Source organism: Saccopteryx bilineata, chromosome 4, assembly GCF_036850765.1.
Source record: "Saccopteryx bilineata isolate mSacBil1 chromosome 4, mSacBil1_pri_phased_curated, whole genome shotgun sequence".
In the NCBI taxonomy this organism is placed as follows: Eukaryota; Metazoa; Chordata; class Mammalia; order Chiroptera; family Emballonuridae; genus Saccopteryx; species Saccopteryx bilineata.
The window spans coordinates 137,575,492-137,693,957 of NC_089493.1; the positions used below are offsets into that span (position 1 = coordinate 137,575,492).

Consider the following 118,466-nt stretch of genomic DNA (forward strand, 5'->3'; position numbering starts at 1 on the left):
CAAGAAAAGATCTCATGCCTTTTTCAAGCTGGAACCATGAAAGGTGTAGAAGCAAATGGCAAACCATTGAGAAAAAGTGGAGGAATTTCACAGAACCAAAGATCAAGTGCCTGAGAAAGAAGTTTGCACAAAAGATTCTTTGAAATGCAAGGAGAAACTTGTTTATAAGAAAGCTAAGCACTGTCATAAGGAATATAGGCAGATAGACAGAACCGAGGTTTGATGGTAAGGATGGCAAGAAATGTGAGCATCTTCATTGTGGGACCCAAAAGGGCATTCCTCATCAGGTACCATCAGCTATTAGTGTGAGCTAAAAAAGGTCTGAAAGATGTTGCAGTTTTTTTGCCTTTGCTGGATCTTCAGTGGCCCCTTTGTTAAGCTCAACAAAACTTCAGCTATCATGCTGGGGATTGTGGAACCATATACTGCATGGGGGAACCCAAACTTGGAGTCAGAAATGAATGGACCTACAAGTGTGATTATGGCAAAGACAAGAAGCTAGTGGCCTGACAAATAACACTTAATTGTTCCATCTTGTGGTAAACATGGTATCATCTGCATGGAGGATCTGATTCATGAGATCCATACTGTCGGAAAACCTTCAACTTCCTATGGCCTGCAAATTATCTTCTCCAGGAGGGATCAGATTGATAGGCTTATTAGAAGGATGAACTGAGGTGTCTCCCATCATTATCTTTGTGATTTGGTCACGGACTGCTTTCAAACTGTTAAATAGAAAGAAAGAGAGGGAGGGAGGGAGAGATAGAGATAGAGATAGAGAGAGAAAGAGAGAAAGAAAAAAAGAAAGAAAGAGAAAAAGAAAAGAAAAGAAAAGAAAAGAAAGAAAGAAAAAGAAAGAAAGAAAGAAAGAAAGAAGAAAAGAAAGAAAGAAGAAGTATATACTTACTCTTGTCCTTGGCTTTCTCCCTTGAAGAATATTATACTTTATCTGTTTAATGCCAGGCAGATTCACAGTGGATTCCGGCAGATAGGAGAAAAACTGCAGAGTCGGAAAGGTTGGGCCATTCCATTTAATAAATTCTCACAACAGCAACAAGCACACTGGCAGAGGAAACGTCTCAGGCAAACAAACAGCAAAATGGCCTCTCACAGTGGAGGACAGGCAATCTGAAAATCTACAATCCTCCATCTCTCCCAAGTGCAAGCACCCACAGCATTATATAGGCCATATACACGTGGCACAGCAACACTCTCATGTACCAATCAAGCAAAGTGCATGCAACCTCGCGAGCAAGCCTAACACTGGTGCCCCACAATCTGGAAAATCTGTAGCAAAAACTTAAGCAGGTTCTCCAGTCCTGCTGTCTTGGGCCCAGACCCAGCACCCCCAGGATCAGCCAAACTGGAATTTCCTCTTTTGGGGTGGGGGACTCTACACTTTAACTCCAGTCACCCAGACTCTCAGTGTTGGCTTTGGTTCCTTTCCCTAGCCTGAGACCAATGGACCATTCTTCAGCATGGACGTATAATGCTTTTGTTTCCATGTACCTGGCATTCCCTAATTCTGCCCTTTAGTCAATTGCAAGAAGTGGTTACCTTACCTAACCAGCCTTATACCTGCTGGTCTCTCTCTCTTTCAGACCTCTCTGGAATAATATTAAAATAAAGCTTTATAAACATGTAAATCATGACCCAAATCTAAAATCTAACTATCACCCTGGCTGGGTGACTCAGTGGATAGAGCATCAGCCAGGCACACCGAGGTTGTGGGTTTGATCCCCAGTCAGGGCAGATATGAGTAGCAATGAATGAGTGCACAACTAAATAAAACAACTAAGTGGAAAAATGAGTTGATGCTTCTCTCTCTCTCTCTCTCTCTCTCTCAAATCAATAGAAAAACTAAAAAATAATAGTAAAAAATAAAATCTAAACTATCTCCCTACAAACTCCTTGGTTAACCCTTCAAGGTCTGTTCTTAACCCACCTCTGGAGCTGATTTACCATCATGTTGTGCACATTTTTCTCCAGCCCAAACACTACCCATTTTCCTGTCTTTGTACATTGTTCCCTCATCTAAAGAAGCCATCCCTAGGCCCTGGCCAGTTGGCTCAGCGGTAGAGCGTCGGCCTAGCGTGCGGAGGACCCGGGTTCGATTTCCGGCCAGGGCACACAGGAGAAGCGCCCATTTGCTTCTCCACCCCTCCGCCGCGCTTTCCTCTCTGTCTCTCTCTTCCCCTCCCGCAGCCAAGGCTCCATTGGAGCAGAGATGGCCCGGGCGCTGGGCATGGCTCTGTGGCCTCTGCCTCAGGCGCTAGAGTGGCTCTGGTCGCAATATGGCGACGCCCAGGATGGGCAGAGCATCGCCCCCTGGGGGGCAGAGCACCGCCCCTGGTGGGCGGGCCGGGTGGATCCTGGTCGGGCGCATGCGGGAGTCTGTCTGTCTCTCCCTGTTTCCAGCTTCAGAAAAATGAAAAAAAAAAAAAAAAAAAAAGAAGCCATCCTCCAACTCTCCATCTATAGAAATCCTGCATATCCTACCATGTCCAGCTCAAGTTTTACCTCTTTCCCTATTCGTCCTAGATGAAAAGAGTTCCTTCCAATAAAAAGCCCCATTAAATTCTGTTGAGTACTATCAAACTTTAGTATATACCTTTTTGCTGGAATAACTCTTTTGCTCACATACACAGTTCCTGTAACTACACTTGAAACTCATTGTTTGCAACATGTGGCATTCAGAATATTATTGTGACTTGGATATCTATTTCCCCAGTGTAATGCCGGTGGCCAAAGCCAGGCAGGTCCACACTGGATTCGGGCAGATGGTAGAGAAACTGCAAAGCCGGAAAGTGTTGGGCTCTTCCATTTAATAAAGTCTCACAACAGCAAAGAAGCACACAGGCAGGGGAAACCTCTCCTCAGGCAAACAAAAAGCAAGAATGGCTCGTCAGAGTGGTGGGCAGGAAATCCACCATCTGCAAATCCCTGAGCACAAGCACCTGAAGCCTTATATAGGCCATACACACATGGCGCTGCCACATGCTCACGTACCAGTCAGGCAAAGGACTTGCAGCTGGTAAACCAGTAAGCAAGCCTATCACAGCTGCCCCACACCCAGGTAAATAGGAAAACAAAATTCCCTACATAAATTGTGGGGCTGAGAGTTGAAGAATACTGAACCCATGCAAACACCAAACTATGGCTCATTTTTCTCCTTCCAGGTGGCAGGAGGGAATAAAGATGGTCTTCTGATAGGTGATCCACCTACTGATTCTAGTTTTTTCCATCCTAGGATTCAGCTGTTTGGTGTACAAATGGAAGATAGAACAGGACCTATAAAAATCTAGAAAAACCTTAGGCTACTGTTATTTTCTGAGATTCTCAGCATATTGAAAACTGAAAATGTGCTAAAGTCAGTGTAAAAGAGTGTGAGAGCCCTGGCCAGATGCCGCAAGGGTAGAGCATCAGCCTGGCATGCAGATGTCCTGGGTTCGATTACCAGTCAGGGAACACGGGAGAAGTGACCATCTGCCTCTCCACCCCTCCCCTTCCCCTCTTTCTCTCTCTCTCCCCTTCCTGTAGACATGGATAGATTGATTCGAGCAGTGTTGGCTTGTGCTCTGTGGAGCCTGCACCTCAGGCATTAAAAATAGCTCAGTTGTGGAGCATGGCCCCAGATGGGCAAAGCATCAGCCCCAGACAGGGCTTGCCCAGAGGATCCCGGTGATGGCACATGCAGGAGTCCTTCTCCCCTTTCACTTAAATAAATGCAAACAAAAAAACTCAGTGGTGTGTTTGAAATCTTTTATCATTGCACCATCCTTTTCTCTCAATCCTGTCCTCAGTGTCTGTGATCTTATGGCTAACCTTACTTCAGGATATATCACAGATTAAAAACTGAAAACCCTTGGATTATAGTATTTTTTCGTTTTTTAGGTTGAATTTATTGGGGTGACATTGGTTATTAAAATTATGTAGGTTTCAGGTGTACAATTCTATAATACATCTGTATGTTATATTGTGTTCAAATACTAGTTTTTTGGACTCCAGTTTACACTGGGTAAAGTGGAGGCCACAAGCAGCTAGGCCCAGAGCTATGACTTTTTAGGCACGGTGTCGCGTGGTTAACAGCCTGTGCAGGCGACTCCCGGCCAGGCGGCGGGAGCCCATACAGTTTTCACTTGCACCCCGTGAGGGCCTCGCACTTGCCGCAAGGGAACTGGCCCTTCCTGATGATACACCACCCCTCCCAAACTTTTACAGTCTGCCATTTGTCCTTCAGCGAAGAGAATAGGATGCAGGCCCTGGGGGCCAGGGTCCAAAGACTAAGCGACTCACAACACAGGCGTTGGAACAGAAGGCGGCCACTCCACAGATTAAGGTACCCCAAGCAACAAGGAGCGAGACCGGTTTTGCGGCCTCCCAATGCGTGAGTCCCCGGTTCCCAATCCGCTGCAGTCCGCCCTCTCCTTTCCCGCCCAACCAACAGCTACTTCCTGCCTCATTTCCATCCAATCCGCACACTCCACGAAGAATAGCCCTAAGGGGCGTATGGGAAGGTGATTAGAGCAATGGCCATACTGACCAACCGGATTCTGGGGCTGGCGCGGGGGGGCGGGACTTCGCTCTGGCCGTAGCTATTCAGGAGCGAAGGGCGGGCGCAGGGCCGTACTTCGTGCAGCCGTACTAGCCAGTTCGCGCGACGGCAGCGATTGCCAGGCCTCTTGGTTCTGTGGCACGTGACGGTCGGGCCTCTTCTGCCCGCTTCTCCACTGCAGCGTAGGGCCAGGTGTGCGGGCGGGAGAAGGCGCGGGCGCCGTCGGTGGTCCCTGGGAAGCTCGAGGTGAGGTGGGAGGCCTGTGTGTGTCTTAGGGCCTGTGAGGACCCCAGGGTCCCAAGTGCATGCCTCCGCGCCCGAGGGGTCGGGTGGGGCCGAGGCCGAGGTTTCGGACTGTGTTTCGAGAGCTCGGGCCTCGGCCCACGCGCGGGTCTTGGGGGGCGACGCCTGAATTTGGGCCACCTCGGTTGGGGAGCCAAGCCCAGGCCGCTGGGGTCGGGAGGCGTGGCAGGTGTCTAGAGTCTCCCTTGACCCCAGGGAAGGCCAATTTCTGTCTCTGGCTTTGCTTCTAGAGCTTTCTTAGGCCTCGTGCTGGCTACTTGGGGATCCGAGAGGTAGGGTGGAGTAACCACCACTTTTGGGTAAAGGTCTGGGGTGGAATCAGGCCTAGTCACTGCCCCTAGTAGTGGGGAACGGTAGTGTCGGACGAGATAATGTTTAGGGTTAGTGTTGCAGCCTCAACGTTTGAAAGCAGAACCGCTAAGCAGACTGGAACCTAGCACCTTGAAGAGTATGGAGAATGTGCTAGAACACGCAGTGATTGTAGACTTAAGTCTACATTTCCATCTATATATTCCGAGGTGGGGGTGGTTATGCAGTAGGAAATTCACCAGGCGTTAGACGCAGGAAAGCACTAGAAAGCTCTCGGGACAGGTTGTTTTACCGTGGAGGAACAGGCCCAGAGCTATGAAATGACTGGCCCAAGGTCATGCGATTATTCTTGTGATCACGTTTGGATTGTAATTGAGGGCTAGGCATTTGTTGTTTCAATTAATTTTAGAGAGGAGAGAGAGAAGGGGGAGGAGCTGGAAGCATCAACTTCAATAAGTACCTTGACCAGACAAGTGCAGGTTTTGAACCGGCGACCTCAGCATTCCAAGTCGACGCTTCATCCACTGCGCCACTACAGGTCAGGCCTAGGCATTTTTGGTTTTAAAGTTGTTTTGGTTATGGGTAAGGTCTTGGTTTAAGTCCTTCATCGACCATTTGTTGCTGTGGCTGTGTGTACTTGGGCAATTTACTTAGCTTTTGTAACCCATTTCTCCCCAATAATGGATATAATATCTGATGGAGTTGTTAGAATTAAATTAAGATGTGTATAAAATAGGACAGTGAAGTCTCATGCATATTAACTGCACAATAAAAAATGACTACAATAGTTATAGTTTGAATGCTGTTGGTCCACTATACTGACTGATGTCCTACTCTTAGAGTTAAGTTCTGTTTTCCAGGACCTAGTGGAGTACCTGCTGGGCATGACACAGTGAATACTGGTTGAGGGAAGTTAAACTGTGCTGAATATTAAGAGGTTGGGAGGACAAAGGTGAACCACAATTAGATCCTTTTGCGTATGATTTACAAAATGGAACGTTTTGTTTGATTTTTTAATAAGAGGGTTTTTTTTTAAAGGAAAATTGTATTGATCCTTTTTTTTTTGAAAATTGACTTGAGAGAGAGAAGGAAGAGAGAGAAATAGAGTCATTGATGTGTTATTCCATCCATTAGTTGAGTCTTGCACGTGTCCTGACTAGGGATCAAACCCACAACCTTAGTGCATGGGAACAGTGCTCCAACCAACTGAGCTACCCAGCCAAGGTTGTATTGATCTTTAAAACCACTCTGTATCTTAGTCTTTTTTCCAGCAGTGTTTGAAGATCATGAGTGGAATCACTGCCATTTTCTACATTTGCTATAATTAGAGCAGAGGTAAAGACTGGGAGTTCTCCTGTGCACCAGCCTGGGTGCAGAAGCAAACAAACCAGAAAAGTGAATCTTGAGACTTCTAGGGTGAACTGTGTATGGGAGTGAATGTATCCTACAACAGAGTTTGTGACCTATCTGAAAATGGTTGTCAGCATCCCACCATACCATACTATCTTAACTCATCAGTTTCAACTAGCGCATTATCTTGCAAGGACCATGAGGGTGTTTTGTCAGAAGTTATTGCTGCAGTTTGGCAATCAACTATTGCATCCTTTTAGTTACAGAGTTCGCTTTGCCTGGCACATAGCTTAAGGGATGAAGTGACCGTTGGTAAACACCAATGCCTGCTAAAGAGACTTGAATTTCAGGCCCAGAATGGATAACTAGCTTATGAACTACCTTGGTATCCAGATCTTTAAAATTGAAATGAGAAGTCTCCTGTTTACCTTCCCTGGGGGACTATTGGGAGGGACAAATAGGATGAAACTACACTTTATAGTGTAATAACTAGAATTAGAGGCACAAAACGACAACTAGGAAATAATAAAAGTGCATGAACATAGTTGTAACCGATATATATAGTTTACTGTAGAACTTTGTCAGGAAAGTGTTGGCTGAATGTTTTGTTAAATGCTACATATGTACTTTTAAATTAAGTTTGAGCTGTGAAAATTATTTGTAGATTTTTTTTAAGATAAGAATTTAGACAATCCTTAGCAATATATTTTGAATATTTGTATCTTACCTGTGTAGTTCAAAAGCAAAAAAGAATGTGCTATGGAAAAATCAATCCTAATGTTCTTGTCATTGAAAAAACAAAATTCAAAACTGTAAAGGCAGTATGGATCTATTTTTAAATGGATGAGCATTTACAATAAAGACCACTTTGAATTTTATGTACTTTCCCCCTTTAAGTGCTTTTGTGTTTTATCTAGATGTAAAAGTAAAATGGTTTATCTGTGACCACTTCCTTTCCATTCTGAGACTTTATCTGCTTTAAAACTCAAGAGTTTTAGCCTGACCTGTGGATAAAGGGTCGACCTGGAACACTGAGGTCTCCGGTTCAAAACCCTAGGCTTGCCTGGTCAAGGCACATATGGGAGTTGATGCTTCCTGTTCCTTCTCTCTCTCTCTCTCTCCCTCTCCCTCCCTCCCTCCCTCTCCTCTAAAATGAATGAATTTAAAAAAATTAAAACTCAAGAGTTTTAGAACCACTAGAACTTGAATGGAGGCACGGAGCAACAACTAGTAATGGAACTCACTGCTGATGTTGATCACATACTGTAAGCCAGACACTGTCATCAATACTTTACACATTTTGTTTATACAACAACCCTAAGAAGTAGATAGTGCTCTCATTTTAGAGATGAAATTGAGAGCCTGACCTTGGTAATTCACCCAATATGCCAAGTTATAAAGTAGCTGATGAGTGATTATGACTCCTGAGTTTCTGTTCATAAACACTACTATATATGTCTAACTGACCTGGGGCAGTTTATATAACTTCTCTTAGTCTTCTAGAACATCCTGGAGTTCTTGTGAAGATTGAATTAACCTAAAGTATCTAAACCCAAAGAGACTTCAAATTATAAAAAATGAATGGATAGCCTACCTGAAAGACTGCCTCAGTTTTTATTACATACTGCCTTTTTATTATTACTATTATTGATTTTTAGTGAGAGACAGGAAGGGAGAGAGATGAGAAGCATCAAATCATAGTTGTGGCACTTTAGTTGTTCATTGATTGCTTCTCATATGTACTTTAATGAGGGGGTTGTGGGAGTGGGGAGACAGTGAACCCTTGCTCAAGCCCAAGACATTTGGCTTCAAGCTAGTGACCATGGGGTCATGTCTCTGATCTCATGCTTAAGCTGGAGACCCCATGCTCAAGCCAGCAACCTCTGGGTTTCATACTTGGGTCCTCAGTGTCACAGGTTGATGCTCTATCCACTTTTTCACCACCTGGTCTGGCTACTCATTTTTTTTACAAAGCCTAGAGTCAAATGGCTTCACTGATGAGTTACACTAAATATTTACAGAAGTAATACCAGTCTTTTACAAACTTGACCAAACAAATAGAAGAGGAGAGACTACTTCCCAGCACATTCTATCAAGCCCTGATCCCAAAATCAGTATACAAGAAAACAAAACTATAGCCCAATATCTGTTATGAAATCAGATGCAAACATACTCAATGCTAGCAAGCAAAACCCAGCAACATATAATATAGAAAGGATATTTTCTCACCATGACCTACTGGGATTTTTCCCGTGAATGTAAGGTTGGTTCACCATAAAATAATAAATGTGATATGCCACATTAATAAAGGATAAAAACTTCATGATCATCTCAATATACACAGTTTGACAAAATACAGTAGGTACCCTTTCCTATTAGAAACACTCAACAAACCAGGAATAGAAAGGAGTTTCCTCAATCTGATTAAGAGACAAATAATCCCTTTCCTGGGATTTCTGATCTTCTTTTCAATTTCTTGTAAAGGAATTGGAGTTAGAATTTCCTAATATATTTTAAGAAAGCCCCACAGTGAAAAGCCCAGAACCAGTTGGCTTCACTAGTGATTCTACCAAATACTCAGGAAAGAAAACACTTCTTCACAAATTCTTCCCCAAAATAGTAGAACACTTCCCACTCATTCTATGAGGCCAGTATTACCCTGATACCAAAGCCAGAGACTTCACGAGAAAACCATATACCAATATCTCTTATGAAAACACATAAAAGAAGACAACTTGAAGTTATAAAATATAAAAATTTAAATTTGAGTCATTTGTTTTAAAGATCTTGTTTTAATCAAATTCTTTTTATTTCATAGGTCTCTTCAATAAGGAACCTTTATTGAAGAAAAGTGTTTGCCTTTAAAAGGTGGCAAATATTTCTTCAGTGTTTATCTGTTTTGGAAGTTGATCTAAATAGTTGTCTGAATTTGCTAAAATTTGATGCAGAATGTGTGTTTCTGTTAGGTACGGTATTTTGTGTTCAGAGTCTCATGCACATCATTAAATATGTATAGTAAAATAATATGGACATTTTTAGATTGTATGCTGAGAGCATAGTTTGTGCAGTTTTACTTATGTCACGAATTCATTTTTAAAATGTTTATTTTATTGGCATTTTGGGGGGAAGGGCATGGTTTTTTTTTTTTTAAGACTATTTATTTTAGAGAGGAGAGAAGGAGGAGAGAGAGAGAGAGAAGAGGGGAGGAGCAGGAAGCATCAACTCCCATATGTGCCTTGACCAGGTAATCCTAGGGTTTTGAACTTGGGACCTCAGCATTCCAGGTCAACGCTTTATCCACTGTGCCACCACAGGTCAGGCACAGGGCATGGGTTTTTTTTTGTTGTTTTTTTTTTGTATTTTTCTGAAGCTGGAAACGGGGAGAGACAGACAGACTCCCGCATGCGCCCAACCGGGATCCACCTGGCACGCCCACCAGGGGCGATGCTCTGCCCCTCCGGGGCGTCGCTCTGCCGCCTGGGGCAGAGGCCAAGGAGCCATCCCCAGCACCCGGGCCATCTTTGCTCCAATGGAGCCTTGGCTGCGGGAGGGGAAGAGAGAGACGGAGAGGAAGGAGGGGGGTGGGGTGGAGAAGCAAATGGGGGCTTCTCCTATGTGCCCTGGCCGGGAATTGAACCCCGGGTCCCCCGCACACCAGGCCGACGCTCTACCGCTGAGCCAACCGGCCAGGGCCCAAGGCATGGTTTTTTATAGAAGGAAAATACCAGCAAGAATCTTAAGTAGAACTACCAAACTTATGTGTTTTTTTGCAAGTTAGATTGACAAAAAATAGATTACAAGTTTATTTTGATAACAAAAAAAATCCTCAAAACCTTGATTTATAGCACTAATAATGAAGCATATTTATAAAGTCTAAAAACATGGCCAATTGATTGGTTTGAGCATTGGCTGTGGGCACTGAGGATAGCTCAGTTGGTCCGAGCATGTCAGCCTCAGGCACTAAAAATAGCTCGGTACTCAAGCATCAGCCCCAGACAGGATTGCTGGGTGAATCCTGGTTGGAGCGCATGCAGGAGTCTGCCTCACTATCTCCCCTCCTCTTGCCTTAAAAAACAAAACAAAACAAAAACAAACAAAAAAACATAAATAAACCTGGCCAAGGATACACAATGTTATCAAGGTCAACTTTTTCCCCCTATTGTTATTTTTTTATTTAGAAATTAATAGGATGACATTGGTCAATAAGAATATGTAGGTTTCAGCTAAACATCTCTATAGTGTGTGAACTGTTGATAGTGTTGTGTGCCCATCACCCAAAGTCATTATTTTCTGTCACCATATATTTGTCCCTCTTTATACTCCCTTCTCCCCAGGGTCACCTTTAATCTATAAAAAAAAATCAGTTTCCAGACTTTATGTATACTTTATATAAATTGAACTCTTGAAGGTTAGATACAAATTTTTTAAATGATTGATTTCTAGTTGGCATTTATGACATTGAATTGAACTGTCAGCATTCATTTAGTGTCTAATACATGCCAGGCTATCTGATGGGTCATCAGATGCATTTTTTCCTATTACTCGTTTGTAGCATAATTCTCACAGTTTGGACTTGTGACTGCCAGAAAAGTCTTAAACTTTGCCACCAGCTTTGGTCAAAAGCCTGGTCAGAGAAAAAGAAATGACTCAGTTGAGAGATTAATGGGTTAACTTTTTTTTTCTTTCTTTTCCCTTTTTGTATTTTTCTGAAGCTGGAAACGGAGGCAGTCAGACAGACTTCCGCATGCGCCCGACCGGGATCCACCCGGCATTCCCACCAGGGGGCGATGCTCTGCCCATCTGGGGCATTGCTCTGCTGCAACCAGAGCCATTCTAGTGCCTGAGGCAGAGGCCACAGAGCCATCCTCAGCGCCTGGGCCAACCTTGCTCCAATGGAGCCTTGGCTGCAAGAGGGGAAGAGAGAGACAGAGAGGAAGGAGAAGGGGAGGGGTGGAGAAGCAAATGGGCGCTTCTCCTGTGCTCCCTGGCCAGAAATCGAACCCGGGACCCCTGCACGCCAGGCTGACGCTCTACCACTGAGCCAACCGGCCAGGGCCTAATGGATGAACATTTGAAGGATGTGCAGACTGTTAATTTCTCTAGAACCTAGATATTGTCCAGTTTTATTTTTAGGTCAAGTTCTAGATCAGTCGCAGTCAGAACTTGGACCATACAGTATTGGCCCCATAGTGCTGATTTTATTGATTTAGTCTTTGCTAACATAAGGGATATCCTAAGACAGAATCACACAAAACTTAGTTTGCTTATGTCTTAAAGGCATTTTTTAAAAAGTTGTTCACCTTAGTAGACTTACTGATGTTTAAAGATTTTCATGTTTGTGATTTTTTTAACACATTAAAAAGTTTATTATTTTGGGAGAGTTTTAAATTTGCAGAAAAATTGTGATGATGGTACATAGAATTCCCATATACTCCCATAACATTCCATTTCCTCTATTAACATCTTACATATATGATCCATTTCTTACAGTTAATGAACTAATATTGAAATATTAACTAATGGCCATGTTTTATTCAAATACGGTTTTTTAAAATTAAATTTATTGGGGTAACATTGATTAATAACATAATTTTCAGGTGTACAAAATTATAATTCAACATCTGTGTAATTGTTATGTGCTTACTTATTTTTGTTTTTTGTTTTAGAGAGAGACGGATAGAAAGGGAGAGAGATGAGAAGCATCAGCTCATAGTTGTATTACGTAGGGCATTGCTAGCTTCTCATATGTGCCTTGACTGGGGGGCTCCAGCTGAACCAGTGACTGCAGACCAGCGACCATGGGGTCATATCTGTGATCCCACGCTCAAGCTGGTGACTGCAGGGTTTTGAACCTGGGTCCTCAGCGTCCCAGGCCAATGTTTTATAGGCACGGTACCACTGCCTGGTGAGGCTGTATGCTTGGTTTTGTCTTTTTTGAGGGTTTTTTTTTTTGTATTCTTCCGAAGCTAGAAATGGGGAGAGACAGACAGTCAGACAGACTCCTGCATGCGCCCTACTGGGATCCACCTGGCGCGCCCACCAGGGGGCGATGCACTGCCCCTCCGGGGTGTCGCTCTGTTGCAACCAGAGCCACTCTAGCGCCTGGGGCAGAGGCCAAGGAGCCATCCCCAGCGCCCGGGCCATCTTTGCTCCAATGGAGCCTTGCTGCGGGAGGGGAAGAGAGAGACAGAGAGGAAGGAGAGGGGGAAGGGTGGAGAAGCAGATGGGCGCTTCCCCTGTGTGCCCTGGCTAGGAATCGAACCCAGGACCTCTGCACGCCAGGCCGATGCTCTACCACTGAGCCAACCGGCCAGGGTCTGTATGCTTGGTTTTGATTTTTTTTTCTTTTTAAAATTGGGTTGGTGCTGTCATTCTTCTTTTCTAATTTTTAAAAAATTTATTGATTTTTAGAGAGGGAGAGAGATCGATCGATTTGTTTTTCCATTTATTTATGCATTCATTTGTTTTGATTCTTGTATGTGCCCTGACCAGGAATTGAGCTCTCAACCTTGGCTATTAGAATGATTCTCTAACCCAGGGGTCCCCAAATTATGGCCCGCGGCCGCATGCAGCCCCCTAAGGTCATTTATCCAGCACCCGCCGCACTTCCGGAAGCAGCACCTCTTTCATTGGTGGTCAGTGAGATGCGGGACGCACACGTCATATCACATGTTATGGCTAGCAGTGACAAATATGGAACCAGACATTGACCATCTCATTAGCCAAAAGCAGGCTCATAGTTCCCATTGAAATACTGGTCAGTTTGTTGATTTAAATTTACTTGTTCTTTATTTTAAATATTGTATTTGTTCCCGTTTTGTTTTTTTACTTTAAAATAAGATATGTGGAGTGTGCAAAAGGATTTGTTCATAGTTTTTTTAAAAGTCTGGCCCTCCAACGGTCTGAGGGACAGTGAACTGGCCCCCTGTGTAAAAAGTTTGGGGACCCCTGGTTCATAGTTTTTTTTATAGTCCGGCCCTCCAATGGTCTGAGGGACAGTGAACTGGCTGCCTGTGTAAAAAGTTTGAGGACCCCTGCTCTAACCAACTGAGCTACTGGGCAGGGTGGGTTTTATTTTTATTTATTTGTTTATTTATTTATTCATTCATTCATTCATTTTAGAGAGGAAAGGGAGAGAGAGGAGAGATAGAGAGAAGGGGGGGAGGAGCTGGAAGCATCAACTCCCATATGTGCCTTGACCAGGCAAGCCCAGGGTTTTGAACCGGCGACCTCAGCATTTCCAGGTCGACGCTTTTATCCACTGCGCCACCACAGGTTAGGCCGGGTTTTATTTTTAATTGCTGGGGTTCCTGGAGGTCCATGCCTGTCGTTCAGTAATTTGTGATTTGGTCAAGACAGGAATTTAAATGAGCTTACTTGGCCTGACCTGCGTTGGCGCAATGGATAAAGCGTCGACCTGGAATGCTGAGGTTGCTGGTTTGAAACCCCAGTCTTGCCTGGTCAAGAGAGGCAACTACTACAAGTTAATGCTTCCTGCTTTTCCTCCTGCCTTCTCTCTCTCCCTCTCTCTCTTTCACTCCCACTCCCCTCTCTCTCCCTCTCATCTTTCGTATCTCCCTCTCTCCCCTTCTCTCCCTCTTTCCTCTCTAAAAAGTCAATAAAGTCTTTAAAAATAAAATAAATGAGCCCTCTGTGAGAGAGTTATAGTACTGAGTTGCCTAGTTATGAGTTATACATCCACCCAGCATTTGCAACCTAGTTCAAAAAGGCTCTGTTTTAGGGTTTAAGGTAATAATCTTTGAATGAGAGAAAGAAAAAGAATGGCTCCCTAAAAGAAACCAGATGCTGAAGTGCTTCAAGAAAATAATGGCTTTCAAGCAGAAAATAAAAGAAACCTTACCCTTAGAGAAGCTAATAGATTTTATAAGCATGGACTCTTAAGTAGAAGGGAGAGGAAATGTGGTACATATTTCTTAATACAGGAAAGTGCTAATCAGTTTAAAAGTTGTTTCTTGGCCCTGGCCGGTTGGCTCAGCAGAAGAGCGTCAGCCAGCATGTAGAAGTCCTGGGTTCAATTCCCAGTCGAACAGGGCACGCAGGAGAAGCGCCCATCTACTTCTCCACCCCTACCCCTCTCCTTCCTCTCTGTCTCTCTCTTCCCCTCTGGCAGCCAATGCTCCATTGGAGCAAAGTTGGCCCAGGCGCTGAGGATGGCTCCATAGCCTCTGCCTCAGGCGCTACAATGGCTCTGGCCACAATGGAGCAACCCCCTAGATGGGCAGAGCATCATCCCCTGGTGGGCATGCCGGGTGGATCCCAGTTGGGCGCATGTGGAAATCTGTCTGACTGCCTTCCTGCTTCTAACTTCAGAAAAATACAAACAACAACAAAAAAAGTTACTTCTTTATTTATGAGCATCTTAATATAGGGACCATTTACTCTGTGGCTTAGGGGAAGTAGTATGCTGTTTGTTTCTTAAAAGCATTATTGCTTTATTGTTGAGTTACTTGTTATATGTTTCCTATTGATAACTTTAGAAACAGTGGGTGGCAACAGAAGTATAGTCTGTGCTTATGATTCTGTAAATGTAATGACAAATTAAGACTTAAAAAGGGACAAACTTAAGAAATCCTCTTGAGCATTAAAATATGTGGAAATTTTTTTTTCTCCTTAAGACAAAAGCAGTATAGAATTAGCAAGCAGGATACTTTGTAATGGGAAATAGGAACACTGACTTCTGATCCTGATTTGGCTAATAACTAATTTTTTTTTTTTTAAGTGAGAGAAGAGGAGGCAGGGACAGACAGACTCCTGCATGTGCCCCAATGGGGATCCACCTGGGAATCCCACCAGGGGATGATGCTCTGCCTATATGAGGCTGTTTGCGCAGCTGCAGCCTGAGCCATTTTTTAGCGACTGAGGCAGAGGCCATGGAGCCATCCTCAGCACCCAGGCCAACTTGCTCCAGTTGACCCATGGCTGCAGGAGGGGAGGAAGAGAGAGAAAGAGAAGTGAGAAGGGGAAGGGTGGAGAATCTGATGGGCGCTCCTCTGTGTGCCCTGACTGGGAATCAAAGCCAGGACTTCCACGTCAGACTGATGCTCTACCACTGAGCCAACCTGCCAGGACCACTAATTTTCTTCAAGTCAGTCTCTGGACCTCCATTTCTTCTCAAAAAGGAGAGTTAGACTACTTTCCAACAAGCGTACTATATTTCAATCCCAGGATTTTTTGACATGGGTCAGGGCGATCAGCCTGTTGAGGCATAATAGTGGAACATTCTTTTTACCCTTTATAAACTAGTTTTTAGACTTTTTTCTTTAGTGTGTTTTTGTTTGTTTTGAGTGAGACAGACTTCCACAGATGCCCGCCTGGCAACCCCTGTCTAGGGTATGCTTGAATCAGCTGAGCTATCCTCAGTGCCTTAGGCCAATGCTCAAAGCATTCAGGCCGCTGGCTGTGGGAGGGGAAGAGAAGCAGATGGTTGCATCTCATGGGTGCCCTGACTAGGGGATTGAACCCAGGATCTGCACACTGAGCTGATGTTCTATCCACTGGGCAAACCAGCCAGGGCCTAGAACAGCTTTAAATGTACAGAAAAATTATAAAGGTACTACAGAGGATTCCCAGGTAATCTACACCCAGTTTCCCCTATTATTAACAACTTATATTAGTGTAGTACATTTATTGCAATTAATGAACCAATGTTGATAAGTAATTATTAACTAAAGTCTATATTTAATTCAGATTTCCTTTGTTTTTACCCACTGTCCCTTTATTTCCCCCAGGATCCACATTACATTTATTTAGTCATGTCTGCAAAAGATTTTTAAGCTCTCCTTGTTTTTTATGACTGCCATTTTTGCGAACTGCTAGTCAGGTTATAAAGTTTATCAGTTTTTCTCTTCTTTCTGTCCCATCTGGCCTGTTTGGAAGGAAGTCACTATGTGGCCTTTGGGAACTCTTGTGTTCCTTTTATACAACTCCCATCATTGTGGGTGTTTTGTCATTTTTATTTTCTCTTTTGACCAATTCTTTCCTTTCTGGCATTACATAATGCTCCAGGTTTGTCTTTTAAGACTTGATGATTCATTTTAGAGAGAGAAAGAAGGAGGGGGAGGAGCAGGAAGCATCAACTCCCGTGTGTTCCTTGACCAGGCAAGCCCAGAGTTTCAAACTGGTGACTTCAGCGTTCCAGGTCGACATTTTATTCAGTGTGCCACCACACATCAGGCCTCCAGGTTTGCCTTGTATATTTTTTGCTCTAATACTAGCACCAGTCATTTCTTCAAGGAGCTATTTCATTTTATTGGTGATGATACTAGGTATATTTATTGCTACTGATGTGTAGTTTCTTGTAGGCCCTCTCAGCTGACAGAACAAGAAAATACATATGTGTAGATTAAGTGGTATGTATGCACATATCTATAAATGTTCTTGTATGTAATCTCTGTTAAGTTAAACATGAGATCATGCTAATGTCTCCAACTATTGCGTGTTACTGTGTGGAGTATTCTGGCCTCTCTCCCTTGCTTATCTATAAATTCCCATAGCCAGTATTATAGTGGCTTCCACCAGCCACCATCCCTTTATTTCATTGTTCAATTCTAATGTACATGTATGGTGGCATCGGGATTGTTAATCTGCACACCTGTGAGAAACAATTTAAAAGTAAAGTGCTTTTGTACAGTCTAGTTTTTACAGACTGCACTCACTCCCAAAGTGATTTCACTCAGAGTCTTTTCCCTCCACCGTGCTGAATGAAGTTCTTTCATATATCTATAATATATTAGATTGTTTGGTTATCGCCTACATGCTATTCCTTTTTTTTTTTTTTTTAATTTATTCGTTTTAGAGAGGAGAGGGAGAGACAGAGAGAGAGAGAGAGACAGAGAGAGAGAGGAGAGAGAGAGAAGGGGGGGAGGAGCTGGAAGCATCAACTCCCATATGTGCCTTGACCAGGCAAGCCCAGGGTTTCGAACCGGCAACCTCAGCATTTCCAGGTCAACGCTTTATCCACTGCGCCACCACAGGTCAGGCTACATGCTATTCTTGGATCACTCAGCCTCCTAGATAATTTATAATTTTTTTCTTACATTAAGGTTTGCTCTTTGTGCTGTTCAGTTTTATGGGTTTCATTTGACAGATGCATAGTGTCATGTATTCATAATTATATATAGCATACGGTAGTTTCCACTGTGCTTACCTATTCAACCTGACTCCCCACCCCCACAAACCTCTGGTAACCACTGATCTTTTTAGTGTATATAGTTTGCCTTTTTTCATAATGTCATATAGTTGAAATTATATAACATGTTGCCTTTTCAGACTGGCTTCTTTCACTTGGCAGTATGCATTTAAGATTTATCTTGCCCCTGACTGGTTGGCTCAGTGGACAGAGTGTTGGTCTAGCATTCAGGCATGGTTCAATCCCCAGTCAAGGCACACATGAAAAGTGACCATCTGCTTCTCTCCCCCTTCTCTCTCTCTTCCCCTGTCCCAGCCAGTGGCTCAAGCAGTTCCAGTGTTTTCCCCAGGAGCCAAGGATAGCCCCGTTGATTCGAGCATAGGCCCCAGATGAGAGTTGCTGGGATCTGGGTTGGGGCACATGTGGGAGTCTATCTCCCTATCTCCCCTCTTCTCAAAATAAAAGAAGAAAAAAAAAGCCTGACCAGTGGTGGCGCAGTGGATAGAGCATCAGACTGGGAATCAGAGGACCCAGGTTTGAAACCCTGAGGTCACTGGCTTGAGCGCGGGCTCACCAGCTTGAATGCAGGAAAGCGGGGTCAGTGGCTTGAGCAAGGGGTCACTCGCTCTGCTGGAGCCCCCTGGTCAAGGTAGATGTAAGAAAGCAATCAATGAATAACTAAGGTGCCACAACAAAGAATTGAAACTTGTCTTTCTCTCTTCCTGCCTGTCTGTCCCTCTCTCTGTCTCTCTCGCTTTAAAAAAAAAAAAAAAAAAAAGATGTATCTGAGTCTTTTTGTGACTTTATTGCTTGATTCTTTTAATTGCTGAACAATATTTCATTGTGTGGACATTCTAGTTTATTCATTGACCTATTGAAAAACATTTGGCTTTCTTTAAGTTTTGGGTGCTTATAGATAAAGTTGCTATAAACATTTACACACAGGTATTTGTGCATTTGTAAGCTTTCAGACCAGTTGGGTAAGTATCTAGGAGCATGATTGCCAAATCATATAAGTAGGACTTATGTTTAGCTTTGTAAGAAATTGCCAAACTATTTTCTAGAGTGATTGAGCTACTTTGTGTTTTCACCAGCAATGAAATGAGAGTTTCTCTTGCTTCACATCCTTGCCAGTTTTGTTTTTTTTTAGCCATTTTAACAAGTGTATGGTGGTTATCTCATTGTTTTAATGTGCAATTATGGAATGGCAATTTATATATATATATATTCATTTGCCATCGTTTGTATATTTGTTTCCCATCTAAATAACTTTTTTGTAGATATTTTACTTGCATTTCCCGCTTCTTGTGCTTGTTTTTGCACATATTGTTGAAGACAGTGATTCGTCATCAGACACAGATGAGGACAAGCTAATGGATGGGAGTTTTTTGTTGTTTTATACTTTTTTTCTTTTTTAAAAATTTTAATGGGGTGACATTGATAATTCAGGGTACATATGTTCAGAGAAAACATCTCCAGATTATTTTGACATTTGATTATGTTGCTACCCCTCACCCAAAGTCAAATTGTCTTCCTCACCTTCCATCTGTTTTTTTTTTGTCCCCCTCCCCACCCCCAATCACCACAGTCTTGTCCATGTCTTTTTTTTTTTTAATTTTTTATTTATTCATTTTAGAGAGGAGAGGGACAGAGAGAGAGAGAGAGAGAGAGAGAGAAGGGGGGGAGGAGCTGGAAGCATCAACTCCCATATGTGCCTTGACCAGGCAAGCCCAGGGTTTCAAACCAGCGACCTCAGCATTTCCAGGTCGATGCTTTATCCACTGCGCCACCACAGGTCAGGCTTGTCCATGTCTTTTGAGTCTCATTTTTATGGCCCATCTATGTATGGAATCATATAGTACTTAGTTTTTTCTAATTTACTTATTTCACTCCATATAATATTATCAAGGTCCATCCATGTTATTGTAAATGATCCAATGTCATCATTTCTTATGGCTGAGTAGTATTCCATTGTATATATGTACCAAAGCTTTTTAATCCACTCGTCCACTGATGGACACTTGGGCTGTTTCCAGATCTTCGCTATTGTGAACAATGCTGCCATAAACATGGGGGTGCATTTCTCCTTTGGGAGTAGTGCTATGGTGTTCTTGGGGTATATTCCTAAAAGTGGTATAGCTGAGTCAAAAGGCAGTTCGATTTTTAATTTTTTGAGGAATCTCCATACTCTTTTCCACAGTGGCTGCACCAGTCTGCATTCCCACCAGCAGTGCAGGAGGGTTTCCTTTTCTCCACATTCTCGCCAGCACTTATTCTGTGTTTTGTTAATGAGTGCCATTCTTACTGGTGTGAGGTGATATCTCATTGTGGTTTTAATTTGCATTTCTCTAATGATTAGTGATGTTGAGCATTTTTTCATCTGCCTATTGGCCATCTGTATGTCCTCTTAGGAGAAGAAGACATTACTTTTGTCCATTTTTTGATTGAATTGTTTGTCTTCTTGGTGTTGAGTTTTACAAGTTCTTTATAAATTTTGGTTAACCCCTTATCAGACGTATTGTAGAATATGTTCTCCCATTGTGTAGTTTGTCTTTTTATTCTGTTCTTATTGTCTTTAGCTGTGCAGAAGCTCTTTAGTTTGATATAGCCCCATTTGTTTATCCTGTCTTTTATTTCACTTGCCCGTGGAGATAAATTGGCAAATACATTGCTGCGAGAGATGCCGGAGAGCTTACTGCCTATGTTTTCTTCTAAGATGCTTATGGTTTCGTGGCTTGCATTTAGGTCTTCTATCCATTTTGAGTTTATTTTTGTGAATGGTGTAAGTTGGTGGTCTAGTTTCATTTTTTTATTTTTTTATTTTAATTTTTTAAGATTTTATTTATTCATTTTAGAGAAGGGGGGGGAGAGAGGGGAGGAGCAGGAAGCATCAACTCCCATATATGCCTTGACTGGGCAAGCCCAGGATTTCAAACCAGCGACCTCAGCGTTCCAGGTCGACGCTTTATCCACTGAACCACCACAGGTCAGGCTTTTTTGTTTTTTTTTTTACAGACAGAGAGAGAGTCAGAGTGAGGGATAGACAGGGACAGAGAGATGAGAAGCATCAATCATTAGTTTCTCATTGTGCATTGAGACACCTTAGTTGTTCATTGATTGCTTTCTCATATGTGCCTTGACCGCGGGCCTTCAGCAGACCGAGTAGCAGCCCCTTGCTCGAGCCAGCAACCTTGGGTCCAAGCTGGTGAGCTTTTTGCTCAAGTCAGATGAGCTCGCGCTCAAACTGGCAACCTCGGGGTCTCGAACCTGGGTCTTCCCCGCATCCCAGTCTGATGCTCTATCCACTGCGCTACCGCCTGGTCAGGCTCATTTTTTTTTTTTTTAAGACTATTCATTTTAGAGAGGAGAGAGAGAGAGAGAGGAGCAGGAAGCTTTAACTCCCATATGTGCTTTCACAAGGGAAGCCCAGGGTTTTGAACCGGCGACCTCAGCATTCCGGGTTGACGCTTTATCCACTGCGCCACCACAGGTTAGGCTAGTTTCATTTTTTTTGCAGGTAGATGTCCAATTTTCCCAACACCGTTTATTAAAGAGGTTGTCTTTACTCCATTGTATGCTCTTACCTCCTTTGTCAAATATCAGTTGTCTATAAAGCTGTGGGTTTATTTCTGGGTTCTCTGTTCTGTTCCATTGATCTATATGCCTGTTCTTTTTTTTTTTTTTTTAAAGGTGCTTGTTTTTTTTGTTTGTTTTGTTTTGTTTTGTATTTTTCTGAAGCTGGAAACGGGGAGGCAGTCAGACAGACTCCCACATGCACCGGACCGGAATTCACCCAGCACGCCCACCAGGGGGTGATGCTCTGCCCATCCGGGCGTTGCTCTGTCACAACCAGAGCTACTCTAGCGCCTGGGGCAGAGGCCAAGGAGCCATCCCCAGCACCCGGGCCATCTTTTGTTCCAGTGGAGCCTTGGCTGCGGGAGGGGAAGAGAGAGACAGAGAGGAAGGAGAGGGGGAGGGGTGGAGAAGCAGATGGGCGCCTCTCCTGTGTGCCCTGGCCGGGAATCGAACCCGGGACTTACGCACGCCAGGCCAACGCTCTACCACTGAGCCAACCGGCCAGGGCCTATATGCCTGTTCTTATGCCAGTACCAGGCTGTTTTGAGTACAATGGCCTTGTAGTATAACTTGATATCAGGAAGTGTGATACCTCCTGCTTTATTCTTCCTTTTCAAGATTGCTGAGGCTATTTGTGTTCTTTTTTGGTTCCATATAAAGTTTTGGAATATGTGTTCTATATCTTTGAAGTATGTCATTGGTATTTTAATTGGTATTGCATTGAATTTATAAATTGCTTTGGATAATATAGACATTTTAATGATGTTTATTCTTCCTAACTATGAGCACAGTATATGCTTCCACTTAGTTTGTGTCTTCCATGATTTCATCAATGTTTTATAATTTTCCAAGTACAAGTCTTTATTTTCCTTGGTTAAATTTACTCCTAAGTACTTTATTTTTTTTGGTTGCAATAGTGAAGGGGATTGTTTCCTTAATTTCTCTTTCTGACAGTTCATTGTTGGTGTATAAAAATGCCTCTGATTTCTGAGTATTATTAATTTTATATCCTACCACCTTGTTGAATTCATTTATCAGGTCCAGTAGTTTTTTGACTGAGAATTTAGGGTTTTCTATATACAATATCATATCATCTGCAAATAATGATAGTTTTACTTCTCTTTTCCAATTTGGATGCCTTTTATTTCTTCTTCTTGTCTGATTGCTGTGGCTAGGACTTCCAGAACTATGTTGAATAAGAGTGGTGAAAGGGGGCACCCCTGCCTTGTTTCTGATCTTAAGGGGATTGCATTTAATTTTTGCCCAGTGAGTATGATGTTAGCTGTGGGTTTGTCATAGATGGCCTTTATCATGTTGAGGTATGTTCCCTGTATTCCCACTTTGCTGAGAGTTTTGATCATGAATGGGTGCTGGATTTTATCAAATGCTTTTTCTGCATCTATTGAAATTAATATGAGGTTTTTCTCCTTTTGTTTAAGTGATGCATCACATTGGTTGATTTGCGAATATTGTACCAGCCTTGCCTCCCAAGAATAAATCCCACTTGATCATGGTGTATGAGTTTTTCTATATATTCCTGGATCTGGTTGCCTAATATTTTTTTGAGGATTTTAGCATCTATATTCATTAGAGGATATTGGCCTATAATTTTCTTTCTTTGTGTTGTCTTTGCCTGGTTTTGGAATCAGAATTATGCTGGCTTCATAAAAGGAGCTTGGAGGTCTTCCTTCCTCTTGAATTTTTTGAAATAGCTTAAGAAGGATAGGAGTTAGTTCTTTCAATATTTGTTAGAATTCACTTGTGAAGCCATCAGGCCCAGAGCTTTTTTTTGTCGGAAGTTTTTTGATAACTGTTTCGATCTCATTTGTTATACTCGGTGTGTTTAGGTTTTCTGATTCTTCCAGATTCATTTTTGGAAGATTGTGTGTTTCAAGGAATTTGTCCATTTCATCTAGGTTGTCTAGTTTTTTGGCATACAGTTCTTCATAGTATTTTCTTACAATATTTTGTATTTCTGGTGTGTCAGTTGTTACTTCTCCACTCTCATTTCTAATTTTATTTTAGTCCTCTCTCTTTTTTTCTTGGTGAGTCTAGTTAAAGGTTCATCGATCTTGTTTACCTTTTCAGAGAACCAGCTCTTGATTTCATGGATCCTCTGTATTGTTTCTTTAGCTTCTATGTCATTTATTTCCACTCTGATCTTTTTTTTTTTTTTTTTTCTTCTGAAGCTGGAAACAGGGAGAGACAGTCAGATAGACTCCCGCATGCGCCCGACTGGGATCCACCCGGCACGCCCACCAGGGGCGACGCTCTGCCCACCAGGGGGCGATGCTCTGCCCCTCCGGGGCGTCGCTCTGCGGCGACCAGAGCCACTCTAGCGCCTGGGGCAGAGGCCAAGGAGCCACCCCAGCGCCCGGGCCATCTTTGCTCCAATGGATCCTTGGCTGCGGGAGGGGAAGAGAGAGACAGAGAGGAAGGAGGGGGTGGGGGGTGGAGAAGCAAATGGGCACTTCTCCTGTGTGCTCTGGCCGGGAATTGAACCTGGGTTCCCCACACACCAGGCCGACGCTCTACCGCTGAGCCAACCGGCCAGGGCCTCCGCTCTGATCTTTATTATTTTCTTCCTTCTACTACATTGGGCTTTACTTGCTGTTCTTTTTTTAGTTCTTTTAGATGCAGGGTTAAATAATTTATTTGAGCTTTTTCTAGTTTCTTAAAGTATGTTTGTAGTGCTATGAACTTCCCTCTCAGTACTGCTTTTGCTGTGTCCATAAATTTTGAGTTGTTGTATGCTCATTATCATTCGTTTCTAGGAATTTTTTTATTCTTTGATCACATTGTTAATCCATTCATTATTTAACAACCTGCTATTTAGTTTCCATGTGTTTGAGAATTTTTGAGTTTTTCTTTTGTGGTTGATTTCTAATTTCATGCTATTGTAATCAGAGAAAATTTTTGCTTGATATGATTTCAATATTCTTAAATTTGTTGAGACTGCTTTTGTGTCCTAACATGTGGTCTATCCTAAAGAATGTACCGTGAGCACTTGAAAAGAATGTATATTCTGCTGCTTTTAGGGTGAAAGGTTCTGAAGATATCTGTTGAATCCAGTTGATCTAATATGTCCTTTAAGTCTGTTTCTTTGTTAATTTTCTTTCTTGAGGATCTATCTAGTGATGTTAGTAGGGTATTGAAATCCCCTACTATTATAGTATTGCTGTTGATCTCGCCCTTTATATCCTTCAAAGTCTGCTTTATATATTTAGGTGCTCCTATATTAGGGAAGTAGATCTTTATAATGTATAATGGTTATATCTTCCTATTGGATTGCTCCCTTTATCATTATGTAGTGACCTTCTTTATCTCTTACTATAGCCTTTGTTTTAAAGTCCATTTTGTCTGATATTGCTACTTCAGCTTTATTTTTCATTTCCATTTGCATGAAATATTTTTTTTTCCATCCTTTTACCTTCGGTCTATGTGCATCTTTTGGGTTTTTTTGGTTTGTTTGTTTTTGTATTTTTCTGAAGTTGGAAACGGGGAGGCAGACAGACTCCCACATGTGCCCGACTGGGATCCACCTGGCATGCCCACCAGGGGGCGATGCTCTGTTGTGACCTGAGCCATTCTAGCGCCTGAGGCAGTGGTCATGGAGCTGTCCCCAGCACCCAGGCCAACTTTGCTCCAGTGGAGCCTCGGCTGCGGGAGGGGAAGAGAGAGACAGAGAGGAAGGAGAGGAGGAGGGGTGGAGAAGCCGATGGGCGCTTCTCCTGTGTGCCCTGGTCAGGAATTGAACCCAGGACTCCTACACGCCAGGCCAACGCTCTACCACTGAGCCAACCGGCCAGGGCCTGCATCTTTTGTTTTAAGGTGTGTCTCTTGTAGACAGCATATTTACGGGTCCGGTTTTCTTATCCATGCAGCCACCCTATGTCCTTTGATTGGATCATTTAGTCCATTTAAATTTAAGGTTATTATTGATATGTAGTTGATTATTGCCATTTTATTCTCTAAAGCTGTATTCCTACATTCTTTTCCCACTTTGATCTGTTAAGAACAGGCCCCTTAACATTTCCTGCGGCATTGGTTTGGTTGTAAGGAATTCCTTGAGTTCTTTTTTTGTCTGGGAAGCTTTTTATTTCTCCTTCAATTTTAAATGATAGCCTTGCTGGATAAAGTAGTCTTGATTGTAGGTTCTTGTTCTGCATTACTTTGAATATTTTTTGCCATTCCCTTCTGGCCTCAAGTGTCTCTGTTGGAAGTCAGATGTCATCCTTATGGGGGCTCCTTTGTAGGTGATAGCCTTTTTTACTCTATCAGCTTTTAATATTTTCTCTTTACCGCTTAACTTTAGTATTTTAATTATGATGTGTCTTGGTGTAGGTCCCTTTGGGTTTCTCTTTAATGGAGTTCTCTGTGCTCTTGAACTTGTGAGACCCTTCCCTGCATCAATTTAGGGAAGTTTTCAGCTATGATTTGATTGAATAAAGTTTCTATCCCTTGTTCTTTCTCTTCTTCTTCAGGAACCCTTATAATGCAAATGTTATTTCTCTTCATGTCACAGAGCTCTCTAAGAGTTTCCTCAGACTTTTTGAGTCTTTTTTTCTGCTCTGCTTCCATGCCTTCTTTCAACTTGTCCTCCAACTCGCTGATTTGATCCTCAGCTTCATCCATCCTGTTTTTAATTCTTTCCATTGTGGTCTTCATTTCTGATACTGTATTTGTCATCTCCAACTGATTCTTTTTTAATATTTCAATGTCCTTTTTTATACTTGCTATTTATTTAGGTGTTTTTATGACCATCCAGTGTTGTTCTAAGATCCCTAAGCATCCTAACAATCATTAGTTTAAACTCTGCATCTGGAAGTTTTGTTATTTCCATATCACTCAATTCATTTCCTGGAGGTTTCTCTTGTGGTTTCATTTAGATTGCACTTCTCTGTCTTCTCATTATATCTGTGTGTTTGGGTGTGTTGTTTGTAGAACTGTTTGAGTCTAGGCTTGGTGTTATCTCTAAATAACTTCTTCGGTGTGTTATCTGTTCAGATATTTTGCCCATTATTTTTTATTTTTTAAAAAGATCTTATTTTAGGGAGAGGAGAGAGAGAGAAAGAAGGGAGGGGAGGAGCAGGAAGCATCAACTAGTAGTTGCTTCTGGTATGTGTCTTGACTGGATGGAGTTTCGAACTGCTGACCTCAGCATTCCAGGTTGGCACTTGGTCCACTGTACCACCACAGGTCAAGCTGTTTTGCCAATTTTTTTAATGGGGTGGTTTGTTTTCTTATTGTTGAGTTTGAGTTTTTGGTATATTTTGGAAACCAGCCTGTTATCAGATGTATATTTTATCAGATACGTATTTTGCAAATGTTTTCTCCTGGTCTATTTGATATAAGGAGTTTGGGTAGGAGGAATGAAATGAGGGGGGATTTTTTTTCTTCGTAATGTCAGATTTTCAGTAATAAAGCAGAGAATTAGATCATCTGAAAATACAGTCTTCTATTGTGTGTGGACAGGTCTCTAATAACACTTGGAACATTTAAGATGGCTTAACCATATTCTTGGAACAAGACTTATTACTGCAGTGTTTTCTTTGGAGTATTGGCAAATTTCAGTTGTTAAAATGGCATATGTAAAGCCAGCAGTGGCTAAGGCTCACAAGTGCACATCTGTGAGAACCAATTTGTCATGGTTTGGCAAAGTTTCTCATAGCTTAAACAACCCTATGAATAATGTGAAAGTAACAGATGAATACTTGCACACTTCTCTTATAGATTGTGCAATGCTGGGGAAATGGTGGTGGAAGAAAAATACATTTACTGAAGTCTGCCATGGCCCCGTTCAAGGCACATATGAGAAAGCAATCAGTGAACTAAGGTGCCACAACAAAGACTTGATGGTTCTCGTCTCTCTCCCTTTTTTTCTGTCTGTCCCTGTCTGTGTCACAAGAAAGAAAAAGAATTTAGTAAGAGACAAGTTAGTTCCTTTGTTATCATTTCATTGTAATGTTTTAATAAGTACACTGTACTTATAAATTAATACGTGAAAAGGGTTGTTTTTGTTATTTGTCAAGCTCTTTATAAATAGCTTAATTTCAAATTGTATTTGAACATTCTAGCTCTGTGTAGTCAACATGACATAAGGACTATTGATTTTTGTGTTTTTATTTTTTTTAGGTCAATTGTTTATGTTTGAGTTTTATTTTGAAACTTTCTTGAAATTTAATCTTTTAACCTAGATAATTTTTTAGGAAAGCCATTAACTCTGTCTGGGCTTCCATTCTCTATCTGTAATTTGTATTATTCACAATAAAGTTCCTTTTAGTTCTGATTTGAAAGCCTTAATTTAATTTAATTTAATTGTTTTTACCCTAGCAAGAGGATGGGCGTACAGACGGGAACAGAGAGGAAGGGGAGAGAGATGAAAAGCATCAAATCGTAGTTACGGCACTTTTAGTTCATTGATTGCTTTCTCATACATGCCTTTACCAGGGGCCTGCAGCCGAGCCAGTGACCCCTTGCTCAAGCCAGCAACCATGGGGTCATGTCTGTGATCCCACCATGTGCTCAAGCTGGAGTCCAAACCTGGGTCCTCAGAATCCCAGGTCGATGCTCTATCCATTGCACCACCACCTGTCAGGCTATTTTTTAAGATTTTATTTATTGATTTTACAGAGAGAGGAGAGAGGGGGTGCATGAGAAGTAGCTGCTTCACTAAGCTGTTCATTAGTTGCTTGTCATAGTTACTTTGACTGGGCAAGGTGAGGGTTTTGAATTCGCAACCTCAGCATTTCAGGTTGATGTTTTTCCCATTGTGCCACCACAGTGAAAGCCTTAATTTTATATGAGAGGAGTTAGTGGTCTTTATAAAATTTTTAAAAGGAGCCAAAACATTTAACTTTGTGTACTCTTTATATGTAGATGATGGAAGAGAAGTGGTTGCTATGTGTGCTACTGGTTCTTGGAACTGCTGTCATTCAAGCTCATGAGGGCCATGACGATGATGTGATTGATATTGAGGATGACCTTGATGATGTCATTGAAGAGGTAGAAGACTCAAAACCAAAACCAGAAATCAGCACTCCTCCATCTCCAAAGGTTTGAAGTGGTCTTTGAATCTGTATGTTTTACCTCTTTTTTTTTTTTTTTTTTTCATTTTTCCAAAGCTGGAAACGGGGAGGCAGTCAGACAGACTCCTGCATGCGCCCTACCGGGATCCACTCGGCATGCCCGCCAGGGGGCGATGCTCTGCCCCTCTGGGGTGTCACTCTGTTGCATCCAGAGCCATTCTAGCACCTGAGGCAGAGGCCATGAGCCGTCCTCAGTGCCCGGACCATCTTTGCTCCAGTGGAGCCTTGGCTGTGGGAGGGGAAGAGAGAGACAGAGAGGAAGGAGAGGGGGAGGGGTGGAGAAGCAGATGGGCGCTTCTCCTGTGTGCCCTGGCCGGGAATTGAACCCAGGACTCCTGCACGCCAGGCTGACGCTCTACCGCTGAGCCAACCGGCCAGGGCCTGTTTTACCTCTTGAGATAATCAGAGGGTGAAGGTAAATTTGGATACTTTTCAAAGGGAAAGCTAATCTGTTAAAATACTTACTGATCTCTCTGGCAGCCAAAGATAGATTATATGGATTGAATTCAAGGGCCAGTAAGGAAAGTTTTGTGGTAATTGAAAGCAAACCAAGAGAATAAATCCTACCAAGAAAGAAATGTTGGTGACAATTTCATTCTTTATTTATTTTGCAAGACAGAGAAAGACTGGGACTGACAGACAGGGAGAGAGATGAGAAGCATCAATTCTTTGTTGCAGCATCTTAGTTGTTCATTGATTGCTATCTCATATGTGCCTTGATGGGGGAGAGGGCAACAGCAGAACCAGTGACCCCTTGCTTAAGCCAGCGACCTGAGGCTTCAAGCTAGCAACCTTTGGGCTCAGGCCAGCAACCATGGGGTCATATCTATGATCGCATGCTCAAGCTGAGACCTTGGGATTTTGAACCTGCGTCCTCAGCATTCCAGATTGATGCTCTATCCACTGCGCCACCATCTGGTCAGGCGACAATTTCAATTCTTAATTCTTTTTTTTTTTTTAATTTGACACAGGTAACCTACGAAGCTCCAGTTCCAACAGGGGAAGTGTATTTTGCTGATTCCTTTGACAGAGGAACTCTTTCAGGGTAAGTTTTTCTTAGGGAAAAAAATCTTAGAGTTAAATATATAAATAGGAGTTTATATCTCTAGTTCACGCCGATTTAGGAAAAGGTCTTTTAGAGCAGTGATTTTCAACCCCCTGTTTGTGGATGGGTGTCAGTCTGCCAGAAATTGCATACCAGTCTGCAAGAATTAACCACCCTAATGTTTTCTTTTTGTTTTTTGTTTGTTTTTCTTTACAGAGACAGAGTCAGAGAGCGGGACAGATAGGGACAGACAGACAGGAACAGAGAGAGATGAGAGCATCAATCATCAGTTTTTTGTTGCAGCACCTTAGTTCATTGATTTGCTTTCTCATATGTGCCTTAACCGTGGGCCTTCAGCAGACTGCGTAACCCCTTGCTCAAGCCAGCGACCTTGGGTCCAAGCTGGTGAGCTTTGCTCAAACCAGATGAGACTGTGCTCAAGCTGGCGACCTTGGGGTCTTAAACCTGGGTCCTCCACATCCCAGTCTGAAGCTCTATCCACTGCACCACCCTCTGGTCAGGCCACCCTGATGTTTTATAAAGCTTATAGATTGTGTGTCTCTGTGGTTCTCACTTACATTTCTCTCTCCCGTCCTATATTTTGTTCTTTAAGAGGAATTTTTTCTCGCAAGTCTAAAAAAAATGTGGAATTATTTTATGGATTTGGTACTTTTTCTTACATATTTGTGAATTGAGTACAATATGTTATCACTACTTATGTGACAGTAGAATGGTTAAGTAGGCTAAGAAGAGTTGGATATTTCCTACTTTTATTAGTATTTACATTATTTCCTTTCACAGGTCAACTATTTGGCCCTTAATTTAGGGATTTGTCTTCATTACAGGTGGATTTTATCCAAAGCCAAGAAAGATGACACTGATGATGAAATTGCCAAATATGATGGTGAGAGTTCATTTGATTTAAATATATATAATAGACTGAGGTTTGAAGTGTTATTTCCATGATATTTCTTAAAATTAGTTTAAAAGGAATATGTATATGCATTTAAAATTTGTTTTCCGTAGTTTTGCTATCTTCATGTGTTCCATTTTACTTTATAGGGTTAGACCTGTTTGTTTTATACCATAAAATGGAAACATAATTCATCATCTATGGTGTTGTGTGTTGGAAATGGAAGGTCTTTTTTTAAGCATTGGTAAAATTAATGTTACAAGTTTTTAAAAAATTATATCCTAATATTCATCAAATGTATGTGTGTATAATATTAATTGGCCAACTTTCATAGGTAAATGAACTATGTTAAAATATGTCGGTATTAATAGACTTGCACAATTTAGAGTTTGTTTGCTAATTTTTAAAGGACCTTCAAAGATATATGTTAAAGAATGGAACTTTTTTGTGTATCTCATAGGAAAATGGGAGGTTGATGAAATGAAGGAAACAAAGCTTCCAGGTGACAAAGGACTTATATTGATGTCTCGGGCCAAGCATCATGCCATCTCTGCTAAATTGAACAAGCCCTTCCTATTTGATACCAAGCCTCTCATTGTTCAGTAAGTGAAACAGTTCTTTCATAGATGCTTTCTAGGAAAAGTAATCTGAGAAGACACTGTAAAACTATTACTCTACATAAAAAAATTATGAGAATTACTGTTACAGTAGGGATTTTTGAACGTATTAAAGCATCCTGTAATCAAATATTATTTTCCTGCCCAATAAATTTTATTTATTTATTTATTGTTTTGTGCGTTGACTGGGGATTGAGCCTACAACCCTGGCTTATAGGGATGATACTCCAGCCAGCTGAGCCACCCAGTCAGGGCCTCCAATAAGTTATTTTTATTTATTTAATATATTTTTATACACACACACACACACACACACATTTTAAATTTTATTGATATTAGAGAGAGAGTGTGAGACAGAAATATCTATTCTTGTACATGCCCTGACTTGGGGATCTAATCTGCAACCTTTGTGTATTGGAGCAATGCTCTAACCAGCCAAGCTATCTGGCCAGGGTTAACCAATAAATTACTTTAAAAGAAACTAGCTATTCTTTCTCTTGATAATAAATGAACTTCTAGCTTTTTCAAAGAGTATTTACTAGGAATCACTAAACTTACTCTGTTTTACTTATTTTTGGGTGGAGATTGGGAAGTCATTCAGAAGCAGTAAAAGCTGGAATTCTTCCTAAGGATAAATGTACAACCTAAGATAAAATGTGAGACCAAGATGGAGAAAAGGGTAGTAATAAATGAGAAATTTGCTCTTTCAAAATGCCATATGGTGGTTTTCTGCTTTTCTCTCTGAAATTAGGTATGAGGTTAATTTCCAAAATGGAATAGAATGTGGTGGTGCCTATGTGAAACTGCTTTCCAAAAGCCCAGAACTTAACCTGGTAGGTGTTTTCTATTTATGTGGCTACCTATAATTAGCTTTTAAGTACCTTAGAGAAAAGGAAAGAAAATTTTATAAGATCTGTAAAAATAAAGACCTCACCTACTGTTGAAATATTTTGGAAGGTTGGGAATATTGTTAACATTTCTGTGCTTTTTATTTGAAATGTGAATATTAAAACTTCTGTCTTATACCTGTTCTGTTCTGCGTAACTTTTAGTTGTAGTAAACTTATTTAATGAAAGTAGCCACTATCTAGGTAGTGTACATGCATTTTTTTTTATTGAGTCTGTTTTTTAAAGCACTTCCATAATATCCTCATGTCAAGTTTCCTGATAATTTCTTTAATCCTTTTTATTGGTATCTATACAAACCTCATAAACTAATTAGCTCATCTTTTCTTCTTCAATTACAGTTGACATTCAGTATTATTTTATTAGTTTTCAGGTGTGTAGTATAGTGATTAGCTGTTTATATAATTTACAAAGTGAATCCCCCAATAAGTATAGTATCCACCTGATGCCATTTATAGTTATTGAAATATTATTGACTCTACTCCCTATGCTGTTTTGCATCCCCATGACTATTTTGTAACTACCACTTTGTACCTCTTAATCCCTTCACCTTTTTCACCTATCTCCCCACTCCCCCTTCCCCTCTGATAACCATCAGTCTGTTCTTTGTATCCATGAGTCTGTTTTTGTTTTTTTCTTTTTTGTTTTTTAGAAGTTACATGGGAGTGAAATCATATACATCTTTCTCTGTCTGACTTAATTTCAGTTATCAAAATACCTTCTAGGTCAGCGGTTCTCAACCTGTGGGTCGCGACCCTGGCTGCTCTAGGTGCATCCAGTCTGTTACAGAATCAGCTTTTTTTTAATGTGACACTCGTTTGGGATTTTATAAGAGGAAATATCACACTTTTGAAAGTTGTTTTGGACACTTTGATTTACTTGAAATAATACATTTCTGTTTCTGAAGGACCAGTTCCATGACAAGACCCCTTATACAATCATGTTTGGTCCAGATAAATGTGGAGAGGACTATAAATTGCACTTCATCTTCCGCCACAAAAACCCCAAAACTGGCATATATGAAGAAAAGCACGCTAAGAGGCCAGATGCAGATCTGAAGACCTATTTTACTGATAAGAAAACACATCTTTATACATTAAGTAAGAAAAACTATTAATTTGGGGGGTTTATTGCACTATAGATTTATCATTTATTTAATACAAAGATTGTATGCCTAGAGAAGACCTAAGCCAGCAAATAAGAGTTTCTATTGATTTAATATATTAGTGGTGAAATGAAATTTATGTCTTAGCATAAAATGGATGTTTCTCTTCTGTAGTTTGATTTGAGAATTGAGGTTTGAGGCAATTTTGAGAATAATCTTTAATGACCATGAAGAGCTTCTTTGCTGATGTCTTCATTTCCACCGTTGGTTTAGTTTCTTGTTGATAAAATGTTAACTTTAAGCCCTGACCAGATAGCTCAATTGGTTGGAGCATTGTCCCAAAGCACAGAGGTTGCCAGTTCAATCCCCAGTCAGGCCACATATAGAAACAGCTCGATGTTCCTGTGTCTCTCTGCCTCTCTTCCTCTAAAAGAAAGAAAAAGAAAGTTAAATAATAGAACATATTATGTGTTTTCAAATTATCTTTTAGTTGAAGCTTGTTTGGATGCTCCAATACCTGGACAATTGAGTTTAATCATTTGAACATTAGAATGGAATTTTTATTTTAATAAAGCTTTTCCTGCTGGCTTGAGATCGCATGTATACATACCTTATTTCTTTTATTTATTTATTTATTTATTTATTTACTTACTTACTTACTTTCCATTTTTCCGAAGCTGGAAATGGGAGGCAGTCAGACAGACTCCCGCATGCACCCGACCGGGATCCACCCGGCATGCCCACCAGGGGGCGATGTTCTGCCCTTCTGGGGCTTCGCTCTGCTGCATCCAGAGCCATTCTAGTGCCTGAGGTAGAGGCCACAGAGCCATCCCCAGCGCCCGGGCCATCCCTGCTCCAATGGAGCCTTGGCTGCGGGAGGGGGAGGGAGAGACAGAGAGGAAGGAGAGGGGGAGGGGTGGAGAAGCAGATGGGCGCTTCTCCTGTGTGCCCTGGCCGGGAATCGAACCAGGGACACCCGCACTCCAGGCCGATGCTTTACCGCTGAGCCAACCGGCCAGGGCCTACATACCTTATTTCTTAATCCAATAACGTTTTTTCTTGCCTGACCCGGCAGTGGCGCAGTGTATAGCGCGTAGGACTGGGATATGGAGGACCCAGGTTCAAGACCCTGAGGTCTCCAGCTTGAGTGCGGGCTCATCTGGCTTGAGCGCGGGCTCATCTGGCTTGAGCAAAAAGTTCAACTAGCTTGGACCCAAGGTCGCTGGCTCAAGGAAGGGGTTACTTGCTCTGCTGAAGGCCCACGGTCAAGGCACATATGAGAAAGCAATCAATGAACAAACAACTAGGGTGTCGCAGTGAAAAACTAATGATTGATGCTTCTCATCTCTCTGTTCCTGTCTGTCCCTATCTATTCCTCTCTCTGACTCTCTCTGTCCCTTTTAAAAATAAATAACTTTTTTTCTTTATAGCAGAAGTAATATATATTCAGTATAGAAAAATTAGAACATAGAAACAAATAACATTGTGATGTGTGTTTGATCATTTGTGAGTAAACACATGTATAAGCATAGATAGTTGTATTTTTTTTTTTTTTTTGCCGAGGTACAGAGAGAGATATAGGAACAGACAGAATGAGAGAGACATGAGAAGCAGGAACTTGTTGTTGCAGCACTTTAGTTGTTCGTTGATTGCTTTCTCGCATGTGCCTTGACCAGGGGGCTACAGCTGAGCCAGTGATCCCTTGCTTGATCAAACCTGGGTCCCTAGCATCCCAGGTTAATGCTCTTGACAATGTGCCAGGCGACAGACACTGTATCCACTACGCCTGGTCAAGCCAGATGTAATTTTTTTATTGAAAGTTAAATATCCTGTTCCTGGCTAGTTGGCACAGCGGTAGAGCATTAGCCCAGTGTGTGAATGTCCTGGTTTTGATTCCTGGTCAGGGCACACAGGAGAAGTGACCATCTTCTTCTCTACCCCCCACCCCCTTTCTCTCTCTCTCTCTCTTTCTCTTTAATTATTTTTATTTATTTATTTTTTTTTTACAGAGACAGAGAGAGAGTCAGAGTGAGGGATAGACAGGGAGACAGACAGGAACGGAGAGATGAGAAGCATCAATCATTAGTTTTTTCGTTGCGCATTGCGACACCTTAGTTGTTCATTGATTGCTTTCTCATATGTGCCTTGACCGCGGGCCTTCAGCAGACTGAGTAACCCCTTTCTGGAGCCAGCGACCTTGGGTCCAAGCTGGGGAATTTTTGCTCAAACCAGATGAGCCCACGCTCAAGCTGGCGACCTCGGGGTCTCGAACCGGGGTCTTCCGCATCCCAGTCTGACGCTCTATCCACTGCGCCGCTGCCTGGTCAGGCTCTGTCTCTCTTTATCTCTCTCTCTCCTGCAGCCATAGCTCGATTGACTTGAGCACATCAACCCAGGCACTGAGGATGGTTCCATGGAGCCTCCACCTCAGGTGCTAAAAATAGCTCAGTTGCAAGCATGGTCTCAGATGGGCAGAGCATGGGCCCCAGACAGGGGTTGCCTGGTGGATCCTAGTTGGGGCACATGTGGGAGTCTTATCTCCCCTCCTCTCACTTGGAAATGAAGAAGAAAGATAAATAAATAAATAAGTAAATAGAGGGAGGGAGGGAGTTAACTATTGTATATTGCACTTGCTCTCTTCACAAAAGTGCAGGAATCTTTCCAAGAGAATACGTACTGTTGATGACATTGCTAACTTAATTACCATTGAGTATGGTGACATAGTACTGTACTTCATTGTCTTCCATAGTATTCTGGATGTGCTGTCACTGAGTCAGTTGCCAATTAGATATATAGGTGTAGGATCCAGACTTTTGCATAATCACACTGACAATACCTTTATGCATTTAAAATTTTTTTTTTATTCTCCATTAAACTCCAAAAGTACAACCATGAGTAGACATACGGTTAAATAAATAAAAGATTTGTGTAAATTATAATTTTGGTAACAAATGGCAATAATACCAATGCAAAAAATGAAGTGGCCCTGGCTCAGTGGTGAAATGTCAGCCCAGCATGTTAATGTCCTGGTTTTGATTCCCAGTCAGGGCACACAGGAGAAGCAACCATCTGCTTCTCCACCCCTCTCCCTCCTCCTCCTCTCTCTTTCTCTTTCTCTCTTGTCCCCTCTCTCTCTTCCGTTCTCCCGCAGCCGTGGCTTCATTGGTTCAAGTGCATTGATCCCAAGTGCTGAGGATAGCTCTGTGGAGCCTCTGCCTCAGGCACTATAAATAGCTCAGTTGCAAGCATGGCCCCAAATGGGCAGAGCATCGGCCCTGGATGGGGTTACTGGGTGGATGCTAGTCGGGGCACATGCGGGAGTCAGTCTATTTACCTCTCCTCCTCTTGCTTTAAAAAAAAAGAGAGGAAATGGATCTTTACTAGAGTTAGGGGTATTTATAAGAAATTAAATTATTTGCCTGTTGACTACTGTATAACCGTTTGTGTCAGACCAATATTGCATTAGTTTACCTTTGGTTTTTGTTTTTGTTTTGTTTTTAATGTCCGTAAATGAAGTGTCTTGGTATTTTAAATTTATCTGTTTTAATTCCTAAAAGTCTGAAGAACTAGTTTTTATGAATTACAGATAAGGAAAAAAGAATTAACTTGTCCAGGGTTCCAAGACCATGTTCTGACTTTGTTGCCTGGGGTCTTCATGCTTCTGCTTACTGTTAGAAATACAATCCTTTGTATGTGGTAAAGAGAGCTTGAGAATGAGTGGTTAACTTTTTTAAATTGCATTTAATTTTTTTTTAGTCTTGAATCCAGATAACAGTTTTGAAATATTGGTGGACCAATCTCTTGTGAATAGTGGAAATCTGCTGAATGACATGACTCCTCCTATAAATCCTTCACGTGAAATTGAGGACCCAGAAGACCAGAAACCTGAGGATTGGGATGAAAGACCAAAAATACCAGATCCTGATGCTGTCAAACCGGATGACTGGTGAGTTTTTTAGTGTGGTGGAATATATTATATGTTCTACATGGCTTGAACAAATGAATGTTTGTTTAGTTCTGATAATTTTTATAATCTATGCTGCAGTTCAAATGGTAGGAAAAACATAGAGTTCTCTAGCTGAAAGGAGGCCATACAGATCATTTGGATTCCACCACACTATTTTACAAAACTACAGAATGCTGAAATCGTTGAATTTGCCTGTGCTGCATGGTTGGTTTTTGGCAGAACCTCAAGTCTCTTAGCCTAGCCTTACAAATACTTCTGTGAATTCACATTGAAAGCTTAAGACATAAGATTTTAAAATTTAATTTAAAAAAATAATCTTTTTACTGTTTCAATAAAACTCAAAAGAGATCTCTGCTCTGTGTTGAGCAGTAGAATACAAAGCCACAAGGGCATAAGCTACCCTCATAGCAGGTAAGTTCAGCAGGTAAATGAGGTTGGCATGCGTATGGTGAGTGGTCTAATAGTAGGTGTTACTTGGTGACCAGAGCACCAGGTATACCTAATCCAGGGATGGTTTCTTGGGAGCAGTGCCAATCAAATTGAGACTTGAAAGTAAGATGAGAGTTAGAACTAAGTGGTGAAGATGACAAATGGTATTTCTGGCCAAAAAAGCACGTCAGATGTAGAGATAGAGGAGCAGGAGTGAACTCAATATGTCAGAAGGAAGTTGAGTATATATGGCCTTTTATGTAGGATACAAACTTGAGAGTGATGAATAAATGAAAACTGGCTTTTGAAAATGAAAGTGAACAAAAAGAATAATAAAACTAATCCTCCATTTGTAAAAGTATTCCCTTAAGCTTAGCAGTGAAATTGTTGTGGTGTTTTTCCTCCCTTAAATTAAGGTATAGGCTCCTGGACTTTTGTGCCATGCTGGTATAAATGCCAAATTTATTTGTGCATGTGATGAACATTAGATATGGACTCTGCCTTCTTGTTTAGTATTGTATTCCTTAACTCTTTGTTTTATTTTGGGGATGGGGTATGAATGTTCTGCTTAAAAGGGTCAGCTGAATGTTACACAAATTCCAAGTTCTCACACAATTCGTTTAAAACCAGTTTAGTTCAAAAATAAGTATATGACCAGGGATAGAGATGTCTTTGCTTACCAGCAAAAGTGGCACCATTCAGCAACTGCATGATACTCGAGAAAATTGGTACCTTTTTTTTTTTAATTGATGAGATAGAGGGAGAGAGGGTAAAGGGAGAATGATGAGAAGAATCAACTCATAGTTGTGTCACTTAGTTGTTAATTGATTGCTTCTCATACGTGCCTTGCTGGGGTGAGGGGTGTTGGGAGCCAAGCCGAGCCAGTGACCCGTTGCTAAAACCAGCAACCCTGGGATCATGTCAATGATTCCCCATTTAAACTGGTGAGCCCGCGCTCAAACTGGTGACCTTGAGGTTTCAAACCTGAGACCTCAGCATCCCAGGTCGATGCTCTTATCTACTGCGCCAGCACTGGTCAGGCAAAAGTAGGTACTTCTTGAACTTTTATTTTAGAAGTAACTGAGTTGTAATTAACATACTAAAATCTATCCTTTTAAGTTGTACAGTTTAGTGGTTTAGTATACCTAAAGTGTTGTGCGGCCATCACCACCGTCCAATTTCAGATTTTTAACACCTCATGAAACCCATCCCCATTAAGCAGTTACTCCCTAGTTCTGTATTCCTTACTTTCTGTCTCTCTGCTTTGCTCATTCTGGACATAGAATAATAAAATAATGTGATCTTTTGTGTCTATCATCAAAGTTCATCCATGTTGGAGAATGTATCAGTGCTGCATTTATTTCTATGACCAAATGTTCCATCATGAGGATTATACCAATTTTATTTATCCACCTCTTAGTTGATTGACATTTAGGTTTCCTGTCTTTTGCTATGATTATGATTAATGTTTCTATGAACATTTTTTTTTTAATGTTCATTGATTTTAGAGGGAGAGACAGACAATCAGTCTGTTCTTATAGGCACCCTGACTAGGGATGGAACGCGTAACTTTTGTGCTTCGGGACAATGCTCTGAACCAACCAAGCTATCCAACCAGGGTTCTATGAACATTCCTAGTATAGGCTTTGGGTGGATATACATTTTCATTTCTTTTGGATATGTACTTAGGAGTGGAATTGCTGGGTTGTATGGTAACTCTATGTTTCACTTTTTGAGGAATTGCCAAACTGTTTTCCAAAGTGCTGCACCATTTTGCTTTCCCCCTAGCAGTGTATGAGGGTTTCATTTTCTCCACATTCTTGCCAACATCTGTTTTTCAATCTTTTTTCTTATAGCCATCCTAGTGGCTGTGAAGTGCTATCTTATTGTGGTTTCTGTTTGTTTTGTATTCCCCTGATGACTAATGATGTTGAACATCTTTTTATGTGTTTATTGGCCATTCGTATATCTGTTTAAATTCTTTGCTGGCTTTTAATTGGATTGTATTTTTATTGTTGAGTTGTAAGAGTTTTTTTAATATATTCTAGATTGTTGGCCCTTATCAGATATATGACTTTAAATAATTTTTAGGAAGAACTTTAAGTTTTGAGATTGAGACCTAAATAGTTTTAGATTGCCCTGTTTCAGATTTATAAAGTGGGGACTACATTGTGAATCTCTGGCCATTGTTGTCATGACTGCTTTTCCTTATGTGTGTAAGGGATGAAGATGCCCCTGCTAAGATTCCCGATGAGGAAGCCACAAAACCTGAAGGCTGGTTAGATGATGAGCCTGAATATGTAGCTGATCCAGATGCAGAAAAGCCAGAGGATTGGTAAGAGCTTTAGTTTAACTTTTTGTTTTCATTTTTATTTATGGTTTAGTTTACTTTTTTAAGATTTTATTTATTGATTTATTAGCGAGAGGTGGGGAGAGAAGGGGAAGGGGTAGGGAAAGAGCAAGAAGCATCAACTCATAGTAGTTGCTTCTCTTAATGTGCTGTGACGGAGGGGCTCAAGACAAGCCCTTTACTCAAGCTGGCGACCCTGAACTCAGGCTGTCAAGCCCACGTTCAAGCAGACAAGCCCCCACGCTATTTGGCAACCTTAGGGTCTCTAGCTAGCGTCCCAGGTTGGTGTTCTACCCACTATGCCACCTCTGGTCGGGCATTTTTTAATATATGGGCTGCCAAAGCAAGCATAATTACCTGCTTTTTTTTTTTTTTTTTTTTATAGAGACAGAGAGTCAGAGTGAGGGATAGACAGGGACAGACAGACAGGAATGGAGAAATGAGAAGCATCAATCATTAGTTCTTTGTTGCGCATTGCGACACCTTAGTTGTTCATTGATTGCTTTCTCATATGTGCCTTGACCATGGGCCTTCAGCAGACCGAGTAACCCCTTGCTTTAGCCAGCGACCTAGGGTCCAAGCTGGTGAATTTTTTTTTTTTTTTTTTTGCTCAAACCAGATGAGCCTGCGCTCAAGCTGGCAACCTCGGGGTCTCGAACCTGGGTCTTCCGCATCCCAGTCTGACGCTCTATCCACTGCGCCACCGCCTGCTTTTTTTTTTTTTTTTTTTAAATTTTTTTTTAGATTTTATTTATTCATTATAGAGAGGAGAGAGAGAGAGAGAAGGGGGGAGGAGCAGAAAGCATCAACTCCCATATGCGCCTTGACCAGGCAAGCCCAGGGTTTTGAACCGGCAACCTCAAGTGTTTCCAGGTTGATGCTTTATCCACTGCGCCACCACAGGTCAGGCGCGCCTGCTTTTTTATTGAAGTAAAATTTATACTTAAACACAGCAGAGTGCCTAGATTTAATTATTTTGTTTCTATCTTTACCATGAGAAACCATGGTTATTAAAAATGCAGAAACCACAAGGTGCACTAGACTGTGACACTGTGAAAGCATTCCTGCAGGCTTTCAGGGGAGCCCTGGGATGTCAGTTTGTAGTCCTGTATCTCATAGAACCCATTTGTAATTTGTTTATTTCTGCACAGGGATGAAGACATGGATGGAGAATGGGAGGCTCCTCAGATTGCCAACCCTAAGTGTGAGTCAGCCCCTGGTTGTGGTGTCTGGCAGCGGCCTATGATTGACAACCCTAATTATAAGGGCAAATGGAAGCCCCCCATGATTGACAATCCTAACTACCAGGTGTGTGCCTCCTGATATACTTTATTGATCTGGTTATGTTCAGATAGATGTTTTGTCTCTAGTGAGGTTGTCAGGTTAATCACTATTTTCAAACTATTGAATTACAAAGTAAACTCTATAAATTGAGAGAGCTTAATGTGTCCAGTGTTGAAAAGATAAGCCTAGAAATGAGAAGAGTTTTCATAATTGCTTTATAACTTATGTTTAAAAATAAAGGCAAATGGGACACTTGAAATTTGGACATCCTGCTATCATGTGGCAGGGGTGCTGCAGCCACAGGATATGGATTGGCAATCTCAGGTGGGGTGGAAAGAGGGACTGTGATGGGAGTTGTCTACCTTCCCACAAGTCAGCTTGTTGCTTGACCCTCAGTATCTTTGACTTGAAAAAGACTGTGAGGTTCAAATGAGATGATAAGAGTACAGGTAGTGATGTTAAATCTTCATATTTACTATGGTCATGTAATCACTCAGACCCTAGTCTCGCTTCTCTTTCTGTCCTAGTTATTTAAATTTATTCATTTCTACTTAGTCACGCTTTAAAATGTAAGATGTAGGAATGTGTCTGCATATATTGTGGCTATGTGTATACTTTTGTTTTTAAATGTATTTTTAATTATGTAGTCAAGCAATAAGATTAGTTTTAAAATTGCCTTTCAAAAAACTGCACTTTGGCTGTTCTGTTGATGGTTATTTAGGTGGATTGCCATTTTGGGGTTTTTTTTTGAATCCTTGATGCAGTAATCATCCTTGTGCATATCTGCATGTATTTAGTAACTATTTCTCTAGGTAGTTACTTGGAAGTGAAATTGGTGCTTGAAGATGGTTTACATTTTAAATTACCACTAAAGTCTATACCAACATAGGCTCCACTCCTGCTAGCAGACTAGGTGGTAAGATTGGAGGCTTTTGGAATGTGCCAGGCACAACGAGGTATTGGTTTGTATCAAGATCATGAATATTAGAAATTAAAAGTAGTTGGGGTTCAGACATCGTAGAGGCAGAGTGTAAAACATCAGTAGCATTTATTGTTAAGTTTTACAAAATCAGCATTTATCTTCATTTATCATACAGAATTCATCTTCTAATTTAGGTTCACCATAAATTTGTGTTGATTGTTATGTGAAGTGATTTTTTAAAATATTTTTCTCTAGGGAATCTGGAAACCCCGGAAAATACCAAATCCAGATTTCTTTGAAGATCTGGAACCTTTCAAAATGACTCCTTTTAGTGCTATTGGTTTGGAACTGTGGTCCATGACCTCGGACATCTTTTTTGACAACTTCATCATTTGTGGCGATCGAAGAGTAGCTGATGATTGGGCCAGTGATGGTTGGGGTCTGAAGAAAGCTGCTGATGGGGCTGCCGAGGTTTGTGCTTACTTGTTTCTTGTGCATTTATATCTGTAATTGCAGGTAAATAATTGCTAGTTCTGCAAAAACCTACTGTCTATGGTTTGTCTTTTCCCTTATTTGGGAATATTGGCATAAAAAGTGATCTTATACCTACTAAAGACAAAACTGGTTTTGGGGCATGATTGCATTAGTCTGATGCAATGGCTTTAGAATCTATTTGTGTTATGTGTAGGGTTTTTAAAATTATTATTGTGTTAAAATATAACAAAATTTACCATTCAGGGTATTTTTTAGTGAGAGAGGGACAGGCAAGAAGGGAGAGAAATAAGCATCAACTTGTAGTTGTAGCACTTTATTTGTTGTTCCTTAATTGTTTCTCATATGTGCCTTGACAAGGGGCTCCAGCCAAGCCAGTGACCCCTTGTTCGAGCCAGTGACCTTGGGCTCAAGCCAGAAACTATGGAATCATGTTGATGATCCCAGGCTCAAGCTGGTGACCTCAGGGTTTCAAACTTGGGACTTCAGCGTTCCAGGTTGAAGCTCTATCCACTGTGCCACCATTGGTTTACCCAATATATGGAATTTTCAAACAATTGATCATATGGCTGAGCTGTAAATTAAGAGAGTCAGAGATATTAAGGTCAAGAAATTCTTTATTCACTGGTTCCTGACATGAAGACTTCTGCTGGTGATTTAAGAAGCCAGCTTTCACACCTGTGAAAGGGAAATCACCTTGATGATTTTGAGAACAGAAAAATTGAGGATTTTTTCCCAGTTCTTTTTTTTTTGCAATATGAACACCTTTGGAAAAGGTGGGGCTTGAGTAATGCCATGCAGTCATTGAACAATGCTGCTTACATTTGGTGTAAAAATCCAGAACTTGAAATCAGTCATGTCTTGTTTTTCAGCCTGGTGTTGTGGGGCAGATGCTGGAGGCAGCTGAGGAGCGCCCATGGCTCTGGGTGGTCTATGTTTTGACCGTTGCGCTGCCTGTGTTTCTCGTAATCCTCTTCTGCTGTTCTGGAAAGGTATGAGGATTGATTTGGTTTAGAGTCACTTTAAGATCTATTGCCGGACTGGACCACATTTGGTGTTTACTTCTTAAACCTTACATAATAGTTATTCACCAGTTTCAGTGACCAGAAGGGAGTAGCATTTGTAGTCGCTTTATTTCTAGTAGAATGTAAGCAACTCTTCTTAATATTTAGCAGCAGCTTTCTGGGGCAGGGAAGGAAACAACAACAAAAAACTTATATATAAATATGGCCACCTGGGCATAAACTAGCTTTTACTCTTGACATAGCTGTTTCTAATAATACACTATATATTTCAGTTTTTGATTTCTTGTTGCTAGTTCCTCCCTCAGTATCCCCTACCCCACCCCACCCCCCAAAAAATACACATTGGGTAATAGAGCCTTATTTTTAGTTTTTCTTGTTTAGCTTTTGTTACGTGTAATCAAAAAAAAAAAAAAAAACCACGAAAAAAACTTTTTTTAATTTATCGACTTTTAGAAGGGGAGAAAGACAGAGGCATAAATTCATTGTTTCACTTATTTATGCACTCATTAGTTGACTCTTATATGTGCCCTGACCAAGATCGAGCCTGAAACCTTGGCATATCAGGACAGTGCTCTAACCAACTGAACAACCTGGCCAGGGTCTAGAAAAGTAAATTTTGTTTAGGCTACTTCTGCTAAATAAGGATTATGCTTCACCTTGTATTCAAGATGTTCTGTAACCTGATCCCCAAAGTGCCTTTTTAAGCCTTATCTCTACCACTGTTTGTCACCGTGACTGTTTAAACCTGCACAGTTCTGCCTGACTTCTTTGTTCATACTGTTCCTTCTGTCTTGAACCCCACATACTCACCCAAGAGAAGGCTCTCAAGGCAGGAAGTACATCTTACTCATTTCTGTAGATCTCTATCCCAGTAGACAGACTGGTGCAGAACTTTACTCATAGATATTTAATAATGTATGATACTATACCACATTAAATAAGATGGTTGTGCTTCGGGGGAATATTTCAGAAACAGTCCAGTCCCATGGAGTATAAGAAGACTGATGCTCCTCAGCCAGATGTGAAGGAGGAAGAAGAGAAGGAAGAAGAAAGAGACAAGGGAGATGAGGAGGAGGAAAGTGAAGAGAAACTTGGTAAGAAGTAGATTCCAGGCCCTGGCCGGTTAGCTCTGCGGTAGAGCATCGGCCTGGCGTGCAGGGGACCCGGGTTTGATTCCCGGCCAGGGCACATAGGAGGGGCGCCCATTTGCTTCTACACCTCCCCCCCCTTTCCTCTCTGTCTCTCTCTTCCCCTCCTGCAGCCGAGGCTCCATTGGAGCAGGGATGGCCCGGGTGCTGGGGATGGCTCCTTGGCCTCTGCCCCAGGCACTAGAGTGGCTCTGGTCGCAGTGGTGCGATGCCCTGGAGGGGCAGAGCATCGCCCCCTGGTGGGCAGAGCGTAGCCCCTGGTGGGCGTGCCGGGTGGATCCTGGTCGGGCGCATGCAGGAGTCTGTCTGACTGTCTCTCCCCATTTCCAGCTTAAGAAAAAAAAGAAGTAGATTTCAGAATACCTGCTTTCAGCCAAGGTCCTAAGATGTTCAAAGCCTTATTAAACAAGTTACTGGAAAGATGTATTGTAATGCTTATTATCTAAATACCCAAAACAAGTGTAAGGTTTGCTGAGTTGTTTTAATTTGACTTCTGTCTTAGAAGAGAAGCAAAAAAGTGATGCTGAAGAAGATGGTGATACTCTCAGTCAAGAGGACGAAGACAGGAAATCTAAAGCGGAGGTGATGGAAAGGGGGAGTGCATTTTGTATTTTAAGCACTTAAGTTGAAGGTACATTTAATTCGAGGGGATATTTTTGTAGGATAATTTTCAATGGCTATGGCTATAAGAAATACAGGTCAGTATGTAGTAACTTCAAATTATATCTGAATCTCAGAAGTATTTTGTTGTGTTGAAAATGGTTTTGGAATAAGCAGAAGGTTGTAGGAGAAAACTAAGAAAATGCCTTCTAAGATGGCAGCTGTAGGTTATTTTACTGTTCTCTTTATCCACCTCTCCTCACTGTGCATTTAAAAAGTGTTTCTTCCACAGCCTGACTGGTGGTGGTGGTGCAGTGGATAGAGCCTTGACCTGGGATGATGAGGACCCAGATTCAAAACCCCGAGGTCTCCAGCTTAAGCATGGGATCATAGACATGATCCCCTAGTCACTGGCTCAGCTGGAGCTCTCTGCCCCTCCCCCCCCCCCCCCCCAGCACATATGAGAAACAATCAATGAGCAACTAAAGTGACACAACTATGAGTTGATGCTTCTCATCTCTCTCCCTTCCTGTCTCCCTCTTTCTTTCTCACTTAAAAAAAAATTTCTTGCACAAATCACTGCATTCTAAAGTTTTGCCCCTGTTGCTCATGGATTCATTTATTACTTTAGTAAATATTTGTGGAGTGCCCATTATATGCCAGGCATTGTCAGTGAACAAGACAAAGATAACCTATCTGTCTCTGAGGAGCTTAATTGCTAGTAGGAGGAAATAAAGCAGTAGATGAAGTAAATGAATGAGTGTTAGAAAGTGATAGGCCATGAAAAATAAAAGGCTAAGAAAGGGCATCAGAAGTGCTGCAAGTGGGATGGATTGCAGTGTTAGAGAAGGTAGGCTTCATTGGAGAGATGGCATTTGAGCCAAGATTTGAAAGAAATCAAGGACTTTTCCATAGAGATGTCCATGGGAAGAGCATTCTATCAGAACACCCAGTACAGGGGCCTAAAATGGTAGTCTGGAGGCCAGTATGGCCAGTATGGTCAGTATGGTGAGCAAGTGGAGAATAGGTGGGTGGGGAAGGCTCCAGATAAGGTGGGGTCTCCTATGCTGTTGTATGGGCTTGGCTTTTCCTCTTATTGAAATGAGCAGCCATTGCAGGCTTTTGGGACAAGTGACCTGGTCCGATTACTCCAGCTGCGGTGTTTTCTATAGACCAGGGAGATTCAAAAAGACTGGTTAGGAGGCTACTGTAATAATCCAGAAAAGATAAAGGTAGTCCTGAGCAGGGTGATAGGAAAGAAGCGTGTGGCCGTCTGGATCTAGATTTTCTAGTAGATTGGACATGAGGTATGGGGGAAAGAGAATAGCCCACAGCTTCTCTACCAACATCCCTTTGCCAAGCGCTTCTCTATTTCATTCTGTTCCTTTCTAGAAAACTACCCAGTGTCCCATTTCCAGCTCCCACTAGTCTGCCCTCCTTTTGATAAAGGTCATTGCTTTTTATATTTTCAGTGGATGTATTCTGCGTCTACTAGAATGTAGAGTTGTTTCAGGTAGGACCAGTCTCACATACTTTTTTTTATTTATTTATTTATTTTTACAGAGACAGAGAGTGAGTCAGAGAGCGGGATAGACAGGGACAGACAGATGGGAACGGAGAGAGATGAGAAGCATCAATCATTAGTTTTTCATTGCACATTGCAACACCTTAGTTGTTCATTGGTTGCTTTCTCATATGTGCCTTGACCGGGGGCCTTCAGCAGACCTAGTAACCCCTTATTGGACCCAGCGTCCTTGGGTTCAAGTTGGTAGGTTTTTGCTCAAACCAGATGAGCCCCTGCTCAAGCTGGTGATCTTGGGGTCTCGAACCTGGGTCCTCTGCATCCCAGTCCGATGCTCTATCCACTGCGCCACCGCCTGGTCAGGCTCACATACTTTTTATATTCCTCAAGCTTTCTCACATAGTAACAAGTCCCTGTGTAGAACAGGAAGAGTAACGGACCATCTTGAGTATCACATGGGACTTGACCATGAAATCCAGCTTTCTCAGCCTCAAAGTGGGGCTAATGTAGATCGGCCACAAGCCAGTACATTATTCAGGATTAAACAAGGTGACATGTGAAAGCATGGTTTCTGGTCCTTTTAATATTTTTTTTTACTTATTGATATATATGTATATACTATATATTTTTTAGAGTGATAGCAAGAAACATTGATTTGTTCCACTTATTTATGTATTCATTGGCTGATTCTTGTATGTGCTTAGGGATCAAACCCAGACACTTAGTATATTGGAACAATGCTCTAACCAACCAAGCTACAACCCAGGGCCCTGAATCTGGTCCTCCTATTTTATTTTTTTTTATTATTTATTTATTTGTGGCCTGACCTCTGGTGGCACAGTGGATAAAGCATCAACCTGGAATGCTGAGGTCACCAGTTCAGAACCCTGGGCTTGCCTGGTTGAGGCACATATGGGAGTTGATGCTTCCTGCTCCTCCCCCCTTCTCTCTCTCTCTCTCTCTCTCTGTCTCCTCACTAAAATAAATAAATAAATAACTTTAAAAGTATTTAAGCAAGAGGAGGGGTGATAGACAGATTTCCACATGTGCCCTGGCTGGGATCCACCTGGCAACGCCTGTTTGGGGCCAATACTCAAATCAATTGAGCTATCCTCAGCATCTTAGGCCGACACTTAGCCCATCTAAGCTATCTTCAGTGCCTGGGCCAATGCTCAAATCATTTGAGCCACTGACTGCTAGAGGGGAAAAGAGAGAGAAAGGGGAGAGGAAGGTGAAGAGAAGCAGATAATTTGCTTCTCATATGTGCCTTCACTGAGGATCAAACCCGGGATGTCTGCATGCCGGGCGGCCGATGCTCTGTCACTAAGCAACCAACCATGGCTGTATCTGGGGTTTTTTTAAAGAAAATTTACAGAAAGAAAACAAAGACAATATTAAAACACATACAATCGCACCACTTCTAAGGCAGACAGTTTTTGGCCTTTTTTCTTTTTCCTATTTATTTACATTAAGTGAGAGGCAAGGCAAGGAGGCAGAGAGACAGACTCCTGCATACACCCCAACTGGGATCCACCCGGCAAGTCCGGTACCAGGTGATGCTCTGCCCATCTAGGGCTGCTGCTCTGTTTCTCAGCAACCAAGCTATTGTCTGAGATGAAGCCATGGAGCCATCCTCAGCAGCCCAGGGCCAACTTACTCGAACAATTCTAGCATGGCTGTGGGAGGTAGAGAGCGAGGGTGAGGTGGGTGAAGAAGCAGATGGTCACTTGCTTCTCCTGTGTGCCCTGACCGGAAATTGAACCCAGGACTACCACACACTGTTAGAGCTGGCCAGTGCTCTACTGCTGATCCAACCATCCAAGGCCTGGCCTATTTTCTTTTTTATTAAGTGAGAGGTGGGGAGGCTGACAGGTTCCTACATGTACCCTGATCGGGATCCTCCCAGTGAGCCCCCTACAGGGCAGTGCTCTACCCATTTGGGGTTGCTGCTCCATTGCTTGGCAGTTGAGCTATTTTATATTTTAGTGTCTGAGGTGAGGCTGTAGAGCCATCCTCAGGCACGTGGGGTCAACTTGTTCAAACCATTTGAGCCTTGGCTGCAGGAGTGGGGAAAGAGAGAAAAGGGGGAGAGGTGGAGAAGCAGTTGGTCGCTTCTCCTATGTGCCCTGAGCAGTAATCGAACCCAGGACTTCCATATGCCAGGGCAATGCTGTACTCCTGAGCCAACTGGCCAGGGCCCCCATTTTCTTTTAATCTTTTTTTCTCTTGTTCTCTTAGATGGGTTATTTTCAGCCTAGTAGACCTTGAAAACTTGGTGAACTTTTTACTTTTATTAATGTTAATTATAATAATTTTGTTTTTCAATCAATAGGAGGATGAAATTTTGAACAGATCACCAAGAAACAGAAAGCCACGAAGAGAGTGAAACTATCTTAAGAACTTGATCTGTGATTTCCTCTCTTCCCTTCCCCTGCAAGTGTGGTTCTAGGAAGAGGACCTGGCACACTTTAGATTGAAACTGAGAAAACCTCCAGATGTCACCTTTAAGAAGTTTCAGTCGAACACTAGCCCATGTAATTTTAAACATCTAGCAGTAAATAATTGCAGTTGTGACAAAAAGGACCCTGTCTCTGTAGAAAGAAAGCATTTAACAATGGTTGTGAGATGTAACATGAAGCAACTAATTTGTATTTTGTTTTGTTTCTAAAAATCTTTGTTTTTTAAAATAGAATGGTAGAACTTTGCCAGTCTTTAACGATCTTGGCTTAATTTAATATATTAATATGTCCATGCAGAAATAACACCAACTTTTAGAAATGTTAGGGGGATGAATTGCAGTTTTAATAACCAATTGTGTTTAAGTTTGGTATTACAAAACATTCAAGTGTCTCTGTCCCTTAAAATTGATAATCATGTTTAAAGTACAGTTGTTTGTGGTTATAATCTTGTGTTGCTTGCTTCCATTACTTAATTCCTCCTAAGGAAATTTGAGGGATTGGATAGAAGCCCAAATTTATAAAAAGGTTCTGTTTAAATTGTATTAAAAATGGACATATGAAAAGAAAAAACTTTACTTGATGTTGGTTAGACCGTAAAGTGTGTGTGTGTTCTGTTTTCCTTGGAACAACTCAGTTCTCAGACAGCTTTGCAGTTAGTGGAGGAGGTGGCATAGTGTGACATTCAGGCCTTTGTACTGTACACACCAGGAGTATCTGGGCTGCCACTTTTTTTGAGCAGTGGCTTTTGAAGGACCACTACCAGGACATGTGATCTCCAGAGTAGATGCAGGTGTTTTCATCCTATCTTCCACTGTGTTTGACACTGTTTCCCCTCCTTGTTTCAATTTAGGATTCCTACCTTTCCCTTTTGCTATGCATTTTATACACAGCACAGTTTGCTGCCCATTGCTGAAAATTACAAGCTCTGCCTATTGTTAAACTTTTGGATCATGGGTATGTTTCTTCCTTTTTTTAAGTAGACCACACCTTTCCAGGGTCAAAGTACAGGATAGTGTCATTCAGTTTTTATCCATTTCTTTTACTCTGTGTAAAGGCTTTAAAAGTCTAATCCAGAGGCGAGCCAATTCAGAATTTGAACAATTCAGTATTGATGGGAGAAGTGACATAGAGCATGAGTTAACCTGACTTTCGTAGCTGCTAAAATTTTCATTTGCAGTTCATGTAACAGTTGTGTCTTAAATTTACATGATAAAGCAGTCCTGTTAAAAACAATTTTTTTAAGTATGTGGCTTATAGAATTTTTTAAGAAGTAATTTTAGGTGTTTTTTCATATAGAATGCAGATGGGTGCTATCAGAGCCTCTCCCCCATCACAGTGTAATAATATTACACCACATTGAAGTGTGTTCAGAATTAGATGTTCTTTTAGCTTTATTCTTCAGAGGTGTTTCAAATGTACCGATGATACTGTTCATTGCACTGAATATATAAACACTCCGGAGTGTTTATATTGGGGAGATATTGGGGAGGAAGTATATTTGTAAAAGATGAAGGTTGTATCTGTTTATTTTGTTTATCGTCAATTTTTTACCAGTTCACTTAAATTCTTATGAGGGTAGGATGCATTTTTCTTGCTGTTCAGTGCTTTTATTCTTTTCATCTGTTCTGTGGTCACAGTGACCTTAACTATGTAGCAGACTTTCCCAAGTGTATTGAGTGCGAATAAACAGTTACTTAGCAAGACCTGAAAATATGTCCACAGGTTTCTCCTTTGGAGCAAATGTGTGGGGTCATTGTATTTCCAAAAATCATCTTCACTCTCTGTTGATATTTCATGCCTCACAGTTTCTTGTGGCTGAGCCATGGAATAAGTGTAAATCAGTAGAATGTTCATTTGCATTTCCAAGGTCATTTAGCAAAGTTTGTTCAAAACAAAATAATTCTTTTCTTGTCTCTTTTTCACTATTTCTGTTGAAGTTACAACCTCCTGATTAAATATCTGACACATACTGAATGACCAGCTGCATTTTCCAGCTCTTTAAAAGGCACTTGCTGTATGATTTTACATGCTGGTTAACTGTCCCATTGTTGTAAAATGCCCACTCCATTAGATGTGTTCCTTAGTTTCTCTTTTCCACAAAATACTTTCCACTCTTCTCAAATTGTCACATTACTAAATGGTATTACATTAAAGCCCTGTGTTAAGCATCTGCTTTTGACTGAACTTCTTCATGGTAACCTTCAATTCGTATGTTTTACTGTTTCAAACTGGGTTAATTTTCCTTTAATTGGCCACTACATGAGAGCTTGCTAATATGTAGAAACAATGGAATAATTATAGTCTCCCTTGGTATCTATGGGGACTTGTTCCAGTACCCCCCCATGGGTACCAAAATCCAAGGATGCTGAAGTCCCTTTGTCTCTAGATTACTTACACTTATTACAATGTAAATGCTATTTAAAGTTGTCCAACTGTATTGTTCAGGAATTATGACGAAAAAATTTGTACCTGTTAAGTACAGACGCAGCCATCATAGGTAGCTAGCTAGGTAGCACACATCAGCAACAATGAAACTGTTTTCCAGAAATTTTTCATCTTGGTGGTGGGTTAAATTTGAGGATGGGGAACCCTCTGATACTTAAGGCCAACTGTACTCGGATTTCACCACATGGATTTGACGCAGTTCAGTGGAGGTTTTGCTTTTCTGCTGGATTAGGGTTCGATAGTTTCAATTGTATCATGGATAACAGCTCAGAAAGGGAGGGGTAATTTATAGATAATAATACTCAAGATTTATGGGAACCATTGAATTTTTACATTTTTATTAGTAAGTTTTTCATAGACTTCATGTTTACATATTATATATTTCAGTGAGGTTTTTGGAAATCGGGTCAAAACTTTTTAATGTACTGTTAGGCTTTTGACTGCTTACTGAAGAGAAATAAAATGTAGTGCATCTATTATTTTTCCTATTAGAAAATAAGTATTTAATTCTGGAACAAAATTGATATTTACAGACTGCTAAAAAGCAGGGCCACATTATGGCATTCCAGAACACTAAGTACTTGGGCCTTGGCAGGCCACTTGTATCTTTTACTGTATTTGTATAAAAACATTGTTTGAATAAGGACTCTTTATAATAAAACATTTTCGTGAGTCCTGGTACAAAGTTAATTTCTGGCATCTCCTATTTAACTTTTTTTTTTTTTTTTAGTTGGAAACGGGAAGGCAGACAGAATCCCGCATGCGCCCGACTCGGGATCCACCCGGCATGCCCACCAGGGGGCGATGCTCTGCCCATCCGGGGCATCGCTCTGTTGCTACCAGAGCCATTCTAGTGCCTGAGGCAGAGGCCATGGAGCCATCCTCAGTGCCTGGGCCAACTTTGCTCCAATGGAGCCTTGGCTGTGGGAGGGGAAGAGAGAGGCAGAGAAGAAGGAGAGGGGGAGGGGTGGAGAAGCAGATGGGCGCTTCTCCTGTGTGCCCTGGCCAGAATCGAACCTGGGACTCCTGCACGCCAGGCCGACGCTCTACCACTGAGCATACCGGCCAGGGCCTATTTAACTTTTTAACAATTAAGGTAGGGACCTAGGAAGTATCTCTTGCTAACTCATTGCTCCCGTATTTTTTCTTAGTCTCCATTCCCCTTTGCTTGTTTATAATACTAGAGCATAATTGCCTTTGCTTGGATATTGAGTGACTAGATTTTACTTAACAGACCATCTTTTAAATGTAAGGCTTGCAAGCCAAGCTCCCTGGCTTAACTGAAGCCTCGACCTTTGCGGTTCTAGTCCCCACTAATGGAGCTCGACTCTCCCTATATACCCGCTTCTCTCGTACGCTAGGGCTTTGAGGGCGGGGGGGGGGGGGGGGGGGGTAAGTAGTAACCGAACTTTTGAAACTTGTTCAGATTTTTATATAAAAGTGAAATTGACAGTCCTAATGATTTGGAATGTTGAGAGGCAACCTTTTCCAGCTTACTCGTGAAATTCGATAGTTAAGAGGCTGGGTGAAAGGAATGAGGTCGAAGAAAAACAGTTGACATTAAAAACCGTGACTTCTTGGAAGTTCATCTGAGCCAATTTCATAAAAACTGATGAAGAAAATGGTGAAGCTCACTGGTGCCGGGCGGCGTCTGGGTCTGGCCAGCTGCACCGCGCCTACTGCCGTGCTCTCCACCGCGGACCCGGAAGGGCCTGCCCGCGGGGGGGACGGCGTCCAGTGTAGGTTCCTGTCCATTACATTCGGCTGGGCGCCCAAGACTGAGGCCCACCCCTTGAAAATCCCTTTTAAACTCCAAACGGGAGCCCCTGTGCGTCTCCGGCGTGCTTATCCCCGCCCCTCGGGCGGCCCGCTCTCCCTATTCTGATTGGTGGCATTCCCTGCTTATCAGTCGTGACGCCAGGGTTGCCTGCCGGGGTCCCGCCCTCTTCCAAGAGCCCTGAAAACAATTTTAAGATGGCGGCGACGGCGGCGCGGAAAACAAAGGGCCCCGGGCGGTTGGGCCAGGCTGAGGCCTGAGGTGGGCGGCGAACGCCGACCAGGGTCGGACGGAGCGAGGCCGCAGGAAGACCCGCCGCCGCGCACAAGCCCACCCTGCAACTCGCGGGGCCATGGCGCGGCCCTGAGGTGGCCGGCTGCCGGCGGGGAGCGGAGCCCGCAGTTCCAGCGCGCCCGAAAGGCCCGCCCCGGGCCCGGCCCGTGCCACCCGCGGTCCATGGTGCTGCCCACCTGTCCCATGGCGGAGTTCGCGCTGCCGCGGCACAGTGCGGTCATGGAGCGCCTCCGCCGGCGCATCGAGCTGTGCCGGCGCCACCACAGCACCTGCGAGGCCCGCTATGAGGCCGTGTCGCCCGAGCGCCTGGAGCTCGAGCGCCAGCACACCTTCGCCCTGCACCAGCGCTGCATCCAAGCCAAGGCCAAGCGCGCCGGCAAACACCGGCAGCCGGCCGCGGCCCCGCCGCCCGCGCCGGCCTCGCGCCTCGACGCCGCTGACGGCCCCGAGCACGGCCGCCCTGTCGCGGTGAGTAGGGCGCGGGGACGCTACCCCGGCCGTTGCCTGCGCTGCGCTCAGATGGCCCGGTGACCGCAGAACCTCGGCCTCGCTCCGGGCAGGCGAACCTGGCAGGGGCTGTTTGTCACCTGCAGCAAACAGCACAGTGGCATTAGTTTGGGAAAACATGACCGTAAAACCTTTTCGACGTAAAGTTTACGTTGAAGCTCCGGCTGGGAAGGCTGGAGGACGGCAGCTGAAACGTTTTCCTCCCAGACTTGATTCCGAAATTTTGAGAACTTTCTTTTAAACATCCTGGCCTTAGTCTGGCCCATGATGGTGCCTCATTTATTCTGCAAATGTTTATTGGGTACTTGCTATTTGCTGGTTCACGGCTTACATATGGAAATCAGTCAGCCTTCAGTAGATGAAATCAAACTTCCAAATGGAAACATTCAAAAGTGTTTGGAAACCTTAGTAAAAGGCATAGTACTGCTCATTGAGTTGTAGAAAAGTATTCCTTTTATAGGCACCCCTGAAATTTGTGAGCTTGTGATTTCAGCAATGTTGTGGATAATTCCAGTTTTCGTTTTCAAGGCTATTTAAAATTTTTGATATTTGAGAGTTTGTTGGCAAGTTGTTATGCCCTTTGGGTTCTCAGTAGCTATTTGGGGGATTTGTTGGTTAGACATATTCTTTGCTGAAACTGATTTATAAGAGGGAGAGAACAGAGGGGTTTTTTCGTTGTTATTTTCTTGGTATGGTTTAAAACAAATGTTACCAGTCTAATTTATCTGTATTTTTAAATTCATGCCTTTATTGCCTCTCACCTGGGTTGTTGCAGTGCCTGTCCCTAACTAGTCTTCAGGCATTTGGTCCCTATTTTTCCTCTCTAAATGCCTTGTCCCCCACAGGTCCTATTCTTTGGTTGAATTACTTTCTGTGTTCTTGTCCATATTAGTTTGGTTTGCTGGACATTTCATTGATTATTGACTATCAACTAGCCAAGTTTTCTGGTCCTCACTTTTCTCATGTGTAAACTAAAGATACATTTAGCTTCTAATCTTCCAGGAGTCTTATAAGATTCAAAAGAAGTGACGTGAAAATATTTTCACAAAAGGACCTTTCTCCCAGCCTTTCAGCATCCTGCCACCCTAGTTTCTGACACAGGTGCCCACAGTAATCAGAATCAACTTTGTCAAAACATTTAGGAAACTTATTGTCTGTGCTATTTATTTTTAGCACAGTCATACTATTTGGACCTTATTTTACCAACTAGACTGTAAGCCCTGGGAGACAGGAAGGGGTTTGGGTCAGAGTTACTTAAACATCTTAGGCTTTCAGCACTGTTTGTAGAGTGATTGGTATTCAACTTGGTAGTACTTACTAATTTATCCTCCTATATACTAAGCTCAAAAAGCAAAATGGTTTAACTTAATGCTGCCTTTAACTAACAACTCTTCTTTCAAGGAAAGACTTTAAGGGTAGCAGCTAATTAACCAATGTCACTCCCAATAAATTCAATTAAAAAAATAAAAAGAATTACTTTAAGCCAGTGATTCCCAACCTTTTTTGGGCCACGGACCGGTTTAATGTCAGAAAATATTTTCACGGACCAGCCTCTAGAGTAGGACGGATAAATGCACAAAATAAAATTATGCGACCGGCGTAAAAATTGTGGTATTTTTAAATATAATTGTCGAACTTATGAGACAAGCATCAAGAGTGAGTCTTAGACAGATGTAACAGAGGGAATCTGGTCATTTTTAAAAAATAAAACGGACTTAAATGTAAATAAAACGGAAATAATGTAAGTTATTTATTCTTTCTCTGTGAACCGGTACCAAATGGCCCACGGACCGCTACCAGTCTATGGCCCGGAGGTTGGGGACCACAGCTTTAAGCCAAAAAAAGAAAAAGAAAAGAAAAAAAGAGGGAATGGTGGTCATTCCAACTTAAGTAATGAAAGCTCATAAGAATATTAGTTTACATGCAAATATTTACCTTGTACACCACCTAGAAAGTGTATTAGTGATGATTCAATTTGTTTAAGGAGAATGAGAGTTTAGCCCCTACATGATTAGTCCTAAGAGAAATTTGGCATGTCATTTGAAGATAAATTAATTCTGAGTGTGTTAGAACTTGAATCTGGCTTGTCAGTCATTCCTTTGGGTGTCAGAACCTGATCAGATGTGCCATTCTCTGTTATCTTATCACATTAACACTTGAGCCATGGATTTCATGAGTTTAAACTTTAGAGTGGAAGTGCTCTTCCACTGTCTCCCTACCAGGAAAAGGGCCCCTTTTCATTTCAGTCTCCAAGTGAGTCTAGTCGAGCTCTTCAGCCTTAGAATGGGATCTAGGAATGGGAAGATCAGTGTCACTAAGAAAACAGTAGCATTTTCTATTTTAGTGACTCCTTCAGTTCAGAGGGCAAGTCCTTGTCTGGATGGATTTGGGCTTGGTGAGAGAAGGGCCTCTTAGTTAATGTTATTCTTGACAATTGAAAAATGTATTTGATCTAATTAATATTCTTTACATAAGGTACATTATTTATTTTCCAATTGTACTATAGTACTGTTAGGCAGCTGTTTCATAACTCCAGTTACCATCCACACACCATTTGTACAGCTGAAGAGCGATCAAATTTACTAATAGAATTCATCTTTAGGGTTTTTTTTCTCTTAGGATATCCCATCACAGCAAAGTCTTAACCACCAACTGCTTACTCTGTTGAAGATGGGTCAGAAACAGTACTTCAGCCCTGGCCAGCTGACTCAGTGGTAGAGCCTAGGCCCAGAGTGTGGATATCCTGGGTTTGATTCCTGGTCAGGGCACACAGGAGAAGTGACCGTCTGCTTTTCTATCTCTCCCTCTCCTTTCTCTCTCTCTCTCTCTTCCCCTCCCACAACCATGGCTTGGTTGAAACAAGTTGGCCCTGGGTGCTGAGGATGCCTCCATCACCTAGCCTCAGGCACTAAAATAGCTCAGTTGCTGAGCAATGGTGCAATGGTCCCAGATGGGCAGAGCATTGCCCCATAGGGGGCTTGCAGTGTAGATCCCAGTCAGGGTACATGTGGGAGTCTGTCCCTCTGCCTCCCCACTTCTCACTTAAGAAAACAAAACAAAACAGTGCTTCAGACTCTATATCTCTTTGTCAAGGAATGACAGTTAGGTTGTTTTTTTTTTGCTGTGTGTGTATGGTGTTTTTTTTTTTAATTATTTTTATTTATTCATTTTTTTAGAGGGGGGAGAGAGAGAGAGAGAGAGAGAAGGGGGGGAGGAGCAGGAAGCTTCAACTCCCATATGTGCCTTGACCAGGCAAGCCCAGGGTTTTGAACCAGCAACCTCAGCATTCCAGGTCGATGCTTTATCCACTGCGCCACCACAGGTCAGGCTGTGGTGTTTTTTTTTAAGAAATTAAATTTAATGAGGTGACATTGGTCAATAAGAATATGTAGATTTCAGGTAAACATCTCTGTAGCATTTGAACTGTTGATGACATTGTGTGCCCATCACCCAAAGTCAGATCATTTTCTCTCATGGTCTATTTTTTCCTCTTTACTCCCCTTTCCTCCACCCCTATCCGTCTAGTAACCACTTATCTTTTGTCTATGTCTATTAGTCTCTTTTTATATCCCACCTATGTGTTAAATCATATATTTCTTATCAATTTCTGATTTATTTATTTCACTTAGCTTAATATTCTCAAGGTCCATCCACGTTGTTGTAAATGGCATTGTTACCATTTTTTACGGCTGAGTAGTATTCCATTGTATATATGTACCACATCTTCTGTATCCAGTCCTTATTTGAGGTACACTTTGGGTATTTCCATGTCTTGGCTTCTGTGAATAAAGCTGTGATGAGCATGGGGGTGCATGTGTCTCTGCATACCAACAGTATTCAAGTTTTTCAGGTAGATACCCAGTAGAGGATTGCTGGATCATATGGTAGCACATGTATGTGTACTCTTTTAAAACCAAAAATTGGCCTGGCCAGGCGGTGGCGCAGTGGATAGAGCGTCGGACTGGGATGCTGAGGACCCAGGTTCGAGACCCCAAGGTCGCCAGCTTGAGCATGGGCTCATCTGGTTTGAGCAAAAAGCTCACCAGCTTGGACCCAAGGTTGCTGGCTCCAGCAAGGGGTTACTTGGTCTGCTGAAGGCCCGTGGTCAAGGCACATATGAGAAAGCAATCAATGAACAACTAAGGTGTTGCAATGCACAACAAAAAACTAATGATTGATGCTTCTCATCTCTCCGTTCCTGTCTGTCTGTCCCTGTCTATCTCTCACTCTGACTCTCTCTCTGTCTCTGTAAAAAAACAAAAAAAAACCAAAATTGTAATTTCCTTTTTCTTTTTTTTTATAGTTTGGCTCCTGTTTTCTTTCTTTTTTAGATTTTATTTATTCATTTTAGAGAGAGGAGAGAATGCGGGGTGGGGAGGAGCAGGAAGCATCAACTCCCATATGTGCCATGACTAGGCAAGCCCAGGGTTTTGAACCAGCGACCTCAGTGTTCCAGGTCTACGCTTTTATTCACTGCGCCACCACAGGTCAGGCAATTGTTTCCTAATGACAGTTAAGGTTGACTTCTTTTTGTTAGGAATGCTACGTTATAGAGAATTATCTACTTACTTTATATAAATATTCATTCTGTAATGAAAATACTCTTTTACAATAACTTGAACATTTTCACTTAGTAAAATACTGTAAGTTTGCCTCATCCCTTTATTCATGGTTGTTACTTTCCCCACCCCCCACCAATCATTGTTATTTTCTGCTGCTTATTCCTAAGGGGTTGTGATAGACTACCTAGAAATTTGACAGTTGCATGCCAGGTTTTCTGTTTCAGGGAAGTTGCCTTCCCTGCTTAACTTAGGTGTGCAAATTTCTTTGACTTTTTATTTGTACATAATTTGTGAAACTTAGAGAAAAGCTTCACAAATATTACAAAGAACATATTCATACCCTTACTTACATTCTACCCACTGTCACCTATGTGCCCCGTTTGCTTTTCATGTACATGCGTTTTCTCCTCTCTACTCTTCTCCCTCTCCTCCTTCCTCTCCTCCCTTCTTCCTCCTTCTACCTCCTTTTCCTTCCCTCTCCCTCCTTCCCTTTCTTCCCCCTCCTTCCCCCTTTTCCCCCTTCCTTCCTCTCTTTCTCTTTTCCTCTTTCCCCACTCCACCTTTGTTCTCCCTCCCTCTTTCCTGTTTCTCCTTCCCTGTCCCCCTCTCTCCCTCCCTCCTCCCTCCTTTCCCTCCTCTCCCTCCTCTCCCTCCTCTTCCTCTATTCTCCCCCCTCCTCCTTTCTCTTTCCCCCTCCCTCCTCCTCTATCTCTAAATCTCTTTCTTTATTTTTTTCTTTCTCTTCCTCCCTTCCTCCCTCCCTCCCTCCCTCCCTCCCTTCTTTCCTTCTTTCCTTCCTTCCTTCCTTCCTTTTTTAAATTCAGTGAGAGGAGGGGAGGCAGAAAGACAGACCTCCACATGCATCCTGACCAGGATCCACCCGGCAAGGCCACTAGGCTGTGATGCTCTGCCCATCTGGAGCATTCCTCTGTTGCTCAGCAACCAAGCTCTTCTTAGCGCCTGAGGCAGAGGCCATGGAACCATCCTTAGGGCCCAGGGCCAACTTATTCCAATCCAGCCATGGCTGTAGGAGGGGGAGACAGAGAGAGAGAGAAGTGAGAGGGGAGGGGTGAAGAAGCAGATGGACACTTCTCCTGTGTACCCTGACCAGGAATCAAACCGGGACATCCACATGCTGTACTGATGCTCTACCACTGAGCCAACTGGCCAGGGCTCTCCCCTTCTTTCTTTCCCCCCTCTTCTCTTTCACTTTTCTCCCTCCCTTCCCTCTTCTCCCTCTCCCTCCCGCCTCCTTCTCCCTTCCTCTCCCTCCCTCCCTCCTCCTTCCCCTCCTCCTATCTCCCCTCTTTCCCTCCATCTCCTTTTTTTCTTCTCCCCTTCCTTCCTCTCCTCCCCTTTCTCCCTCTCTTCCTCTCCCTCTCTGTCTTCCCCCTCCCTTCTTCTCCCTTCCACTCCCTCCTTCTCTTCCCTCTTCTTCCTTCTTTCATCTCACTTTCTCTCTCTCTCTCTCTCTCTCTCTCTCTTCCCCTCCTTCTCTAAAACATTTGTTCTGTGAACTGAGAGGACACTTCATGGCTCTCTATACCTAAACAGTCCAGTGTGTACCTGTACCTTCTAAGAGTTAAGAAAGATGTGCAGATATTTAGTAATGATTTTATAGCCTAAAATTATGTAAGAATTATGCAAATAACAAATTATTTCCAGGGAGAAAATATTTCTGAACATGTAACAGACATTGTACTTAATCATGTGGGATAGGTTTAGAGAAAAGATGACTAATGTGGCTTTAGGAACCCATCTCTTCCTATAACATCTGGAACCTTAACCTAGCAACCCCCTTTTCTTTTTTATCTTCAGTATCCCCTTTCCCACTGCATCCTTTCTTTCAGCTTGAAAACACAAGCAAATATTCTTTCTTTTGTCTCACCCTCGAAATAATGTTCCATCTTCTTCCTTCCCTTTGCCCTTTCCACTGAACTTCCCGCTTATTCATTGGCCCATTGTGATCTCCCTTTTCTACCTCTTCTACTTTTTCAAAGTTGCTCCCCTAGAGGAGACCAAAGATAGAAACACCAAATTTAGTGACTTATTAGTCATAATTCTTCTTGACTTCCTGCTTCTTAAGACTCTTCTCTTAGCATCTATCCTCTTCTGATTTTCTTTCTAGCTTTCTGTTTTTTCTCAGTCTCCTTCCTGCTTTCCCTTTTAATTCATGTAACAAATATCTGAGTGCCTACTGTGGGCCAGAGCATATTTAAGGCACTAGAAATACAGCATTGAACAAGACAAATTAAAACTCACATGGAGAAAGAGATCAATTAAAATTAATTTTTAGTGGTAAGAAATGCTAAGAAAAATTAAAAGAATAGTTTGATATTGAGTTATCTGTAGTAGCCACTTTCAACAAGGCACTTTGTCTTAATTTGTTTGGGCCTGAATGAGAGGAAGTTGGTTATCAGTCAGCTGAAAGTCCAGAACATTCCAGTTAGAACCACCAGCACATCTCTTAGGCAGGAACCTCTGAGCTTGCATGAAGAACATAAAGGAGTCAGTGTACCTAGTAGGTAGCTGGAGTGAGAGGTAAGTAAGCAAGGACCAGTGCAGTGGGAAGCAATAGCAAGATTTAAGCAGAAACATGATGTGATCTGATTTAGTTTTGAAAGGTCATTTAGTGCTTGATGGGGTTGGTGTGGGCAAGAGTCCATGCAGTTATACTTTTACTGTGGTGTGGGCTGGGGCTAGTGGTGGTAGTGGAGATGAAGAGGAGTTGGATCCTGGCTAGCTCCTGAAGGCTGAGTGCCAGAGCTTGGTCATGAACTAAGTGGATTGGATGCAGGCAAAAGAGGGGGAGAGTTGAGGGGAATTCTTAGTGTTTTGGCTTGAGAAACTTTCTTTGCACACTTATTTTTTATTTATTTTTTTAATTCATTGATTTTAGTGAGAGAAGAGGAAAGGAGAGAAAAGCATCGATTTGTTGGTTCCACTTATTTATGCATTCATTGGTTGATTCTTATAAACGCTCTGACCAGAAATTGAACTTGCAGCCTTGGTGTGTCCTGACAATGCTGTAACCAGCTTAGCTACCTGGCCAGGGCTCTTTGCACACTTTTTAAATATTAATGTTCCCAAGGCAACTACATCTACTTTTTTCATTCAGTCTTCTTTTCCTGGGTAATTTCATTGACTCATGGCTTCATCTATCATCTATAATAATAATAAGAGTCTCCAGATCACTCTTCCAGGATTCAGATCCAAATTTCCAGCTGTCTACTAGACATTTTCTCTTTGATTTACCACGTCTAAAATGGGCTCTTCTTTTATCTGCCAATCTTATATTCCTTCAGAGTATTTTCCTTAGCCCAGTCGTCCAATGTAGAAACCTGGGAATTGCCTACACCTTTCTTCCACTTTCTGCATTTTCAGTTGGTCATTTCTTCAACCACCATTGAGCTCCTGCTGGAAGCCAGAAATTATTATGGTGGTACAGGAACTCTGTCAGCAGCCTAATGGGAAGTAGGTAGTAAGCAGATCATTGCAAAGTCATGTCTCGGGCTTGAAAGCCTGTAGGAATATTGGGTGAACTTTGGGAATTTTAAAGATTTGGCTTTTAAAATGGTCTTGATGTTTTCCCCGAGGCTTTTCCTAAAGGGTGTTTCATGAAACACTGATTTCATGGGCTATAAATAAGTTCTAGAGTTGAATATAAATTTAGGAGACACTGGGATAAACAAACTTACATAGTTTTCTTTATTTAGGACATTTCCAAACATTTAATGTGGAACATTAATTAACATGGGGACCTGAGCTCTTATCATGGGGCATGTAATAGGACTTTAATCCCTTTGGGAAACTAAGCAAAAGCACAAAATGATGGCAATGGGTAGTTCTTTGAATTTGAGGCTTAACATGCCAGAGGCTGGAAGATAAAGCTGAAAAGAAGTCAAATCATGAAAAGCCACATATTTTATTTTGGGTGTTTGGACTAAATAATTTTGTAACCTTGTGAACCTCCTCACACAAAATTTTTTTTTTTTTTAATTTTTCTGAAGCTGGAAACGGGGAGAAACAGTCAGACAGACTCCCGCGTGCGCCCGACCGGGATCCACCCGGCACACCCACCAGGGGGCGATGTTCTGCCCACCAGGGGGCGATGCTCTGCCCCTTCGGGGCGTCGCTCTGTTGCGACCAGAGCCACTCTAGTGCCTGGGGCAGAGGCCAAGGAGCCATCCCCAGCACCCAGGCCATCTTTGCTCCAATGGAGCCTCGGCTGCAGGAGGGGAAGAGAGAGACAGAGAAGAAGAAGGGGGGGTGGAGAAGCAGATGGGCGCCTCTCCTGTGTGCTCTGGCCGGGAATTGAACCCGGGACTTCTGAACGCCAGGCCGACGCTCTACCACTGAGCCAACCGGCCAGGGCCTCCTCACACATTTTTATATTGACATCTAAAGCTTTTCATCCTAAGTTTTGAAGCTTATCAAAAACTATAATGCATTTATTGTGTTATGTACTAAATAAACTACCATAACCCAATTTATTAAATAAAATATATGAAATAAATTTATGTAACACAGCCTTATAAAGCGCTACATATATTTAATATGGATCAACTATCTTTTAAAATTTTTTATTTTTTGAGAGAGAGAAAGAGGAACAGTGATCTATTTCTGTATGTGCCCTGACTAGGATCAAACCAGCAACCACTGCACTTCAGGACGACACTCTATAACCAACTGAGCTATCTGGCCAGGGCTAGATCAACTAATTTTATTTTATTATTTTAAGAGAGATAGACAGACAGACAGAAGGGAGAAAAATGAGAAGCATCAATTTATAGTTGTGACACCTTAGGTTTTCATTGATCGCTTTCTCATATGTGCCTTGACCCCTTGCTCAAGCCAGCAACCTTGCACTTCAAGCCAGGTGACCTTGTGCTTAAGCTGATGAGCCTGCACTCAAGCCAGATGAGCTCATGCTCAACTGGTGGCATCGAGGTTCTGAACCTGGGTCCTCCTCATCATCCCAGGTTGATGCTTTGTCCATGTGCCCTCACTGGTCCGGCTATATTATTATTTTATTATTCTAACATAATGAATGCTTGCAAGTCTTTTTATGTAGCATATTTTTTCTAAACAAAAAGGTATAAAAATTGAAATTAAAACCTTCAAATTACTTTGACCATAAAGCTCTATGCATACTTTTGTTGTTTTTAAACTTACACAAAAGAAGATTATATGTAGCATTTATTTATAAGGGTCTATGTGTTATGAATGTTTCTTATTTCATTGTTGGGTTATAGTAGTACACAACACAACAAATGCATTATAAATTTGTGTAAATAATTATTAAGCAAAAAACAAGTTGATTAGAAGTGTCTTCTCAAATGAGACAGGTGAGGCTTCTTCCTCACTTTGTTCACATATGCATGGTTGAGTGTTATTTGTTGACACAGTGATAGTTCTCAATTCTATTTCCATTTTTTGTTTTTATAAATTTAAACCCCATAAATCATTGTTTACATGAATAAATATAAAAGAAAGGGAGAGATTTAATTTTAGCAATATTACTTAGTTTTTTGTAACTTGGTTACTTACATTCCAAAAATTACCTAGTAATATATCATCAAAAATTAATTTATTAATTAGCAGACAACTTGGTTAGGTACACCTTTAATTTTATTGAAAGAAAAGAATTATATGCCTGACCAGGCAGTGGCACAGTGTATGGAGCATTGGAATGGGACACGGAGGACCCAGTTTTGAAACCCTGATTTCACCAGCTTGAGTGTAGACTCATCTGGTTTGAGCAAGGCTCACCAGCTTGAGCCCAGGGTCGCTGGCTTGAGCAAGGGGTCACTCAGTCTGCTGTGGCACCCCACCACTCTGGTCAAGGCACATATGAGAAAGCAATCAATGAACACCTAAGGTGCCACAACAAAGAATTGATGCTTCTTATTTCTCTCCCTTCCTGTCTGTCTGTACCTCTCTGTCCTTCTCTCTGTCTCTGTAAAAAAAAAAAAAAAAAGGAATTATAAACCATCTGGCTTAAAAAGGATTAATCTAGTCATTAGTTTTTCACTTTTCTCAATTATTGAGAAATATAACACAAAGTTTTTTCCAAATCTTATCAATTGATTATTGATTATACCTATTATTCTTTAACACAGAAGGTACCTTGTTTAGCCTACTTACTGAAAATTGGGAAAATCAAAATACTGTTCATTTCCATAGATCTTTGCCAGTACGTATAATAGTTTTGATTAAAAAAAATTTTTTTAAGTGAGAGAGAGAAGGAAGAGAGATGAAAAGCATCAGCTCATAGTTGTGTCACTTTAGTTGTTCATTGATTGTTTCTCATATGTGCCTTAACCTGAGGGCTCAAGCCAGCAACCCTGCGCTCAAGCCGACAAGTTCATGCTCACACTGGCAACCTCAGGGTTTTAATTTTTTTTTTAATTTATTTATTCATTTTAGAGAGGAGAGAGAGTTAGAGTGAGAGAGAGAGACAGAAAGGGGGGAGGAGCAGGAAGCATCAACTTCCATATGTGCCTTGACCAGGCAAGCCCAGGGTTTTGAACTGGTGACCTCAGCATTCCAGGTCAACGCTTTATCCACTGCGCCACCACAGGTCAGGCAACCTCAGGGTTTTGAACTGGGGACCTCAGTGTTCCAAGTTGACACTCTACGCATTGCGCCACCACCAGTTAGATAGAAGTGAGATTTTTTTTTTGTTTTTTGTTTTTGTTTGTTTGTTTTTTTTCATTTTTCTGAAGCTGGAAACGGGGAGGCAGTCAGACAGACTCCCGCATGCGCCCGACCGGGATCCACCCGGCATGCCCACCAGGGGCGATGCTTTGCCCCTCTGGGGCGGCGCTCTGTTGCGTCCAGAGCCATTCTAGCACCTGAGGCAGAGGCCACAGAGCCATCCCCAGCGCCCGGGCCATCTTTGCTCCAATGGAACCTCGCTGCGGGAGGGGAAGAGAGAGACAGAGAGGAAGGAGAGGGGGAGGGGTGGAGAAGCAAATGGGCGCCTCTCCTGTGTGCCCTGGCCAGGAATCGAACCTGGGACTCCTGCACGCCAGGCCGACGCTCTACCGCTGAGCCAACCAGCCAGGGCCTGAAGTGAGATGTTTTTAACTGAAAAATATCACCACTCCTGCTGCCTGCTCTGGATTCAGAGCATTCTAAGTTATAGGTCAAACTTAGGTAACCTAAGTGGTCAGGGCCTTTAAAGTCAGTGGAGAATTATTCTGCCCAGCAGGAGAGACTAATATAGGATGAACGTTTGGAAGAGCATCAGTGTTACTAGGTCTGGTGGAGCAGCATGTCATTGGGTGGCATCTGGCACCATGGGAATGAAGCCCATGTGGGAGACTTCCAAGGTCCCCGAAGTTCTTTGAGTGTGGTTCTTTGAAAATGGCCTGCCCTGGCCGGTTGGCTCAGCGGTAGAGCGTCGGCCTGGCGTGCGGGGGACCTGGGTTCGATTCCCGGCCAGGGCACATAGGAGAAGCGCCCATTTGCTTCTCCACCCCCCACCCCTCCTTCCTCTCTGTCTCTCTCTTCCCCTCCCGCAGCCAAGGCTCCATTGGAGCAAAGATGCCCAGGCGCTGGGGATGGCTCCTTGGCCTCTGCCCCAGGCGCTAGAGTGGCTCTGGTCGCAGCATAGCGACGCCCCAGAGGGGCAGAGCATCGCCCCCTGATGGGCAGAGCGTTGCCCCTGGTGGGCGTGCCGGGTGGATCCTGGCCGGGCGCATGCGGGAGTCTGTCTGACTTGTCTCTCCCCGTTTCCAGCTTCAGAAAAATACAAAAAAAAAAAGAAAATGGCCTAATTTCTCTTAGTGTCTTCACATGTACACCCTTCTCCAGTATCATAATGTCTGACACCTCCTCATGTGTCATCACCTCCTCCAGAACCCCTTCTCTAAGTCCCTCCTCATGCTAGCTAGGTGCTTAACCTTTGTCTGAACAAGCACACTGAGCCTTAATTAGTGTGTTTGCCTGCTTGCCATTAAACTGTGAGCAACCTGGGTAGCAAGACTAAGAGTTTAGCACCATACCGGCCACATATTTGGTAGTCATCAAGCGTACGTTAAGTGAATGTTAATGATATTGAGCAAGGAGCTCTGAATTGGAAGTCAGAAGTTGTATGTTTTTAGGCTGGGATCATTTCAAAAATGGTTTTGATAGAGGTAAGACAGTAGGCCCAGACTTATACTTCCATGGTCATTGCAGACTTGTTCACAGTCGCCAAGAGGTGGACATAGTCTAAGTTTCTATCAACAGAAGCATGGGTGAAGAAAATATGGGGTATAAGGAGAGCATTTTGTTGTATGCTAAAGCATGTATAAACCTTGAAGACGTTATGCTAAGTAAAATAAACCAGTTGCATAAAGACAAATACTGTGTGGTTTCACTTACATGAAATACCTAAAATAGTCAAACTCTTAGAAACAGAGAGGAAAATGCCAGCTGCCAGGGACTGGAGGGAAGGAGAGAGGGAGTAATTGTTACAGGGTTTTTTTGTGTGTGTTTTGGGTTTTGTTTTGTTTTTTTTAGCAAGAGAGAGAGAAAGACAGGAAAGGAGAGATGAGAAGCATCAACTTATAGTTGCATCACTTCAGTTGTTCATTGGTGGCTTCTAATATGTACCTTGATCAGGCATGGGGCCAAGCCAGTGACCATGGCATCATGTCTATGATACCATGCCCAAGCTGGCAACTGTGCACTCAAACCAGCCATCTCAGCGTTTCGAATCTGGGACCTCAGTGTCCCAGGTCAACTCTATCTACTGCACCACTACCAGTCAAGCAAGTTTCAGTTTTGCAAGATGAAAAAGTTCTAGACATTTGTGGCATAACTGTATATATAGTTTACACCAGTGGTTTTCAACCATCAGTCCGCCAGAAATTTATCCTGGTCCATGAAAGGGTTAACCACCCTGATGTTGTATGAAGATTATGGACCCAATGATTATAGACTCTGGAATCTTCATACATCTGGGTGGTTAATATTTTTGTAGACCAGCAGTTGAAAAGCACTAGTTTACACTATTGTGCTGTACACTTAAGAGAGTTTAAGATGGTAAATTTTATGATACATGTTTTGACTGCAAATTTTTAAAAATTAATTTTAAGACAAAAACTATGATGTTACAGATCACATAAAATATTTTTTATTTCTCAATTACAGTTGACATAGAATATTACTAGTTTCAGGTATATAACATAGTGATTAGATATTTCTATAACTTATGAAGTGATCATCCCAATAAGTCTAGTACCCACCTGGCACCATACGTAGTTGTTATAATACTATTGACTGTATTCCCTATGCCAGGGGTAGTCAACCTTTTTATACCTACCGCCCACTTTTGTATATCTGTTAGTAGTAAAATTTTCTAACCATCCACAGGTTCCACAGTAATGGTGATTTATAAAGTAGGGAAGTAACTTTACTTTATAAAATTTATAAAGCAGAGTTACAGCAAGTTAAAGCATATAATAATTACTTACAAAGTACTTTATGTCAGATTTTCGCTAAGTTTGACAGAATAAATCTTTATAAAACAACTTACTATAGTTAAATCTATTTTTTTATTTATACTTTGGTTGCTCCACTACTGCCCACCAGGAAAGCTGGAACGCCCACTACTGGGCAGTAGGTTGACTACCACTGCCCTATGCTATACTTTACATCCCTGTGACTATTTTGTAATTACCAATTTACACATCTTAATCCTTTCCCCTTTTCACTCATTCCGAAACCCCTGTCCCTCTTCCCACCTGGCAACCATCAGTATGTTCTCTATAAGTTTTTTTCTGTTTTGTTTATTTTGTGTTTTTCTAAATAATATTTATTTTATTGATTTAGAGAGAGAAAGAGAGGAACAGTTATACCGATTTTTTTCTTGTATGTGCCCAGACCAGGGATCAAACCAGCCATCTCTGTGCTTCTGAATGATGCTCTAACCAACCTAGCTATCTGGCCAGGGCTATTTTGTTTTGTGGGGGTGTTGTTATTTGTGTGTGTGTGTGAGAGAGAGAGAGAGAGAAAGAGAGAGAGAGAGAGACAGAGGGACAGATTGGGACAGACAGACAGGAAGGGAGAGAGATGAGAAGCATCAATTCTTTGTTGTGACACCTTAGTTGTCATTGACTTCTTTCTCATATGTGCCTTGACCCGGGGGGGGGGGGGGGGAGACTACAGTAGAATGAGTGACTCCATGCTCAAGCTAGCAACCATGGGGTCTATGATTCCATACTCAAGCGGTGACCTCAGGGTTTCAAACCTGGGTCCTCCACATCCCAATCTGACACTCTATCCACTGCGCCACTGCCTGGTCAGTCTTTTTGGGGGGTATTTTTTAGAACCCACGTATAAGTGAGATCATATAGTGTTTGTCTTTCTCTGACTTTTTTCACTTAGCATAACTCTCCGAGGTCCATTCATGTTGCAAATGGCAATATTTCTTTTTTATAGTAATATTCCATTGCATATATGTACCACATCATCTTGATGCATTTGTTAATCAATAGACACATAGGTTGCTTCTGTACCTTGGCTATCGTAATAATGCTGCAATTAACATAAAGATTCTTGTGTCTTTCTAATTAGTGTTTAGGGTTTCTTTAGATAAAATAATCAGAAATGGAAATGCTGGGACCATCTTTGTATCTTGTTTTAACCTTTGGTATTTTTGTTTGTTTGGTTGGTTGGTTGGTTGGTTGGTTTGTTGGAGTTTTTTTCTTCTTTTTCCAAGTAAAAAGAGGGGAGATAGACTCCCACATATGTCCCGACCAAGATCCACCTGGCAACCCCCATCTGGGATCAATGTTCTGCCCATCTGGGGCCATGCTCATAACTGAGCTATTTTTTAGCACCTGAGGAGGAAGATCCACAGAACCATGCTCATTGCCTAGGACCAGTGTGTTCTCACCAGTGGAGCCATGGCTGCAGTAGGGAGAGAGAGAGAGAGAATGAGAGGGGAGGGAGAGGGGTGAAGAAGCAGATGGTCACTTCTGTGTGCCCTGACCAGAAATTGAACCTGGAACATCCACACACTGGGCCAATGCTCTACCACTGAGCAAACCAGTCAGGGCCTAGTCTTTGTTTTAAAGGTTTTTTTTGTTTGTTTGTTTGTTTGTTTGTATTTTTCTGAAGCTGGAAACGGGGAGAGACAGCCAGACAGACTCCCGCATGCGCCTGACCGGGATCCACCCGGCACGCCCACCAGGGGCGACGCTCTGCCCACCAGGGGGCGATGCTCTGCCCGTCCGGGGGGTCGCTCTGCCGCGACCAGAGCCACTCTAGCGCCTGGGGCAGAGGCGAAGGAGCCATCCCCAGCGCCCGGGCCATCTTTGCTCCAATGGAGCCTTGGCTGAGGGAGGGGAAGAGAGAGACAGAGAGGAAGGAGGGGGTGGGGGGTGGAGAAGCAAATGGGCGCTTCTCCTATGTGCCCTGGCCGGGAATCGAACCTGGGTCCCCCGCACGCCAGGCCGACGCTCTACCGCTGAGCCAACGGCCAGGGCCAAAGATAAGATGTTATTTTTTTGTTGGTTTTTTTTTTTTAATTTACTCATTTTTTAGAAAGGAGAGAGAGAGGGAGAGAGGAGAGAGACAGAGAGAGAAGGGGGGAGGAGCAGGAAGCATCAACTCCCATATGTGCCTTGACCAGGCAAGCCCAGGGTTTCGAACCGGCGACCTCAGCATTTCCAGGTCGACACTTTATCCACTACGCCACCACAGGTCAGTATTTTTTCTGATATAAGTATTGCTACCCCAGCTTTTTTTCTTCTTTATTTGCTTGAATTTTTTTATTTTTTATTTTTTTTTATTGCAAGGGAGAGACAGGAAGGGAGAGATGAGAAGAGAAACAGCTCGTAGTTGTGGCACTTTACTTGTTCATTGATTGCTTCTCATACGGCCTTGACATGGTGGTGGTGCTCCAGCTAAGCCAGTGACCCCTCACTCAAGCTGGTTGAGTTCATGCTCAAGCCAGCGACCTCAGGGTTTTGAACCTAGGACCTCAGTGTCCCAGATTGGTGCTTAATCCACTGTGCCACTACCAGTCAGGCTGCATGAAATATCTTTTTCCAATCCTTTACATTCAGTCTATGTGTACCTTAAGCTTTGAAGTAGGTTTTTCTAGGCAGCATATATACAAGTCTTTTTTTTTTTAAGTGAGAAGTAGGGAGACAGAGACAGACTCCCACATGCGTCCTGAGTAGGATCCACCTGGCAAGCCCTCCTACCAGGCAATGCTCTGCCCATCTGGGGCCACTGCCCTGCTGCTCAGCAACCAAGCTATTTTAGTGCCTGAGGCAAGGCCATGGAGCCATTTCCTGCACCTGGGGCCAACTTGCTCAAACTGAGTCATGAATTTGGGAGGGGATGAGAGAGAGGGGAAAGGGGGAGGGGTAGATAAGCAGATAGTCGCTTCTCCTGTATGCCCTGACCAGGAATGAGCCCGGGACTTCCACACACTGGGCTAACGCTCTACCACTGAGCCCACTGGCCAAGGCAGGTCTTCTTTTCGTATCTATTCAGCCACCCTAAGGGCTTCTTAATAAAAGCAGTAAAATTAGAGAAGCTTGAGTCATTTTAAAGTCAATCAAAGAAAGATGTGATAGATTCTGTGATTCTCTGTCTAAATATAAAACAAGGAAAACATTTACATGTGTGTACCTCTATTGCTCTATAGTATCTTTATTTAAACAAAAATAAAAAAAGGCCCTGTGTCTTAGTGAGGGTAGGTGCTGCTAATGAGCAGAAAAAAGATACTTCAGTATTCTCATGCAGATGGAGTGGAGCTAATTATAGTCCAGGAGTCAGAAAACCTAAATGCAGTGACAATTTTGACCTAAAGTACAGTAATTGTATGACCTTAGGCATGACACTTATTCACTGTGCTCCAACTTTCTTGTCTTTAAAAGTTGTAAGGGAATAAAGTTTCTAAGAGACCAAAGATTGTAAACTAAGTGAGAAAATTTTACCTCCAAGCAGGTAACCAATCTAGTACAGTCTAGGCCAGGGGTCTCAAACTCATGGCCCGCCGAACAATTTTGTGCGGCCCGCAGACTAATCCACAAAGTTCAAAATATTTTGGATAAAATTAAGTAAGCCCGTGGATTAGTCTGCGGGCTGCACAAAATTGTTTGGCGGGCCGCATGCGGCCCATGGGCCATGAGTTTGAGACCCCTGGTCTAGGCCCTGAGAGCTGTGGTTCAGAGAGGGAAAAATAGAGTGGTTTCTTCTCAAGCCAAAAGACCACAAACCATCCCTTCCCTTACTAGGAAAGCAAAGTCCCTGAGTGTTGCTGATTGGCTAATGATACCAGGACCTTTTCTTTAAGAAAGCCCTGAGGTGATCTACTGTGTAATGGGGCAGCAATCTTGGAATTCTGTCTTCAGCTGCCTCTGCTACTTATATAGCAATTACCCCCTTATCCACATTTCAGTTACTGCGGTTTTGCTTTCCATGGTTTCAGTTACCCATGGTCAACTGTGGTCTGAAAATATTAAATGGAAAATTCGAGAAATAGCAATTCATAAGTTTTAAAGTGAAATTCAACCATTGACATCATCATGGCTTGATAATATAGAATCACCCAAAGCAGATGATCTTCCTTCCTACATATCCTAAGAATATAAATAGTAGCCTAACGCCAACTTCATTCACCTCACTTCATCTCATCCCGTGGGCATTGTGTAATCTTACATCATCACAAGAAGGGTGAGTACAAGAAGATATTTACAGAGAGACTACATTCCTATAACTTTTATTACAGTGTATTGTTATAATTGTTCTGTTTTATTAGTAGTTATTAATCACTTATTGTGCCGTATTTATTTTTATTTTTCTGAGAGAGAGAGAGGGACAGACAGGAATAGACAGACAGGAAGGGAGAGAGACAAAGTATCAATCAATTTTTCACTGCAGCATCTTAGTTGTTCACTGATTGCTTTCTCATATGTGCCTTAACTGGGGGGCTCCAGCAGAGCAAGTGACTCCTTGCTAAAGCAAGCAACTTCGGACTCAAGCCCGCAACCTTGGGCTTCAAGCCAGTGACCATGGAGTCATGTCTATGATACCACGCTCAAGCTGGTGACCCCGCACTCAAGCTGGTCAGTCCGTGCTCAAACAGATGAGCCCACACTCAAGCAGGCAACCTCAGGGTTTTGTACCTGGGTCCTCAGCATCCCAGTCCAACACTCTATTCTGGTCAGGCTATTTTTGCATGTGCTTTAGTCAGCCAAGCTATCTTGCCAGAGCACAGCACTTCTTAACTATACGTGTCTTTGTCTCTTTCCCCTCTCCCCTGACTTTTATCCCTTATTGCTGCTAAAATGGATCACAATTATTGGTGGGAATATGTCATATCCCTTAGTTGTATGGGACTAGGTTAAATGTTTGCTCTTAGTTCTTCACTAGGTTATATTGTAAACTCACACCCTTGCTATAGCTTCATAGCAGGCAAGTATACTTCCTCATCCCTTGATTTGGGGTTTGGATTTATGACTTGATCTAGCCAATTAGATTTTAATGAGAGAGATACGAAGATATATTGTATATGTGGAAAAAAAGTTTTTTAAATTCAGAGAGAAAAATCCTGGAAATATTTTTAAAATAAATATATGTGTGAACTCTACATAAGAAATATAAGTAATTTAACCAAAAAGGAAGGAAAAAAAGAAAACAGATGAAAAATAGAAAAGAAAATTAGAGGACCAGTGTAGGAGGTCCAACATCTGAATGATAGAAATTACTATTATTATATTTTTATTTTATTTTAGAGCAGTGGTTCTCAACCTGTGGGGTCGCGACCCACAGGTTGAGAAACGCTGTTTTAGAGAGAGAGAGAGGGACAGACAGGAAGGTAGAAAAGCATCAACTCATAGTTGTGGCACCTTAGTTGTTCATTGATTGCTTTCTCATGTGTGCCTTGATGGGCGAGGGGGGCACCAGCAACCCCTTGCTCAAGCCAGCTACCATGGGGTCATGTCTGCGATCCTGTGCTCAAGCTCATGAGCTGGCACTCAAGCCAGCGACTAGGGGTTTTGAACCGAGGTCCTCAGTGTCCCAAGCCATTGCTCTATCCACTCTGTCATTGCCTGGTCAGACTGAATGATAGAAATTAAAGAAAGAGAGAAATAGGGAGAAAATTACTAAAAAATTTGAGAACTGATGGGTTTAAGTTGCTATTTTAAAAGGATATGCTAGCCCTGGCCGGTTGGCTCAGTGGTAGAGCGTCGGCCTGGTGTGCAGAGGTCCCGGGTTCAATTCCAGGCCAGGGCACACAGGAGAGGCGCCCATCTGCTTCTCCACCCCTCCCCCTCTCCTTCCTCTCTGTCTCTCTCTTCCCCTCCCGCAGCGAGGCTCCATTGGAGCAAAGATGGCCCCGGCGCTGGGGATGGCTCCTTGGCCTCTGCCCTAGGCGCTAGAGTGGCTCTGGTCGCAACAGAGCGATGCCCCAGAGGGGCAGAGCGTCGCCCCCTGGTGGGCGTGCTGAGTGGATCCCGGTCGGGCGCATGCAGGAGTCTGTCTGACTGTCTCTCCCTGTTTCCAGCTTCGGAAAGATGCAAAAAAAAAAGGATATTCTCTGCCTATCACTGGGGAGGAAATTAGACCCACACCAGTCATAAAATTTCTAGACATTGTATTTAAAAGATTCTACAAGTTTCCAGGTAGAAAGGGTACTAGATCACACATGAAGAATCAGAATTTCTTTGAGCCTCCAACAGCACCAACATAGGAAGCAAAAAGATGGCCATCCAGTGCCTTAAATATTCTGAATGAAGATGATTATAAACCTAGAATCCAGTACCTAGCCAAAGTATACAAGAACAAGTGTAAAGTCATTTTCCAAGATGAAAGATTTTTAAAATTTTAACTGCCACATACCCTTTCTCAAGAAGCTACTGCAAGAAGTACTCCACCAAAATTGCAAGAATAAATCAAAAAGTATAAGACATAAGATATAGGAAGCAGGAGACCCACCACAAGATGACAAGGGATCCCTTGGTGGGTGGTGAAATGTGATCCCAGTATGACAGCCCTGCACGAGACTGGGGGCAACTGAGCCATACTGTAGCATGTCACTCTAGAGGCAGATTGTCACCACCAAAATCCCCAGTTCCATCAGCCCATTTTCCTAACTTGAGGACAGATGCCCAGGAGGACCTGACTCAGATTCTCGTGAGGATACTCACAGAAGCCCTCAGTTTTCCCTGAGAGCTGGAGGTAGGCCACTTGTACTCAGGAGCATGCAATACAGAGCAGCCCACTCCCCCTGACCACCGCTCTGCTGCATGTCCAGTGCCCTGGTCTATCCCGTAGTCTTGCCAGGTGCCCAAAGGTGAAGAACCCTGTTTCCCAGTACTAGCTCATGACCTAGCTCATGACTTACCCAGAAGGGGCCTTGTCACCTCCCAGAGAAGCGGAAGTCAGACCACCACCCTGAGACAGTTGCACTCACCTCCTCCTGGAGCCTGTGTCCAGGAGGGCAGTGCTGCCCTCTCCTTACACGGCTGATGTGTGCTTGCCCTCCACCTTCAGGACTAGGTGGTTTGTTGTTTGGGGATAGATTACATGAGGGTGGTAGAATAAATAAAATCAATTAACACAAAGTTAGGACATTAGTTATATCTGGTGGAATGAAGAGAGGGGATGATGGGCTTCCAAGGAGAGCTTCTCAGAGTTAATATATATGTGAATAACTTGGAGGTTTTATTAAAATGCAGAGTCTAAGGCAGAGGTGCAGGAGGCTGAGATTCAGCATTTTTAACCTTCCAGGTGGTGCCAGTTAAGTCCTGGAACCACACTCTGAGTACTAGGGTTCTAACGTGCTGGTACTGTTACTTCTAAACTTGGAACACTTGGTACACAGTGTTTATTTTAATATTACTCTTTGCACTCCTGTATATGATATGATACCTTTTACAACAACAAAAAAAGTTACTGATTTTTAGAGGAATGTGAGCAGAAACATCAATTTGTTGTTCCACTTATTCATGTATTCATTAGTTGATTCTTGTATGTGCCCTTAGAGGGGATCGAACTCACAACCTTGGCATATTGGGACAGTGTTCTAACCAACTGAGATACCCAGCCATGACCAACGACAATTTTTTTTAATTACAAAGGAAAAATGTGATGTGAGAATATAAACATGTCAAATCAAAAGCCTTGCATACTGTTCTTCAGAGAAACAGAACCATTAGGAGACATATACAGAGAGACTGGTCAATTTTGAATGAATTGGCTCACACAGTGATGGAGACTGACTGACAAGTCCCAAGCTGGAGACCCAAAAGAGCTGATGTTTTAGTTTGAGTCTGAAGGCTAGAAAAGACCAAGGTTCCAGCTCAAGGCAATCAGGTGGGAGGAGTTTCCTCTTACCAGTCTTTTGTTCTGTTCAGCCTCTCGCTGATTGGATGAGGCCCACTCATATCAGGGAGGGCCATCTGTTTTACTCAGTCTACCAATTCTAACATGAATTTCATCCAGAAGCACCCTCACACACATTCAGAATCATGTTTGACCAAATATCTGGGTACCCACATCCCAGTCAGGTTGATACCCGCAATCATTGAACATACCATGACAAGGAGCTTGTGTTTGATTCTCTTTATGTACTCTGGAGAGCCACTTCGGTGTTTCCCAACGTGGGGCCCACGCCCCACAGGGGGGCAATTCGATAGTTAAGGGGGGCAATTTAAAAATGGACTCAACATGACTTTAACTCTTTCGCCCCGGGCCATTTAAATGCAATGCTAGATATCGGTGCCAAATTTAACAAAAAATGCAATTCTTAAATAATTGCGGTAAATAATTATTAAGTATAATTTTGTTTGACGAGACCAAAATATGAACTGGGTGATTGGCGTCGTCAAGTAAACTTCGTCCTGGGTTCACCACGGAGCGTGCCGTCTGCCGCAGGGAACCCCGGACGTTTTAAAAACTCGCTAAACAACGCAGTTATTCTCACCTAATTGGCCCATTGCAACTTCTGTAGTGTTTCACATCATTCAGTTGGTGTTAATTTGAAATAAGTGTCAGTCAAAACTGTTGTAAAAGCTCGATTTAATAAATATACACATATATATTGTATAGATATAATTGGTAAGTATTTTATTTTATTTTTATCAATATTAAACTCTTTATTAAGTATTTCTTGCATCAGGGCTAGAAAGCAATAATATTTTATAAATATTATTGGGGCTATAATAGTGCATGCAGGACAATTTTAATTTTAGAAGCATAACTTTCCAGAAAATTTTGTCAAGTGGAAAAAATATAGATACCTTTTGATTTGCGGTGGTAGTGTAGTAAATGTGTTATATACATTTAAATAAATATGAATTTTTAGTATACGTTTACTCTGTCACATTGAATATATTTTAACACATATTTTAGTATTAGTTTTTAATTGATCTTATTTTTATTATAGCCTATAGTAAAATGAGTGGTGCAAGCAAGAAAAAAACTCATCAATATTCGGAGGAATATTTAAAATTTGGGTTCATACCCGCTGTTCACGATGAGCGGATTCCTTTTTGTCTTTTATGCCAGCAATGCTTGACCAACGAATCAATGAAACAAGGTCGTCTTGAGGCGCATTTGAAGGCCTCAAACATAGTGCTCATATTAATTCAGATTTGAGTTACTTTAAAACTTTAAAGAAAAATTTTGAAAAAAGAACAATATTAAAGTCTCTATTTACTGCTCATACTTCAACTAATAATCGTGTTCTTGAGGCTAGTTATCAAATTTCTTTATTCATCACTAAAACTGGAGAAAATCACACTATAGGAGAGAATTTAATAAAACCATCAATATCAGCATTTCTTAAAACGGTTCTTGAAAAAGATGACAAAGATGTAAAAGCTATGCCACTCAGTGACAATACTGTTAGCAGAAGAATAGACGAAATGAGTGAGAATATTGAAAAAAAACTTATTGAAAAGCTGAAAACAAGAAAATTCTCCTTGCAAATGGATGAATCAACTTTGAGAGACAGTGAGGCAGTATTGATAACTTACGTAAGATATATTGATAAAGAACATTTTGCTGAAGAAATGTTGTTCTGTAAAAGATTAGAAAGCACCACTACCTCCAAAGATATATGTAATAAGCTAAAAAACTACTTAGATGTCAATGATATACCATTGAAAAATATAACATCTTGTGCTGCAGATGGTGCTCCCAATATGATGGGCAAGAAAAATGGTTGCTTAAAATTGATGAAAGATGCAAATCCAGAAATGATTCTTGTGCATTGTGTTATTCATAGGGAAAACTTGGTAGCTAAAAACATCTCACCTGTTCTGAATGATGTGTTACTGACAGTAATAAAGTGTGTTAATGCTATTAAAGCTAGTGCCAAATGTGAGCGTCTTTTCAAGCTATTTTGTGAAGAACAAAGTGAAGACCATGTGAGACTTTTACTTCATACTGAAGTAAGATGGCTATCTAAAGGAAACTGTTTGAAAAGATTGATGGAACTGTTTGATACTCTTAGTGATTTTTTAAGCGACAAACCTGAAATGAAGTATCTGTTAACAATAGATGGTAAAGCATTTGTGAGTTATTTAGCCGATATCTTTGAAAAACTAAGATTATATTAAATAAGCAACTTCAAGGAACAAATAAAACTCTTGTCGATGCAAAAGCAAAGATATTTGGTTTCATTACCAATATTGAGTTATGTCAGAAACATATTAACAACAAAAACTTTAAACAGTTTCATTGGCTCCAAAAATGTGAAGTAACTGATACCGCTTTACTTGTTATTGTCAATCATTTGAATATTCTATCGGCTGACTTAAAAGAAAGATTTTCTGATTTAAAACAAATTGATTTCCCAACATGGATGATGCAGCCAATGTTAGTGGATTTGTCTGATATATCAAATATGCAGTATCAAGAAGAACTCGCAGAATTGCAAAAGGATGAGTCAGTTAAAGCTTTATTTAATATCAAAGGAGCGATGGCATGGCTTTGTGAGGAAACAGAAATCAAATACCCAAATTCAACCAAATGTGCAAGAAAACTATTGCTACCGTTTCCATCTTCATTTTTAGCTGAATGTGGATTTAGTGCTGTAAATGATTTACTGGTAAAAAAAAGAAATCGGCTGGATATAACACAACGTGGAGACTTGAGACTAAAGCTAACCAAATTGGAACCTAATATAAAATCTCTGTGCAGCAAGCATCAAGCGCAAGGATCACACTAAATTAAAATAATAAATTAATATAGAAAAATCTGTATTAAAATTATTTGGAATTTAAATTTCTCTTTTTCATTATATGTTTTGAAATTTTACTTACTGTGTTTGTTAACAATTTCATAGTGATTTCTTCCTAGAACCTATCATTTATGTTTATTAAGTGAACAAATCAATTTTTTAATGTTAAAAATTATGTATGTTACATAGGGGGGGACATAAAAATTTTAGAAAGGTTAAGGTGGGGCATGGCACAAAAAAGGTTGGGAAACACTGCTTTAGGTAATCTTTGCTGTGGTGTGGAGGGTAGATTTTGTGAGCATAGGTGGTAGAGGGAGTTAGCTGGCAGCAGAGGGGCCAGTCAAAATTCTGTTTTATTGGTCTCAGCAAGAAATGATTAAGAGTAGCTAGAAAGTGGTAGTGTGGCAACAGAGGAGAAAGCCAGATTTCAGAGATATTGAGATGGTAAAATGAACAGGATTTGGTGATTGATGGGGAATTTGGGGAGGAGTAGGAGTTAGGAATGAGTCAAGAGTTTCTGTGTTTTTTTTGTTTTGTTTTGTTTTTTTAAGAGTTTCTGGTTTTTGAGATTCCATTTCCTGAGCTGGGTCAGGAAAGCTCCTGTAGGGTAGGTGTTGTTGGGAAGTTGTATTTAGCCTGTGGGCCTCATTGGTGACTTTTGGTGGAGGACATGAGATACAGAGCTACCCTAGCTCTGAGCCTGCAGAGGTCTTGAGACATACCCCCTTTGGGACTTTGCCTAAGGTGTACTGCTAATGTTGCACTGAACCATTGATGGTTTCCACTGCAGGTAGTCCATTTCACATCAAGAGCAGGTAACCTTTTCACATTTTTGTCCTAAACGTTTTTATTAGAGAAAGCTGAGTATCTGTATCACAAGTTGGGTTTTGTGGTACAGTTTGAGCATATGTGTTCAGCCTGTATAAGTTAAGTGGAGAGTTAAGAATTTATGAATGTTCTGTGTACTGTACCAGCCTCCAGTGTGGCGGGCAGCTGGCCATTCCTGGGGACTTTGAAGCTGCAGTTGGATGTTTGCAGCTCATAATACCCCTTCTCCACCTCCCCCAGGGTTTTCTACTGTGCCTTCAAGGATTGTTAAGATCTGAGCAGCTGTCACTCCCATGTTCACTACACACACAAACTCACATATTGCTTCTGAGTTACAGTTACCACTGATCCTCTTCACTCTACTCTGGCCAAGCTTACGCTTCCTTCCCTGTAAAGTGATGATGACACCTGCTTTGCAGAGTTGCTCTGCCTAGCACAGAACGGTGCCTAATAAATGATAGCTCTTATTGGTTTAGGAGATTTTTAAAAAATGTTTGTTATGTTGTTTTTGATCTCCTGATTACCTCTATTAATTAGGCATGAGCCTTTGCCAGAAGACCTGACACATGGCAAATTAGCCAGTCCCAACCAACAGGCGGATTTTAGGAGTCTGTTTGCTGCACAGAGTTGCATGAAGGAGTGACACTGCCCTTGGAGCTGACAGAGACAGATAAGGAGACTGAACACTACCATGCTGTTATATGTGCCACACCAGAGGATGGCACAAAAAGGCAGTGGCAAACTCTGCAGTCACCTGTGGGTATTGTGAAGACTTGAAGGTGGGCACTCCGTGCTCTCCTGCCTCTAAATGCAAGGGTGTGCCCACAGAGTTCCCGGTGCCTCCCCACGGCCTCTCTGCTGCCACTTACCATCATTCACTGCACTCTGCCAGGGGTCAGCAAACCTCAGCAGTTCCACCTTCAATACACATCCAGAATTGGCCACTTTTTTACCACCTGTGCCACTACTGTTCTGGTCTAAGTTATTATTTCTTTTACCTGAATTACTGCCTTCTAATCTGTCTCCCTGTTTGCCCTCTCCTACAGTCTGCACTCACCCAGCAGTCACAATGATCTTGCTCCCGTGCTCTGACTCCACCACAGTTTTCCATTTCATGTTTAGAAAAGCCAACCCTTAGCCTGGACCCACAGGACCTTTGCAGTCTGGCCCTTCTGGCACCATCTCTTCATGCCCTCCAACCTCCCACCCAGGCATGCTCCCACTTGGCCTCTGCACTGCTCTTCCCTCTACCTGGACCCTCTTCCAGAGATGTTGGAACAGCTCACTCTCATGTCCTGCAGACCTTGGCTCATACTTTTCACACTCCATGAGGTTTTTCCTGTGTACCTTATTTAAAACCATGGGTTCACAAACTGCCTTTCTTCCCATGTTTTATTTTCTCTGGAGCAAAAGCCAACTAAAATGTGGGCTCCAGGGGAGCAAGGGGTTTGTTTTGTTCCCTGCTGTATCCATAGGGCCCAGATAGGAACTGGCTGGGTCAGTGAGTGCTCAGTAGATTCTTGTTGAAAAAGAATACACTGGAAAAGAACATGAGGAGGGGTTTGGGAGAAAGAGAGAGAAAGGGCAAGGATGAGTACTTCAGGTGAGGAAGGTCCTATGCAGAGTCTTGGTGTGTTAAAGAGCAGCATCTTCTCTGATGCGGAGGTCAGGCTACAAGGAGAATCCTAGTGCAGTCAGGTGCCTGCTGTGAGCAACAGGTGGTCTGTGCTGCAGGGGTGCTGTCCTGAAAACCTAAGACCAGTTTCTACAGCTGTGCTGTCCTGTACCGTAGCCACTAACCCAGTGAGCTGTTAGGCATTTGAAATGTGCCTAGTCCAAATTGAATTATATCAAAAGTGTAAACTACACACTGGATTTTGAAAACCTAGTATTAGGAAAGAATGCAAAATAAAATACCTCTAGTTTTTATATCAGTTACATTCAAAATGATATGTTGGGTGAAATAAAATATATTATTAAGCCTGACTGGTGGTGTTGTAGTGAGTAGTACATCAGCCTGGGACACTGAAGGCCCAAGTTCAAAATTCCGAGGTTGCTGGCTAGAGCGTGGGTTCATCGGCTTGAGTGCGAGAATGATTGACATGATCCTCAGGTTGCTGGCTTGAGTCCAAGGTCGCTGGCTCGAGCAAGAGGTCACTGGCTCAGCTTGAGCTCTCCCCTTCTCAAAGCAAGTATGAGAAGCAGTCAGTGAACAACTAAAGTGAAGCAACTACGAGTTGATGCTTCTCATCTCTCTCTCCCTTCTCTCTCTCTCTCTCTCTCTCTCTCTCTCTCTCTCTCTCTCTCCCCAAAAGATACATATTATTAAAGTTAGCTTCACCTGTTTATTTTTAGTGACTACACCTGGAGAGCTTGTTAAAACTTTCCTGGGCCCCATTCCCAAGTTCTTGACTTTGTGGGCTGTGGTAGTGCCTAAATATGTAGGTTCCTAGATGATGCTGGTACTACTGGTCTGGGACCACGCTTTTAGGAACCATTGCTCTAGAACAAAACGGCTTAAAGTTATTTTTGAGGTGGGGAGGGGAAGAATTTGAAGGGAAAAGTCTCAGATGAGGCATGTCCACGGGGGATACGGTGCAGATGAAGGGAGTTAATCTTTGCAAAGAGAGGTGTTACCCTCTCAGATGAGGGAAAGAGAAGAATGATAAGTAAATGCACTAGGAAGTTTGGAGATGAAAAAGAGGCACATTTGAAGGAGTCACAGAAGTTGGACTTTGAGAAATTACTTTGAATGAAATAGATCTGTGTTCAAATCCTGGTTTGTGCTCACTTTCTAAGTTAACTTCTCTCAGCCTCAGTGCTTTAATCTTGAAATTGGGGATAATAGTATAGCACTAACCCCATAGGTTGTCCTGAATATTAAGTGGTCTAGTATTGCCTGCGTTATTGGGCAGAGAGAGCCTGTGAAACTGAAGGACAAATATCCATAAGGCTAAAAGAAAATTAGAGTGGCCGGAAGGGGAGTGATAAGAAAGATGGGAGGGTTAAATCTAGAAATGGTCTCTGGGTACCTGTAACTTGCTGAGCATTGGAGCTGGCACTGGGGATGAAAAGGGCAGGCTGTTGTCCTTCATGGAGGGGGGAAGCAGAGAAGCAGGTCTGTGACTCTAGTGCTTTATTACTATGAATGTGAAACAAGGACTATGCACAGAGTTTTGTTAGAGCACTAGGGATGGAGTAAGGTACTTGACGAGGGGTGGGTTAAGTGATAAGGGGAAATATGTTATAGTGAAGTTAATATTTGAGCTGAATCTTAAGGACTGCTAGGAGGTCACCAGGTGAGAGGCAATTCTCAATCCTGAAAGTTTCAAGTCAGGGCTTAAGGGAACGAACAGCCAGGAATTAAGTAGAGAAGTTGATTGGGATCAGATCAAACAGGCTCTTATGTGCCAGGTTAAGGAATTTGTTTATTTTTATTTTATTTATTTATCTTCTTTTCCAAGTGAGAGGAGGGGAGATAGATAGACTCCACCTGGCAACCCCCATTTGGGGCCGATGCTCTGCCTATCTGGGGCCAAGGTACTCAAACCAATCGAGCCATGGCTGCAGGAGAGGGATGTAAAGAGGGGTGGAGAAGCAGATGGTCACTTCTCCTATGTGCCCTGACCAGTAATCAAACCCAGGACATGTACATGTCAGGCCAATGCTCTACTGCTGAGCCAACCGGCTAGGCTTAAGAGCTTTTCATTAAGAAATATACCCCTAGATCATAGACATTATTCCATGGTCACTGGCTTGAAAACCAAGGTCACTGGCTTGAGCAAGGGTCACTGGCTTGGCTCTAGCCCCCCAGTCAAGGCATGTATAAAAAAAGAGATCAATGAGCAATGAAGAATTGATGCTTCTTATCTCTCTCCCTTCCTGTCTGTCCCTGTCTGTCTCTATCTCTCTTGCTAAAAAAATAAAATTAAAAAATTAAGATTGCCGACCTTTGGTGGTGCAGTAGAGAAAGCGTTGACTTGGAACGCTGAGGTCGCCAGTTCAAAACCCTGGGCTTGCCTGGTCAAGGCACATAAGGAAGTTGATGCTTCCTGCTCCCCCCCCCTTTTCTCTCTCCCTCTCTTCCTCTCTCTCTCCCCCCTCGCCTCTCTAAAATGAATAAATAAAAATTTTAAAAATCATAATTAAAAAATAAAAAATTTGTATGTTCCTAGGAGGGGGCAATACTTAGGTGACAGTTAATTTTAGGGGAGAAAGACTCACGAGGTGGGCAGAATAGAAAGAACCCCAAATCTGTAACCTTAACCTACTTAACGAATTGTATTTACTCCTATCTGCTGGTCAGTTGTTCTCACAAGAAAACGTGGCTGAAGGCTAAGATCACTTCAGGTTTCCAGTTTAACATTTTTCCTAAATGTAGCATTTTTTTCTAATTTCCTTTTGGAAAACAAAGAGGCTCCACAGTTTTCACATGTCTTCAGACTCCAAATGTACTTGAGTTGGTCTGGGACAGATATACATGTGTACATAAATCTATACTTCCAATGGATGTCTAGGTCCCCCATGAGGGGTCAGAGTTCCAGAGTCCAAGTTTCAAAGGGCCTTGTGATGAAGGAACTCCTTCCCTCACAGGGAATTTGAGGCACTACTCTCTGTACATGGGAGTGCATGCCCAGATCATTTCTCTTTCTCTTGATACATTGTGATCTATTACAAAAGCCAAACATTGAGAGGGTAAAAACTAGTAGAAATTCCCAGCAGACCTGGGTAACATTGATATTTGCCCATTTTCATGGCCAGCACATTTCATATCCCTCTCTGAGTGTATTGGAAGTCTCCTGTCCTCTGGGATCCCTGCGAGATCAACACCTTCCCAGCCACATTGCCTAGAGTCTTTTTTTCTCAGCTTGTATAGTGTCTGCACAGAGGTCTCCTCTATATGGAACCACTTTCTGTATAACCAGAAAGAGCCTGCATAGAGAAGGCTAAGGAGCTGTGAGGAACTTACAGGTCCTGAGGGAGGTCCACTTTTTTGCTGTAATGAAGTCTGCCTATAAGAGGCCAGATAGCCTCATGGTGGAGATGTGAGACCAGGGCCCCAGGTTTGGTTTCTCCCTCACTTTTTATTAACAGCTTTACTAAGATATAATTTTCATACCATACAATTCACCCATTTAAAGAGTATAACTTAAAGGGTTTTTTTTGTTTATTTGCAGTTGTGTGACCATCAGCACAGTCCATTTTAGAATGTTTTCATCACCCCAGAAAGAAACCCTTCATCCCTTAGCTGTCACCCCTCAATACCCCCCTTTCCCAGTCATGGACAGCCACTTATTTACTTTGTTTCTGTATCTCCCTTTTAAAATTAAACTTGGAAAAGAACAGTCAGTACTGTTCGCTTACCTCCCACTTCTCAATCTACTTTTTACTCCAGTCAACCTTCTGAACTGCTCAGGGCAACATCATTGAGCTTTTAGTTATGACCCAAAGGACATGTTCAGCCTTTATCACTCTGGATCTTTCTGATGCATTTAACTCATCCCTTTCCCTGTGCTGTCTTCTTTATGGGCTCTTCACCCTTCCCTTGGATGGCTTCTCACTCTTCCTCAGCAAAGGGATCTGTCTGCTTGTGGTATCAACGGCATGCATTGCTGATGCCTGCCTCTCCACTCAGCTCTGGTCAGTCTTATTCACTGCTTCTTGGGTGTTCTCTGCATCATCCAGCTCTCCTTGGAGCTAAAACTGAACCAACTCCTTCCCCTGCCAGAACCCTGCTTTTCCTTTGTTCTCTGTCTTCCCTGTGTACCCAAACTACATAGAAACTTCTTTCTCCCTCACCCCTAATATAGAATTATTCTCCAGTATCTGCTGAATTTTCTCCCTCCCTACCTCTGAAATTATCTTTTTCCCATACACACATTAGGTCTTGTGTCTTTCACAAACTATGCATTTTTCACAAACTGTATTCTGGTCATGCTGGCTGAGCCTCCATCCCTGAATCCATTTACCACACAGTCACTGTTGAAAGCTTATAAAACTGCAAATCTGACCTCATTTACTAACGTTCAGTTAAAATGACATTCAGGCCAGCCTGACCAGTGGTGGTGTAGTGGATAGAACATCAACCCGGTACGCTGAGGTCCCAGGTTCGAAACCCTGAGGTCACCCACCTGATTGTGTATGAACTCATCCAGCTGGAGCCCCCCATCAAAGCACCTATGAAAAGCAATCAGTGGACAACTAAAGTGACACAACTACCAGTTGATGCTTCTCATCACTCTCCCTTCCTCTCTCTCTCTCTCTCTCTCTTTCTTGCTTGCTCAAAAAATAAAAAATAAAAAAGAATGAGGCCATAGGTGGTTGGCTCTAGTGTATGGAAGTCCTATGTTCGATTCCGGCCAAGGCACACAGGAAAAGCTCCCATCTGCTTCTCCACCCTTCCCCTTCTCTCCCTCTCCCTCTCCCTCTCCCTCTCCCTCTCCCTCTCCCTCTCCCTCTCCCTCTCCCTCTCCCTCTCCCCCTCCCTCTCCCTTGTCCCCTCCCGCAGCCAAGGCTCCTTTGGAGCAAAGTTGGCCCAGGTGCTGAGGATGGCTCCATGGCCTCCACCACAGACGCTAGAATGGCTCCAGTTGCAACGGAGCAACACCGCAGATGGGCAAAGCATCGCCCCCTAGTGGGCATGCTGGGTGGATCCTGGTCGGGAGCATGTGGGAGTCTGATTCTCTTCCTCCCCCCTTCTCACTTCAGGAAAATATACACACACACACCAAAAAGAAAAAAAAAATGATATACAGGCCTGACCTGACCTGACCTGTGGTGGCACAGTGGATAAAGCATTGACCTGGAATGCTGACATCACCAATTCAAAACCCTAGGCTTGCCTGGTTAAGGGACACATGAGAAGCAACTACGAAGGAACTAGGAGATGCTGCTTCCCGCTCCATCCCTCCCCTCTCTCTCTCCCTACCCCCCTCTCCCTCCCTCTAAAATCAATAAATAAAAATCCTTTAAAAGAAAAAAAAAAAAAAAAAAGAACAACTAAAGGCTCCAACGAAGAATTGATGCTTCTCATCTCTCTCCATTTCTGTCTGTCTGTCCCTATCTGTCCCTCTCTCTGACACCGGAAAAAAAAAAAAAAAGATAATGCATCAGGCCTGACCTGTGGTGGCGCAGTGGATAAAGCATCGACCTGGAAATGCTGAGGTCGCCGGTTCGAGGCCCTGGGCTTGCCCGGTCAAGGCATATACGGGAGTTGATGCATCCAGCTCCTCCCCTCTTCTCTCTCTCTGTCTCTCTCCTCTCTCTCCTTCTCTCTCTCCTCTCTAAAAATGAATAAATAAAAAAAATAAATAAAAAAAAAAGATAATGCATCAGCACAGCATCACCTGTAAGTATCGTATTTCCCCGTGTATAAGACACACCTTCATTTAGGGGCCCAAAATTTTTTTTTAAAAATGTATTACATAAAGTTATTGAACTCAGGTTCTATTCATCATAAAATTCATATAATTCATCACTGTCAAAACTCCCATCCATTAGCTTGTCCTCATCTGTGTCTGATGACAAATCACTGTCTTCATATATTGCCTCGTCCTCAGTTCTATCTATGGCATTTGAAATGTCACACCACTGTATAAGACACACCCAGTTTTTAGACCCCAAATTTTTCCAAAAATGGTGCATCTTATACATGGAGAAATGTGACATTTATATTTTTTAAAAATCTGAATTTGATCAATTGTCTACCAGTTTACTAGAAATATAGAGGATAAAAGAACTCATAGGACATTATGGAAGTCCTATGAGCCAGCTATGGAAGTGGAAAGTTCTACAGGACAAGTGACTGTCTGGTACAAATAAATAGCAAAGGAAAAAAAATGGAGAAATAGTTACTACATATTGAAGGAGACTTAAAAGCATGTCAACCAAATGTGATATGTTGGATCCTGACTTAAATAAACCAACTCTGACAACAGTTTGATTTTTTTTTTTGAAAAACAGTGGTATCGTGGTTATTTTTTTTAAGTTTTTATATTTTAGTGATATAGGCTGAAATATTTAAAAAGAAATGGCATGATTCCTTGGTTAGCCAAAGGGTAGGGTATGAATGAGACAAGAATACTGATGGAATATAAGGTTAATAAAGGATTAAATTTTTTAGGGGGGAGAGAAGAGATATGAGAAGCATCAACTCATATTTGCAGCACTATAGTTGTTCATTGATGGCTTCTCATACATGCCTTGACCAGGGGGCTCCAGCTGAGCTGGTGACCCCTTGCTCAACCCAATGACTTTTGGCTCAAGCTAGCAACCTCACACTCAAGCCCACGACCTTGGAGTTTTGAACTGGGACCCTAGTGTCCTAGGCCAATGCTCAGTGTGGTCAGGCAAAAAAAAAAAAAAAAAAAGTTTAGCCTGAGCAGGCGGTGGCACAGTGGATCAAGCGTCAGCCTGGGACGTGGAGGACCCAGGTTCAAGATCCCGAGGTCAGCAGCTTGAATACGGGTTCATCTGGTTTGATCAAAGCTCACCAGATTGGACCCAAGGTCGCTGGCTTGAGCAAGAAGTCACTTGGTCTGCTGTAGCCCCCTGGTCAAGGCACATATGGGAAAGCAATCATTAACAACTAAAGTGCTGCAACAAAAAGTTGATGCTTCTCATCTCTCTCCCTTCCTGTCAGTCTGTCCCTATCTGTCCCTCTCTCTGACTCTCTCTGATTCTGTAAAAAAAAAAAAAAAAATGTAAAACACACGTAGCGAAATTTACCGTCTTAACCATTTTTTAAGTGTACAGTTTAATGTCATTAAGTACATTCACTTTGTTGTGCAGCCATCACTGCCATCGTCTCCAGAACTCTTTTCATCTCAAAACTGACACTGTCCTCATTAAATACTAATTCTGCATTCCCTCCTACCCCAGCCCTTGGGAACCACCATTCTACTTTCTGTCTCTATGAATTAGACTTCTCTAGGTATCTCATATAACTGGAATTATACCATATTTGCCTTTTTATGACTGGCTTATTTCACTAACATATTGTTCTCAGGGTTCGTTCATGCTGGGGCATGTCAGAATTTCCTTTTTTTAAGGTTGAGTAATATTCCATTGTATGTATATGCCCCCCCCTTTTTTGGTGGGCCATTAGCTTTAATCCTAGCTTGTACCCAGCGGGCAAGTAAAAACACACACTGGGCTCCAAAACCCACTATTCAGTGTTCACAAAGCTACTGACTTATCTTGAGTTTCCTAGAATCAAAGGTTTCTAGCTCACTAGCCTTATTCACCTCTGTTCCCCATCTCCTTCTCTCTGCACAAACTGGCTTCTCCTTCAGCACTCTGCTATCTTGACTGCTTCTCCTCTCCTTCACCTGGCCTTTATCTGCTCTCTGCTTTCTAATGCTAATCTCAGGAACCAAGAGAGAGCAAGCTCCCTGTCTGCCCCACTTTATAGTATAGAAATCAAAAGCTTTAATCCAATATACAAGCAAGGAAGTCTCTGATACAAAGTCACATATCTGAGGCATAATGAGATTCCTCATGAGAGTACACCACCCTACATCAAAAAGGGTGGGAAAGGCTTAGTCTTAAAACTAAGCCTTAGGCTATAAGGATCCTGCCTGCTTACAGCCTGTCCCCCCACATCCAATGCAAACTATAAGCGAGCAAACATATACATCATATTTGCAAACTTACTTGACCAACACCCATCTACTTCTCTCTGCACAAACTGGCTTCTCCTTCAACATTCTGCCATTTTGGCTGCTTCTCTCCTCCACGTGGCCTTTATCTGCTCTTCTACAGCAGGGGTCCCCAAAATTTTTACACAGGGGGCCAGTTCACTGTCCCTTAGACTGTTGGAGGGCCAAACTATAAAAAAAACTATGAACAAATCCCTGTGCACACTGCACATATCTTATTTTAAAGTATAAAAACAAAATAGGAACAAATACAATATTTAAAATAAAGAACAAGTAAATTTAAATCAACAAACTGACCAGTATTTCAGTGGGAACTATGCTCCTCTCACCATCAATGAAAGAGGTGCCCCTTCCGGAAGTGCGGCGGGGCCGGATAAATGGCCTCAGGGGGACCCCTGAGGGGTTTGGGGACCCCTGTTCTACAGCATGGGCCTCTCCTAGAACGTAATCCCTCCTCTCTCTAATGCTAGACTCAGAAACCGAGAGCTGTATATGCCACATTTTTTTTACACACATGCACCACACACACACACACATTCATTTAGTGTCTGTCTTCCCTCCCCCAACACTAAATTGTAAAATCATAACGGTAGAACTTGTATCTCTTTTGTTCATTCTATAGCCCTAGTACCTAGAGTACTGTCTAGCCTTTGAGGACCTTTCAATAAGTACCAAATAAACGAAAGAAAGAATGAATGGGAGGGCTGTAGATATCACACACACAATGAACCTAAAGCCTGTGCCTGGTTTTCCTGACTTACCTGACTGCCAGAGAAACAGGCTTCCGAGTGGTGTAGATAGTCTGCACTGTGGAGATGGTCTGTGTCAAAGGCCTCAGGGTCACTGGAATCACTGGGGAATATATGCCACATTTTGTTTATCTCTTGATGAACTCTAGGGTTACTTTTACCTTTTAACTATTTGTGAATAGGCTGCTATGAATATGGATGTGCAGATGCAGGGGTGGGCAAAAGTAGGTTAGTACAATAAATTTCTTGATTTATAAATGATAAATCAAGAAAGTGAACTCACAACTGTAAACTTACTTTTGCTGGCCCTTGTATCTATCTGTTCAAGTCTTTGCTTTCAGTTCTTTTGGAAATGGGATTCTTTTAGAAATTAAATTACTGAATATGTATCTTTTTTTTATTTTTTGAAGAACCACCAGCACACTGTTTTCCATAATAGATGCACCATTTTCATTCCCACCAATAGTGCACAAGGGTTCCAATTTCTCCACGTCCTTGCCAACATTTGTTATTTTCTGTTTGTTTGTTTTTTTAATGTTTATTTTATTGATTTGAGAGAGAGAGACAGAGACAGGAATGTTGATATATTCCTGTATGTGCCTGACCAAGGATCAAACCAGCAACCTCTATGCTTCTGGGTGATGTTCTAACCAACAGAGCTATCCCGCCAGGGCTTTTGTTTTGTTTTGATAGCCATCCTAATTGGCTTGAGGTGTGGTGATAATAATTATTTTAGTTGTGATAATGGTATTGTAATTTTATAAGCACAAATATTTTTAAGAGTTCCTACTTTTTTTTTTCTTAAGCTGGAAATGGGGAGAGACAGTCAGACAGACAGACTCCCGCATGCGCCCGACCGGGATCTACCCGGCACGCCCACCACGGGCGATGCTCTGCCCACCAGGGGGCGTCGCTTTGCCGTGACCAGAGCCACTCTAGCACCTGGGGCAGAGGCCAAGGAGCCATCCCCAGTGCCCAGGCATCTTTGCTCCAATGGAGCCTTGGCTGCGGGAGGGGAAGAGAGAGACAGAGAGGAAGGAGGGGGGGTGGAGAAGCAAATGGGCGCTTCTCCTATGTGCCCTGGCCGGGGATCAAACCCGGGTCCCCCGCGCACGCCAGGCCAACGCTCTACCGCTGAGCCAACCGGCCAGGGCCAAGAGTTCCTACTTTTTAGAGATACATACTGAAATATTTATAGATTAAATGATATTATGCATAAGATTTGTGGGTTTTTTTTTTTAAGATTTTATTTATTCATTATAGAGAGGGGAGAGAGAGAAGGAAGGGGGGAGGAGCAGGAAGCATCAACTCCCATATGTGCCTTGACCAGGCAAGCCCAGGGTTTTGAACCGGCAACCTCAGCGTTTCCAGGTTGATGCTTTATCCACTGCACCACCACAGGTCAGGCAGATTTGTTTTTTAAGTAATACAGTTTTAAAGACAGGTATGGGACTGTAGAAATGAGACAAAATGGCCAAACACTGATAGTTGTTTAAATTAGGTGATAGGCATGTGAGGGATCATCGTATTGTTCTCTCAAGTTTTGTGTATTCTTTGGAATTTTCCATTAAATCACAGCCCATTCCCACCCTGGCTCTCTGTCAGCACACCCTGCTGTGCCCTTTACACTTCACAGATGTTAAAATACTCCGCATTTTTCTCTGCTTGCCTCCCTCCACCCACTCCCACTCAGTGCTCATCTGTGGATCCTTGCCTTTGCTTCTCAGTCTGGAATGTCTTCTCCCTCTGGATGACTTCTCTGCTCTTGATAATGAATTTATGTGTCCCCTTCTCCAGAAAGTCTGCCCTGTTCCCTTCTCTTGCTTTCAATAATATTCTGGCCTGCCTTCATAGCTTCTTCATCACATCCCAGCAGGTGGGAGCAGAACTGTCTTATTTATCTGTTTATTCCCAGTGCCTAGTGCCCTGAGCCTAGTGCATAGCTGAATTTACCATTATTTTGTGCACAGGCTCTCTAAGGGCAGTGCCTGGCACATAGTAAGATCTTGGTGAATGTGTACTTAATGAACCTCCAAGGACATTTCCCTGTATAGGGCAGTCGTTGATATTAGCAGGATAGTGAATTTTTAAAGCTGAGTGGAACTTTAGATAGTCTTTATGCAGGTCAAGAAAGCAGATCCTAGAAGGAGTATGTCTTAGGCCACAGCAAGTTGTTGATAGCCTACTTTGTTTACATGTATATCTGGAACCTTTGGAGCCTCCAGTGGAGGGGTCCCATATTGTTTTGTTTTATTTTGTTTTTAATCCATTTTAGAGAAGAGAGTGAGAGAGAGAGAGAGAGAGAGAGAGAGAGGAGCAGGAAGCATCAACTCCCATATGTGCCTTGGCCAGGCCAGCCCAGGGTTTCGAACTGGCGACCTCAGTGTTCCAGGTCGATGCTTTATCCACTGCGCCTTCCCATATTGGTTTTTCTATAGCAAAGAGAATATACAGATCGTCTGCAGAGCACAAGAAACTATTTAGCAATTTTGTTTATCAGAATAAAATGTAAATTTTTACTTTCTGCTTTATAATTATATAAGAAAAATTACATTGTATAAAACACATGGGCAAGCTTTCTATCAAATAAGGTTATAGTTATATGTTCCAGTGACATATCCTGGTTGATAATGTGCTGTAATTATATAAAATACAGCCCTAGGGGGGAAACCAGGTGAATGATAACAGGACCTCTCTATACTGTCTTTGCAACTTCCTATGCGTCTATAAGTCTTTAAACACAAAAAGTTTTAAAAGATAGTGGTAAAATGACTAGGCACCACACAGAAGTTTTCTGGAAAGTGTTCTCGGAATCCACTGTTTTTGATGTGACCATGTAAGTGACTCACTGGAAGGGAATGGTGCTAACAGCTCTCTTTAGTGCTCCTGTGTCCCTAAATCAGTGAGATGCCAAACTAGTGAGATAAATAAGTCTTAGCCTGACCAGGTGGTGGCACAGTGGATAGAGCATTGGACTGGGACACAGAAGACCTAGGTTCAAAACCGTGAGGTCACCGGCTTGAGCGCGGGCTCACCAGCTTGAGTGTGGGGTCACCAGCTTGAGCGCGGGGTTGCTGGCTTGAGCCCAGAGGTTGCTGGCTTGAAGCCCAAGGTCTCTGGCTTGAGCCCAAGGTCGCTGGCTTGAATCCAAGGTCACTGGCATGAGCTAGGTGTCACTCACTCTGCTGTAGCCCCCTGGTCAAGGCACGTATAAGAAAGCAATCAATGAACAACTAAGGAGCCACAATGAAGAACTGATGCTTCTCATCTCTCTCCCTTCCTATCTGTCCCTGTCTGCCCCCTCTCTGTCTCTCTGTGTCTGTCACAAAAATGTAATAATAATAATGTCTTTAAAATGGGGCTTTTTAGTAGCAGATTATAGATGGTTCTGTGATGGTTTTTCTTTTTTCTTTAAATATTTTACCAAAGAAAAGTTTGTGACACTGGTATGGGGGTTTCCTCATAGCACAGCCTGATTTTCTGTTAAGGACAACTTGATGGAGCTCTTTGTGCTAGACCTTGGGGTTTTTTTTGTTTGTTTGTTTTGTTTTTGTACAGAGATAGTCTGAGAGAGGGATAGATAGGGACAGACAGACAGGAATGGAGAGAGATGAGAAGCATCAATCATCAGTTTTCCATTGCGACACTTTAGTTGCTCATTGATTGCCTTCTCACATGTGCCTTGACCGTGGGCCTTCAGCAGACTGAGTAACCCCTTGCTTGAGCCAGCAACCTTGGGTCTAAGCTAGCAAGCCTTTGCTCAAACCAGATGAGCCCATGCTCAAGCTGGTGACCTCGGGGTCTCGAACCTAGGTCCTCCGCATCCCAGTCTGACACTCTATCCACTGCGCCACCGCCTGGTGAGGCATGACCTTGGGTCATGAGTTAAAGAGTTTGAAACTCTTTAACTCACTCCCTGCTGCTTATTTTTCATACCATACTCCTCTTTCGGCTTCCCAGGTAGAAGTGGGATCAGTCTGAGTCTGACCAGGGGAGGGCAGTCATGTTGGCATCAGCAGCAGATCCTTTCCAAGTCCTCTTGAGTGCTCAGCCCTCAAAAGCCCTTGGAGTCTCTGACTTCCTTCTGCTGTAGTTAGGAGCAGTGGCACCTGTCCTGAGGATGCCTTTGAAGATGGACTAAGATACTGAAACACAATGGGAGACGGTGCCAAGGCACACTGGGAAGTCAAGACTTGTCCCTGTCATGCTTGGCTGGAATCTGTGTCTTATCAAAGGTGCTACTTGACTTGGATTTCCAGGATTTTCCTTCAAATCATCGAAACCTTAGATGTTACATGAAAATATATACACTTTACCTGAAGAGGACCTTTTCCAACACAGGGTTTTTGAGGTTCCTTGGTGTATGTGCAGGGTGCTAGAAGAGCTTAGGTGAAAAGGAAAGCCAGCATGGTATTAGGTTCAAATTGCCAATATTTAACCATTGCTACCTTAAAAAGTTATGATTTTATATATTTCTGTCTATACTTTTGAGGAGTTCCAGTGTGTAGCATGGTGTGGTTAGAGAGTTGGTGGAGAGTTCCACTAGTGCCAGAGCCAGAAGGACAGCAGAGCCAAGCTTGGGATTAAGAAGACTGGGAGGGCAAAGAGGTGCCATGGATGCGCTTTAGAGAAAAGAGCGACAGGATCGGATTTGCCCGTCAGCACAATCACTCTGACCATAGTGTTGAACATAGCTGAGGGTGGGGTTGTGACAAGACTAGCTTTAGACGAATTAAAATAATTCAAGCCAGATAAATTGGTGCTGGTGAAAGGAGAGAGAAGTGTGTGAATTCAAGAAATGCTAAGGAGGTGGACTCAGTAGGAGTAGAGTACTGACTGGGTACAGGGACTAGAGAAGGAGGGGCAAGAGTGGCTCCCTGGTTTCCGGTTTAAGTGACTGAGCGGATAGTCATGACATTCTCTGAGGTAGGAACAGAGGAAAGGCAAACAGGACTGGGAGAGGCTGCTTCGGGTTTGGGCAGATTTAGTCTAAGGTATCTGTATAGCAGAGCACACCAGGTAAGTAATTGGACAGAGAGGAGTCTGGAGCTCTTAGACATGTGGGTATGTTAGAGATAGCACATTCATCCACAAGTATTTATCAAGTGCTGGGTACTGGGTCTCTGCTTTTCATTCTAATGGGGGGGGGCTATGCCCATTTAAATGAGTGCCTCCAGTGGGGTAAGTAACAAGAAAATAGGGTAGAGAATGACTGTGGGGGAGAAGTAGGTGATCAGAGAATGACTCTGAGGAGATGAGCCACCCCCTGGGAAGATAAGAAAAAGTGTTCAAGGCAAAGAGAAGAGCGAGTGCAAAGACCCTGAGGCAGAACAGAGTGGGCACATTTGAGAAACTGAAGGAAAACCAGTATGACCATGAAATGAAGGTGGAGGGGTGCAAGGGCTGGGAGATCAGCACTTGGTCCCCTGGTAGCTGGCTTTATTCAGAGTGTAATGATGTTCAGTCATAGGAATTTGAAGATACGGGAATGGAGGAGAGGACTGGGAATGTACACATAGTAAAAAGAGGAGAGCACTCTGATCTTTATTTGAAGGGGAGACCTACCTCAACAGAGACTAAGAAGAAACAACCAGAAAAGTAGAAGAGAAAGAAAGATGAGGAAAGAGCTTCATAGATGGAAGGAATTATTAAATGGCAGATGATGGATGGAGCAGGAGAGGGAAAGACTGAAATTATGGACTACATTTAACAGCACAGAGATCATTGCCAACCTTGGAGAAGCAGTCCTCCTAAATCCTCCCTTTTTTTATATTTACCTATTGATAGAGGAATAGAGAAAGTGGGAGTAAGGGGGAGAAAGAGAGAGAAACATCAACTCATTGTTTCACTTAGTTCCATTTAGTTGTGCACTCATGATTGCTTCTTGAATGTTCCCTGACCGGGTATTGTATCAGCAGCCTTGGTATGCTGGGACAGCACTTTTATTTACTGAGCAGCCCGGCCAGGGACCTCCCTTTTTTTATTTATTTATTTATTTATTTATTTATTTATTTATTTATTTATTTTAACCCCAAGAGGATATAAAAGCTACATTATGGTGGACCAACATGCTGGCTCTCAGGGTTGGGGTGGGTGATATTTGGGCTATAGGAGGGTGACAGAAGAGGGAGGAGGAGGGAGAGTGCATGCCCAGAGAGAAGGGGCAGGAAACACTGGTGGTTGCTCAAGCTCCAGCTGGCCAACCTTATTTAAAGAGCACTGATGATAGTCAACCCTGTCTTAACCAGATGTTTCTGTTAACTCAGAGGGAAGAGTATAGATGCTACTACCATTTGGGGGAGTATGACCACAGAACACACTGGAATTTGAGTGGTGGATGGTGGAAGAGGGAGGAAGTAGAAGAATTGTCATCTAAGTCTAGTGGGTCAAGTTGGATGTCAGGATGCTAATTTGGTGTCCACAAGGTATGGTAACTCCGACTTAACTGGGAGCAGCATTGATATGCTGGAGCCCTTCTTCCCAAACAGAAGGTGGTGGTTAGCACAAACTAGGGTAGAAGTCAGGTCCAAGACTGCCTGGGTGAGCATATGGGCCCTCTAGCTTACCATCAGGCAGGTACTATTCTTCAACAAAACTCCCTTGTGAAGGAAACAAGCACCAGATCGTGTTATCTCAGAACTGGTCCTCCTGGAACCTGTGCACCATGAGACCATTCAGTAGTAAAGACAGGAACCTCTGAGCCGAGCACCCAGAAGTAAGTAGTACCACATTGTGCTGAGAGCGGCCGTGTACCTTACACATGTCAGCCTGGCTTTATACTTACAAGTGATTACTGTGTGTTACTGCTTTTAGAGAGGAGAGAGAGAAGGAGAGAAAGGGAGGGGGGAGGAGCAACTCATAGTAGTTGCTTCTCATATGTGCCTTAAGCAAGTAAGCCTGGGGTTTTGAACCAGCAACCTCAGCATTCCAGGTCGATGCTTTATCCACTGTGCCACCACAGGTCAGGCATTTTACTGTGTGTCCTTATGTAATCTGTTCAGGCCATTTTCCCATCACTTTTGTGAATTCCTGGAGATTATTAGGCTCTGTGGTTTACTTAACCCTACCTCTCTCTACAGTGCCCTGCACATATCAAGCACTCCTGTAAGCGCCCAAAGCTTAAAAATCTGCCCAGGACCACCACATTTCACCCTCTCTACCCCTACTTCATCATTTCAGTTAAATTTTGAGAGCAGTTAATAAAATGGCCCCATGTTTCCTTTGGCTAAATGCAACTGGAATTGCAAAATTAAATTGTTACTTTGGAACTTGTCAGCATCTGTTTGTGTGTGGGTAATGAAAGAGGGAGTGGTAGCTTTTATAATTATTAGGGCAAAGAAGGATTCTGTTTCTAATCTGGGACAACCAGCTGAGTCATCAAGTGCCTTGACCTTTTAGGTTTCTATCTTTCTCCTTAGGAAAATAGAAAACTGAGCAGGTTTACAGACAGCCTAAACCTGACACTGAGGAACAACTGATTGCCAAAAAGAAAATAATAGAAAGAATAAAAATCTTTCTGATTTCCTTCTGACAGATTAAATGGTTATGAATTTACCGTCCCCAAAGGAAACTTTTCAAATAATAGATTTTATTAAGGGTCCATTTTAGGAGCACAGTTACTTTCTCCCTCTCACCCCTAGGTGGCAGCAAGAAGCAGAGGAACATACAAATATAAAGACAAGTTACATACATAGAAAGGCCCTCCCTGTTCTTGAGTAGGGTCCTAGAATCATGTTTTGCTTCTACCTCTGCCTTACAGTTTCATTTTTTGAACATTCCTAAGTTTTAGAGCATTGTACAATTGGCTTTAACAGTAAAAAAAAAAAGAAAAGAAAATGTTGAAGATAGGGGAAAGAATGGGAGCATTAGAATAGGAACTCAGAGATTTAGAAGATTGCCCTCCTTGTTGCCTTGCTCTTTTTGCATTTGTGCCTAGTGAGTAGTTTGCTGCTAAGAGCTGGTGCCCACAGAGTTGCCCTGGGCAGGAACCCCAGGTCAGGATGATCCAAGGTGAGCTGTGGTAGCTCAGTGTGGCTCTTCTCTACAGCTAGGCAACAACAGCACAGAGTGCTGCATGCTACTGTCTGAGTCGTCTGATATCTGTTTAAAGATAATAGTGTGACCAGTGGTAGCACCAACCTGGAACATTGAGGATCCCAGTTCAAAACCCTGAGGTTGCTGGCTTGAGCAAGGAGTTGCTCACTAGCTCTACTGGAGCTTTAGCCTGCCCCTCCACCCCCTGTCAAGGCATGTATAAGAAGCAATAAACAACTAAAGTGAAGCAGCTACATGTTGATACTTTTTATCTCTCTCTTGCCTCTCTCTCTCTCTCCCTCTCTCTCTCTCTCTCTCTCTCTCTCTCTCTCTCTCTCTCTCTTCCTGTCTCTCTCTCTCTAAGAAAAGTAATAAATAATGAAAGCTGTTATTTGGGACTTTGTATATAGCTCAATATAGATAGGGTCATTGGGAAGGAGGGAAGGAGGGAAGGGACTGGGGGCGGGGAATAAAGAACAAAAATGTAACAAGAATAAACATAGAAAAGGAGCAGCCAGTGTTTAGAGGCCTAGTGTAGGCACCTCTGTTAGTGGAGGAACCCTGTCCTGACAACTGAAAAGGAGGCTGGGGAATAGTGGGAAGATACTATCTTTTCTCCTTCTCATCCCACTTCCTGAAATTCTGGCCTCTGCATTCTCAGTGTATTTACTGCTCTACTGCTTGCATAAGCCCTTTGTCTTATTCTATAGCCATGTTCCTGTGTCTCCCATGTTCTAGAAGACTGGTAGCCATGAAGAGAGGAGACCACCCTATTTGTCTTATAGTCCATATCACCTGTCCATGGCACAAGGCAGACTCTTTATATAAGGGCAATTGAATGAATTTAGTTGAGGACATGGGTAAGCAAGAATATTAGTACAGACAGACCAACTGTGGTCAGACAGTCTTGACAAGAAGTGGAACTTGTGAAGGTTGGTGACTGGGCGCAGGAGATTAGAAGATGGTTGGCAGGGAGGAAAGTGGGAAGGAGAGGGTTGGGTTGGGTTCTAAAAAGGCTAGGAAGGGCATTAACACTGACCTGTGCAACAAGATGGAACCTGGTGCTGGTGGCCAGCCCCCACCAAGTCTGAGAAGGAGCCAGAACTGCCATGGCTCCTTCAGCTGAAAGCTACAGCGATGCTAGTTAAACCTGCTTAAACATGGGTGAAGAGGCGAGGTAGATGGCTAGTCACAGGTACAACTAGATGCAGGACTCACCTGGTGCCCTCAAAATATATATGTGTCCTCTGGCTCTTTCTCCTTAGCTTCACTCTTGGGCACACCTTCACACTGAATGACCAAGTAGCCTCAGGCTTGTGTCCTGCAAAAGTCCAGGGACTGACCAATCAACTGTAACTAGGTTATTTTCCCACAGCTGACTCAGGTGGGGCCACAAGAGCTGGGGGAAGAGGGAAAGGCAACCACAGAGGGGCAGTGGTTGTAGTGGGTATTCCCAGAGTGGGGAGTGTAAACTGGGCAGGCAAAATCATCAGGAGAACACTGCAAGGTTACAGTCCCTGATTTAAGTCACCACAAGAAGCTGGGGGTCCTCTTACATGGTGCTGTGCACATAAGTCACTCTTTTCCATGTTTTTCAGCATCTCCATGACACCGTGAAGAGGAGTCTTGATAGCACCACCTCCCCTCAGAATGGTGAACAGCAGAATGGCTATGGAGACCTCTTTTCTGGGCACAAGAAGACCCGGCGGGAGGCCCCCCTGGGCGTAGGTGTCTCTTCCAATGGCCTGCCTCCAGCCTCCCCCCTCAGCCAGCCTGATGAGCCTGGTGCAGAAGCCTTGCAGGCCAGCGGGAAGCACTCACTGGGGCTGGACTCCATGAACAAGAAGTGTCTAGCCGACTCAAGCCTCCACCTGAACGGAGGCAGCAACCCCAGTGAGTCATTTCCTCTGAGCCTGAATAAAGAGCTGAAGCAGGAGCCTGTGGATGACCTGCCTTGCATGATCGCAGGGGCTGGAGGCTCCATATCCCAAAGCAACCTCATGCCTGACCTCAACCTTAATGAGCAGGAGTGGAAGGAGCTCATTGAAGAGCTGAACAGGTCAGTGCCTGATGAAGACATGAAGGACCTCTTCACTGAGGACTTTGAAGAGAAGAGGGACCCCGAGTCTTCTGGTTCTGCCCCACAGGCCCCCTTGGCACCAGATGTTAACATTAAGACAGAGTTCTCTCCAGCAGCCTTCGAACAAGAACAGTTAGGCTCTCCACAAGTGAGGGCTGGGTCTGTAGGACAGACCTTTATGGGACCGTCATCCGGGCCTGGGAGCACAGATTCACCTAGCTTAGGGGGCTCTCAGCCTCTGTTCCACACCTCTGGTCAGCCCGGGACAGACAGTCTGAGTCCCAGCCTGATGCCATCAGCCCAGGCCCAGAATGCACAAAGAGCCATATCCAGTGTGGTGTTGCCTAGCCAGGGCCCAGGAGGGACCTCAGAGCTGTCCTCTGCCCACCAGCTTCAGCAGATCGCCGCCAAGCAGAAGCGTGAGCAGATGCTCCAGAATTCACAGCAGGCTGCCCCAACACCAGCTCCAGGCCAGATGTCCACATGGCAGCAGGCAGGCCCCTCCCACAGTCCCTTAAATGTTCCTTATACCATGGAGAAGACTGCTAGCCCTCCCAGCTACAAGCAAGACTTCACCAACTCCAAACTGCTCATGATGCCCAGTGTGAACAAGAGCTCCCCTCGTCCCGGAGGCCCCTACCTCCAGCCTACCCACGTAAATCTGCTGAGTCACCAGCCACCAAATAACTTGAGCCAGAATGCTGTGACTAACCAAGGGTCAGTGCTAGACTATGGCAACACCAAGCCCCTTTCTCATTACAAAGCGGACTGCGGACAAGGTGGCTCTGGCACTAGCCAGAGTAAGACAGCCCTGATGGGTTACCTTCCCCAGCAGCTGCCTCATCTGAGCAACGAGCAGAGCTCCTTGTTTCTGATGAAACCAAAGCCAGGAAATATGCCCTTCCGATCTCTGGTTCCACCTAGCCAGGTGAGCCTGCAGCTTTATTCTCTTACTCTGTATCCCTGTGATTACCAGGTCTCAGGTAGTTGGAAAACAAAGGGAAAGAACAAGGGATCAGCTGCAGTTAGTTGTCCTTTGACTCCTTGGGAGTAAAAATTGACCAAGCAAACCTGGGTTGAGTCTTAATAAACAAAAATAGGGTAAAAATTTTTGGCTTTAACTGTACACACTTTTTTTTTTTCTTTTTTACAGAGACAGAGAGAGAGTCAGAGAGAGGGATAGACAGGGACAGACAGACAGGAACAGAGAGAGATGAGAAGCATCAATCATTAGTTTTTCATTGCGCATTGCAACACCTTAGTTGTTCATTGATTGCTTTCTCATATGTTCCTTGACCGCGGGCCTTCAGCAGACTGAGTAACCCCTTGCTGGAGCCAGCGACCTTGGGTTCAAGCTGGTGAGCCTAGCTCATACCAGATGAGCCTGCGCTCAAGCTGGCGACCTCAGGGTCTCGAACCTGGGTCCTCTGCATCCCAGTCCGACGCTCTATCCACTGCGCCACCGCCTGGTCAGGCATGTACACACTTTTGATGGATCACCTGCATTCAGTCTCGCATGTCTTTCATGCCACACATTTAAGTAATTTTTGGCTGGATTTTGTAGGTAAAGATTAGACTTCATGTGGTCCTTAGAGGCTTTGCGTTTTCAAACTTAGGTCCTCAGGGTTGCCAAGCTGATGCTTTATTCACTGTGCCAGCACCTGGTCAGGCTAAGGCTTTGCGTTTTCAGATCTCTGTGTTCAAAACACCTGAAGTTCTAGTAAGCTTATAATCTTTTAGGTGAGTGCTGCCTCCATGGTTCTTTGGTCATGATGGGGAAGCCGCAGAATCACATGGCTCTGCAGGTAGAGAATGGTCAGGGTCATGATTTACTTCTCTACTCTGCTCAACTGTTTGAGTGTCTCCTCCCTGGGAACCTTCCAATGCTTGGGCCTTGTACAATAACAGAGTGTACCTGACTCCCTCACAGCTGGGGTGCAGCACAGTTCGGGCTCACTCCAGTGTGTCTTGGGCTGTCTCCCACAGGTGCACCATGTAGCTCCATTGAAACTTTATAACAGTTGTGTTAACTGCATTGTCTCCTGTTCTTCAGTGCTCTAGGCAAGCCGACAGTGGATAATGTGTGCCTTTGTGTATGTGTAGCTGGTAACACCATGAGGAAATTGGCAAGCTCATATATTGATGAGGGTGTGTAAATGGGCACAGTGCTTTTGGAAAGTAATTTTGACACTTTTTTTCACAAGCCATAAAAATATTCATAAGCATTGACACATTATACCCCTGCAAGAAATAATCCCTACAAAAGAGAAAGTAATACATCAGATTTTCATTGTAGGGTTATAACTAGCAGTCCAAAATGAAAGCAGTTTTGGCATTTCTCAACAGAAGCATGCATGTGTAATGTTGAAACTTCCACTTATGTCATCCATTAAAGTGCTACACAGCCACGAAAAACAGCTTCATGAAAGAGGCACAGTGACACCTGCCATTCTAGTAGCACTTGGCACCTCACAAGGCACTCTTGTCACCCATCACTTTTGCTGATTGTAGTGAGTGAGGAAATTACATCAGAACTCTCTGCTCTCAGGTTAGAATATTGTAAAGATTAAATATACAAATGAATAAGGACTGAAAAGGAGCTCAAGAAATTGAATTTATTTAAATGATAATTGCTTTTTGCCTGTTTCTGTTTTGAGTTAAATTTTCCCCTTCTTTTAAACATAAGTAATGATGTTAAAATAACATTGTGGTAACCTTTGACATGACTTTCATTTTTGGTCCATGTATTAATAGAAAATATTTGTTAAAGTTCTTATTGACACTCAGTATTTTTTGAGCATGAGTATCTGACAAAAGCCAGGCAGTCTCCTCCCCAGAAAGTGCTGTACACAACTGGACAGACAAAACCGTTTCAGGCAGTTCAGGGGCAGCCCCACCACAGGGACCCAAGGTTTGCACACACAGAATGTGGTATGTCTCCATCATCACAGAGTCCCCTGAGTGCTCTCCCTTGGGGCCCACCTGCACTTACGCATTCCAGTGAGCAAGGGTATATAAGCTACAGTTGCTTACAGGAGCTAGTGTGTGCAAACATATGAGCTTAAGTGTAAAATCACACCCTTGCTCCTGGCAGATCACAGGAAGCAAAACTAGCTCGCTGCTGGTAACTGACTGTTCGTTGCTGTGCCTGGATACTCAAGTGTTCACTCTCTTGGTCTCTGAGGGCCCAACACTGGAGGGCGGCCGCACTGGAGCCCTCTGCAGGGAGCCAGGCTCTCATGGGGTGGAGCTCGGCTGCTGTAATCGGAACCAACTTCACTTTGCCGCACTTGACTTGAAAACCCTATCTGTGTTGACAGGAGCAGAACCCTCCCAGCGTCCCTGTGCCAGCCCAGACCTCCAGCGTGGGGACCCAGCCTCCTGCCGCTTCAGTGACCAGCACTCACAGCAATACCCCCTATCTCAGTGGCCAGCAGCAGACAGCTGTAATGAAGCAGCATCAGTTGCTTTTGGATCAACAGAAACAGAGGGAGCAGCAGCAAAAGCATTTGCAGCAACAGCAGTTCTTGCAAAGACAGCAGCACCTTCTGGCAGAGCAGGTAAAGAAAAAAGGAGGAAGAACCCCCTGCCTTCCCTCCCACACCTCTGCCTGCCTCCCAAGTCACCACAGTGGCCACAGGCCCCACTGGGTACAACACACATGTGCACTCATTGCATGTTCTGTATTAGAATGCTTTGCCCTTTTAAAAACCTCTTTCCAGAAGTATGGTGTTTCTCAGACAGTGGTGGCCTGTGTCAGAAACAGCTTTCTGTCACTTTGTGGGGATTGATGAGGGCAGAATCTGTGGCTAAAACTATCTGTTAGGGCCCTGGCCGGTTGGCTCAGCGGTAGAGCGTCGGCCTAGCGTGCGGAGGACCCGGGTTCGATTCCCGGCCAGGGCACACAGGAGAAGCGCCCATTTGCTTCTCCACCCCTCCGCCGCGCTTTCCCTCTCTGTCTCTCTCTTCCCCTCCTGCAGCCAAGGCTCCATTGGAGCAAAGATGGCCCGGGCGCTGGGGATGGCTCTGTGGCCTCTGCCCCAGGCGCTAGAGTGGCTCTGGTCGCAACATGGCGACGCCCAGGATGGGCAGAGCATCGCCCCCTGGTGGGCAGAGCGTCGCCCCTGGTGGGCGTGCCGGGTGGATCCCGGTCGGGCGCATGCAGGAGTCTGTCTGACTGTCTCTCCCTGTTTCCAGTTTCAGAAAAATGAAAAAACAAACAAACAAACAACAACAAAAAAAAAACTATCTGTTAGGAATATTTTTTCCTGTTCTTTGTCAGCAACCACCGAAGCACTGAGTTTCCTGGCCTGTGGACTCACTGGGACCCTGCTTGGTTGTAAATGGGGAGCTGTGATGGCCAGAGTGTGAAGCAGGGAAACGAGGCCCTGCGTTGTAGTCAGGACTGGCAAGCCCTCCAAGTCCCACAGCCCATTCACCTGGTCACCAAGGATAGTGTGCAGGTGCTCAGGACTTTCAATCACATCTTTAAGACACAGGGGAAGAGCTAGCCATCCAGCAGTTCACGTTGTTTGACAATGGCTTTATAACCCACATCACTGCCTCAGTTCTGCCGTTTTTTAAATAACAACTTTTACATGACATACAGTTCACCATTTAGAGTGAATAAGTCTGGTTTTTAGTATATTTACAGAGTTGTGCGACCATCATCACAATTTTAGAACACTTTATCATGTAAAAAGAAACCTTATATCCATTCAAAGTTATTTCCCCCATCTTCCCAGGCCTAGGCAGCCACTACTCTATCCTTTGTCTCTATAGATTTCCTTATTTCTGAACATTTCATGTAAGTGGATTCAAGGTTCACCATGTTGGAATGTGCATCAGCACTTCCCTCCTTTTCAGGGCTGACTCTTCTGCTGTGTGACTGTCACGTCGTTCATAAATGGAGAAAAAAAAATGTTGAATCGTTTTTTAAACTTTCTGTGGACATAGGTTTTCAATTTTCTGAATATATATCTAGGGGTAGAATTGCGGGGCCATATGATAAGTCTTATGTTTATTTGGTGTTTTTTTTTAAGATTTTATTTATTCACTTTAGAGAAGGGAGAGAGAGAGAGAGAGAGAGAGAGAGAGGAGCAGGAAGCATCAACTCCTATACGTACCTTGACCAGGCAAGCCCAGGGTTTTGAACCAGCAACTTCAGCGTTCCAGGTTTATGCTTTATCCACTGCACCACCACAGGTCAGACTAAATCTTATGTTTTTTTAACTTTTTGAAGAGTTGCCATACTGTCTTACAAAGCAGCAGCGCCATTCTCCATGTGCACAGCAGTGTGTGAAGGTGCCGGTTTTGCCACATTGTCCTACACTTGTCTTTTTCTTCCAGCCATCCTAGTGCATATGAAGTGGTATACTAGTGTGGCTTTGATTTGCATCTTTCTGATCTGCCCTTCATTTTTTTTTTTTTTTTTTTTTTTTTTAATTTATTTATTTTACAGAGACAGAGAGAGAGTCAGATGGATAGACAGGGACAGAGAGACAGGAACGGAGAGATGAGAAGCATCAATCTTTAGTTTTTCGTTGCGCCTTGCGACTTCTTAGTTGTTCATTGATTGCTTTCCCATATGTGCCCTGACCGCAGGCCTTCAGCAGACCGAGCAACCCCTTGCTGGAGCCAGTGACCCTGGGTCCAAGCTGGTGAGCTTTTTGCTCAAGCCAGATGAGCCCGTGCTCAAGCTGGCAACCCCGGGGTCTCGAACCTGGGTCCTTTCGCATCCCAGTCCAACACTCTATCCACTGCGCCACCGCCTGGTCAGGCTGCCCTTCATTTTTTAAAACTGGTACATCACTTTTTCTTTTTTTCATTATTGCTCCTTAGCTCTGGCCCATCCTTCCGTTTCATAGTGTGTATTAAAAATCCCAAAAGTGCTTGACCAGGCGGTGGCGCAATGGATAGAGCGTCAGACTGGGATGCAGAGGACCCAGGTTCGAGACCCCGAGGTCGCCAACTTGAGCACAGGCTCATCTGGTTTGAGCAAAAGCTCACCAGCTTGGACCCAAGGTCGCTGGCTCAAGCAAGGGGTTACTTGGTCTGCTGAAGGCCCGCGGTCAAGGCACATATGAGAAAGCAATCGATGAACAACTAAAGTGTCGCATCGAAAAACTGATGATTGATGCTTCTCATCTCTCTTCGTTCCTGTCTGTCTGTCCCTGTCTATCCCTCTCTCTGACTCTCTCTCTGTCTCTGTAAAAAAAAAAAAAATCCTGAAAGTGACATCGTGAGCATTTTGTCCACAGGAGTCTATCTGTGAGTAACAAGCTTGAACAGTTTTTTTCTTTAATCTAACACTGTTTTTCTTTTATGTGGGTCTTGTTTTGTTCTGTTCTTGGCATTTTCTAGGAGAAGCAGCAGTTTCAGCGCCATCTTACCCGCCCACCACCCCAGTATCAAGACCCAACACACAGCACCTTCCCACAGCAGGTTGGACAGTTCACAGGTGAGGAGGCCTCTAGAGTGATGGGGTGGGGGCAGGGGAAGGCAGGCGCTGCCCAGAACAGGTGGTCTTTCCCACTCGTCCTGAGTTCCTGCTCTCTGCCTAGCTTTCTGCTAGGTGCTCCGTGGGTTCACTTGCTGATACAATCTTCAGTCTGCCTAAGGAGCCTGCTTTCTAGTCACCCTGTAGGCCAGGAGAGTGTTATAGAGGCAGACCACTTTGGCTGGGTCCCTGGCTCTATAGTCTTTTGAAGCAAAGTCATTTCTAGTTGGAAGATACCTTATCAGCAGGAAATGGCTTCTTTAATTCTTAAGTAAGTTCTTTGCTTCAGCAAAATGGCCTCTCCTGGTTTCCAGATAAGGAAGATGTAATGTGCTTGTGTAGCCTCTGCTTCTTTTCCTGTCTACTCACTTTGGTGTCGTGGTGGCGATATCAGCAGTGGACAGTCGGCCAGGAACGGGCAGGAAGCTCTAAGAGGTCTCAGCCATTGCATGCAGAGGCGAGGGAACCTGGGCACTGTTGCTCAGGCTGTCACTCCAGAAGCACAGAGATGCCAGTTGACAGATGCAATAAAATGCATCTGTGGTCTGCTCTTGCAGTATCTTCCCTTTCTTGGTCAGTGACTTGCTCTAAAGTGTCCCAGAGAAACTGACCAGAGCCGTGCGTTCCAGAAGAGACCAGGTGGAGTTTGTTGTGCATGCTGACCAGGACCAAGGAATTGAGATCGGCAGGCATCTCAGAGTCTTGGATCTCAGTCAGCTTTCTTGTCCTCACCCCTCCCATCTGATGTTGTGGGCTGTCATTGGGGCTGAAACAGAGTCTTCCTCCACCCAGTTTTTAGTTTGGTGCTCGTAGAGAGAATGAGAATAGAAGCAAAGTACTGAGTTAAGGCCAACTCCTGAATAGCCACTCTCCTGCCCACAAAATCTTGCCTCATTTTCCCCATGTATCCGTGTTCAAGGCAGAGCTCCAGACAGTAAGTTCCATGAGGAAAGCACTCTGCCCCATTCTTTCCTGCCTCACCAGCACAGTGTCCACCACAGAGCGCGTGCTCTGTAGTTCCTGCTGGTTGCAGTCTAGCCGCTCTGCTCCCTGGGGGGTCTGTGGTGTAAAGAGGAAGCTCCTGCATTCTTCCTCTGTCACCCCTAGGGAGCCCATTGTGTGCACCCCTCATGTAAGTGCTTTTAGACCAGCAAGACCTAAACCACAGACAGTCCAGTCCGCTTTTGGCCCTGCAGTTTTAGTCTCTTAAGTGGCTGGGTGCTTTCCCCACACTAGCCACAGCGCCCCCCCCCCCATTGCCTTTCATAACTTCATACCTTTGCACGCAACGCTTTTCCTCTTTTCTTTATCTAGAATACTGTTCCTCCAAACTGTTAAATTGCTAAAGTTCTTTTTTTTTTTTTGTATTTTTCTGAGGCTGGAAACGGGGAGGCAGTCAGACAGACTCCCGCATGCACCCTACCGGTTCCACCCGGCACGCCCACCATGGGGCGATGCACTGTTGCGACCAGAGCCACTCTAGCGCCTGAGTCAGAGGCCATGGAGCCATCCCCAGCGCCCAGGCCATCTTTGCTCCAATGGAGCCTTGGCGGCGGGAGGGGAAGAGAGAGACAGAGAGGAAGGAGAGAGGGAGGGGTGGAAAGCAGATGGGCGCCTCTCCTGTGTGCCCTGGCTGGGAATCGAACCCGGGATGCCTGCACGCCAGGCCGACGCTCTACCACTGAGCCAACCGGCCAGGGCCTCTTTTTTTTTTTTTTTTTTTAGCAAGAGACAGACAAGAAGGGAAAGGTGAGAAGCATCAACTCCTAATTGTGTCACTTAGTTCTTCATTAATTGCCTCTCATATGTGCCTTGACAGGGGCTAGAAGGGCAAGCAGAGCCAGTACCCCTTGATCAAGCCAGTGACTTTAAGATCATGTTCCTCACTCAAGCCAGTGACGGATGAGCCTGCACTCAAGCCAGCAACTTTGAGGTTTCAAACCTGGGACCTAAGTCCCAGGTCAACACCCTCAGTCAGGCTAAACTTCTACTCTTTTTTTTTTTTTTTTTTTTCTGAAGTTGGAAACGGGGAGGCAGTCAGACAGACTCCTGCATGCGCCCGACCGGGATCCACCCAGCATGCCCACCAGGGGGTGATGCTCTGCCCATCTTGGGGCCTCGCTCTGCTGCAATCAGAGCCATTCTAGCACCTGAGGCAGAGGCCACAGAGCCATCCTCAGCGCCCAGGGCCAACTTTGCTCCAGTGGAGCCTTGGCTGCAGGAGGGGAAGAGAGAGACAGAGAGGAAGGAGAGGGGGAGGGGTGGAGAAGCAGATGGGCGCTTCTCCTGTGTGCCCTGGCTGGGAATCGAACCCAGGACTCCTGTATGCCAGGCCAACGCTCTACCACTGAGCCAACCAGCCAGGGCCTAAACTTCTACTCTTTTAAAACCCAGTGTAGGCCCTAGCCAGTTGGCTCAGCAGTAGAGTGTTGGCCTGGCATGTGGATGTCCCGGGTTCAATTCCTAGTCCAGGCACTCAGGAGACGCGACCATCTGCTTCTTCACTTCTCCTCCCCCTTCTCTCTCTCTTCTCCTCACCCTCTCTCACCCTCCCCCGTTTCCCCTTCCACCCACAGCCATGGCTTGATTGATTAGAGCACGTTGGCCCTGGGCACTGAGGGTGGACCCTGTGAGCTTCTGCCTCAGGTGCTAAAAATATCTTGGTTGCAAGCATGGCCCCAGATGGGCAGAGCATCAGCCCCAGACGGAGGTTGCTGAGTGAATCCCAGTTGGGGTGCATGTGGGAGTCTGTCTCTCTATCTCCCCTCCTCTCACCAACCAACCAACAAAAAAAATCCCCATTGTGTTTGTCACCACTTCTCTGAAGCCTTCGCCATGTCTTCCCAGGCAGTTAGCCTTCATCCCCTGTGCTTCCACAGCCTGCCTCCCAGCCTTTTTTGTAACCTGTCAGAGCACATGGAGTCTTCACCTCCCAAAGGCAGATCCTGAGTCTGATCCTTAAAGCCCCAGTGCCCGGTATAGGGCATGTACAGTGCAAAGACAGGGTGGGCCTGGGAAGGTGAACCAGCCAAGTCCATTGGCTTCCCTCTCCTTGGCTTTTCACCTTCCTCTGTGCCTGTCTTATTCTCCTCATTGCTGCCTCCGTGGCCCCAGGGCTCTCTTCTTCTAGGTTCTACCGACTAGAAGTGGATTTTTGTTGTTCTTGGTGTTCTGATTCTGCTGTTTGTGCCTGTAGGACAACGGCTGTGCCTTGGGTCATGGAGGTGTCTCCACATTGGTGGTCAAGAAATGCCAGCGTGGCTGACCAGGTGGTGGCACAGTGGATAGAGCATTGGACTGGGACACAGAGGACCCAGGTTCAAAATCCCGAGGTTGCCAGCTTGAGTGAAGACTCACCAGCTTGAGCATGGAATCATAGACATGACCCCATGGTCATTGCCTTGAGCCCAAGGTCGCTGGCTTGAGCAAGGGGTCACTCGCTCTGCTGTAGCCCCCCAGTCAAGGCACGTATGAGAAAGCAATCAATGAACTAAGGACCCGCAATGACAAATTGATGCTTCTCATCGCTCTCCCTTCCTGTCTGTCTGTCTATCCTTCTCTCTCTCTTTCTCTCTCTCTCTCTCTCTCTCTCTCTCTCTGTCACACACACACAAACAAAGGAAAAATCCCAACTTGATTGACAGAATCTTCTCTGTCTTCTAGGGTCTTCTGCTACTGTGCCTGGCATGAACAACTTGGGTTCATCAAACTCCAACTGTCCTCGAGTATTCCCTCAGGCGGGGAATCTGATGTCAGTGGGCCCTGGACATACTTCTGTTTCCTCTCTCTCCTCAAGCTCAGGCCAGCAGGACCGGGGTGTGGTTCAGTTCACTGGCTCCCAGAGCATGCCACAGAGCAGCCTCTATGGCATGGCCTCTGGCTTAACCCAGATGGTTTCCCAGCCCCCACCACAGGCCACCAATGGACATGCCCACATTCCACGGCAGACAAGCATGGGCCAGAACACCTCAGTCTCTGCTGCCTATGGACAGAACTCTCTGGGAAGCTCTAGCCTCTCCCAACAGCACAATAAGGGGTCCCTGAACTCTGGTTTAACTAAGCCACAGGTCCCAAGGATGTCAGCAGCCATGGGAGGCCAGAATCCCTCCTGGCAGCATCAGGGAATGCCAAACCTAACTGGCCAGACTCCTGGAAGCAGCACCATCAGCCCTTTCACTGCAGCCTCCCGTTTCCACATACAGCAGGCCCACCTGAAAATATCCAGCCCCCAATTCTCCCAGGCAATGCCCAATAGGCCCATGGTGCCCATGAGCTCAGCTGCTGCAGCAGGGCCCATGTTACCTCCCGTGAGTGCGCAGCAGAGGACCAGTGTCCCTACCCCAGCACCTCCCCAGGGAACCCCGCAACAGGGCTTGCCGGGCCTGAACCCTGGTGGGCCTGAGCTGGGGGCCTTTAGCCAGAGCCCTGCCCCATCCATGGGTGGCCGAGCAGGGCTGCATTGCACCCAAGCCTACTCTGTGCGGACTTCGGGCCAGGAGCTGCCCTTTGCCTATAGTGGGCAGCCAGGTGGCAGCGGGCTGGGCAGCATGGCTGGAGACACCGATCTGATCGACTCCCTGCTGAAGAACAGGACTTCGGAAGAGTGGATGAATGATTTGGATGACCTTTTGGGGCCTCAGTAATGGGAGAATTTGTGATGTTTTCAGTGTTCATATATCCTGTATTTTTGTTCTCATATTCAACAATGAGCAAGTATTTGGACCAACAGCCCACAGCCTGGGTGCTAGATGGGTAGAGCAAAGTCAGGGGCTGAGGCCCCACCTGGCTGGGACCTGCAGAGCTCCTGCTCCGACCCAGCAGTGTGGTCTGTCGGGCTGGCCCCCAACCATCTGCTGGCATCACTACCTGGAGTTGGGACAACAGGACAGGGTTCTATAGGTGATTTTCTATACAAATGACCAAAAACCCAACAGTTATAACAGTGAAACCCCACAACGTCAGGCTTATAAAATCTGTGCCATTGTGTTGACTTCATTCAAGATCTCCACTTGCCCCAATGTTGGGGACAAGTTTTTGTTGAAACTTTATATAGCAGAACTATTTGCAATTTGTAGCATAGAAAAGTTTAAAAAATTTTTAAAGATTTTAAAACAGGATAGGTGATGATTTAAGTTGATTAAGTGTCATTGGAAACCTAGGGCTTCCTTTTAGGAGGTTTTTTTTATTCTTGCTCTTTGTCAGCTCTCAGGGGAAGGGGCGGCACTGGAAAGTCCTTTCCATCGGTCAGGGCTGCGACTGCACATGCCAAAGAGGCGCAGAACGCCAAGCTGGCAGAGCTGCGGATGACGCAGGCACAGCCTTTCCAGCAGGCCTTCCAGAATGCTGTTCTTCCAGGTGGGAGAGTTCTTCTTTCCAGGCAGCCGCCAGGCTAAAAATGCTGAAATGGATTACTTGGGGTTCCTGTGTCCCCTTTTGCTGTAACTACCTTATGCAGTTAGTTACTCTGACAACGGGCATTTAATGTGTTAGAAGGTGATCAATGTTGAGTAGTGCACATATGTCTTCCCTTCACCTCATCTTCACTTCCCATGACCTTTTTTGCTGCCTTCCCTTTTTTCTTTTCCCAGCCCAACTGGAAACCCTCTTTAAGGCAACGCTTTAGTAGATTGGAAAGGAAAAGAAAGACCTGGCATTGTGGGGAGGAGGAGGGATGCTTTGAGGAAGGACAGGGAGGCCCCTGCAGGCCAGGGCTGAGGAGGGCTCCACTGTTTTCACTCTTTCCACTCCGTCAGCTGACTTGCACTTTTTAAAGAGAATTGCTTTATAACACTAATACATCCTTTCAAGTGGATTTCTCTTTTAAGGTCTATGAATTAATGGTAAACTAAGAGTCCACCAAATAGAGTATCTTACCTGTGGGCTGTTTTGGGAAATGAAGATGGAGAGCACTTCGGTATAAGGAAAGCAGAGTGGTAAGACAGGGCGAGGCTTGTACACAGAGTGTTGGAAAGAAGAGTGTGCTGGAGTGGCTGATACACAAAGTGGTTTCTGGAGAAGCTGCAACTTTGTTTCCCTGGAGGCTCAGGTGGTTAATTCAATGAGGGTCATCTGTAAAGAACTGAGCCAAGGAAAAGATTCATGCAGCCAGCCTGAATGGTTTGGATGAAGGGCTGGAGGGTTGTACACACATTGGTAATGATTTGCACCAGCAGTGCCTTCATGGGGGTATTTGGGCCCTCAAATTCTCTTCTCTAATTGCCATTTGCCACCACACGTGGTAGTGGGCCATTTCCTCTTTCACCACCGCCCCTGCCTTTCCCAGATGCTGAATTTTGTTCTCAAAGAAGGGACTGAATCGGAGCTATTGCAGACTGCACCCTGTGACTGAATTCCCCAGTCTGAAGGGGAAGAGGATGACTTCAGCAGGTTTGCTACCAAAAAATAGCAGCCTGAAGGCTAATGATGGGCCCTGTTCCTCTCTGGTCTCCTGGCTGCTGTTCACCTCTGTCCCCAGGCCACTCCACCACCCCTCCTGGGGAGGGCTGCCCCAGCCTTAGTCCTGGGGCCACCTAGACAAACAACAGGCTTTTCACTTGCTGTAGTGTCAGAGCAATAAAATGTGATGCTTGGGGTCCCCCAGGGAGCTGCCCATGGCTTTATTTATGAACCTGTTTTCTGGATAGTCAGGGAGGAGAGGGCTATCACTTCAGTGCAAACTACCCCACCCCCCATCTTCCAGGAGCCATGACTCAAAAGGGTGCTCAGACTTTGGATATACACATTTTCTTTGTGTAAATAAATGTTTACAATTTTATATTAAAGATGGAATGAGCGTTAGAGCTTCTGACTATATTTTTTACTTTTATAGATTTTAAAACTATGATCCTTTATGTATGAGTTTGGGGGAGCTATGATAAGTTTTATGGCAAACGGTATTGTTAACTTTTTATTGTCATCAGAGTACATAAAAATCCTATTAATCCCTTATTCTTCTACTTTCCTTAACTCCGATATACACCAAAAAGAAGTCCTGACTTTCCTGTTTTATCAATATAAAATAATAAAAGTATTTTGCTAGTATGGACACTGCCCGTGTATTGACTTCACATGGCCATGCCTGCGGGGTGGGAGGTGGGCCATAACTTTTTGTTTGGTAGTTGATTCTTTTTTGTGATTTAGTTTGTTTTTTTATTAAGCATTGAGGTTGGGGTGTTTGGTTTGGTGTACCTCAGAATAACTTCTGTTGTTTGATAGATTCAAAATTAGAACTGAGGCCTGACCTGTGGTGGCGCAGTGGGATAAAGCGTCGACCTGGAACACTGAGGTCGCCGGTTCGAAACCTTGGGCTTGCCTGGTCAAGGCACATATGGGAGTTGATGCTTCCTGCTCCTCCCCCTTCTCTCTCTCTCTCTCTGTCTCTCTCTCTCACTCCTCTCTCTCTAAAAAAAATCAATAAATAAAATATTAAAAAAAAAAATTAGAACTGACATCGCTCAGGGTCACCAGCCTCTTCCCTCTCTGGGGTTTTTCCAGGTCCTCATGTCTGCAGTGAGGGAAGTTTGATAAGTCCTTAGTAGTTCAAATGTTTTACAGCCATACCTTGTAGATATCACAGGTTCTGTTCCAGACCACCACGAGTTAACCAATGTATCCATAAAGCGAGTCACGAATTTTTTTAGTTTCCAGCGCATATAAAGTTATGTTTAGGCCCTGGCTGAGTTGAGTTGGTTAGGGCATTCTCCCATTGCACCAAGGTTGTGGGCAGGGCACATAGAAGAAACTACCAATGAATGCATAAATAAGTGGAACAACAAATTGATGTTTCTTGCTCTCTCGCCTATCCTCTCTAAAATCAATTTTTAAAAAGTTATGTTTACACTATACTGTAGTCTATTAAGTGTCTTCTTAAAATGTGCATGCCTTAATTTAAAAATGCTTTTGCAAAAGAAAAGTTTTTAAAAATACTTTATTGCAGAAAAATGCTTTGGTTTAAGGGAATGTTGCAGCTGGTTTGAACTTCTATCAAGACCACTAAAACTTTCTCCCTACCAGCAATAAGGATTTCACTTTCTTAACATCTGTATATTCGCTGGAGTAGCACTTTAAATTTCCTTTAAGGCCCTGGCTGGGTAGCTCATACAGTTAGATCATCATCCCTTTTTTTTTTTTTTTTTTTTTTTTTTTGAGAAAGAGAGACAGAAACATACAGCTCTTCCTGTATGTGCCCTGACCAGAGAATTGAACCAGCAACCTCCGCTCCAGGATGACACTAACCAACTGAGCTATCCAGCTAGGCTACATCATCATCCTGATACACCAAGGTTATGGGTTCAGCCCCCATCAGGGCACATACTAGAAACAATCAATAACTAGGTGAAGCCTGACCAGGCAGTGGCGCAGTGGATAGAGCGTCGGACTGGGATGCGGAAGTACCCAGGTTCGAGACCCCGAGGTCGCCAGCTTGAGCGCGGGCTCATCTGGCTTGAGCGCGGGCTCATCTGGCTTGAGCAAAGAGCTCGCCAGCTTGGACCCAAGGTCGCTGGCTCCAGCAGGGGGTTACTCGGTCTGCTGAAGGCCCGCGGTCAAGGCACGTGTGAGAAAGCAATCAATGAACAACTAAGAAGTCGCAAGGCGCAACGAGAAACTGATGATTGATGCTTCTCATCTCTCTCTGTTCCTGTCTGTCTGTCCCTGTCTATCTCTGCCTCTGTAAAAAAAAAAAAAAAATAACTAGGTGAAGCAACGAATTGATGTCCCTCCCCACCCCATCTCATCTCCCTCCTCTCTCACAAATCAATGGAAAAATTTTAAAACTCAACCAATGAATGCATAAATAAGTGAAACAACAAATTGATGTTTCTCAAATGAATAATTAAAATTTTTTTACAGCAGTAGAGCGTCGGCCTGGTGTGCAGGAGTCCCAGGTTCAATTCCCAGCCAGGGCACACAGGAGAAGCGCCCATCTGCTTCTCCACCCTTTCCCCTCTCCTTCCTCTCTGTCTCTTTCTTCCCCTCCCGCAGCCGAGGCTCCATTGAAGCAAAGATTGCCCGGGCGCTGAGGATGGCTCTGTGGCCTCTGCTTCAGGCGCTAGAATGGCTCTGGATGCAACAGAGTGACGCCCCAGATGGGCAGTGCATCGCCCCCTGGTGGGCATGCCGGGTGGATCTCGGTTGGGCGCATGGCGGGAGTCTGACTGCCTCCCCGTTTCCAGCTTCGGAAAAATGAAAAAAAAAAATTTTTTTTAAATAAATTTTTTAATCTTTAACTTTTCTTCAAGAACTTTTCCTTTGCATTCACAATGTGGCTGATGGTGTAAGAGTTCTAGATAGGTTCAGCTTGCCTCAGCTCTCGCCAGGCCTTGTTCCTCAGTCAGCTTAATCATTTCTAGCTTTGATTTAAAGTGAGACTTGATTATTGTGTGTCAGGGAAGTTCACCCTGACCAGCAATCAAAGAAGTACAAATTAGAACAAAAGTGAGATTATTTTGCTTGTCAGGCTCACAAATGTAAGTGACACCCAGCGCTGGCTGCAGTGTGGTGGGGCTACAGTACAACTTATGAAAGAAAATTTGCAAAAGGTGTCAGGCTCCTTAAAATGTTCATGCTGTCTGTCCATCCCAGCAATTCCACTCTGAAAAGCCATCCTTACCTATAACTCTGGCTGCAGAGAAAGGTACTGTGGTACTGTTCTGACTGCAAAAAGGGGGAACAATCTCAATGGCTGTTGGGGGGTTGGTTAAGTACAGTACACTTATTTTTATACTTACGAGGGTTTGGAACATAGGAACTTAGAATGATGGTTTTGTTGGGCTTCTTATATTGCAAGTCAACAGAAAAGAAATCTGGCTAATAAAACCGCCCAAATCTCCTTCACTCGGCTTGTTCTTAAGGTTACCTACCATGTAACTCCCATACTCAAAGGAGGCCTTGAACAGCCAGCCCCCAGAATGGCAAGGGCCAGGCAGTTCCCGACCTCGAGCTCTGTTGCCATCACCAGCGAGGCTTTGGGGGTGATGAAGGCAGGTTCTGTCAGGGACAGTTTACGGGGCACATGGTTAGGTAGCAGCTGCTGTACCCAGGCATGTCCCTCGGAGCAGGGACAGAGCAGCAGTATGAGGGCAAGGTCTGTCTCTGAGAGCTTGTCTCTTAGGTAAGAATGTCACAAGCAGGTCTACAAGGTGATTTCAGAGTGGTGAGAGTTGGGAAGAAACTAAGGCAGAATAATAAGGTGGAGGGCGCTGGGGCCATGAGGGTGAGGGGAGGCCATGACAGCTTTGGATGTGGTAGTCAGGGCAGGCCCCTTGAAGACCGAGACGTTTAACTGAGCCAAGTGCTGGAAAGGTGCCAGCCGGAGCTTATGGAGGGGGGCATTCAACCAGCCACTGGATGATAGACATTCACCAAAGGATGAGGGGCACTGTTTATAGGAGGGAAGGGGTGCTGAGAAAGCAAAGTTAACAGTGCTGATGTAGATGTTAAATTTAGCACACAAAGGACATACTACTGCATGGAGTAGGGGCTTGGGTCCTGGCTCCTCTGCTCCTCCCTCAGGCAAAGCGAGGGGCAGGCAGCCCTACTCTGGGAGATGCACAGGGGAAGGCATGGTCTCCTGTCCTTCCTTCTGTTGGCTGCATTGTCAGTAAGGCAGCCAGAACAGTGCTGTACACTTGAAACTAATATAAAAGACTAGTGAATGTTGTTACATATGGCTGGAAAGAAGTCATAGAGGATAAAAATTGATCAAGAAGAAGAATAATATTTGAGGCTTGTTTGAGCAGTGGGAGGTCACCTTTTTTTTTTCTTTTAAGCAACAGAGAGAGGAAGGGAGAGAGAGATAAGCATCAATTCATAGTTGTGTTACTCTAGTTGTTCACTGATTGCTTCTCATACATGTCCTGACCAGGGGCTGCAGCCAAGCCAGTGACCTTGGGCTCAAACTGGTGACCTTAGGTTCAAACCAGTGACCTTAGGCTCAAGCCAGCAACCTTTAGGCTCAAGGCAGTAACCATGGGATCATGTTGATGATCCCGCGCTCAAGGTGGCAACCCCAGCGCATTCAAGCTGATAAGCCTGCACTCAAGCTGGTGACCTTGGGGTTTTGAACCTGGACCTCAGCGTCCCAGGGTGATGCTCTACCCACTGCGCCACCATTGGTTGGGTGTGAGGTCGTGTCTTAAGGATGACAACCTCCTCAAGCAAAGGTAGGGGAGAGATTGGATAGGGGAATGGTTGGCACAGGTTGCTGGCATCCAGTTAGGCTTGTCAATCGGTCTGGTGGATGTCCTCACGAATGTTCTTTGTTTTGCAGTTACTTTGTGCCCTCGGGGATGGAAGGTTCCTTCCAGCTTTAAGTTAGAACTTACAGAAACTATCTTAATTCATGTCTAGTTATTTTTACAACCTGACTGAAACTGGCTTGAGACTAGACTATTGTGACTTTGTTAGGGTCAGTTATTTTCATAATCTTAACTGAAACTGGCATCTACTTGGCAACAGTTTTTAGCTTATGCCTAACATATGTCAACTGCAATTGACAAAGGAGGGCAGTCTGAAGGCCAGCCAGCTGACAAGGGCCTGGAAGTAGCAAGGTGGTTGTAAAACTTTGGAAGCATGCCAAATGATGGTTGCCTGTGAATGTGGTCTAGGCTAGTGGCTGAACTCAACCAGAAGTTGCAGGCACTCCTGCCAGCAACAGGAATGGTGGGCCATGTCTTAGAAACAGCCGGTCTTCAGCACACGTGTCGTGATAAACTAT

General features: G+C 43.5%; 2 protein-coding genes across 9 annotated transcripts; both read left to right on the forward strand.

Annotated features, from left to right (window-relative positions):
• The first annotated feature begins 4,611 nt into the window (after positions 1-4,611).
• CANX (calnexin) lies at positions 4,612-51,283 on the forward strand. 8 transcript variants are annotated; one of them, XM_066278530.1, is made up of 17 exons: positions 4,632-4,801; positions 5,577-5,705; positions 9,336-9,385; positions 28,122-28,298; positions 29,302-29,375; positions 30,221-30,279; positions 30,749-30,890; positions 31,657-31,738; positions 32,718-32,910; positions 36,672-36,861; positions 39,533-39,646; positions 40,813-40,969; positions 42,123-42,338; positions 43,232-43,351; positions 44,355-44,478; positions 45,035-45,114; positions 48,987-51,283. In XM_066278530.1, exons 4-17 carry the CDS (start codon positions 28,122-28,124, stop codon positions 49,038-49,040), a joined length of 1,782 nt encoding a protein of 593 aa, XP_066134627.1. In that variant the 5' UTR covers positions 4,632-4,801; positions 5,577-5,705; positions 9,336-9,385; the 3' UTR covers positions 49,041-51,283. The 8 variants fall into 8 exon arrangements, with proteins under 8 accessions (XP_066134630.1, XP_066134627.1, XP_066134625.1 ...); XM_066278528.1 differs by lacking the exon at positions 9,336-9,385; XM_066278532.1 differs by lacking the exon at positions 5,577-5,705.
• Positions 51,284-53,516: 2,233 nt separating this feature from the next.
• Positions 53,517-111,590, forward strand: MAML1 (mastermind like transcriptional coactivator 1). Its single transcript, XM_066278536.1, has 5 exons — positions 53,517-54,097; positions 99,770-101,179; positions 103,572-103,811; positions 106,615-106,711; positions 110,414-111,590. The coding sequence occupies exons 1-5, from the start codon at positions 53,792-53,794 to the stop codon at positions 111,391-111,393; spliced, it is 3,033 nt and encodes a 1,010-aa protein (XP_066134633.1). The 5' UTR covers positions 53,517-53,791; the 3' UTR covers positions 111,394-111,590.
• The last annotated feature ends 6,876 nt before the right edge of the window (positions 111,591-118,466 follow it).

Bases quoted from the DNA above. Each gene is read 5' to 3' on its own strand.
- CANX (XM_066278533.1), top strand. From the start codon at position 28,122: ATGATGGAAGAGAAGTGGTTGCTATGTGTGCTACTGGTTCTTGGAACT. The intron at 43,352-44,354 runs GTATGAGGATTG...GGAATATTTCAG, and splicing joins TCTTCTGCTGTTCTGGAAAG to AAACAGTCCAGTCCCATGGA. The intron at 44,479-45,034 runs GTAAGAAGTAGA...CTTCTGTCTTAG, and splicing joins GGAAAGTGAAGAGAAACTTG to AAGAGAAGCAAAAAAGTGAT.
- MAML1 (XM_066278536.1), top strand. From the start codon at position 53,792: ATGGTGCTGCCCACCTGTCCCATGGCGGAGTTCGCGCTGCCGCGGCAC. The intron at 54,098-99,769 runs GTGAGTAGGGCG...CATGTTTTTCAG, and splicing joins AGCACGGCCGCCCTGTCGCG to CATCTCCATGACACCGTGAA. The intron at 106,712-110,413 runs GTGAGGAGGCCT...TCTGTCTTCTAG, and splicing joins GCAGGTTGGACAGTTCACAG to GGTCTTCTGCTACTGTGCCT.